This window comes from Oryza brachyantha, chromosome 2 (assembly GCF_000231095.2).
Source record: "Oryza brachyantha chromosome 2, ObraRS2, whole genome shotgun sequence".
Classification (NCBI taxonomy): Eukaryota; Viridiplantae; Streptophyta; class Magnoliopsida; order Poales; family Poaceae; genus Oryza; species Oryza brachyantha.
The window spans coordinates 14406110-14532622 of record NC_023164.2 but is presented as its reverse complement, the minus strand read 5'-3'; the positions used below and the strand labels follow the sequence as shown (position 1 = coordinate 14532622).

Sequence of the window (126513 nt, the reverse complement as noted above, 5' to 3'; positions counted from 1 at the left end):
TTCCATCAAGAAAATATGTCACAAACTCACAATCATCCAAGCTTCGAAAGTGTTAATTACTTCTTCCCGATTGATCAATTAAAGTTCCTACCTGATCTCCACACAGTGCCTTAGAGATGTTACCAGGCTCTAACATTTTAAACACGACAACTGCAAGAAATGAACACAGACAATATTAGTCTTACTTGAAGCATGGAGAAGCTGCTATCTCAGATTTCGAATGGAACACACATGAACTGACCGGGGATATTGTTCTCCTCACAAAAGGTGATTGCTGTTACATCCATTGTACTGAATCCTCTTGCCACCAACTCCCTGTATGAAATGTGCTCGAACGCGACATTGCTATGGCTCCCAGGAGGGCAACCATATAACACCATCTTCAGCAGTAGCTTTAAGGACTACTACATCTGCATTGACTGTTTAACTAGGCATGTAGTGAGATCTACACCGTAACAGGTCATTAAGTTTTAACTAAAAAACAATAGTCAAGAAAGAAATTGGTGTACATGAATGTAAATATGTCGATTGCTAGAAAGAATTGTGTAGTTATTAGAAGCGTTCAAAGATGGACGTACTTTCAGAAGCTCTCAAGGAAGCTGCTGTATCTGTCCAAAAATCACCACTCTTCCTTTTTCAAGATGACGTATAGCCCGTCGTCTCACGTATAGTTCCACAGCATCTTGCATCATTAATGAAGTCTGGACTCGTGTCTCGACACCTATCTTCTCGAGTGATGCTTTTAGCAGTAATGCATTCATCACTGATGCCATCATACTGAAAAAAAAAAAGAGATCAAATGGACATGGGTTAGGATCTAGATGTGTTATTGCCCCGTTATACTTCATCAAGTAGCAATAACAGGAGTGCTATGATGTGACAAAACATAAGTGAGACTGAATCTTTAGCATGAGATTTGAAAGATCCAAGAAAATTATCCATGACTATCTGACAGTGTGGTGGGCAAACCACCAGGTCGGTTCATAAGATGGAGCTAACTCATTATAATACCTGTAGTTACTTTTCAAATTTATGAATCTTCGTTGACATCGATCTAAGAATATCTAACGACTCTGTATGTTCACTCTGTTATCGGACTTTGAATTCTATTACCAAACAAATCAAGTGCTTTGGAAGGAAACACTTGTATTGGTCTCTTCAAAGCAACTCAATCTTTTAAACCAATCAACGAGATCGATTTATGGATTAGAGCAAGCTTCGAGACAGGGGTACTTGAAGTTTGATGGGATAATAAAGAAATTTAGGTTCCAAGAGAATGTTGAGGATAACTGTATTTATTCAAAGTATAAAAATAGGAGATTTATTTTCCTAATTCTGCATGTGGATGACATTTTACTGGCTAGTAATGATGTCAGTCTACTGCAGGAAACAAAGAAATTCTTGTCATCAAATTTTGACATGAAAGACCTCGGTGAGGTTTTGTATGTTTTGGTCATAGAGATTCACCGAGACAGAAGAAAGTACGCATTGGGACTTTCCCAAAAGACATATATAGAAAAAGTGTTAAAAAATTTAACATGTCCAACTACACTACACCTGCTCCTATAGTGAAAGGCGAAAAGTATGGCACATCGCAGTGTTCCAGAAATCAATATGAACTCAATGAAATAAAAACAAAGCTATATGTGTCAGCTGTAGGAAGCCTACAGTATGCGCAAGTATGCACACGACCTGACTTGACATTTATTACCGGGTTATTTGGCAGATTTGAAAGTAATCTAGGCCCAGAGCACTGAAAATTAGTAAAGAAAGTCTTGCGGTATTTGTAAGGAACCAAAAGCCTCATGCTGACTTACAGAAGATCAGAATCGCTCCAGGTAGTTGTCACGCCCAGAGTTTTATCCCAAGCCTAAATTCGTAAAAGAAAATCGTAAATAATAATTGGCTTAATTAACTCAGGAAAAATCCCTCTAAAGGAATTAATTTAATTAAATCGAGGTTCGCAAATCGATTAACGGGATTTAAACTCAAATTGCAGAAGTATAAAATTTGGCCAAACAAATTAATTTAAAATTCGGCAAAAGTGGGGCTTTCCGTTTTATCCCCTCCTTTTTCTTTCTTTTTCCCTTCCTTCTCAAATTGGGCCAAAGTCCAATTTTCCTCCTCTCTCTTTTTCTTTTTCCTTTCTCTTTTCCCCTCTCCCTTCCTGGGCCGGCCCAGCCGAGCCGGCCCACCTCTCCCTCCAGGCCGGCCCAGCCGAGCCGGCCTTCCCGCCCCCGCGCGCCTCCCATCCTCCCCCCCCCCCCCGCCTGGGCCGCCAGCCGCTCGGCCCAGCCGGCCGGCCCAGCTCCCCACGCCGCCTCCCCGCGCTGGCCGAGTCCGCGCCGCCGCCGAGTCCGCCACCACCGCCGCAACCGACGCGCCCGCGTGTGCGACTCGGTCTCCACCGGCCGTCCCGCCCTAGCCAGCGCCTCTCCCTCTTTAAAACCCCCTCGCACGAGCGCCGCCACCGCCTTTTCCCCTCTCCGCGCGAGCCGTCGCCATGCCTAGCCACCACGCCGTCGATCGATCTCGCGTGCCGCCGCCGCCCTCGCTCACTGCCGGCCGTCACTGGGTGTGCCAGCGCCTCGCCGACGCGCCCCCGCCTTCGCCGGCGCCGGTGAGAAACTCCTCTCCTCTCTCCCTCTTTCTTTCCTCTTCGTCGCCGCCACCGACCTCCCCGTGCCATCGGCAAGCACCGGGGGCCACGCACCGCCGCCGCCGGATCGCCGCCCGACGTCGTCGCCGTCACGTCGTTGTTTTGCCGCCCCCGCTTTCCCGCACCGCCGCCCCGCTGCATCCCCCTCCTCTTCCTCCGTGCGCTCGTTGTCCTGCCGTCGTCGCCGTGCATCGCGTTCGGTCGCCGCCACCCCGGCCGTCGTCGTTCCCACCACCGGCGTTCACCGTGTGCCGCTCCCCTTCGCCGCCGCCAGTCGCCGGTCGTTGCCGTCGCCCGTCGCCGCCTCCCCGGCCGAACGTCGCATCCCATCTCCCCTTCCCTCTCCCCCTTGCCTTCCCGCGCCACCGCGCCGCCCTCAGGTCGACGCTGCTCCACGTCGTCGTCACCGTTGTCGTTGTCTGCCCGGTGAGCTCCTCTCCCCTTCCTCTCTCCCTCGGCGCTCGCCGTCGCGCCATGTCGCCTGCCGTCGTGTCGCGCCGCGCCGCCCGACGTCGTGTCATCGCGTCGTCGACACTGCCACCCCTTCCCCGTCCGCTCCCTTTTCTCCTCTCGCCGCCTCCGTGCATACAAGCTGTCGCTGCCACCGCCGCTAGCCGACGCACTTCGATCGGTGCCGCTCTTCCCCTCGGCCGCCGCGTAGCCGCGTCGTCGTCGCTGCGCCCGCGCCGGTTGTCCGCCGTCGCGCCACTTGGCCAACGCCGCCCTCCACCGCCTTTCGTGCCGGACGCCACCGCCGGCCGAAGCCGTCCTCCCCCTCCTCTCTGTTCTGTGTGGCCGGCTAGTAGGGCCCACATGGTAGCCGGACACCCTTCCCTCTCTCTCCCTTCCAACGAGGTCCACCCGTCAGCCACCCCTCCCTTCTCTCTCTCCTCTCCTCCCCGGGCCCACGTGTCATCCCCTCCACTTCTCTCTCTGTCACTGACCAGTGGGTCCCAGCTGTCAGCCGACATCCTCTCTCCTCGGTGCTGACGTCATCGCCTCCGATTAATTGCGCAATAAATTATTAAGGTTTTCTGTTTAGCTTAAAAACCCAGAAAACTTCTAAAATTCATAAGTAATTCATCTAGTCTCCGTTTAGGTCCATTCAAGTTTCATTAAAAGAAAAATACCAAGAATTCATTAAAAATAGTTTCTTTCTCTGTTTCAGTAGTTTTATAGTCTGTTTTTATTGTTTTACCTTGTTTATCGTAGGTTTTGACCCATCACAGCACCGTTCGTTCTCGAAGTCGTCGCCGAAGTTCCTCGTGGGTCTAAGCAAGGCAAGTGGCACCCTTCTTTGATCATATTGAACCTATGTTTATAAAATTCCTCGCTTTACATTCAAACATGCATTGTTTTATGCAAATCTATTTATTGTATTTATCTATTGGGCAATTATCTTTATATCCGTTGATTCCCACTCTTTATTATTGTCATCCCAGGGTTAATTTGACTAGAATTAGGGTTAGTCAATGCTTAGCCATGCTTAGTTCAACTAGCTCACCAATCATCATTTAATTAATGTTACACTTTAATAGACCTTTAATGGTTGTGATCATTATTAATATCCCGTTGTGGATTAATACAACTAAAATATTGCTTATGGTGGGCTGTGGGTGCATGGTTTTGAGAGTCGTGCCCATAGCAATTAAGGACCGGTTCTCAGAAAACCCTGAAAGTCTTACACGTACTAACCACAAGCCAGAATGGGTAACGGTGAGACTCGTAATCTAGCTTGTCCCTATTCGACGTACCAAGGCAAGGGTGAGCGTAATAGAGTATGGATGGGCAATCGTGGTGTAACGAAAGCCTCTGCTGCTTCCGGATTCACCAAGGCACAAGAGGGGACTGCCCGACTTGGTGTAAAGGAGGGGGTGAAACCTGAAGTGCGGTGCGATTGTCTAGGGAGGGTAAGGTGAAAGGTCTTATCATGGTTTCCGTACTGAGGTATCGTGGTGATACGTTGGGGCATGGTAACATGCTTGGGAGCCATGTCTTGTGGGTAAAGTTGTACACCTCTGCAGAGTAAAACTATTCGAATAGCCGTGCCCGTGGTTATTGGGCGAACTAACAGATTCACTGGGATTAGTTGAACCATTAATAACCTGATCAATCTTGAAACTGGTTTGACCCTTGGCAACGTGGTGTAACGTAGGCAGTGGTTTGGGTCTGTCGCAACGTGGTTTAACGTCGGACAGAGGGTTGACCCTGTCGCTACGTGGTGTAATGTTCGACAGCGGTCTGGGTCTGTTGCAACGTGGTGTAACGTTAAACAGTGGATGATTATTTTAAATGTTTACTTTACTTTTATTTCAGTCTATTTTATCTATTGTTTTGCTAAATTACTGCAGCTTTTGTGCAATTTAACCTTAGCATATCCTTGTTACCCTATTGCATTCATTATTCTCCCTCTCTTGGGTGTTACTTGTTGAGTACGGTGGTTTGTACTCAGGCTTGTTTAATTTTTCCCTCACCAGAGCAAATGCCGGAGTTTCAGTCAGAAAGTCGTCCGCAAGGTTGAAGTGAGGTTTAGTCCGCCGTCGAGAATGCCTATGGTGTGAAGCCGTCATCGCCAGCTGAAGCTGAAGATTAGATGGTTTAGTTTGTTTTCCTTTTCCGCTGCATTTCGATAGATAATTGTTTTTATTTGTTTTTAAGTCGTGGAACTGTGTATTAATTTGTCATAATGTGTACTCGGGCTGATTCCTGGACCGAGATTAATGCATGCTATTGTTCAGAAATTTGGTGTAAATTTCTGGGCGTGACAATAGTGGTGTACTCTGATTCTGACTTTGCAAAAAATAATACAAAGTCAACATCGGGATACGTGTTTACTCTTGCGGGAGGAGCTGTTTCATGGAAAAGCTCAAAACAGACGATCACCATAAGGTGTACTATGTAGGCCGAGTTTACAGCATACTATGAGGTAATTGGACAGGTGAACTGACTTAAAAAGTTCATATCCGGTTTAAAGGTGGTTAACAGTATTGATAAATCACTAAAGTTATACTGCGACAATGAACCCGCAGTGATGTACGCTCACAACAATCGGTCAAGTGGTGCTGCCAAACACAGTGACATAAAGTACTATGCTGTGAGGGACAAAGTCTGGGATCAAAAAATCAGCCTCGAGCACATTAGAACAGAAAGGATGCTCATGGATCTACTCACGAAAGACCTACCACCTAACGTGTTAAAGGTCGACATGGGTTTACGGGAAGCCTTATGAATCATGCGGTGATCGTTTTGAGCCTTATTATACTATCATTTTAAGTCAAATTCATAAAAGATATTGCAGTTAACAGCTAATCCATAAGTAAATTATTTATTATATAAATTTCTATTGTTTACGTCATGTATATAGTGATGGGTAATGCGGGACGATAACAGGTAATATGCATGGAAAATATTTCATATTTATCATGGATACAAAATAATCTTAGGATATACGTGTGGATATGCAGTACCCGTTGTGTTCGCCGTGCCGATTGTCATCTCTGCTCCCGGGCATGTATTGGCATGGAATGGAAGCGGACGGAATCATCACGGTCACATGGTGCCGTGGACGTTTTACTCTAGCTCCAATTGCAAAGTTCTGCTCTGTTTTCTTTTTTTTTTTATTATGGCATCCGCAATTCCTATATTGTATCAAATATCAAGTACAAAGCCATTTTTTAGAATGTACTTACGTTTTGAAATACGGCAGTGCCTCATTTGGAACCGAGGACTTCCCGATAGTTGCACTCCCTACCGTTCTATAATTTATATCGTTTTGGTCAAAAATACATGGATAAACTTTTTAAGATACTAGGATATTATGCGTGCATCGCAACAAAATTTTATTAAAGAAAATTCATGTTCTTATCATTATTGTTTTTTACTAGCTGAATGTGCTTTGTAAAAAATAAAAATATATTATGTTATTTCTAGAATAAATAGAAAATTATTTTTATGAAATATGTGATCATCTTTTTTTACGTAGAATATCTATATTATTTTGATTTTATGTGAATATCCATCACTGCCACCACCACTAGAGGCTTTTGTAGCAGTAAACATATATTATCTCTTAATTGTTACTGACATAATGGCATATTAGTCCTAGTCATTTTTTGTCTTGCTACGGAGAGGATAGAGTCAGTGAGGTGGATATCTGATTCACCGCTGCCACGACCACCTTTTATTTTATACAAGTATATATTTAGTTTGAAATCTCTAAGACAACATGTTTAGTGTTTCCTAATAAGTATTTTAATAAAACTAAATATTTGTTTGTTTTAAATTTATTTAGTATAAAATTATAGTTAAATATATTTTTGAAGACCATATCGTTGTCTGAAACAATGAAAATAATCAACCTGGAGGTGGTACATCATATCTACATGAACATACTAAAAACTCTTACATTCTAAATAGACCTTAAAAGTTGAGTACTTTTTTTTTGGGCTCTCCCGAAAAGTTGAGCGACTCGGGTTCAAAAGCATTTTTGGATTAACTTATTTGGGATTATTAGTAATCCCTCCGCCCTAAATGTTTGACGCCGTTAATTTTTTATACACGTTTGAACATTCGTCTTATTAAAAAAAATTTAAAATATGTAAAGCTATATATATATGCATAAAAATATACTCAACAATAAATAAAATAGTATAACAATAATTAATAATTTTAATTTTTTAAATAAGACGAATGGTTATACATGTATAAAAAAATCAATAACATAATTTATAATTTATGGACGGAGCCACGGAGGTAGTATCTATGAAGGGCTCGTATGCAGATTTACATTATTCGGCCCGGTCATAGATCGTTACGCACGCCTCCTGTGCGAGTGCGAAGGAACATATCATGTCAGTCTATTGGGCTGTTGGCCCATAAAATAAGCTAGTACTAGGTCCTAACGGGCCTGATACAATCGGCCTACTACCTATCTGGCTCTGTGGGCTGCTGCGGTTACCGTGCCCTCCGTGAGGCACGGTTTCGGTAAGCCGCGGTAACCGAGTTTAAATTTGAAAAGATTTAAAAAAATTAAAAAAATTTAATAAAAAAATAGATGTTGTATATATTGATATATAATATAGTTTTGTCAAAGAAATTTATGAAAAAAATATATTTCTGGCATAATTAAAAATCATAAACGAGAATTTTAAGAAACAAAATTAAAAAAATATCCTATTGCAAATAATATTTCATAGGAAGATGGTTAAGAATATTTTGTTGTTAAGTGATTATTAATTTACACTAGACATTAGGTACATAATGTTGAAATACAAATATACAACGATGGATATATGAAAAATATGTATGGAGAAAAATTATACGTGCACGTTAGTAATAATTGGTAGTAGGTATAGTTGTGACACATCAATCAAAATGAAATTGTTACTTGTTATCGGTGTGAATTATTTGGTGAAAGGTGATATGAGTAATATGACAATGTATGTTTGTATGTTGCAATACCAGGAATTTAGAAAAGGTCATATGAAAATTTTCTTGTTTTCCCTAAAACATGTTGTATTTTCCTATGTCACAACTCATAAATATATTCACAAAATATTTTTCTTTTTTCCATGTATTTTAAAATATTTTTTAATGTTTTTTTATTTGACACATACCTACGGTTTTCTCGCGGTAACCGCGGTTTCGGCTGTAAAAACCACGCGGGAAACCACGGTTTCCGCCGCTCTCATGCGCCGTTTCAGCTCGTACTTACTGCAGTTACCGCGCGGTAACCGTAGTCATCGCGCGGTTTTGAATTCAAATTTTTTGTTTTCAAATTCGTTGTGGTTTTTTGCGATTTTTACGGTTACCTTGCGAAATCCGCGGGAGCGCGGTACCGCGGTTTTCGCGGGAAAAACGGTAAAGGGAACCTGGTCTAAACATCGTTTTTATTTAGATTCATAGTCCTATAAAAAAAGGTCAAATATCATCATAAATATCTATATTAAAACAGAAGAAGTATATCACTAAGCCACATCTATATAATTGGAGGTGAACTCGACGAATGGATTAAAATAAAAGATTAAATCAACTTACCGTGATATATCAAGTCAAGTTCGAGAGGGACTCGACAAATGGAGTAAGAATAAAAGACGAAGACAAATCTTTTCTGATGCTAATTAATGGTAGGGATGGAAGAAAGGACGGATGACTCTGTTGTTAAGAGTAAATGCATAAAAGAGAAAGGATATTATGCTGTTGGGGCATTTAACTTTTTACCTATATTAAAAATATTTATAATAGATTTATTATTGGACTCACATATCATAGACTCATAAAAATCTATATATTATAAATAGCGAGTGACAAATCAGTTTTAGCCACTCGCAAGAGCGGCAAAAAGTTAAATTTCTCTGTGCTGCCACAGCAACAACAATTTTCCACGGCCAACTAGACCTACACACGTGAACCGGCGGCATTGCACGGTGCAAATGCGAAGAAGCTACCGCAGCATAGGCCGGAAAATAAAAACCTGTCCGGACTGGACAAGAAAAGTATTAGTATTTAGTAGGATAAACCGAGGCTCCTGCACCTATCCGTTGGAGTAATTAACAACACTAATTGTCACATGCACAGATGCAGACACGGGTATAGGTATACGTAGTCTCAATGTATAGTTTTATGACACAGTTATCAATAATGTAAACTAGTTAACTGAGCCAAATAAATTTTATGAGATGAAACTCCTCTCTCATCTTATAATACCCTATCATTTAATGATCTTATCAAATTAGAAATTTTACTGATATGATATTATATTTAATATATATATGATATCTTATGAAACATGTACGGAGAGTAACGTTATCAACCTCTTCCCAGGAACATGCACGGCGTGGAGCTGCGGGCCGCAGAAGGCTGGAAACCAAGTGGAGGTATAGAAGAGTCGTCTCTGCAGCTCCGTGTGCCTGCTGGATCGACCTTGGCCTGTGCTGCACGTACGTATGCCGCAGCATTATTGAATACTCTATTGACACATTGTACATTTGCACTCTCACCTTGTTTTTGTTTTTCTTACTATTATTCCTTCGGCCTTTTTTTATTCGGTAAAGTTACCTTTTTGATCCAACATTTAATTACATGTTTCATTAAAAAATATTTTTTTTATAATTATTAGTTGTTTTAATTTAATTTATCACTAAAGAGCCTTTAAGAATAATTTATAGTTTTATATGTTCGTAAAGTTTAGATAAGATAAATGGTTAAATACATATTCAAATGTTAATGACGTTAAATAAAAAAAATTAGAGGATCAGTGTACTAGTTGCAAATACTGTTATGCTAGACGACGAACATGCATGGCCCGTTTATTTAGATGTGCTGCCATCTCTCGTCGTTTCTAGCGAAAGTTAAAATCTTGATAATGGGCATGGTTTTATCTTATCTTAGTCTACATAAGTTCATTGTTTTGTCTTCTTAATATGGACAATACAAGCCTACAACAATCGCTCGGATGAAAAATCAAGGGTGGCGAGAGTAACTAACACTTGTTATTCCATTTGCTGGTTGCAATTAAGTTTCGATCCGGTAAGAACTACTCCGTCCTCCCCAAAACAAACCAATATTTCACAAATTTTATGATTAATATTTTTATTTTTATTAAATGATAAATAATGAATAGTACTTTACGTGTGACTTTTTTTAAATTTTTTTTAAAAAATTTAAATAAGACGGATGAACAAACGTTGGACATGGAAACCGAAAGATTGATTTGTTTTGGAACGGAGAAGGAGTAAAATAACTTTCCAGTCACAATTACCAAAAGAACATGTACGGAGGTCACAAATATTTTCACTTCTACTTGTAATCTTGTACGAACTATTTGTTGTGGTATTGTTATGGTCTTTGTGGGGCTTTCAAATAATTTTTTAATTTGTGCTTATAAGATGAAGACACGTGGTCGATGCATCAATAAATATATTTGGTGGAACTTTTACATTGATAGTCTTAACGATAAATGTAATTTAAAAAAAATCCACGAAAACATTTGAAACCGGAGTGAGTATTCTGCCATAGGTTTGTTATTTCTATCACAAATAAGGCGATAGGTAGAACTATGCCCCCTACATTATTACATATTCATTGAATATTACCGTGAATCTAAAGGAGTGATTTTACAAATATAAAATGTGAGTTTATTCATAAATATATACAAAACATATCGAATGCTTCGGACCGATCCATCTTCAATTTTACGTTGAGACTACTCCGCACATTCCAAAATACAATTATTTTTATGTTTTATTCTAAAATAGACTAACATTCGGCTGTTAAGATATACTTCTTCCGTTATAAAATAATGCTATTTGTACCACTCACCATTCGTTTGAGTAAAAACTATTTCTTCACCTACATAGTCATTTCAACTTATCACAACTATTATCCATTTAATTTTCTCACTAAATATAGAAATGATTACCAATGGCAGATGTATATTTAAAATAAATATGAGATGGAGATATTATATGAATACAAACTAAATACAGTACAAAACACAATCAATAAATCAAGTAAAAAATACATCTGAGATAGTAAATATCTTTGAAAATAAAACAACAATCTTTGCACTATATGTAATTCATTAGACAGTAAAACATAATGGTAAACCTATCGATTTTAAAAAATAGTTAATTTAGGAAACATAAGTAGTACTTAAGTAGTCCCTCCATAATATATGGCATAGTCACTTTTTCTTTCTCCAATAATATAAGTGTGCATATAAGTATACATTAACTAGCATATTTTTTATCGTCAAAACATCCAACCACATTATATTATATGCATGCATACATGCACCTAGATAATCTAAATGAGAATGTAGTTATAACTCTTTGATCCTTAAGTTAGTGGCCGTGCCTTATATTATGAAATAAAGGAAGTAATCAACAATCTTTAAAAATTCATATTAGTATATGAGAAGACATATATCACTAATAAATAACTAAGCATGTCCAGATTATGTAGAAGAAGCTTGTCGGGTTGAGCAAATTTATTCTCTGATGACACATGGCATGATACATCTTCTTATCTTCATTAAAATCAAGTCATTAAAAAATTATTTTATCAATTTAGTACAATACGAAATCAAGTCATTCATGGTTCATCCTAATGCAAATCATATATGCTAACCAATAAGACTTTTAACCTATATTATTGTTACCGATATAAGCGTTCCTAATCTATAATATTATATATGGAAAAATAATATGCTTATATTTAATTATTTTTAAAACAATCTTCACAAGTTTAAAATTATCAATAGCAACAGGAGTCTGGAGATGTAAAACAACACACGTCGGAGATCTTTTAAAAAATAGAGTAATTAGGCCTTGTTTAGATCCTAAACATTGGGATAAGAAAATGACAACTTTTGTCATTTTGAAGCATTTTTGGTAAAATGGATCTAAACACTAGGGTAAGAAAATGATAATTTTGCATTTAACATTTGGTAGTGTGGACTAGTAAATTTCGCCAAAAAATACATAGGGACACGGACCACCTCTCACTTTTGAAAAAAAATAGCAACTTTTGTATGCCTCTAAACATCTAAACACCAACTTGCAAAATATAATGTCAAAACTTTTACCACCAAAATTTTTACTATTTGTCATTTCAAATACATGTGCACAGGGTCTTAGAGTGAGAATTTTTTAAAAATAGAGAAACATGGTAGAACTGATATAGGTACCGGGTACGTTTTAACCGTGCATTGTGGGGATGGGTTGGCATGCATGTGTTGTGCGGCGATGGGATCCCCATTCACCGGGGGAGAAAAGAACCTTTTCTGATATTTTTCTTCAGAAAATGTCATCGGTCAACCACGATCACGAAGAGGAAAAGAAAAAAAAAAACCACACTGCCCAGGCATCCCACTATCCCAGCCACCTCGCGAAATCCTCAACTCCTCTCGTAGAATTCTTTTTTTCCTCTGACTGATTGGTGTCTGGGACGTGGAGCCCATGGCATACGGGGCCCACCGTACGTACGGGTGTATGAGTACGTGCAGGCGTATACGTATAAGCATACACGCATCCCGCTGCGTGCAAAGAGGTCGGCCCCCACGTGGCCCTCCCGGCTCGGGCCTCGTTTTCGCAGCAGCCCATGGAGAAATCGAAAAAAAGTCGCAGAAATGGCGCTAAATCAGAGTAAAGCTAGCCGCTGGCCGCAGCGCAGCGCCGCGCAGACACAGCCAAGCACGCACCACCACCACCTCCTCCTCTTCCTCCGCGCAGAGCGCGCTCTCTCTCCGTGCAGCGGTGGTACTCTAGGCTGCTGCTGCTACTGAGCCTAGCCATCTCTGTCTCTCCTCCTCCTCTTCGAAGAGTTCTTGGCTTGTTCGTCCGCGTCGTCGCTGCTGCTGCTCGTGCAGTAGAGGGATCAAGAACAGGAGAAGGGTCCAGTGGCGGAGGCAAATCAGTCACGTCGCCCGGAGATCATCTAGCTGGTCTACGAGGTGAGCTAGATCCTGAGGCGGGTACATTGGTGGCGTGTTCCGGCTAAGAAGGAAGAGAGAGAGAGGGAGGGATGGGGGAGAAGGTGAGTGAGGCGGCGGGGGGAGTGGAGGATCAGGACGGCGGCCAGGGGGCGGTGGCGGGGCTCGATGGGATTCAGTACTGCCCCGAGCATCCATACCGGCCTGGCGCGGCGGCGGCGGCGGTGGCGGGTGGAGGGATATGCGCCTTCTGCCTGCAGGAGAAGCTGGGGAGGCTGGTGTCCTCGTCCAAGTCCAGCCCGTTCTTCCTCCTCGGCGGCCACCCTCCGCCTTCCGCCTCGCCGTCGTCGCCGCCGTCGTTCCGCCGCTCGTCGGCGGACCCCCCGCCGCCGCTCCACTCCTCGGCGGCCTCGCGGAGGCTGATCCCTTTCAGCAGGAAGAAGACTTTCTCGTCTTCGTCGTCCTCGTCTTCCTCTGCGTCGGTGGCTCTGGCTGGCGGTGGGCTCAAGCGAAGCAAGTCGGTGGCGCCGCGGCCCGAGGAGCACTACTCGTCGTCGGCGTCGTCCGTGACGGCCGAGAGCCCGCGGAAGAAGAGCTTCTGGTCCTTCTTCTACCTCTCTTCCTCGTCGCCGTACATGCACCAGGCCGCCACCTCCACATCGTACACCAACGGTGGCGCCGCCGCGAGGAGGAAGTCGGTGTCCGTGGCGTCGGCGGCGTGGGCCTCCAGGGGTGCCTCCGCTCCGGGCGCGCACGAACAGCAGCAGCCGCGGGCGGCGACGTCGTCGGTGTCGGGGCGGAGGCTCGAGGCCATCGGCGAGCCGGAGAGCCCGAGCCAGGTGTCCTCGTCCTCGTCGTTCGGGCGGAAGGTGGCTCGGTCGCGCTCCGTCGGGTGCGGCAGCCGCAGCTTCTCCGGCGATTTCCTGGAGCGCATCTCCAACGGCTTCGGCGACTGCACGCTCCGGCGCGTCGAGTCCCAGCGCGAGCCCAAGCCCAACAAGATGCGCGCGCTCGGCCACCTGGGCGGCGGCGGCGACGGCGACGATGACGAAGACGACGACGACGTGTACCATCACCAGCACCGGATCAAGTGCGCCGGGTTCTTCGGCGGCATGGGCCCCACGCCCTCCTACTGGCTCTCCGCGGCGGAGGGCGCGGCCGCATCCGGTGGCGGCGCGAGGAAGTCGGGCGGCCGGAGCCACCGGAGCTGGGCGTGGGCGGCGCTGGCCAGCCCAATGAGAGCGCTGAGGCCGACGAGCTCCACCACCTCCACGAAGACCATCACGGTCGTTCCTTCCAGCCACGTGGTCGCGCACAGCAACGGCAGCACGCCGGCGGCGGCATTGTCCATATCATCGCCGGTGCCACCGTCGTCGACGGCGGCGGCGGGGACGGATTAAAAAGACGCGCGGCGCGGCCGGTTAATTACCCCCCTCTCTTCCCGCCTCTTCTCGAGCCGTATACATTTCCTCATTTGCCGCCTTCTTTTCTTTCTTTCGCGTTCCCTCGTCTGTAATTTCAAGATCGAACAAACTGCTCATAGGATGAAATGTGCTGTGGATTCCGGGTTGATTTTGCTGTCAAATCTATTCGATTCGTTTCTCAAAATCGCCATCCATTTCGTAGCTCAATGCCGAGTAATAATCCACCGAAAAAAGACCCCATTTCCATCAGATTTTTCAGATTTGTACGTGTGCAAAATCGCAAACCTCAGTGTGCCATTCAACTCGAGTCATTGATGTGTCCAAGTTCAACCATCCGTTTTTAAGTTCACCATTAACTTTACTACACCATTCTTGGGTGGGTAGTTGGGGGGATGGAAGAACCGGAAGGATGAACCCGGCCAAGAATTGTTACTGCCAGGCAGGGAGGGGGCCATCGGTGACAGTGTGACCATTTTGTCAGTTCAGTAGGTGGCCAGCTTAACGCAAACCCTACCTGCAAGTACAAGCACAGTTTGACCACGCGTTGGCAACCGCAATAACACGGGCCGCCCCCCCTCCCCCGCCCCCGCGCCACGCTGCAAACGCAGCCCGTGACCCTGACCTGGCGCCGCCCGCTGCAGCTTTCTCGCTGAGCCAGCACGAACCTCAAGGCCGCCCGCTGCCGGCCACGCCATGGCGACACCGCTGCTGCTGCTGCTGCCGGTGGACGGGCGACGATGACGGCGACCCGGTAATAACGAAAGGTGACCGGGAAAGGTGCAGTGTCTGACGACGACGACGATGGCGAAAGATGAGTACGTGTAATTGGGTCATTGGTCGCGGTGAAAAAGAAGGGCTTCACCATCTCGGTCCGCAGCACGGTCGGGTCAGTCAGGCAAAGCGACCAAGGCCAGAAACACTGTAGACACGTACATGGAGACACCTGTATCGGTGTCGCTGTGTGTGTGGCTGGCCATGGCAGCTAGCTGGGCACTGTGCATCACGACGACCACGACGACGACGAGACGCCGACGAGACATGGGACGCCGCAGTGGACTGTTCCGAGAGGAGAGAGAGCGACCTTTCTTCTAACTACTGCTGCTACAAGTCCGAATTCAATTCAATTCCAATCGTTGGCCTCGTCGTCGTCGTCCATGCGTGCATTGCATTGCATTGCATGCATGCACGTTGCACGGGCACGCCCCATCCCCATGGCTGGGCTCCATGGGGTCGCGTGCGGTATCACTGGCTTATCATTCTTCGAAAGGGGCCCTCCCTGAGTACCTGAATACCAGTACACCGTTACACACACCAAACTGCTTTCACGGATCTTGTCTCGGCGAGCCAACCCAACGCCCTCAGTGTTTCTTTTTTTCTTTTTGTTGTTGTGGTTGTTTATGCCTTTGCAGTTGCAATTTTGCAATGGAGGTGACGATATTTCGTGTTTGATCGCGACGTGGCACGTCTCAGAGACGGAGGCAACGACAGATCAGTCGAATAATTAACTTAATCACTCACTCACTCAGCTGTGTGCTATGATGAGATGAGGCTGGAGCTGGATCGGAGCATCGGCGCACAGCGTTGGCATCGATGGATGGATCAACGGCGAGACCGTCCTGGCCGGATGCCGACTGGTAGTAGTACTTGCAGCGGGAGGGGGTAGCAGTAGTAGTAGTCCATTGCCATGAGCTTCGCTGGGGTTGCCGGGTTGGGTTGGGGGTGGGCACGTGATGGCGCTCTGGCCGCCGCTGCCGCGACGGGCCCGATGCATATGCAGCAGATATGCTCCCCTTTGTCCCGTTCTCGTTCCACGCTTCCTTTTCCGCTCCTCCCTCCCGTCGTCTCAAGCTCATCAAGCCTCGATCGCCATTGATGATTGAGGATGACTCATCTACTACTACTACTACTACTACTACACAACCGTTTGCTCCTCCGGTGCAAAGCATGATGCATAGGTGCCGGCAATGGCGTGCAGTTAATTTGTTTGCAGATAGTAGCCATATGGCTCCGGACCTCCGGTGGTCACTTTTGCAGCTTACTACTTTCCCGGTCTAGGATATAAACATTTATGGAGTTAGGCATAAAAATTAAGAAAATACTTTCTCCGTCAAAAAAAACAACCATATAAGATGAGATTTGATTCATTCTCAAACTACGAAAAACAAGAAATAATAGAAAAAACGTGAATGTTTGAGAAGAAAACACAAATAAGAAAACTAAATAGAAAAATGTTTATGATGTGTTTAAATGACACAGATATGTGTAAGAATAACATTATTTTAGTAGGACGGAGTAAGGCCCGTTTTGCCTACTCGATACACTCGTTTTTCATGCGCACGTATCCCGAACTAAACGGTGCATTTTTTATGAAAATTTTATGTAGGAAAGTTACTTAAAAAAATCAGATTAATCTATTTTTCTATTTTTTATAGTTAATAATTAATTAATAATCTATTAATCTATTACCACGTTTTTCACGTTTGTTACTAATCCAGCTGCCGAACGTAGCTTAAGAGCAAGTTCAATAGTATAGCCAACTACTAGCTCTAATTCATCTAACCAATCTAATAGTCAATTCATACAATAACTACATATAAAACATATACTAGCATGTTTCACCTATCATACACATATTATGTCTTGGAGTCCATGCCACAGCTAGCTACAAATCTGTAGCTCACTGTTCTTCTCTCTACTCTCTTATCTCCTTAAAATATTTTTATAGCTGACTTATAGTCTGCTATTGCACCTGCTTTAAGGGGTGTTTAGATGGGGCTAAAATTTTACATGTCACATCGAATGTTTAGACACTAATTTAAAGTATTAAATATAGACTAATAAAAAAACTAATTTCATAAATGAGAGTTAATCCACAAGACGAATTTTTTAAGTCTAATTAATTCATAATTAACAAATATTTATAGTAGCATGACATAAGCTAATTATGGATTAATTGGGCTCAATAGATTCGTCTTACGAATTAGTTCAAGGTTATAGAATGAGTTTTATAATTAATCTATATTTAATTTGTATTTAAATATCCAATGTGGCATGGACTATAAATAAGTCCATGTTTCTCAAAAATACATGATGTGATTAATGGAGACCATCATATCGACTGATGGAAGCTGCAGCTCAGCAGCGAGCAGTCGAGCTGATCCAGGCCGCCAGGTGGAAACAACGACGGCCACGCCATTAAAGCAAAGACTAATAATATAATCAACAAGTTAGCTATAAAACTTAGTTTTTTTTACTCATTCATGATCATTAATATGGAACCCACATGTTACTCTCATAGTTCTTGGTTCTTTTGTAACCGAGCTGACTATAAACTTACATCCCGTTTCTTCTCTCTCATCTTCTTTTTCCTCCATATAAACATTTGCTATTATACTTACTCTTATAGCAGATACAATAGTAGAGTATAAGCTAACTATAAACATATTTAAAGAGATAACAAGGGAGAGAAGAGAGTGTGCTACTAATTTATAGGTAGCTATAGTACGAGCTCTAAGACACTATATGTGTACGACATATGTGACTATGTATTGATGTTTTGTAGACAACTATTGTATAAATTGACTATAGATAAATTAGAGGCACTAGTTGGCTACTACCTCCGTCCCATAATAACTTCATTTTCGTTTTTCCATGTTCAACGTTTGATCATTCGTTTTATTTAAAAAATTATAAAAAACTTAAAAAAATTATTTACGTATAAAGTACTATTTATGTTTTATTATCTGCTACCTCCGTCCCAAAATAAGATCATTTTTAGTTTTTTATATAATATTTTGACTCTTTGTCTTATTTAAATTTTTTTTGTGATTAATATTTTTATTCTTACTAGATAAAACATAAATAGTACTTTATCCATGACTAATTTTTTTTAAAGTTTTTTATAAATTTTTCAAATAAGACGAATGGTCAAACGTTGGACACAGAAAAACGAAAAATGAAGTTATTATGGGACAGAGGCAGTAGTAAGAATAAAAATATTAATCACAAAAAATTTCAAATAAGACGAATAGTCAAAATATTGTATCAAAAAAATTAAAAAACGATCTTATTTCAGACGAAGGCAGTATACTACTACCTTTGTACCATAATAACCTCATTTTTCGTTTTTCCGTATCAAACGTTTGACCATTCGTCTTATTTAAAAAAATTGTGCAAAAACCTAAAAACATTAGTCACGTATAAAGTACTATTCATATTTTATCATCTAGTAATAATAAAAATATTAATCGTAAAAAATTTCAAACAAAATGAATGGTCAAACGTTGGACACATAAAAATGAAAAGTGAGATTATTATTAAAGTTGCTCTTAAACAGCCTGACTCTGTAGCACAGTCTCAGTCTCAGGCAGAAACTACGACTAGCCCCCAAAAATCCTGATTACTGGTGCATTTTAGATTTTCGCGAGGCGGACAGGTCGACAGCAGGAGGACAAGCTGGTGTGGCTTTTGAAGCCACTGCCAAGGGAGAAAGAAAACCGGTCTTTGCTGCCTCCATCGGGAAGCTCACTCACCACCTCATCCGCCGTGCGTGCAGCTCAGATTCTTCCCGATTCCGAGCCTCCTCCCCCCCGTTCCAACCCCAGCCTGGAGCTCGAGCGAAGAAACGGATGGATGGACATGGACGGGAGGCGGGAGCAGCTGCTGCTACTATTTGTCACGTAGTAGTAGCACACCCCACGTACACAGGCTGCGCCAGCTTTGAGGCCTTTGACCAGCCAAACCGCACGGCACGACCCCCCATCATTGTTGTTGCTAACACAACGCTGGGGGATCATCCAACCTTGCACTTGCAAACACGTTCGCGTCCGTGCCGTGCCTGCCATGACCAGTCGCACCACAATTATTTCCCCCGCTGCTAGTTTCCCGAACGAATCCACCACCCCGGGCACCGTGTCATCAATCATTTGCTTGCCGATCCGCGTGTGCCGCCGCACAGGCACGGACTGCCGCACGGCCCGTCCCCCTCCCGTGTTGGCTTCTGGACGCCGAGGCAGGCGCGGCCCGGCCAGCGAGCCCTCCCCGTCGTTTGCCTTGCGTGCGTGCGTGCATCGTGTCGTGTTGGTCACTGGGACGGCAGCCGGTCGCCCGGCGATTGACACGCCACTCACCCGTGTCGTCGACTGTCCTCTAGTGTCACCTTCTCCTCCTCCTCCCTTGGCTGCAACTGCAAGGGTAGTAGTAGTAGGGCCGTGGGGTCATGTGTGCGAAGCTTGTCACAGCTCGCGCGGGATTGCAGGTGGGTGGTGCTCCGAGCCCCCCTGGATAATACTCCAGTTTTCGTCTCCAACTGGGTGGAAATGCACAGAGCAAAAGTAGCTGGTTGTTTTTATCCTCGAGTGAACCAAAGGCGAATGCTGATAGGCCGAGCACGCCGTAGCGTAGCACGCACCTGGCTCAGTCCCAGTTTTTGTCACCATGCAAGAATCCATCGTTGTACGTCAACACACGGCCATGTGTGTGTAGTATAACTGCATAAGAGCCTCGAGAGCAGAGGAAGGGAATGCCTTGCTTGCATTGTACAGATGGAGAGGTGACCAGATCAAGCTAACCTGTGGTTCAAGAGGGGGGAAGTTAAGATAGATCAGGGCACAGTTATTGAAGGGGTTGCTTGAGGGGAACATGCACGGTAGGAGTGCCCATCGCCATATGGACCTTTCTTTTTTATCCTCATCTTCGCATTGCCCTGGGCTAACAATCAATAGAAAATGCTTTAGGATTCTCCGGCCAGTGAGCTCAGATGCAGTCTCACATGCAGCGACCATATTTATTTGGGAGTGTGGTATTGACCAAAGGAATGGTCCCCCCGAACGAGTACTGTTTTGTTGCAATGTAGTAGTAACAGCAGATCAAGACGATGCAGCCATGTAGCTGTGGTTGTAGCCTTGCAGAATATTACATGTGTACCTGATGCCAATTGATGCGTTGCTATAGCAGCAGTACAAGCAGGATAGACCCATCACCCATGTGCCCTTCTTGCCTAAAAGCGTGAACAGAAACAATCAAACAGCAGTTTCAGGGTAAAAAGGAAAAAGCCAGAAAAACATCCCCAAGAGCAAACTTACCTCTTTACTATCAGCAAAACAACATCTCCAAGAGCAATCTTACCTCTTACTATCAGCAGATAACATCGAGAAAGAACTATGGTATATCTTTCGTTGGAAAAAAAGTCCTTCATTTTAATGTTTAACAAAATTGCATACCATTGTAAAACTTCAAGTCAGACAAGAAAGTGTCATAAAAATTGGAATAGCTGATAAAGAAATTCATTTTGACTTCATTAAGAAGCAAGACGCCAGAGCTCCATGCTTGTATATAGTTAGTGACTACTGACTGCGTTAGTGGCTGTCATATGTATTTGGAACATGGAAATGTAACTTAAATGAATGCTAACATAATCAGAATTCTATACCGAAACGTGTAAATATGTAGGTAGTACCTGATCAGTCCAATACTCCCTATGTCTGAAGCCGTGAACTTATTCTCACGAGGGTACATTAGGCTGAAAAATTCATGGATTGTTGTTAAAATTTATCTTTACTTCCAAAGTAAAACTGAAGAAACAAACAGTTTGATTTACAGGGATTGGCTTATCAAAGCTTAAGTATCAATGCACCGGCCTTATTATTTTACGACAAGCTAGTTCATCCAACCTGTTATTATTTCCATAACACAATAACATATATAATATGATACCTCACTAGGCCAAACATGTCATTTAGTCCTGTTGGATCCTTACGGTTTCTTCACTATATATATAGGCTTAACTGCCCTGACTGCCTAGTCGACCCCACGCTTCTGTGGCCAATATTCATCAACTATTTAGGTGATTATAATGTTTTCCATGTAATACTGACTCTGCTATTTCTGTTTATGAAGATATTATAATTGTTTACTTCAAATTCATGCCATGAACAATGCTTGTATTCATCCAAGATATATACATGTAGAGGTATACGAAAATATGCAAGAAACCCTCCAATATAATGGGGAAATACAAAATAAGCTATATATCTCTAACATTTCACATATAATATTTCTGTAACAAAATTCATGACATGTACAATATCGTACTCTTTACATTGTTGCTTCATCTCTCTATTTAGAGATCTGACCAACAATGCTAATGAGGTCTCCATGCCTTTGTCAATAGCGCAGTTTGGATTTTGGAATGTGATCAAGACTATAAGATGCTGCACGGGGTTAGGAATTTTGTCCTGTCTGGTTGTGGACTGGATGCTTGCATAATATATAGACTCCAGGAGCAGTGATATACAAAGTGAGGTAGGTTTGCAAATGTTCAAGGCATGTGCAAGCTGTGTGAATGGAAGTGGGGCATATCATCAGTCATCACTGGGATAAGTATGGCCATATTGATTCTGGATCTTTGTATGCCTGGTGGGCGATTTCAGATCCCTCATAATTAAATACAATGCTTTCTCCATGATCTACACCCATATGCATGAATGCGAGGCTGGTTTTGAAAGCTCCAAATCACCCCCGCTCCTCTTCTCCAAAGTCCTAACTTTGCCTAGTTGCCAACAATCATTTACAAAGGTTTGAAGTACCACAACACACTTGGTCCTATTGACCTAACCTGCGCCCCTAATTTAGCAGGGTACCTTCCTGTGCTTGGATAACGCGCAGCACACTACCTGCAATCAACTTCTAGTTGTGTACTTGTGTTGGACCATTGGTGTAGTACTGTAGTTGTGTGCCGTCTTCTGTACTTTCTGCAGCAGGCTCACACATTTCATTTGCAACAATCCTGAGGTTAACTAATGTTAGACAGATGCTAAATAGAGCTTCTAAAATTGTTGGGTGACCACCAGATCATTTCACATATGCTTGTGGAAATGACGCTTTCGTTGGCACAAGGGAATATTGTACCATGGTTCGGTAGCCTCCATGATAGCATTGGTGGACCTTGCTATAGCTACACCTTAACAGCATTACAGTATGAATCCATGATAAATGAAGTATGCATGTCATTCACACCCCGTCTTGTTCTATAGTAGCAAGTGATCAGTAGTGCAAAGATTGTGCCTGATGCAGACATAGGTTAAGGAATTAGTATATACCATGCAGCTTGATTGTTAATTCAGCGTAAGCTAAAAATTTACAGGATACAGTGAGGGAGTGATTGTGTTATCTGATGTACCTCTCACTCTTAGACTGCCTGTTGGAGCCTTTGCCATTCCAAATACCTCGGATTTCACATGATCGTCTACCTTTCTACTAAAAGAATGAATTTCTATCATCAACCAAGCTGTAAAAGAGAGTATTTATGATCAATGTAGCAAAAGAGTACTGCCTATAAAAATGTTAAATTGGTATCATCTACTCATTAGGTTCTTTAGCAGGCTGCCCTAATAAATCACTAGCAGGAGAATAGAAGCATTAGAGACTCACTAAGTATGCAAATGTCCAAATCAATACTCATCTGTGCAAGACTACAAAAATAAGTGATATCTAGTTTCAAATCTACTTGAAGTGAGAACATTAAAACAGAAACGGGTGAAACTGAATGAAATTAAGAGGATATGTCATTTATCTGATGCAGATTGATTTGAAACATGCTGATGCTTGTTTGAAGTACCAACACATTCTTTTATTATCTTAATCAGGCCATGTAACTGCACTATTTGTCGCATGTCCTATGGAATTTTTGTTATACAGGATAATTTTGTGAAGTAAAAACCATGGGTATCATTTGGATACTCATAGGGAAATTGGCCCCAATAGATGGCTAGAAATATTTGTCTTTTCATGGATATATATGAAATGTTTTATGGAATTGTGTTACTGTAGGTCAAAAGACTAAAAAGAGTTTTACAGTTTCTTGGAATTGCAATACTGTAAGGAGAAAACCTTCTGATTCTAATGCTGTGGAGAAAGTAAATACTGATGCCATTAAAAAACCCTCAGCAGTAAAATAACCACATTGTTCATGTTGCTAGGGACTTGTCTGAAAAAAAAAATAGCTTGCTAGCTAATCTTCTGTAACTTTTGTTGCTTCAAAACCAATAAGCTAGTGGAAAATTTGAAAGATAGCAGGTTAGCTATTATTACCAGGCTATTAGCTATTTACGAAAAAAGAGACTCATACCCTTCAGAAGTAGTTTACGAGGATGTCCAATCATGGCCATAAATGGTCAAGAATAATTAGCGGGCATCTGTGATATTAGATGTATGCAATATTAACAATATCCATAGATGAGTTGCCCATAAATGATCATGAATAATTAACAGGGCCTGTACAAATTCTGCCAATGGTAATCCATTCATGAAGATGGACTGAATCTATAATAATCAATTATTAGACCAAGACTCTAGTCAACAATTGGTGATTGGAACTAATCATATGAGATGATAACCATTCAACAACCGAGAGGTATCAGGTAGAGAGTTCTCACTATCACAGCCTTTTCAGTACAAGTGCAGCACATGGGCATGACTTTCGAAAGCCTACTTTGTGAAGCCCTTTTGTTGGTCTGAGCAAAAAACTAGATTCAACTGAAATTGATTGATGCAAATGTTCATCTTCTCCCCAGTTGTCAGCGTCCCAAAGGCTCAGGGTCCTCTGATCCACTCCTATCACGTGTGCGCAACATGCATACACACATAATCCTTGTACTGCTCAACAAAAGGGTATTTGCATTTAATTATACAAGACAATCAGCATGCAACTGAGAATAGAGAGTAATTCACTAGCTGAAGATATTTTTACAAAGAACATCACACATGACCCTACTTACTGCAGTCTTTTATTGAAGCCAGAGCCCAAACACTAGATCTAATCATTCAATTGAGTTTTTTTCAGTTAAACATGACTGTTGGAACAAAATGTTAAACTGAAGATACAGATCGTGTCATGAAAAGTGAGTTCTTTTGTCTTTCCTAACTTTAAACCAGTTTCTTCTTGCTTGAATAAGTGAATGAAATTCCCAGGAGCCATGATCCTTACTCAAGAATCAAATCTCAGCTATATGATATATCTATGTAAACTCCATGGCTCTATGCAATCATATAACTGTAGGAATTCATTTGCTCAGAAAGTCACAATTTAATGTAAGTACTGACCAGTGACAACTCTACCATGCAAAAAATTCCCAAACTCTATATATCAAGTAATGGTTTTGGGAGTTCATGCATCTGCAAATAGTCAAAGCGATCTATTCAAGAACCTTTAAAAAAACTCAATATAGTGTAACTTTTGTTGTACACATACTCAGAAATGACAGGAATTTCAAACAAAGTACCTTTGGAGTGTCTAACTACATACCCCTTCAATTATAATATGAAGGAGAATTATCTAGAGGGTATGAAAGGAACAGTACAATTTGAGCTAACTAGAAGTACAGTATAAACAGGATCTTGATCATGAAAAAGCTCACCACCTAGTTCATTGACCCTTATTTTGATTGTATTAAGAATTGAAAGTAAGCAACAACATGATGCCGAAGAAAGTAGTAAGGCCTGCTATTACAAGAAAAGAAAACACCAGTTCAAACAAAGATTGAAAATAATATATTTGAGTTAATTACATCACAATAACAAACATAAAGCCCTGCTATAGCTACAGCCTCCTAACTGAATGAACTTTTTATGATTGTTGGAAACTGAATTATTCAATTGAATTTTGGATTAGTAAACCTATGAACTCTCATAACTTCAGAAACCACCTCAAAATGAGACTACTAGCTGCAAGTCATATACTAGGAACAAAGGACTCTGGAGTTTGAACAATTGATTCTACACGCTGGGTTTACAAACTATGCCAATAAGTTTTAAGCATAATATGGATGTGCAACTGTGCATGCTATCTACACGTAGAAACAAAGGACACAACAAAGGCAACTGAGTGCAATGAAAGTACAAGTTCATTACCAGATGAACATGTCTGCACAAAATAATGTTAACAAGATGAATACAATCAAATAGATATTGAGAAACATATAATGAAATCCTGCTGGTGGTGCCACTGATTGGAGAATTTCTGATATGCAAGGATGCCACTTGGGCACTTGGCTCAACTAGATGAGGTCCAATTCTCACATGGCGCAAGGGAGCAAACGTGCATGCTTCCAACTTTGCAAATCTAATGTTCACACGGTCTGCCTGGCCCAAAGCTACTGCTCATCAAATTACTGCATGCATGTAGAAAAAAGTAACAAGTCTAAGTTACATGCTTATGATTTGGTATGAACTCCTTTCGATGTTCAGAAGTTTAAACTGAAACTGGAAAATGGTTACTTTTCTTTAAACCAAAAAAAAAAAGGAAAGGGACAATCACTCTTATTATTTTTTCGGCCCCATATTTTCGCTTGTATTAAGCATAAGCGAATGGCTTACTAATGATTAAAAAATATTTTGTAGATTTTGTAGGTTTCCACACTCTCCTCCCCAGTAGAAGCATGAAGAATGGGGAGGTGCCGGGGCCCCAGGAGGCTAGGAACCCAATCAGTCCAGGCCTCGCCTCCTATGTGCTGACATGGTGGGCCACAGCACGGTTCCTCCTGAGAAATGGGAGACCCTAGATCGCTTTTCGCCAACACCGGGAAATAAACTATGTTGGAAAAAACCAAAATCAACTCAAAATTTAAGTTTTATAATTCAAAATTTTGACCTATAAGCATAAGTATAAGTGAAAAGATGAGGGGCAAATTACCACTGAAGTTATGTTCAGTTAAGTGATACGATGCTCAAATCTAATTTGCTTGTTCATAATTGAAAAATTAAATTTAAAGGACAGACTGAAGAAGTCAGAAATTCTAAACCAATATAGAACCTTAAGGCTAAACATCTTCCACTTTACTCAAGATAAGTGTACGAAGGTGCACAACCGAAGTTCTGAACTCGTACCTGCTTTGCTGTTGGCGTTGCAAGGGATCCATCTAATGAGGTTCACTAAGTCTTTTTTTGCCTAACAAGTCATTGTGTGATTTCACTAATTCTTCTTCATTTCAGTGCACTCAAAATTGATTCATTGCACAGAGGAATTCATTCAGTGAGTTCAAATTCTTCTCCTCCCTCATAATCCTCATCCCGCTTGCTGCAAGAGTCATTTTCCCTAAGCCTCTTCCTCCTTGGCGGCAATGCCGCCCTCATCACTGTCGCATACTCCTCCCTGATAGCAACAAGTGGATGTGCATGCTTCTCGAGCAGCAGACTTCCATCACCATAAGCTTCCCTGAGCACAACTGTCTGCGTACCAAGCACTCGAGAGAGGTAAAAAATGCCTGGATGGCGCTCAAACACCTTGGTGAACTTCTGTGGCATGCCAAACAGCTTCCTCATGTTGCTCACGTTGTGGCGCTCTGTCCTCTTCGCCACCGTGAGGTGCAGCAGCTCATGGAACACCCCTACATTCCTCTTCTCCGACACATCTGTGCGGTGATCAAGGCCCGACGGGTCGGCGTAGGGGCTGATGTACGGCAGGGCCTGCCATTCCCTCAGCCAGTTAACGCACTTGCTTCTGAGACCAAACCCCTTCGTGAAGCTCACCGGGAAAGGGAGGCAAGTGGTGTCACCGACGCCGGCGCTCTTCTCTAGCTCCGAGACGGCAAGACCGTCGTCCCACGAGAGGAGGTGGAGCCAGACGCGCTCATCGCCCTCGGGCTGTTCGAGAGCGAAATGTTCCGGGTAGCGGCGGAGGATGGACGCGCGGTAGTCGCGGGGCAGGCCGAGGTCCCAGCGGAGGAGGTCGACGGTGTGGAGCGGGAGCGACCGCGGCAGGGTGAGCATGAGGAGGCGGCGGAGGCGGGACACCAGGTCGGGCTCGGACTCGACGAGGCAGTCCGCCTCCCGCCGCCGGAGGTCGAGCGCCGCGTCCGTGAGGGACACGCCGCCGCCGCGGCGCGGCGCGAAGAGCGTGTGGTACCTGCCCAGGAACGCGTCCACCGCGCCCGCGCACCCGAACGCCTTGCGCACGGACCTGTCGGCGAGGAGCTCGGGGCGCGACGCGCGGTGGCCCGGCCGGGACGACACGAGGTCGAGCAGGTGGTGGGCGTCGCGCAGGTGGCGCTCCCGCGACACCGCCGCGTCGAGCGCCCGGTCCTTCACCCACTTCAGCTTCACGTTCACCAGCGTCGCCCGCTGCTCCGCCGCGAACAGCGCCGCCTCCGACCACCCCCTCCTCCTCCTCCCCACCCCCAACCCCCTCGCCGCTCGCGGCCACCGCCACGCCATGGAGAGACCTCGAGACCTCGCCGACTCAAATGGGCCTAAGCAAATGGGCCTATAGTACTAGAGGCCCAGCTGGGGGTTAAGCGAGCGAAGATTCCGAGCGTCGGAGGGGATAAAGAGGGCGTCTTCTCGTCTCCGTCTGCGGAAGACGACGAGAAGGGAAGCAGCGAGAAGAGATTGCGGGTTGGTGAGCGGAGGAGGGCGATGGCGTCGGCGTCGTCGTCGTCGTTGGCCGCCGGGCAGGCGCGCGGGGGTAACCCGCTGGAGGAGTGGAGCGGGCGCGTGAAGGCGCTGGAGGCGGGGTTCCGCAAGTGGATGGCGGAGCAGCCCACGCACATCGAGGCCGTGGTGACCACGGCCGTCGGGGCGGTGCAGGGCGCGGCGCTGGGCGGGCTCATGGGCACGCTCACCGCCGACGGGGGGTCTCCGTTCCCGGTGCCGCAGCCGCCGCCCAACGCGAACCCGGAAGCCATGGCCTCCTTCAAGCAGGCTCAGGTTGCCAACCCTGCCAGGCTGTCGCATCTTCTACCCGAATATTATTTTTTTCTCGCATTTGATGAATTCTTCGTGAAACTGAGGTTTACTTACGATTTGCGACGTGCCGTATCAAAATTGCAATTTGGAATAATCTGCTCTTGCAATCATGGTTCCACCTACCTAATTGATTGATCGTGATACATGCATCAATGTCGTTAGTGGACACTTCTGTTGATGCGTGATATTGCTCTCGGATTGCAGATTGCAGTTTTCCTTTGTGCAAATTATTGTTGAGCACAAAGATCGGTTGGTCTGGCATAGGATTAGAACGGGTGCAGGGAGCAAATTTGGTAAGGCAAGACCGCAAGAACAAAGAATGGAGAGTGAAGTAGATTATGGCTATATTGTAGAAAACATATGCCATCTGTTCAACCACTAGTTCCAAACTAGCACAATGTTATCTGATCGTCCTAGGTGCAATCAACATGATCAGCCAATCAGAAATCTGATTGTCTGATTAATCTTGATACTTGCTTTGCTTTACACTTGTACTATATACTACAGGAAGGTGTTTAATTTAATGAAAACATTACAGTAATCTAGATCCATATCCAGCTTCACTAAGATGGAATGTCCACCATTCTTGTTCCTCCATCTTATATGCACAAGGTAAGAATACAGAAAATAGCAGAAATATAAAAATAAAAAATTAACAATACTAAAAGATATATAAATCATCATTTCATCAACTCGATATTACAAAAACATAGGACCGACTAGGGTCAATTAATCGGCCTGATTAATGATTAATCAAGCCCTGATTGGTGCCATGGTGATTAGGGTTAATCATACAATTTGAAAGCATTGAACTTTGGCATAGATTTTCCTTTGAAGGTACAATCTACAATAGGTTAAAAGTCTCACTCATGAACTATATAACCATGGACTTAATTTTAGTCTTGCATTTTTTCACATAGCACATGTTGGACATACAGAGGCCACATATATGTCCCAGTATTTGATTTTTTACACTTCAATGTAATGTGCTACTTGTAGGCTTTAGCTGGTGGACCATTGGTGCAAGCCCGGAATTTCGCAGTTATGACTGGTGCAAATGCAGGCATATCTTGTGTTATGAGAAGGATACGTGGTGGCGAGGATATCCAGGGCAGGTGAGTCTTTGAAATTTCGTTTATATTGCAACTACAGTTAAAGGAACACAATAACTTGTACAATCAAATTGGTGGTTGATATATGAAACTTAATCTTGTAAATGCTTGGTCTCAAAAATTCTCTTCCAGATATGAGCCATTAAGGGATAAACTATGCATATTCAAATTCCTGGATGGAACTACAGTTCAAGTTAATAAATACATATTCGTTGCTTTCTGAAATTATGCTAGACAAATCACAAATGTCCTTTTTGTATTTGTGTAGCATGGCAGCTGCTTTTGGTTCTGGTGCTCTGTTCTCCATAGTTAGCGGAATGGGAACTCCCAATCCAGTTGCAAATGCAATTACAACAGGTGCTGCTTTTGCAATATTTCAAGGTGGCTTTTTCATGGTAAGAAGTTATATTTACTTGCTGGTACTGACTTTAGTTGTTATTTTTCCTGTTCATTCCATTCTATTACTAACTTTTCACATCTGTTGTATTCTGAAGTTGCTTTGCTATTCCTGCCTTAAGATAAAGTGAGCTTTGGATTGGAATATTATTATGTAGAAATATATTTTTGTTTTACCTGTGGAGATGGTAGTTCTATAAGCTTGGTAGACATTGATCAACGAAGTTTTTGCCTGATTATGTTTCTAGCAATCTAGCTAAAGCCTAGCTACGGCAGGTGCTTCATAGGGATTAGGGACATTACATACTGAATTTTGTTTTGTTGGTTGAAGTCTATGTCATGTACGGAGATGCTGAACATCTCAAGTGTTTATGACAACAATGAGCTTTGGCAGTGCCAGTATGCCACCTTTTTGTTTCTTGTTACAAACTCCATTCTGAAAAATATTCATAAAGTGTAATCTCCTATGCGTTAGGCCTCCAGAAAGTGAAGAGAGATGTTTAGCATGAAAGCAGCTAGTTTGCTGTTCATGTGAGTACTTGGATAGGACCTTGATAATTTTGTATGGGATAAGTGAGAGTTTAAAAGTTTAAACGTGTGATGAACCATTTTGTTGAAGTACAATTTTTTTAAGTATGTTTCTTTCTTTCGGATAATTTTCTGTGCACGTGGAATTCTCTACACAATCTGTATACATACCTTTAGTAGCGCTTTTGATTTTAGTGATATTACTATTATTTGATTTTAGTTACTATTATTATCAGAAAATTACTATAACTTTCTGATAATTTTCTGTGCACATACCTTTAGTAGCGTTTTCGATTTTAGTGAAATTACTATTATTTAGTCTTGTCACAACTTTCAACCAGCTGACATGATGTTGAATTGTTAATTCAGTATTCCCTATATCTTACTAATTCTATCTGTTAATTCATTCTATTCAGATTGGGCAGAAATTCTCAAAGCCACAGAGTGAGGATCTGTACTACTCTCGTGCAAGGAGCATGTTGCAAAAACTCGGCCTCGAGAAATATGAAAAGAATTTTAAGAAGGGTCTACTCACTGATCAAACCTTGCCCCTTCTTACTGACAGGCAAGTTATCGCTTCATTTGTAATCTACACCATCTCTGAAGAATGAAAAAGTTGTGTCCACACTAATATGTTGATATCTACTTTATGCTGCTTCAGTGCTTTGAGAGATGTGAAGATTCCCCCTGGCCCCAGACTTCTGATACTCGATCAGATTAAAAGGTTTGTGACCTATGGACACAAGAACATTCTTATTACTGCTACTTTTTGGTCATGGATTTCTTTTTCCTGTCCACAAGAACCCTGGTCCAGCTCAATAGTGTCCCTCCCCTCCCCTCCCCTCCCCTAATTTATTTATTCTACTTAATGCCAGCTTTATATTCAAATTTTAAGGACACAAGATTACTTTTCGGACTCCCATGCAGTGTATTCCAATTCCTGATCTAATGCCAATTATATATATATTTTTCAGGGATCCTGAGTTTGCAAAAGCACGGTGAAGGCTTGCAGCCCTTGGCTTATGTCTCCTTGAATTGCGTAGGACTTTATTATCTGTGCCTATGCCATCTCTGTTCTATGATAAGCTTTCTAGGCAACGCATTCATCATAAAGGGAATGTAGTTTCTTTCTGTAGTTACTATTGGTCACATGCTTTCAGTTTTCATCTGTTCTGTGAAAAGCTTTCTAGGCAAAGTAATCAGTTTTCATCTTCCTAATGAATTTTGTAGAACAATTAGTCACATGCTTGTGGTACAATATGTACATCCTGGTCAAAAGGCATATCATCTTGACTCTTTGTGACAACTGCCGAAGATGTGTTTGGTTCGTGGACGAGGTGGGTTGGATTGGATCATCTCTGGATTATAGGATGAGTTGGTTCTATTTTTCTATTTGGTTAGATGGATGGGTTGTATCTTGTTTTTTGTTTGGTCGGAGGGATGAGATGGGATGGGTTGGATCTGTTTTTTTTGTTTGGTTGAAGGGATGAGATGTGATAAAGGTTACATCTCATATCCAAAACAAAATATTAAATACTAGGATTAATATATATAAATAATATAAAGTAATTGGATGTATATTTGTATAAATAATATATTTTAAATAAATTTAATAAATAAAATGGACACCCTCTCTGTATGTCGTGGTCATCCTAGGACGGTCCCACTGTTTTGGTTTGGTGGGATGGGTTGGACCTGGATCTGAGAGAAATATTCCTCTACTGGGTTCAATGCATCCCACCCAGCCACCAACCAAACAAGGTCAGAGATAGGTTCTATCCCAACCCATGCCATCCCTTGAACCAAACATATCGAAAACAGCATCTTTCCTAATATAAAAAGTAGTACATGCCACTACAATTTTGAGAAATCAGGAAATAGGTTGAGCAACAGTAGCAGACCGAGAGTTTTGTGTAAAGACCACCAATCCTACTAGAGTACTGTATAGTACTGTATATACTATGCAAAAGAATTGATGACCAAGAGAAAGAAACAGAGTAAAACGGTGAAATACATTCCACTGGCCGTAGATTTCATATCTTCCAAGTAAAATTGAGCAAGATAGTGAAATTTCAAATGCCGGCCTTGCTTGTTTATACGACTGTACTTGTATTTTGAAAGAAGTGGATGGTGGCGGCGGCGGCAGTGTACTTTACCGATCCTCCGCAACACGTTCAGGTTGTCATTAAAAGAAGTTTGTCTCGTGAACACACAGACAAATGGTACTCCTATAGGTTTGATTAATTGAACAACAACGATATACAGTTGGGTACAAGTTTTAAGACATCATATGCCGGGACAAATCCCCTGACTGTGCTATGTACATAATGAAATATTCCGTGTCTACCTAAAAAATGAATTAGTAATCTCGAGAAAGAATGAAAAATTAGACCTCTAAAGTACTAAACCAGGATGCAGAGCTTCAGAATGTCCGTGTCGGGTCAGACAGCTGGACGATCTTCTCATTCAGGCGGCTCAAGCAAGGTTTCCCAGCAGCATCGATATCCATCAGTATGGTGTCGCCGGGCTTGTATTCACCGAAAAGAATCGCCTCGCTGATCACATCCTCAATCAGGTGGGTGACGGCTCTCCTTAGCGGCCGCGCACCGTAGCTCTTGTCATAGCCTTCATGGCAAATCAGGTCTTTCATTGCGTCAGACACCTCTAAGCCTATTCCAAGGGCCAACAGCCTACCCTTCACTTCTTGTAGGATGATATCAAGAATAGCTAGCATCTGCAATTATGTCAATGGGGAGTTAGTTTCCGAGCTGATCGGAAGTTTCAGGGTAGTAGGTATTTGCAGCGATAATTATGTCACATTAGCTGTATGTCTAACTAGGTGCATATCCAAATAAATCCTTTTTTCATGTACTTAGTAAACTAACTAATGGAATCGTTATCCAAGTTGACTAAATATCTGTAAAGTATTTTTTAAACAAATTCAAGGCCAAGAGTACGAAACTAACCTGAGTTTTCTCTAAGGGACGGAATACAACCATCTCATCGATTCTGTTGAGCAATTCAGGGCGGAAAAATGCCTTCAACTCCTCATTTACCAGGGATTTCATTGCAACATATGAGCTTGATTCAGTATCTTCTGTCGAGAAACCCATGCTTCGTCTTCCCTTTGAAATTGATGTAGAACCAACATTTGATGTCATGACAATCAATGTGTTCTTGAATGACACTCTGCGGCCCTGTAACACAAAGTTATAATGTAAATAAAACATGTAAGCGCTGAACCATAATAAAAATATGGAAGTGGCAGAGATTCTGGTCATTTTTAGCATTACTTTCTAGGGATAGAAACTCACAAAAATTCTTCAAATAACTCTACTGTTTGAAACTTATTTATGGACATGTAACAAAACAGCTGCATATCAGAATCTTCAGATCTAGTACCTGTGAGTCCGACAGATGCCCATCTTCGAAAATTTGGAGAAGAATGTTGAAAATATCAGGGTGAGCTTTCTCTATCTCATCAAGTAATACTACAGTAAATGGCTTTCTCCTGACAGCTTCTGTCAGAGTACCAGTTTCACCATATCCAATGTACCCTGGAGGAGAGCCTATGAGCTTGCTCACAGTGTGCCTCTCCATATACTCGCTCATGTCTAATCTGAGCATAGCAGATTCCTGTTTACAAAAAATGAACTTGTTAAGCCACATTCTATGAATTATATACAAATGGTGTTGAAATAATCAGATGACAACATGGATAGGATGACTTACCGATCCAAAATAACTAGCTGCTAGAGCTTTAGTAAGCTCAGTTTTACCAACTCCTGTCGGACCACAGAAAAGCAGAGTGGCAATAGGTCTGTCAGGATCATTGAGGCCAACCCGTGATCTCTTCACTGCTCTAGATATTGCCATAACAGCATCATCTTGACCAATAACGCGCTTTCTGAGCTCATCATCTAGTCCTACAAGAAGCTTTCTATCGTCAGCAGTTAACTGCTGGACTGGTATCCCTGACCATAATGAGGCAACTCTTGCAATGTCCTCTGTTCCAACTATGATTGGTCTGCATTATTCCAATTAAGTTCCTTTGTGAGAAAGACAGGTAATGGAGATTATACTGCACATTTTGTCGTGAGAAAACTTACTCCTCAACTTGGAGTTCGGATACCAACTCAGTCTTGTCCTCGTCCGGTGCTTCAGTGGTAGCACTGCCACTCTCTTGATCTGGAGAATACTTCATCTGGTTTGACGACACCTGAGTAATTTAGGACAGCAAATGTTATATATTTAGCACCTGATGGACCAAATAAAATCACCATATAACCAGTAGAAAATGCCCCATTACCACTTCATGCATGGTTTGAGCAGCTCTTATCTCTTGCCAGTATTCATCTGGTGACTTTAAGAGGATAGAAGACTGCCCTTCCTTCTTCCTATTAAATGATTCCATTCGAGCTCTACTCCCAGCTTCATCGATCAGATCAATAGCCTTATCAGGGAGCTGCCTGTCAGGGATATATCTTGCTGACAGATAAACTGCTGCATTGATGGCTTCTAAAGTAAATTTGCATTTGTGATATGTTTCATATTTTTCACGAAGACCAAGTAATATCTTCACAGCATCATCCTGCAATAAGTTCCAATTGTGGTTGAGAAACAAATGTACAAGTAAAATTACCTAACTTCCATAAGAAATATCTGCAAACCTGACTTGGCTCCTCTACTAATACTGGCTGGAAGCGGCGAGCCAAAGCCTTATCCTTCTCAAAATGCATCCTGTGTTCATCTAGAGTTGTAGCTGCAATGCACTAAAAGTACAAAGAAATATTGCCTATAAGATAGGTAATGCGGTAAGATAGAAATGTTCTTTCTGACATAGAGCAAGAACGCATAGGATGAAACAGAGCAAATCCAATACCTGCAATTCACCTCTAGCAAGTGGGGGCTTCAGCAAGTTGCCAATGTCAAGGCCAGCACCCTTACCCTTTCCAACAGTTCCAGATCCAATAAGATTGTGAACCTCATCAATGAAAAGAATAACATCCCCTGCATCAAATTTGAGCACCCTCAAACATCAGGATCAAATCCAAAGGACTTAAATGTCTATGATTTAACATTCATATTGCATCACTAGCTGACCTGCTTCGCGAACTTCACGAATTAAACTAGTAACCCTGGACTCCAGTTCACCTCTTTCTTTTGCACCAGCGATAAGTAGACCAACATCCAATGACATTATACGCTTTGCCTGTATGGTAATTTAAATGTGAGAACTGCGAATACTATTGATTTTAAAGCTAAATTTTACAAACTTATTGCTTTCCGTCCATCATTGGCAAGCCAAGCTTACCACAAGGTAAATGGGGACATCTCCATTTGCAATTCGAAGAGCCAACCCTTCAGCGATTGCAGTTTTGCCAACACCTGCCTCACCCAAAAGAATAGGATTGTTCTTTGTCCGTCGGCATATTATCTGAACTACTCTTTCAATCTCCTCCTCACGGCCAATGATGGGATCAATAAACCCACCACTAGCTTGTGTGGTCAAATCTAGACAGAATTGATCAAGTGCACCCTTTTCTGAAATGACAAACAGGACAAAGTTGCATTCAACATCCATGGCCTATATTATCAACAATCATGAAGATGACCTTCAATGTGTACTGACCTTTCTTTGTATTTAAAGATTTGGAGAATGCAGATCTTCCAGCCTCGGCAGGAGATTTCTTGGTCACTTTGAAAGATGATGCTCCTGCAGGTTCTCTGCCATCTTTTGCAAGCTCCCCTTGGAGTCGAGTGAGCGCTACTGATGCTAGCTGAGTCGGGTCTGCTCCCAAGCTGAAACAAATAACAAGATCTTTTGATGTTGGCACAGATGGTGAAAAGGACAAGGAGTTATTCCCTTTTTTAGGGAAAATACTACCAGGCCAAAACCTAGCAGTTAAATTTTCATTGATATAAACTAATTACAAACAGAAAACAAAAGGAGGTATTCCTTTTAGGACAACAAAATTATCATGTTCATATTGATTCCCATAATTACTGTCATTTACATAACTTTTGGGGCGTAGTAATAACACATTGATAATGGATTATCCCATGTCATTTGTCTAGATGAGCTAATAGGTAATATATTACTATCAGATGACAAAATGATGTGCGTTTCTTATGAGCAACAGATAAGCAATTGGAGTGTCTGTCGTTGTACTTACAAGAGAAAATGGCATCAGATTGGATCAGAAGAGAAATAGTAGAGGTGATAATGAACAGAAGCAATAAAAAGTTGCTAACAGAATCAAAGAGGACATAATATTCAGGTATGAAAAGGTACCTACCTTCTGAGAAGACTGTTGGTGGTGGGATCATCGAGCGTGAAGAGCGCGAGGGCGAGGTGCTCCGGGGAGATGAAGCTGCAGCCCATGTTCCGGGAGAACTCCACGGCGACCTCGAACACCCGCTTGCAGCTCCCGGAGAAGGGTATGTCCATTTGCAGCCCCGAGCCGGACGGCGATGGCGCGCCGGGGGTCAGGTCCCTGGCGCCGATGCCGCGGCACGCCTCGCGCGCGCGCTCGATGTTGATCCCCGACGAGAGGAAGCCCCCCGTCGACCTGTCCTCGGCGACGAGCCCCAGCAGCAGGTGGCGCGGAGCCACGGCGCCCTCCCCGAGCCCCTTGGCCTCCCGCTGCGACAGCACCACCGCCTTCACCGCCCGCTCCGTGAACCGCTCGAACACCGCCCTGACGACCGCGCGCCGCGCCCGCCGCGGCGCCGCCTGCGACGCCGCGCGCAGGACCGGCCGCAGCGGGTGCGCCAGCACGACCGCCCTCCCGATCCCCACAGCCCCCCACCTCGCCGCCACCCCGGCGGCCGCGAACCTCCTCCCAGCGAGATCCCCGGCCCCGAGCACGGCCACCGCCGACGACGTCGAGCAGCAGCACACCTCCATCGTTCGATCACCCGCAACCGCACCAGCCAACCACCACTACTACTATCCTTAGCACACCACCTCTCTCTCTCCCAATTCCCAATTAATCCAATGCAATCAACGAACGAACCAACCAAACTGCCCACCTAAACAAATCCCACGTATCTTCAATCTAAAAACGTAGCGGCGTACGTACGTATCTACTCCGAGGCGTGATGGTGGTGGTGGTGGTGGGTGAATCTGAAATAGCGCCGGTGGAGGAGGAGGGGGTATAAGAATACGGACGGCGGCGGAAGGCGAAGGAAGCACGCAAGGAAGGAGGCGGCGGCGAGGAAGAGGAGGAGGAGGAGGAGGAGGAGCTCACGTTGGAAACGGGAGTTTGGGACGGCTGCGAGCCTGCGACCGGCCGGTGGCAGAAAGGGATCGCCGATTTTGGTTTTTATCGGATTTCCCGGGGTTTCTACCGCGGCGCCGGCAATCGCCGCACGCCACCGGTACCCAACCGCGCGCGGTCAAAAGGCGTGGCGCTCCGTCCGACTGCGACGACGATCGCCGGGCGTGACGATCCGCGCGGCGGGCGAGGGATGTCGGGAGTTTGGCCGCTGTTTCGGCCGTTTCCCGGGGGGTTGCCGTGCCGTGCCGTGGCGCGCGCGGGCACGACCCACATGGCCGGATGGCGCCACACTCACACACACTTGTCGGCATCGCACATCGCGCGGACTTTGTATCGGGCCGACGGTCGTGTCAGCACCCCGATGCGTCCCCCCCCCCCCCCCCCCCCCCATTTTGCCCGGTCCCACGTGAGCGGCAGCAGCAAGCACCTTCCAGTGCCGCGTACTCGCGGATCGCTCACGTCGGCGCATGTGTCACGACGTGGCCGACGCATAGCGAACATAGTTAGAAAACCGGACCGGACGCCAGTGGAACCGAAAACCGGAACGGGTTATTTTGCGGCTCTACTCGATCTCGATGACTATCCCTCCAAACGAACCGATACAAGCATGTGAAATGGTCGGTGCTCTGAACCGGTCGATTTCGTGAATTAAACGGATCATATGACAGTATTATATCATAAATATATTAGATTACTATAATGTAATTATTTTTAAGATGTTATAGGTATATAATAATAAATATAGTGGTTTATTTATATATATTTTACCCATCCTAAAAACAATATAAATTAAATATAATATTAATAAATAAGAACCGACGGTTTGATCAGTGGTCTAGCAGTCAGATATGTGATTTAATGAACCGACTACTAAGGGCATGCACTATCGAAGCTGCACGAAGAAGGAGCCTCAGCAAAAAAGTGATGCCACGTAGGCTAAGGCCACACATAGGATACAACTTTCACAGTGCATGTGTCTCTAGATGAGACCCATTTAAATTTTTTTTATTTCCTTCTCTCTCCATGTCCCTCTCTCTTTCTCCGTCTCTCGTTCGTCTCCCTCCCCCTCTCTCTAAGTCTTGCGACGGTGAGCCCCGGCGGAGGCGGCAGCGGGCGACGGCGAGTCCGACGGGAGTCTATCGGGCGGGCGACGGTGCGTCCGGGCCGTCCCGGCGGCGAATATGGCCGGCGATGGCGCGTCCCGGCTGTCCCGCGGCGGATGTGGCTGGCAACGGTGCGCCCCAGGCGACGGCGTGTCCCGGCTGTCCCGCGGCGGATCTGGCCGGCAACGACACGTCCGGCCGACGGCGTATCCCGGCGACGGATCTAGCCAGCGACGACGCGTCCTGGCCGTCCCGGCGACGGCAGCTCATCGGTGGCGCCCTTCTCTCTTCTCGATAATCGCACTGACAAAAATTATGAAAAAAGTAATGTTTTGTGGTAAGGAACCCGTGTCCTGCAGAGGAGACGAGGAGCTCTACAAGACACGGGATGAGCTAAGCTGGTAGGGAATCTTTGAGCTGGTGAGATGAAGCTCACCGCGCCTGTGTGATTTAATGAACCGACGATTACTAAAACGGGGTTGACATTCAGTTCGGTTTTTTCTTTCTATGATCGCGAACCCTCTTTCTCCTCGCGGTCTCTCAACCGAGCGCTGCCACGGCCCGTACGTACGCCGCCTGTGTTACGGTTGGCCGTGCGGCCCGTGCGTGCGCGCGTGCAGACCGGAAGTTTCTCTCCTCCGGGCGGCTACGCGTACCCACACGTGTGTGAAAAAACTCCACACACATTTCTACCCTATTTGGCTGGCACCGAGGGAGGAGCTACCGAGCGCGTGCGTGCGTGCGTGCTGGTACGGTAATTTGGCTCTTTTCAACGCCGGTTTGTGTGCTTTGTTACACATGCATCCTGCGTGCGTGGTGCTTACAACCGGTTACAGCACAGCGTTCGCTTGTCCTCTTTCGACGAGAATCTCGTCCGTAGAGGGCAGGCTAGGTAGCGCAAGTGCGTCTTGGATTCTCACTCTCTAGTCTCCACAGATCCACCGCAAAGTGCCAAGTTCTTAATAGTCCGTGTGTACAAGCATGTTTGCCGGTCAGCTTGGTTAGCTACTCCCTTTGTTTTTTTAATTCCTTTTTGTCTATGTTTGAATCTTTCATCTTATTAAAAAAATTTATATAATTATTAATTGTTTTTTATGTTTTGATTTATTATTAAAATAACTTTCAGTGTGATTTATAATTTTGTATATTTGAACAAAATTTTAGAATAAGACAAAGAATTAAATGTAAATTAAAAAGCCAAATGCGTCAACTCAAAAATTGGAGAGAGTAATTAGTAGGGTATAATACTATGTTAAGCATGCATGAAGACATCTTAGGAGGGGTTGAGATTTTAATAATTTGTATAACAGATTTCTGCATGGAACATAGGAATATCATTCAGGGAATTAGAAAACGTGCCCTGGATAATTTATTATCGATAACAAACAAAATACGGGGTCTTATACTGAGTTCGAAGGAGCTGTTGGGCTTAGCGGCGCGTAAAACGAAACCAGCCATTAACACCTGACTAATTACATATTAATTTTCTTAAACTTAAAAATAGTTAAAATAATTTGGAAGAAAATTTTATATATAAACTTTTACATGAAACACACTATGGCTGCGTTCATTCCATTAAATTATTCCTAGATTTTTTTCATGCTTTTATGCACACGCTTATTGAATTGCGAAACGGTATATTTTTATGGAAAAAAGTTTGTATACAAAAGCTCATTATTTTCTTTTTTCTAAAGTAGACTTTTATCCTTGTAATAGTTAATTTCATTATTTATACTATTGAATATAAAAAAATCAAATAATCTTTTATTCCTCATTTTTTATCCACAAAAGAGCTCATCATATTTAGGTCGTGTTTGCCACCCCGGTTAGATAACTAACTTTCTTCGTTTTCCGCGTACGTTTTCCGAATTGCTAAATGGTATATCGTTTGTGAAAATTTTCTATAGAAAAGTTGCTTTAAAAATCATATTAATCTATTTTATATGTTTTTAATAATTAATAACTAATTAATCATGTACTAATCTATTACTATGTTTTCCGCACCAGATAACTAACCCGCTCTCCATACTATCATCGAACGCGGCCTTAGTAGTCTGGGAAATATGCTCTTGATAAAAATGTAAATCTTGATTAGTACTCCCTCCGTCCAGATTTGATCATCACCTAAGTGAAAAAGAAATGTTTAGAATTGATCGACGCATAAGCCTTCTGATTGTCTGCATTTGTTGTTTTCACACACTGGCTTTTCATCTCCCATGCAAGACTAAGGCCTTGTTTAGTTTCCAAAATTTTTTTTCAAAAACATCACATCGAATTTTTGGACACCTAAATAAAGCATTAAACATAGATGAACCAAAAAACTAATTGCACAGTTATGTAGAAATCTTGAGACGAATGCCTAATTAGTCCATGATTAGCCATAAGTGCTACAGTAACCAACATGTGCTAATGACGGATTAATTAGGCTCAAAAGATTCGTCTCGCGGTTTCTAGGCTAGCCGTGAAATTCGTTTTTCATTCGTGTCCGAAAACCCCTTCCGACATCCAGTCAAACATTTGACGTGACACTCCTCCCAAAAATTTTCTCAATCTAAACACCACCTAAGTCAATCAGTTCGCATGCAAGAAAATAAACTAGGCAAATAAACGTCCTACGCTACAAAGATGAAGGAGAAGAATCATTTAGCGTCATGGAGTAAATGGACTATAACTTATATTTTTCCTCCTTGGTCTTGTCGCTGAGAAGAATACGCTGATCAAATCTGGACGGAGGGAGTAATAAGAACGAACGATTCTTTGTCATTTTAAGGTGGGTTCGAGATCAGCCTAAGACCTTGTTGTTAGAGGATTGGGGGAGTGGGCCACAACCCCATATATTTCCCCTTACGGAATAAATCCCGGCTCATAGAAAAATTGTTGTTCGGTTAAGCTCAGTCGGGGTTCTAATCCAGTCTATCCCGGGAGTTTTCTATTGTCTTGGCCGAGGAATTAATCCTCTCCATCGGTGGTATGAAAAAAATCATGTCATCTTATTTGATAATGTGTAAAATCCCAACATGCTATTTTCTGTAAGTCCATGCTAAAACGAACGGATGTTTTTTATAGAAGGGATTATAAAAAAGTTGGGGAGTCAAACCCTACAGGAATTGAGTAACATGAGAGGGATTCATCTAATCCTCCTGAGGATATATTCCTCTTGGGGATTAAATCCCAACTAACCGAACAAGGCCTAAAAGGAGAATAAGATCACATAAAACAAGTTACTTCATCCACGAATGATAAATTAAGTATTTAAAATATAAGTTAATATAATTTTCTAAAAACAACTTTTATGTAAAAAAGTTTATAAAAATATGTAAAGTGTGCGTAGGAAAAACGTGGAGAATTATTACCACCAGTTGTACCATACCGAACAGAGCAGAGCCGTACGAAATAGATACTTGTGTTTCAAGTGAGAGACTAATTAATTAGCACCCTCCTAGACAGTGTACGCCTGAAGGCCTGATAGCACACATGCGTGGCATATCTTTTGTTTGGACTATGATGCCGTATAGAAACAGGCACCATACCCGAAGTTTACAATTAGTATCTTAATAAATGGATGGTAATTAGATGTGATTATTTGATGTCTTACGGAAAAAACTGTCCGGTATATTTATAAACGAAAAATAATTTATAAATAAATTTTTTATATACGTATTTTTACTGATTTAAAAGTTAAACTGGAAAGTAAACTTAAATGAAAACCTCAAAAACAATTCAAAATTTAGGATTAAAAATTTAAATTTTGATATATCTATACTCCTTTTAAAAAAAGCAATGGTGGTGACAGTGAATCTGCCATCCCACCATCTATCTTGTTTTCTTTATGAACTACTCTATGTCTGTTAGTATTAAAAAATAGTCTATCTATATGTTATTAATATCTTATTTTATCTCTAAAATATAAGTTTATCTCTCTCAACGAATTTATAAAATATTTAATGTATCGTTGTAAAGTATGAGTACTAAACGTAAAAATAAGAAAAAGACGAAGTGCACTAGCCCAGCCCTGCCGGTTCCGTTCGGTTCAAGTATAAGTTCAAGCTTTCACTGTTTGACATACCTAATTATTATTATTAATTATTAGTACAACTAGTCATCTCGAATTAAAAGTATAAATAAAAAAAGAGTGTCCACTAGTATGGCATATGGTCGAGGAGGTTAAATTTCATTGGCCAGTACTTGACCGGACCAGATCGCGATGGCACGCGCGGTTGCACACGCAACGCAACAGGTCGAGAGCTCAGCACTTGCAATGGCGTCCGGACGAACGCGAAAGAGATAGAACCTCCAAGTGCCAGTTTTTTCACTACACGACTTGTTATAAAATGTATATTTATTATTTTCGACATTTCAATAACAAACACAGAGGTTATCTTTTCACTTTCTAGGAACAAACGAAATAGTATATTTACAAATAAATAATAATTTATAAATACATTATTTTTATACATTTTCTTAGTATTCTAAAATCAAAAGCTAAAAGTTAAACTATGATAAAAAAATCATAAATCAACTTTAATTTTTTCTGTTTATAGTAGAGCAAGGCTAATAATATAGCCAACAAGCTGACTATAAGACTTTTTATAGTCTTCTCTTAGCCTGCCCATATAGTAGTTAGCTATTCATTATTAATACATGACCTACATGCCACTCTCACATTATTAATACATGACCTACATGCCACTCTCACAGAGTTTCTTGGTTCTTGTGCTCGAGTTAGTTACAGGTTTACGACCCGCTTAGAGCAAATTCAATAGTATAGCCAACTATTAGCTCCAATTCATCTATATCCAATCTAATAACCAACTTATACAATAGTTACATACAAAACATCAATACATGGTCTCACATGTCATACACACATTTTGTCTTAGAGCCCGTGTGCAGCTGGCTATAAATTAGTAGTCCACCTCTCTTCTCTCTCCTCTCTTATCTTTTTAAAATATACTTATAGTTGGCTTATAGCCTGCTATTGTACCTGCTCTTACACTCTTTCTCATCTTCTCTCTTTCACATAAATATTTAGTCAACTTATAGCCTGCTATTATACGTGCTCTAAGCATAAAAAAAAAACAGGAGATGTATTGTTTTTTTTCTTGTTCGGAGGTTTCAACGCACTGTGTGTGTTTTCTGGGAGATGTACAGCCTTTTCTCCTCCTAATCCCGCGCGACATTGCTCGTCTAAATTACTTTTCTCAGAGATATTTATGTGTACAGTCAAACTGTAGAGTCATTTTTTTCAAATGTTAGATGTCCACCTAATGCAAGATCATGAGGGGAGCTGTTTTACATTTGTACTTTCTCAGGAGATATTTGTAGGACAAATGTAAATGGTAGTAGTTAGACATTATGTGAATTATTTGTTAGTTTCAATGGTTAAAACATACACATGTACTTCTCTTAGTTATAGTGTTTGAAACAACCATATATGTATGAATGCATGGGCTTTATGGTGAATAGAACCATTGATTTGTCTCAGAACATGGAGATATGGTAGGCAATGGATTAATAACTACTGTCGAGAGAGAAAGAACGGTTATGGTACCACTAGATTCAGGATGCACTTGGCGCATACCAGACTTGGTGTAAAATTATGTATGCATGTGTCACCGGATGTAAGGGAATTTTTTTACAAGAGTTGGAAAGTATTACTTTCTACGACTGGACATGACCGTAAGGCTGAAAGGGCAAGGCTTGAAGATGTTGCATGATGTCATGTTTCTTCTGATTATCAGTAGCGAGAGCTGGAGTGGTATGATCAGTTATATGCATAGTGGCATTCAACCATTTGCTGGATAAGCGAAGTTGACAAGATTATAAGGCAAGGTTGCTTCAAACGCAGAGCTTGATGTTCATATCGACGAAGGAGTACAACATGACGTATCAATAGTAGGGCACATAGTCTCCTTACCAATATGATCGTTCCTACGTATATCTATCCATCTCATGCTAGTATGGACAATATTTGGTATTTTATAATGGATACTATCATATTTAAACTATTTCATCATATTATATTATTGATTATACTATGGACACTCTATTTGTACTATCGACTATGGATACTATAACATTTGTGCTACTTATTAGTGTATTGTGGTGTACCCATATACTTTAGCTATCACTTGTATTCTATATTAATTGCTAAATATATTATTATTGCAATGTCTCTAATTTAATAGAGATCATGCTAAAATTTTCTCTTTTTTCAAATAATATGTCCTGCCCATTATAATTAAATCATATTACTTATTTCCTATTATTTTCATAACCATACACTATTTTTTCTAATTTTCTCCCTTTTTACCCTCAACATTCAATAATGACAGTTTTCTCTAGAAACTGAGCGGTTTCTATGCAAAACCGCGTTGTTTTTGCCAATTTTAAATTCAAATTATTTAAATTTGAATTTGTCGCGGTTTCCGCGATAACAGCGCCTCCGCCACTGGTTTGCAGGGCTTCGATGGTAAGGTGAACTATGGTTCTCTCCAAAAAAGGAAATGAATTATAATTCCTCAAGAAGCTAGTATCCCCTTATTTTTTATGTCATCTAAATATTTATATTTATCAAAAAAATAAGATAGATTACTATGGTATGTATCCTCCATAAACACGCATGCCCAAATTTAATATATATAAATTGGAAAAAATAAATTAAACTTGGATTACTATACGTATATGTAGACATGTGTGATGTCATGTTTTTTTAACTTGTAGAAATTAAATTTGACATTGCATGTTTGCGTGACTATAATATGATATGTCACACATATTGTCAAATCTTTTATTTCTCCGTAACTACTATTTATATGATACGTGAGGAGAAATCTTGAGAGTCCTGACATCTCTCCTCACCCGTGATGCCCATCCAAATTAAATTCGGCTTGGCGCCTTGGTCTATAATCCCATATTCCCATGTCACCCGGCCTGCCCAACATCTGGAGAGGCTGCAATCTGCGAAGGTTTGAGGCCATCCATGTATATGGGCCGGGAGAGCCACTAGATAACATGTCGATGGGCCGTTATTTAGACCTAAAATTAACTAGGCTATATTCTAGTAGCATTAAGCAATGGATCGGCCTGCAGAATTCCCCATCTTCCCATGGGTTTTCAGGGTTCCCTGGATCTCGCAGCTTTGGATCATGCTCAACTTCTTCTTCTTTCGGTCCCAAAAGATCTGACACCTGCACAAAATCTTCTCTATTTGCCAAAAATAATGAAAAAAAAACTGGTAATATGGTGCATGGCATTCTAGGGAACACAACCTTTTACGATGGTATTTATCCAATTTTCTTTAGTACTAGGGTGTAGCTACACACTGGAGTAGAAAATCTACGCAGACTTTACTCTGGTGTTAGAAGAACATTTGTTTTTTTCAGACAATGTGAGAAGAACATTTGGTAAACAGCATCTTCCTAAATATCTTTGATTAATTGGTCACGCGAAAACTGTCCATGCGCGAATACTTTGGGTGCGCTATCTCCATCAGATTCCACGGGCATATTAGCACGCAAATCATAGCCCAAAGCAGCACATTGATATCGTGTCACCTCCATAACCATACTTCACACCCTGTGACCAGCGACGACGGACAGATCGTACGCCTAGTGTGTCGCACGTAGCATACAAACCGCACCTGCTCCGGGCGAATACTGATGTCCAATTCTCTATGCACGATGAATATAAACACCCCCATTTTTTACTTATACTTATATTTATAATTCAAAAATTAAAAATTTCAACATAAATTTGGAGGTGGTTCTAAGAGTTTTTTATCATATTTTTTTAGTCTTGATTTTTAAATCACAAAGAATATATGTAAAAGTTTATTTATTAATTTTTTTATTTGTAAATATGTCGGCTGGATGAAAAAGCCAAACACCACCCCAAGTATCTTCCGTTTTAATTGGGAAAACAAGGGAAGATGTGTCACTGTAAATGAAAGCAGCATCCGATTCATCCTGGCAAACTCTGGTTCGTTAGCACGGCAGAGCAGAGTGAACGAGGCAGATCAAGATCAGAGCAAATTAAAAGCCAACACTGCAATTCCGGACGGCACTAAAAAGGGCATCACGGAAAGGATGTGGCCAAATATGCAGCAAGCGATTTGATGGCGAGTTAGAGCAAGTACAGTAGCAGGCTATAAGCCAGCTATAAGTATATTTTAAAGGGATAAAAGAGGAGAGAGAAGATAATGGACTACTAATTTATAGCTAGCTGCACACGAGCTCTAAGACAAAATGTATGTATGACATGTGAAATCATGTATTGGTGTTTATATATAACTATTGTATTAATTGGCTATTAAATTGCCTATAGATGAATTGGAGCTACTAGTTCGTGAATTTGGTCTTAGCAGCACGGCCAGCAAAGGGCATTGCGATGGCAACACACGCCGAGCTCTACCACCACAGAACAAAGGGAAACGAACCTCCAGAGAAAGATCAGAAGTACTAGACTACTGGTACTAGACAAGAAGAAAAACAGTAGCCCCCTCCATTTTTAAGCGTACAACACTTTGACTTTTATAATAATAATGCTTGATTATTCTTCCTATTATTATTTAAAAAACATCATGTATTTCGTTGTGACTTTTTAATCATTCAATTTTTTTTAAAGTGTGATTTATTGCTGTACATATTTGCTAAAACTCTAAAGACAAATAATTGATGTTATTTTGGAAAATTAATGGTTTGTACATTTAAAAGTAGAGGTATCACCGAAACGGATAGAAGATTAGGGCTGCGTGAAGATTTTTTTATTATTGTCATAGCTATTTAATATTATAAACAATGAAGTTAACTATAAATTAAAAATTTTAATTAGAAATGTGTGACGATGAATTTATGTATATAATCTTTTCGAAAAAAATGCACGGTTAAAAAACATACGTGCAGCAGTCGTGTAAGAAAACATACGTGCAGAAGTCGTGTAAGAAAATATTAGGCCGCGTTCGGTGAGGGCTATAAGTTAACTTAAGCCCCTCGTTTTTCACACGCAAGCTTCCCGAACTGCTAAACAGTGTATTTTTTATAAAAATTTTCTATAGAAAAGTTACTTTAAAAAATCATATTAATCTATTTTATATTTTTTAATAATTAATTAATTATGTACTAATCTATTGCTATATTTTTCGTATCGATTAAGTTAACTTACTATATCTGTAAACGAACGCGGCCTAAGAATAATATCGGGCGGTGAACTCAGTCAAGTCTATATATACCCATCGGGGCATCGGGCCATCAGCTCTATTAGCTACAGGCAGCAAGCGATAGCTAGGGACGCGCCCGAAAGGCGTTTTCGGATAGGCTCCAACGATCTCGCATTCGCAACAAACTCTGCACCAGATTGAGAGAGAGATCACGAGGAGGAGGAGGAGTCTGTTACATTCGGAGAGCGAGCGATTCGGATCGGAGTCCCGGAGGAAGACGACGCGGTAGCGCAGTCGCCGGAGGTAAGGCAACGAATTTGAAACGAGTCCCCCTTTTTTTTTTCTTTCTTTTTGGGGTTTCCTGCCGGTTTTATTTTGTTCTCGTTCCCCGCCATCTCGATCGATCGCTGGTACTTGGGCGCGCGGTGATCGTGGGATTCATGGATGATAATGCAGGGGCATTGCCCGGCGGCGGCGCGTCGTGCCGGCAGAGGAGGGCGGCGGCGGCGGCGGCGGACGCCATGGGCGGGTACGAGCTCGTCAGGAGCGACGACTCCGCGGCGGCAGGGCCGCCCGATCTCGAGCTCGGCGGCAGCGTCTCCGCCAAGTCCCCGTCTCCGCCGTTGCCGCGGCCGACTTCGCAGGTCGCGCGGCAGCGGCTGGTCTCCCTCGACGTCTTCCGCGGGATCACCGTTCTGGTACGTACCACCACCACCACCCCTAACACAAATCCCCAACCGAACGCATCAAATCTATTTTCCTCGGATTATTTTGGTTTATTTTCCTCTGTTTGATCTGCTTCTATCCGCGGGGGCGCTCGCATTGCCGTTTGTTCGCTGCGCTTTCCCTCTCCACTCGATCTCCATGTCGTCGTGATGCGCGCGCGCGCGCGGCCAACCGAATCGATCCGTGATTCGTGATGCGTGAACCGTCTCGTGTGTGTGCCCACTTCCCCCCATGATGATTCCCCCCCTGTTGCTGCCCTCCACCTCCGGGCTCCGGCTAATTCTGTTCTCTCAAGCTGACAAAGTACATGATGAACATGCATGAACTCAATTTTTTTTCTCAAAAAGTTTATTTGGTTGTTAGTTGTTGTTCTGCTTTGTTTTCCACTACAAGTGATCATAGCTACCTTTTGCTCCAGAAAAGAGGAGTCAGGACTAAGTATTAGAATTTTGATTAGCAACTGGGAGTGAGTAGTCATGTAGAGCTAGAGCAGTGGCCCTGAAGAAAGAAAGGTGAGGAATCCTAGTCAGGGTCAATTTGGCCAAGGAGCCACATACAGAAAAAGAACCAGTGATGGCTGCTTAAACTAACCCATCATCACACCATTGCTTTGTCCCCCCCCCCCTTCCGATATGAAAACGTGGCCGTGCAACTATCATCAGCCAAACCCAGGGCCATGGGCAACATGTCAGCGAAAACTAACCAACGCACAGAGCATATGACACATTGCTGAAGCCTGAAGCGCAGCATGAAACGGACAGGTTTTTAGTGCGGGAGATTCTCTGACTGATGGTGTATACGTAGTAGTTGCTTGTTGTTGGTAGTTGCCCGTGCCAGTATAGTTCAATGGAGAAAAGACGGCATGCATGCACGGATCTTTTCTTATTTTTTCTGTACCAGCATGCATGCAAGATCACCATAATTAGCCATTTAATTAGTTATAGTAGTACGTACTTCAAGCTTGCAACTGCAGCGTTAACGCTCCCATGTATCGTCCTCTGTCGTCTTTGTTTAGTTAGATTTGAGGGAAGTACAGTGCAGCAACCAATTAATCTAGTTATTAGCTACTACGGTATTTCCGTAAAAAAAAAGTTTCATTTTTAACTCATCATCTTACCTGTCCCCACAAAGCTTTTATTTTTAAGTAATTATTGAATTGAAATATATTAAATTAGGGTGATAAATTGAAAAGGTAGGTAATAAATGCATTTAATTTTCAAAAAGTGAAGTTCATTTAGTTTTTTGAACTTTATACATATACATACGAGGTAGGCAAAAAATTAGACTTTTTTTGTGTAATTACCGTTTACTGTACAAAGGACTGTGTGCCCGTGGTAGCTAGCTGGTTCTTCTCATAGTTGTAGGGCCGTGCATGCAAGCCCGACTATTCAATGTTGGCCATTTTAGCTAGGGTTTAAAAGGCTTTGGCCTGAAAAACTAATATCCCAAGCAGCATTCGTGCATTAATATCCATAGATCAATCTGGTTGAGCCAAACATTGTACCAGATGGGAATTACACGCTTCTAAAATGAACTTACCGGCTCAAAAAGGCAGCAATCACGCAGTAACTGTAGGTGGTGCACAATAACGGGTTTACTCGGTATTGGGGGGGGGGGTATTAGGTCAGTTATAGTTTACCAATTCATACGCCAAATCGTCAACGACTGGCAATCAGTATGCCATAACATGGCACCTTTCAACATAACATGGCACCTTTCAAATCAAAATTGACTGTTCTGTAGAGCCCAGCTGAAACCTGAGAGGTACCCCTCTTACCAGGCTTGATTTGCAACCAGACATAACTCTCACTACTACTACTACTACTAGTAGTTGTACCAAATGTGAACCAAATGCTTATGTGTCATGTGGGGTTTGGCATATTTAGGTGGCGTTTAGATTGAGAAAATTTTTGGGAGAAGTGTCACGTCAAATATGTTTAACTGGATGTCAGAAGGAGTTTTCGGACACGAATGAAAAAAGAATTTCACGGCTAGCCTAGAAACCGCAAGATGAATCTTTTGAGCCTAATTAATCTATCGTTAGCACATGCTGGTTACTGTAGCACTTACGGCTAATCACGGACTAATTAGGCTTAAAAGATTTGTCTCGAGATTTCTTCCATAACTGTACAATTAGTTTTTTGGTTCATCTATGTTTAATGTTTTATTTAGATGTCCAAAAATTTGATGTGATGGTTTTGAAAAAAAAATTGAGAACTGAATAAGGCCTTAGTTTTTGATAGATCGACCCGATTTAATGAACTTAGGTCCACACACTGCCTGGAGCATCGACTTCTGATATACTCTTGCTGTGGTAGCTGAACGAAAATTCCAATTTGTCATTGCGTTGGGGATTTGTGGGACATGGAAATAAGGAATCGTTCAGTGAAACAAACAAAAAGGATAGTATTATATTATACTTCCCCCATTTTTTTATGTAGTTGACTTTTAAATCTACGTTGAGTATTCATCATCTTTAAAAATTTACATAGTTACTAATTATTTTATTATACTTTAATTTATTTCTAAAGATACATGAAGTGTGATTTATTATTTCATATATTTGTATAAAAATTTTAATAGATAAATGGTCAAACATAAATTTAAAAATCAAACCGTGTCAAACAGAAAAAAAAACGAGGAGGAGGGAAAAAATACAATCTATAACGAGACACCATATTTGGAACTAGATCCTCCGTAAACAAAGATGGCATCAGAGCAATTGCGTGGATATATTCCTTCTCATGGGTGGCATGCTGCTCGATCACACATTCGTACGGCGGTGGCCTGTAGCTTCACGCACGCGGCGACACACCCCGACGAGACGAGCGGCGCGCATGCACCGGCCGGCCGGCCTTTCGCTCGCCGGCGGGCGGACGCACGCAATCAACCATCTCCTTTACACGTGCGGCCGCGCGCGTCGCTCCCTCTCGATCTCGCCGGCCGGTGCAGTCACGTAACGAATATAGATAAGCTATACACCGTACTAGACAACAACAGCTTTGGCTTTATTTACCCTTGGTGTTTATTAGGGGGTATTTAACTTTGGGTTTAAACGGGATAGGACGGGGGCAAAATGGCAGGAAATAGTTACGGGCGTTGCTGCGGTCGCTGATGAACAGCAGAAACATGTTTAGACACCGTTCGACAGAAAGGTTCGGCTGGAGCTACTTCATTTGTTTTGGTGCATGTTTCTCTAAATTACTAAACTTTGTATTTTAAAATAAGGTTTGTTTAAGTCCAACAAAAAATAACAAAAAATAACTCGAGCAAACTCGAGCTACCGGTACTTCGTGGTACCAAATCGTTTCTGATCGTTGATCGTTGGAGTTGGATTTAACAGTGCACATCCTACTCAGATAGATTCAATGGTGGGAAACGATTTGATATCTCGAGGTATCGGTACATTGAGATATTTTTCGTTAGACCGGAGCAAATCTCTTTTAAAATATCTTTTATATTAAAGTTTTCTGAAAAAGATAAAGATTATTACTTAATTAGCAATGCACTATGCACTCATCACTAGTGGTTAGCCTGTTCTTGCGTGCCGCCGAAAATTCCAACCTAATTTCTAATTTCTCCGTCGAATGGATCTAGATTGTGCTCGTTATTGGTTTATTGCTTTGTTTTTTTGGCGATTAGATGTTCTTCTTATTGGAGAAGACATTCAAATAGCTCATGATTAATTGTTCACTGTTGCAAACTTTAAAAATATTCACTTTTTAGAAAACCTATATATAGATATCTTTTTTTTTCATATTGCACCCTTATTGTTTTAGGAAAATAATGTGAATTTTTTGTTGGTTAGTCTTACGCCACGAGTTCATATCATATATTAAAAGTTTTAAACAACTCAAATCACAGTACAGATATAATTTTAATTAAAAAATAATATAAAATAAAAATACTACAGAGCCGTTCTTTGTGGATTAAAATCGGAGATAGACACGTGCTCACCCGGACTATTCCCCAGCTACGCGCTTGCTGGTGTTTGAAAAGGATCTGTTTGGAAGCTTCTTCCTTTTCCCAAAAGCTACTTCTGTCAGAAGCTGCCTCAAACAATCCACAACTTCTGAGTTACAGATTTTGAAAAATAAACTAAAAATTCAGAAGTTAGAGATGGAGAAGCTGGGTTTAGAAGCTTTTTTAAATTTTTAAAAGCTGGTTAACAAGCAGCTGCTCATTAGAATTAAAGTTTTCCAAACAGGCTCTTTGGTCGAGCCCGCGCCAGAGTCTAGCCAGTAGCCACCTGTCACGCAGCCGTTGCTGCATCGGCTTCACGACTGCATCCTGAGTTGAGTTTGATTGCTCTGTTTGGCCCTTTTCTTTTTCCCTGTTTGGCCCCTTTTTTTTATTCTTGATTTCCGCCGTTGCTTTGGTTTTGCTTTGCTTAGCCGACAAGCGCGGCAAGCGGACGAAGGCTTCGTCCGGCCAAAAGCTTAGCCCCGGTTGCAGCATGTTTGATGTTTCTGTACATCTCTTAGACAACACATCAATCTTACGAATTGTTTCTGTACATCACGACCATTTTATACATTATATATAAGGGTTTCTTTAAAAGAAAGGTCTTCGAAAAAGTAGTTGAAGTTATCTTATTTTCTAATATTAATATTAACTTTCGATTCCTCTTGTACCAATTAAAAATGTGATACTACCTTTGTAAGCATCGTACAACATTCTTTGGTATCTTGACCAGCCAGAGAAGAACCGGTTATCAGCACTGGTACGAACATGATCGTAAGGTACTCAATAATTAAATAATTAAAGGTATGCACCGTATGGTGTTAAGAATCTTATCATCATCGGTAGATCTACCTTTTCTTTGTTGCTTCCTTCCTTGGATCAAGTTAAGCATTGGCAATTTTGTGAGGTTTGTGGCTTGGACCCAAAGGGCATCGCACCATCAACTCGATCCTGGGGATGACGTTTGTGCTGTCCATAATCAACATGGCTTTAACAGAAAGCTTTTCCCTTAATTATTTGTGAGATGACCATTGCTTAGAGGCCATTGCGACACCTCCTTTTTTGGCTTTGGTTGCACCGATTGCTTCTTTTTATTCCTGACTATCGTGTCAAGCACCCAGGGAATGGGGTTGGTTATCTATGTCATGTGTCCTTCGCTAACTGTAGGTAGACAGTAGAGGCATGAAACTGAAGGCACCTAGTCACACAAGAGTATTTGTTCTGTTGAGTGTAATCTGATTCCCTGAAACACTCAAGATCCACCATAGCTTCACTCCCTGTGAAGATGTCAAATGGTAATAAAAGAGGGCTGATATCACACAAGATGTCAAACTCAAAGAGTAAAAATGAAGGAAAACGCCCAAAAAGTCTACATATAGGATGTGGGCTGCATCCGTCAGAATTGCAGAGGTATTAATGCACCCAAAAATTTAGCACGTTGTAGACATTAGCCGACTGGAAAGATGTAACACCCCAACTAATAAGGCTTCAATACAGTCTTTGTCTCTTAGACCTGGTTCTACAATCAATATTCCAAAATAAATTGCGAAATGACGGTCATTTAATGGCAAGGACTAAGCCTCTGCTTTTTTCCCCTAGATTATGTGCTTCACGCTTCAAAAAATATATTTTCAAGATCAACTTTACAGCACTTGAGTAGGTACCGAGATGCACTAAAATTTTAGTGTAAAATCTGATACCTCATAATACCTAAGTATCACGATGTACTAAAATTTTATACTGAAATTTTGGTACCTCATGGTACTTTCTCGAGATATGTAAAATTACTCTATTTTCAATACTTTATTCGCACTGCTTGGACCATTTATTTTAAGGTAACTGTTAAGTTTATGTATCAAAATATTTAGGGTATTTTAATAGTCCTTGCGATAGTATCCAGAATTATCATTTTTCTATTGCAAAATTTGGTACCTTTTGGTATTATGCATTCTAATGCATCAAAATTTTTAGATTAAAATTGGTCACATGCTGTTATTTTTTTAGGAACATTAAAATTTTTCAAATATTTAATTTATTTATATAATCAAGTAATAATCTATAGCAATAATCCATGTAGTGATCTAAATGAAATGGGTTATACATGTAGTGGTCAAATAAACGCGCTGAATTGGCAAGAAGTGGAAAAAAACTTTCAGAAAAAGCGATGCATAATTCAGAAAATTCAGAAAAGGGACACTTCTGTTCTGTTGCGTGCTTGCTGAACGGGAGAAGACTGTACCCACGCTAAGTCAAGGTTAGCTGGAAAATTACTGATGAATGCGTGTACAGCTAAGTACATCTTATTGACCCTGATGCACTCATTCACACACGGTTTCCGTCCCGTCCCAGTCTCTGAACTTTCAGCTGTGGCTTGGCTTTCACCTTCGTCCTTTTCCATGGCTGTGAACCCTCCGCACTTTTGGGAAGAGTCAGTGACTAGTTGGTCAGAGATTGCTTCAAAGATATCATCATACATGGTCACCGTAAAGCGACGTGAAATTATTTCACCAGACATTACGTTGAACCGGCTGCTGTGACGGTTGGTGTAGTAGTAGCTGTTTACGGTGGCTACAAATTCGTGTCAGACTTTATCTGAAAAGGAATCGTTTCGAATTTTACCTTGATTTTATCAATGGCAAGAGCGGGGTCGCTTTGGTGCTCTTGTCATTTTCGCTTCCGGTCGATGGCCAGGTTGAGGGGCCTGAAACCTGAACGAACCTTGTTGGGAATCCAAGAACGCCTCAGGGCTGCTCCGTATTCTGTCCATTGACAAACTGAAAATGTTCGTGTCGTTCTTCCAATTAAAATGGCAGTAAAAACTGGGGCCTGGCCATGGAATCCGATGCCGTCCTGAACGTGTCATCGTTTGGCTTTGGCTTGGGACTAGGAGCTATGTAGACTTGTATTCTGAAAATGGTTCATTTCTTGGGGAAGGTTCCTCTAGTAATCACAAAAAAATCACTCAACTGTAAATAATTGTAAAAAGCACTGATGCAGTTAATCACTTGCAATCCTGGTGTTTTGCAAGGGAGGAAATAATTTAAAATCGTCGATGAAATGTGCATGATCTTTGTTTGTTTTTCTGGCAAGCTATAACGGGGGCATGGTTATTTTGCTTGACGCAGCTTATGATCATTGTTGATGACGCCGGAGCGTTTCTCCCAGCACTGAATCACTCTCCATGGGACGGCGTAACCATCGCTGATTTTGTCATGCCATTCTTCCTTTTCATAGTTGGTCTCTCTCTGACACTAGCATACAAGGTATGAAAATGAACCACTGATGCTGGTCAAGATCCTGCTGCTTTTCTTCTTTTGAAATTCGTATGGTAAGTTTCATTATCTCACTTTGTGCAGAGGGTGCCAGACAAATTGGAGGCCACTAAGAAGGCTGTACTCCGTGCCCTCAAGTTGTTCTGCCTTGGTCTTGTTCTCCAAGGTATTAGATGATAGTGCATTTATTTATTTATTTTAAAAGAAAAAGGAAAGTTGAAGCAACGATCCATTGCCATGAGAGATCTAGTTTGACTTTACATTATTCTGCTTTAAAAAAACTTTATGAACTTCTTTACAGGTGGATTTTTTCATGGTGTTCACAGTCTCACTTTTGGTGTTGATCTTACAAAAATACGGTTGATGGGTATACTTCAGGTATACCTCGATATAGATCTTGTATCTGCGTTATATGTACTTCAGTTTAGTCTGATAAAAGACACAAGTCATTTGGGTAATTTCGCGGTATTGCAGAGAATTGCGATAGCTTATCTTTTGGCTGCAATCTGCGAAATTTGGCTCAAGGGAGATGATGATGTAGATTGTGGACTCGATTTGCTCCGAAGATACCGCTACCAATTGTGAGTTCCTACATGAAGTATCCACATTTTGTGTTGTGGCTCATACTGGTTATAACACATACCAATAGTATCAAGGGATAAATCATTAAGCAAGCTAGCAGCTTTGCTCTATTTCATGATCTTCTAATATTAACCGGACGTATGGTTTTTTTTGAGTTGTAATATTCCTAAATTCTGACATGTTTATTCATTATTCTGCTAGGGTTGTAGCATTGCTCCTCTCGACCGTGTATACTGTTATCTTACACGGTGTCTACGTTCCAGACTGGGAATACCAGATATCAGGTCCTGGTTCCACAGAGAAGTCATTCTTTGTAAGTGTTACTGCCCCTCTCTCTTTTCTAGTACATATTCAGTAACTCTGCAAAGCATAGAGCTTCATGTTTCACTGGATTTATCAGGTGAAATGTGGAGGAAGAGGAGACACTGGGCCAGCTTGCAATGCAGTTGGAATTCTTGACCGTACAATCCTAGGGATAGATCATCTCTACAGACGACCAGTTTATGCGCGTACTAAGGTACTACATGATGCAATATCTCTCAGAGTAGTGTTTCTTGCTTCTTCACCAATCACCATCCCCTAATTTTCAATCCATGTTTTGCTTTCTTGCTGCAGGAATGTAGTATAAACTTTCCACAAAATGGACCTCTTCCACCTGATGCTCCATCATGGTGTCAGGCTCCATTTGATCCTGAAGGCCTCCTTAGGTCAGTAACTCGCTAACCATTCACCATTGCCTGAAAGCATATCTTGCAATGCCAGCTCTTTGCAGTGCTTGTTTAGTGTAAGTTCTGACAAGTCCGTTCTTTGTTCGTTTATTATCAGCTCCGTTATGGCAATTGTCACATGCTTGATTGGGCTGCAGTTTGGACATATAATTATACATTTTGAGGTACAATATTTGTTCTTGTTACCACATCGATCTGTGTTTCTTCTTGCAGAGTACATATATCCTCAATTTGTTCGTGTTTGTTTACATGGTTTGCAGAAACACAAGGGAAGAATTATAAACTGGCTAATTCCATCCTTCAGCATGTTAGCGCTAGCCTTCTCAATGGACTTCATTGGTAAGGGTTTACTAGACACACTGCGATTCTGCATCATGCGCCTTCTTCCTAAATCCTAAAAACATGAGATTGATCAAAAGCTTTAATGATTCTTTCAGGGATTCGTATGAACAAGCCACTGTACACGATAAGCTATACCCTAGCTGCTTCTGGTGCTGCAGGGCTTCTTTTTGCTGGAATTTACACACTGGTTAGTGTTATGCTATTTTACCTGTCTTTCATCATCTCTGAACTTTTGAATGAAAAAAATAGATAGATAACCCCCCTATGAAACCTTCAGGTGGACGTGTATGGGTTCAGGAAACCTACCATCCCCATGGAGTGGATGGGTAAGCATGCACTGATGATCTACGTGCTAGTGGCATGCAACATCCTCCCCATGTTCATCCATGGCTTCTATTGGAGGGAGCCCAAGAACAACCTGGTAAGTTGGGTCAGCATATCGAGCTTGTCCTAGCTGAAGATTTCAGACTTTCAGATAAGCAAACGTCATTCTTTGATGCACCTAATATGTGATTTTTTTTCTTCTTGGAAAAAACAGTTGAAGTTCGTCGGAATTGGGGCATGAAACGAGGATCTTCAATACGTTTACGACAATAGGTGCTTAGGCCTTAGAGAATTAGACCGTATATAGAGTATTTGGACGGCCAGGATATGGAGATCAGAATGTTCAGGGCGAGCTATTTTTTTTCCCTATATGTGGTTAGACAGTTTCTGATCTTCCTATTCTATCAGCCAGTGCAGAAATCCTCCCTGTGCTCTTGTATATATATTTTGTTGAGGCTCTGTATATGATGACGCTCTGTGATTCAGATTAATATATACATATTCTAACGGGTACTCACTACTCAAGCAAGAACACAAGCATTAAGAGCAGCAGCCGCAACATGTTTTGTTTGTATTTTTATTAGAAGATGTAATTCAGCTATAGAATATTAATATATCAAAGACTCAAATACTAGTAGATGGTAAGTAAGGTGACGAGCAAAATAGCACAAGAGGATCCTGGAATAAGTAATACCTTGATCAAATTAAATCCCAAACTGAAACGATGGAATGTCTGTTTGACACTATCAAATTAATATCAAATAAAAGACTGTCTATTTGACACTAGAAAGTGGGAATCTCACGCATGATTTTATTGAAATATATTTATTGTGCCCATCCGGAGTTATCTCAGTATGTGTAACAGTAGTTTACAGAAGTTGCAACACCACGTATCATTCCATCTCGCTTCAGTTCTCTAGCCGCACCCAGGAGCACTTTCACTGAACAAAAGTAAAGACTATGGACACTAAAAATGTAGGCATTCTATCCATCATATAGGAAGAGAAATGGAACGCACAAACCATCAGCAAAAGTGCATCATCTGTCGTCTAATTCTTTTTTACAATCTAGCAATCTTTGAGCGCGATCAACTGGTCGACAACACCAGGATCAGCAAGGGTGCTTGTGTCGCCAAGTTCATCCAGCTGCTTCGATGCGATTTTCCGCAGAATCCTGCGCATTATCTTACCACTTCTTGTTTTAGGAAGCCCTGGCGCCCAGTGGATCTTGTCAGGAGCTGCGAATGCCCCAATCTGCCACGCACGACATGATAAATCATGTTAAGTTTTTTTTTTCAAACTTTTTGATGATGATGACAAAATTAATCAAAATTTAAAAAGAAGTGTCACGTGACACTATAAAGAGAACATCCAAAATGACCAAGACAAACCTGGTTACGAACAGTCAATATGAGACTTTTTCGTAGCTGTTCACTATAAGGAACACCATCCACCAAAGTTACAAAAGCATATATTCCTTGTCCTTTCACCTGAAGCAGACAATTTATTGATTAAGCATTGTAGGTACTGGGATAACGAAGACAATAGAGAAAGGAATAAGGGAAAAAACAGTGGACCATACCTCATGCTCAACAGCAACAACAGCAGCCTCTGCACACTGTGGGTGTGAAACCAGCGCAGACTCAACCTCTGCTGTACCAATCCGGTGTCCACTACAAATTCAGAAGTGAAAAGAGCTTAAATTTTACAATTTCTGGACACTAAACTAAACCATAGAAAATAGGATGGATCTAATGAGCAGCTTACCTGACATTGATGACATCATCTACTCTTCCAGTCAGCCAGTGGTAACCATCTTTGTCCCTGATATGCAAAATATATTTAGCAAAATTGTTTGCAAAACTAAAAGGTACAAAAAACATAATCCAAAATACACCTGGGTCTATAATATTGAAGGAAAGACTTCACTATGTTACCTGCTGCAACCATCCCCAGTAAAATAGTAGCCAGCAAATGGTTTGAAGTAAGTGGTCTCATATCTATCATGATCTCCATAGAGGGTCCGGAAAGCCCCTGGCCATGATTTCTTTATGCAAAGATATCCACTGCATTCTCCTTCAATCTCCTTCCCTTTCTCATCAACAATGACAGGCTGCATGCCAAACAGGAATGGCATAGGTAAAGAAATACAATCACACACACATATTTGATTGGTGCCATTGCAAAGAAACACAGGATGGAAAATACCATCACAATGGTCTGACATGATAAAACACCAGTGCAATCATGAACAACTCAGGAAAATGCCATCACGTCACTGTTTCAAGAGCTTTTCTCACTCTTTGAATGGCATTTTGCAATCATTGTCACATTTGCAATGGTAGTTAATAAATTTATTCTATAATGGCGTCTTTACATTTCACACAAATTATTACCTGAACACCGAAGAAAGGAAAGGTTGCAGAACCAGGTTTTTGGGGCCAGGCACCAGGTAAAGGAGTGATCTACAGAAAGAAAGAAAAAAAAGAGATCAACACAGCTACTTAATGGTCTCATGAAAAAACTAAAAAAGATGTAGAACATAAAGAGGTTTACTTACCATGAATCCACCAGTTTCAGTCTGCCACCAAGTATCTGAGATAGGGCAGCGAGAGTCCCCAACAATATTGTAGAACCATCTGAAATGAAGTAAACCATGCATAAGACTGACATCTTATAACTCTGTATGTACAGCACTGTAAATCTGTAACACATGATAAATGAACTACAAACCTCCATGCACTAGGATTAATTGGCTCACCAACGCTTCCCAAAACTCGAAGAGATTTGCGAGAGTAGCGTGTAACATACTGCAGAGCATATTAAAAAAAAATCAGTGATTACTACTCACAAACAAAAATAACATATGTCGCAATTTGCTAATTAAGAGCTGCAGTCTTGTATAAGTTTCTATCCTCCGAGTTGGTAAGTCACAAGTATCTTAGCAAGTCAAATAATGCATCGAATAGGTAGTGCATGCCATGGACCATCTGTCTGTATACTTAATATAAGTTCCACCATACTTATAATGCAACGATGCCACTAATGCATAGAAGCTGCATAGCATACATGCAGCAAGAACTTTTTTTACATGTTAATATATAACTAGCTGGCTGGCAAAAGTACATCAGCAAATATCAAAATTCCATGGTTGATTGCAATCATGAACTAACTTGAGTCCACAGAATTGAAAATGATGGGATTAAAATAGTGCTATAACGAATCACCAGATGGTTTATTCATATCACTTGCAAATTTTGTGAAACTATATCACACCCCAAAAAGAAAGATCACCAATATAGAATCATCATGCATACCTCAGTGCCATCACGCATGAGTGATCGTACGAGTGTCGGTGCAGTATAAAATATTGTCACCTTGTATTTGTCAACAATGTCCCAGCACCGACCAGAATCAGGGTAGTTTGGAGTCTATAATTATGATTCAAAGGAATACTTCAGGCAAGCAGAAAAATGAATAACAAAGAAACTGTTAAAAAAATACATAATGGCATGTAAGTAAATTCATAAAACAAGTCCAAGAAGTCAAGCACGTATTGGGAAATAAAAGTAGATCTTAGCATGACTGTTATGAGTTATGAGTCAAGAAGATTAATCAAACAAAATAAAGATGACAGACCAACAACAATCAAACCAGATTTTTAGCATCACGTCACAATAATAATATTGTAATTTCACAACACGCTAACTTGGAAAAAGAGAACTGTTGGTTGTCAGAAAAGTACCCCTTCAAAAACGAGAACTGTTGCTCCATTCAGGAGTGGACCATATGTCACATAGCTGTGTCCGGTAATCCAGCCACAGTCTGCAGTGCACCTGATGTTGAAACACACATGCGAAAGATTGCATCAGGAACCTATAGTTTCTAAGAGTAGTTCCCAACACTATGAAAATTACATAACTATCCCCTTTAAAAAAACTCGTCTTTACCAGTATATGTCTGATGGCTTGTAGTCAAATGCATACTTAAATGTTGTTGCACTGTACACCATATAGCCACCAGTAGTATGCAGCACACCCTAAATATGTCCAAAGAAATTAGTATCTTGGTCATGCAGTAACAGGAATCCTATCCTATGCAAATAAAAGGCAATAAGCACCTTTGGTTTTCCTGTACTGCCACTTGTGTACAGAAGGAACAATGGGTCCTCTGCATCCACCCATTCTACATCACACTTGGTTGGGAAACTGGTCACAACATCCTGAAAGATATCGCCCAAGAAGATGATGGTAAATTGACATTGATGTTATAAGACTACACATGTCTGTCTTGAAATATTTTATGTCTATTTACTCTATTAGAAATACCAACAAGTTCCTGTTGAAGGAGGAAATGTACCTGCCACCAAACATCCCTTCCTGCTTGCCATTTTGTGTCTTCTCTCTTCATTGCTGACTGATTTTCGTACGTCAAACATAGACCTGCCCAACACAACAGTATTGGCATCAGTAAACAAGATAACTGATACAATTCCATTATTCCTTTGCCCATTGAATAAACCACATACCAGAAGATCAGAAACTTCCCAACAAGTTTATCTTGTGTTCTATATAAACTTTCCACAAAAATGCAGAAATGTTGGACACACTTTTGAAAGATACATACCAATGGTTATATCATAAAAGGATATTATTCATTTAATTTGCAAAATTATATGTCTGCGTTAAAAACTAAATGTAGTCTTCTTTTTTTTTAAAAAAAAACTAGCTGTATTCTGTCGGCCCAGTTTTTTTTTTCTCAGTATATTACAAGCTTAAAGTTGGATCCCCCTCCTCTGTCTTGTGTTGAATCGAGTAATCATAACTATTGATATACCTAACAACTACGGATATTCTCAATTAATTTGCACAGACTACATACCTAAAAAGAATTAGCGCCCCCGCCCGCTCTCTCATGACCTGGATTTTCCACTCTGATATCACAACGGTATGAAACTATGGTTGTTCTGGGATCACATGCCAATGAGACCCCGTATGGAGTGCAAAATCCTGTTTTTTTTTTCCTATTTACTCTGATAAATTCTCTGTGCTTTGGATTGTGTGTTCTACATGATATACTTGAGTCACCCACAACTAAATCACTATAAAAGTTCACATATTTAGCATGAACCTCCTAATAAGACATCTTTTGCAAGTCAAAGACATGAGACCAGCTTATAACTGTCTACGCAGATATGGAATTTAGATTGTACTGCATACCTACAGAGACTCCTCCTTTCTCACTTTCGGCCAGAGCTGCATCCACTATATCTTTAAGAAGGATGGGCTTGACCCCTCTTTTCACTGCATTGCAGGTGATCACAAGCTTAGGCTTGCAATCAACAATCCTTTGGGCCAAGGAATCCGCAGAAAATCCAGCAAATACAACCTGGGCGAATTGTGGTTTGCATTAAATCACAAAAACATAATGAGGATTAACCAAGATAACAAACAGAGTTTTTGTTAGTAGGTTTGTAGCTGTTACCGAGTGAACAGCGCCAATACGGGCACAAGCAAGCATAGCAATGGGCAGCTCCAGCAACATTGGTAAGTAGATGATCACAGCATCACCCTTGCCAACACCAACGCTCTTCAAGTAATTGGCAAGCTACGAAAAGGATAAAGTGATATGTTAGACTGCGACATTTTCCTCAACCATCCAATGGCACACATTGACACACATTCAGTAAGGTCTCATTTATAAGCATGCATTTACCTGGCAAACGCTGTCCAAGAGCTCTGAATAGGTGAGCTTGCCATCCTGACCAGGCTCATTGCCCTCCCAATACATCGCGATCTTGTCTCCGTTCCCCGCCTCAATGTTGCGATCAACAGCATTGTAACAAATGTTTGTTTTGCCTCCTTTGAACCACTGCAATCCCAAGAATCACCACATGATTCAGAGCCACTTAAATCACCATCACAGCAAAATGCTAAATTTAGTCAACGGCACCTACACTGATCTGTACGGGCCCCTTGGTGACGTCGAGGTTCTCAGAGCAGACCTCACTGGGGTTCCACTTCTCCTTCCAGTAGAACTTCTCGGCGATCTCCGACCAGAACCCGGCCGGGTCGTTGATTGACCTCTCATACATCTGCCGGTACTGATGTCCACCATGAAAAAAAAAACACACACCAAGATCACAACTTTAGCACATCACAATCACCAAACACAAGGAAAGAAGCACTAGAATGAACGGATCCCAGCTTCATGCTCCTCTTGACACATATTGATGTTGATGTCCCTATCTGGCTTTTGCCCAGAGCCTTGATCAGCACGATTTGACATGCTTGCTTGCACGCCCGAAGTGGAGAGCTCTTGGGCGCCGCTAAAGCAGGCGCCTTGGTTATGGTCGAGAGCCGATAGCAACCCGGATCAATCCGCTCGAAGGGGATTCATGGAATGGGCGGGGCCGGCCCCCCAATGGGAGGCAGGCAAGGATCACCGGCGAGGTTTCGGGTTTCGGTACCTGCTTCGGGGAGGGGACGAGCGCGTCGGCGGAGAACTCGGCGCTGGGGTAGACAAGGTCGTGCTCCTCGGCGGCCAGCGACTCCCCGAGCACGACGGCGTTGATCCCGGAGATCTTGCCGGCGCCCGAGGGCAGCTCCGACATGGACTCCACGTGCCGCAGCTTGTCCGACGAGGCGCCCGCCGGCTGGTCGCCGTTGGCCGTCCCCATGGCGCGCAAAGGGAAGGGAAGGAAGCCGGCGGAGGGCGAGATCCAAGTCCAAGTCGGGGGGGTGCTGCCTGCTGCTGCCGCTGCTGCTGCTGCGACTGCGATGGCTACCGGTGGGCTATAAATAATAGCAGATCACGACGAGGAGGTTGATCGATCGGCTCGATCCATTGATCCAACGCCAGCCTACGCATACGCAGCCTTCGAAGACGCAGCCCCGGCTGCGTTCGTCCTTGAGGCAAAACAAAGTCCCAACATTCATTCCAAAACCGCTGTGTTTTTTTCTTGAAAAATAATATCTAAAAAATTGCTTGAAACATCGTATTAATTTATTTTTAAATTTCTGTTACTCTTACTTAAATTGTTATTAAGTAACGAGATGCCTTATTTTGCATGATCTTCTTATTCTACTTTATTGACTCTCAAAATCATAACTCATAACTTCATCGTAGTATTTCGTAATCGGTAGCAATAGAATACTAAAAATAAATTAAAGCCAAATGGTGAAAAAAAAACATGGTTTTTCTATATTCCCGGAAGCTGCAGTCTCACCGGTTGTTTATGGAAATTTTAAACTCTCTTAAACATGGCTTTGTGTTCGTTGGAAGAGGTGGGAAAATTCTCCTCCTTACACATGAAACTAAGTGACTTAATATCACAAGATGAATTAAATATTAAATAAAACTTAAAATAAATTAATAGGAATTTTAAGTAGCTTTTCTAGAGATCTAAAAAATACACGTCATTTAACATTCAAAAAATATCCGTACGGAAAACTAAGGGAGCAGAAGTTAAAAATAAGCCCTAATCTAACGCAGTCCAAGACCTATATTGTAGATGTATGGATGTTTACATGTTTACGTAGCATGCTTTTTAAATATTAAATGGCATATTTTTTTTGCAAGGGCTTTATGGGTAGAAGTTTCTTTAAAAAGACTAAATAAATTATTTTCAAATTTCTAATGGATAATCTATGTAATTAATTGTGTGTTAATGATTCATCTTGTCTCGTGTGACATGAAAAATACATCCAAACCTCCTGCAAGCTGCTGCTGCCTGTAACCAACTGCGCAGGTGGATCAGTTGAGTTGACTTTGTTTTCTTCTCCTTCCTATCTTCCGTTGCGCCTTTTATTTTACTTCACTTTATTCCTCAAGGGGGCAAATCAAAATCGAATTGTGAACAGCAGAATTGTAGAAGGTCAGCATGCATTCCGTAGTAAATGTTACACAAGGTTGAAACTGTTAGCAGTTTGGGGTTCTATTCTTATATATGTGTGTGTCAACTTCATCAAGTTTGTGCTAAAATCTTACAACGAATATGGACAAATTTACATCCAGATTCATAGTACGTTGAATTGACGTCAAAACATATTCTGTCAATATTTTAGTAGTCTGAAACTCTGAATGGTGGATGTGATGTTTTTTGACGGAGTATTTAGATTTTATAAACAGTAACTGAAACAAACACCAACATAATGAAGATAACACTGGTATAATTGTGTTAATAGTGGATTATAGCCAAAGCTAAGACTCCATCTTTTTAGCTTATTGTCGGATTATTGTAGCAGATTGTTTGCTCCACAATTATAGAATATGCTTTCTCAAGACAATTGTTTTAAGACTACTCCATCGCTCACAAAATAGAGCTACTTCTATAGTCTAAATTTTATTCCAAAATATAGTACTTATCCATATATTTCATTATCTCAACCTTCATTATCTCAACCAATTACAACCGTACACTATGAAATTTTACATGAAAATTCTAGATGTGCTTATTTTTTAAGGATGAAGGAGGCATTTGCTTAGTTTTTCTTTGTATCAACAAGTCCTGATAATAACCCGGCGAATAATCTGTTTGCAGGCTCCACATGAATTTGTTCTAAAATTTGTAATTGACTTGCAACCTACCGGTCAAAAAAGAATTTTGCATTGGTAGATGCAACTTGCTGCTGGTTGGTGGATCTATTCACGCCGGTTGGAGCTTGGAGATGGCGAGATAGAATAGAATATAGATTGCTCGCTGTGCACGAGCTGCACAATCTTCCTCCCTAGATTGTAGTATAATCTAACCGAGGGAAGGTAAAGGCGTGCAGAGACGGGCTCGGGCGATTGGCGTGCTGCATGCAAACCGCTGCTCTATGCTCCCTCCGGTTCTGTAGGTGACGTTGTTGATTTTTTAATTTATGTTTGATCATTTGTCTTATTTAAAAAAATTTCTAAATATATAGAATTATAAAACATATTTAAATTTACTTTAGTAATAAATTAAATCATAATAAAATAGTCAATAATTATATAAATCAAAAAATCAACGATGTCAAAAAAATCAGAGGATAATTAGCCTTTTTTTAGGGTTTCATGATTACCTGGTAGGTTACTCGCCAACATGACAAGTGCGTGGTGTTCTAAAAAAAATGACAAGTGCGTGGTAGCATGGCACAGCTGGCCGTAGGTGTTGGTGCATTTGCGCCTAGCTAGCTCTTGTGTGTGTTTGTGTGTTTTTTTAATCAACATAACCACGATTACATTGGAGATGTGTGGCTGTGCAACTTGGGTTCAGGGTTGACATTATACAAGTGGGATCAGGTGTGCCAACTTATGATAGACAGCAAAGATGGTTAAGAACAGACGAACAAAAGCAGGAGAAAGGGGTGGGCGTGGGTCAGTCCGTGTGTAATTTAGGGTCGATTATAGTATTAACTAAGTGAACTAAATTTTATTTATAGTAAAACTTAGTTTATTTAATTAAGTTAGAGCTGATCTTTATTACATGGTCAGAGAGCTCAAATCATGTCAGTACGGAATTTTTTATTTTTAAACATTTTGTAGAAATAATTTTATTACTAAACCTCCAAGAAAAATATTTCCAGAACCTTTTGGCCACGCCACCAACATAGGCGTGATCAAATGGCTTGCCACGCCATTGTCAATGGTGTGTCTTGCCACGCCACCGACAATGCCACGCCATGCCACAGCACTGGCTTGGCCAAAAGGTTCAGTTTTGGAAATATTTTTCCCGGAGGTTTAGTAATAAAATTATTTCTTAAAAAGATTTTAAAAATAAAAAATTTCATCAGTACGGGGTGATTTTTTAAGAAAAAATCAAACAGCATATGTACAGATAAAAAGTAATTTATAATAAAACTTTTATATATTTTTATATATGTAATTCTAGTGATTTAAAAGTATGATAAGAAACCCTAAAATATACTCTAGTTGAAATTTAAATTTTGACTTATAAGCATAATTATAAGCACAAAAATAAACTGTTTTGTCGTCATATTGACCTAGCCAATTTATATAAAGCCATCAACATTACAATTTCACACCAGAAACAGCCAACAATATAGAAACACTCGATGCCATAATTAATCCCGTCTGTCTCTTCATGACTCTCTCACAATTCCTCTAAGCAAATCGATCCTCACACATCATCATTATGGGACCAAGATATTGCAAGTTTATGACTATCTCTTTCTGTCTGACGGCTCAAATCACAGATTATGGTTTTCTCTAATCACAATGACGTCGAACAGATTCGTAGGTGTCTCTACAGGTGTGAGGTACGGTAAATTCTAACCATTGATATTATATATTCAAGTTTGGTTTTTATCGAACATAAACTTATTCTTCATTAGTACATCATAAGTTAAAATTGGGCTGAAATTGAACGCATATGTAACCTACCAAGGTAAACATCCATTCATTAATCTGTGGGTCCTACATGATAATGGAGTTTGATATTCAAATTAAAGTATGTAATTACAATTAATTGGAGTTATATATAGTATCGAAAGAAAGCATGAAATATGCCCCAAAAAAAATAAACCTAATATGAAGAAGAATGCTAAACTTTAGACTTTAGCCAAAGTAGCAAATTACTATCTCCGTTCTTTTTAATGACATTAACATCATCTATATCTTCCGTATAATTGGAAGCCAGTAGAAATTAATACCCAAAAGTTTAACATTTAAGTATGATACATCATCACCCACTGGAAATTATTGTTCAATAACATGCTACTCCCTAGTTTAATAATTCTTGTCGTTTTAGAGGGCGACATGGTCTTAAAATCTATGTTTGACTATAATTTTCTAAATATAAAATAAATAAATGTTTATTTTTATTAAAGTATTTTTAAGACTTATCTATATAAGTTATCCTAGTATTTTTAAACTAAATATTTTTAAAAAATTATTAATAATCAAAGTTGTAAAAGTTTGACCATATTTTTATCCAAAACAACATGAATTATAGATCCGGAGGGAGTAAAAGTCATGCAATTTTACCTCGTCATTTATAATTTACTCTATTATAAAGCTCGACATATATGAAAACATGACAAATCATCATCCGAACATCATTTTCACAATAATTCAACATTTACCCACCTATTAAATCTATAATATAGAACATATATTGGTTCATATATTTACAGTAAAGTATAGTGCATCCCATCGTTTTGCTTTTTGGAAGAAAAGCCATAGTGGCCTATTTGCAAATAAAAATAATTTATGGATAAAAATTTTATATGTGTGTCTCTAGCGATTCAAAAGAAAATTTTAAAAATAAATAATGATGAAAAAAAATCATAAAATCAACTCCAAATTAATTTTTTTCAAATTTAAATTTTGGCTTGTTAACATTTGCAAAACCGAAACAATGTGAATCCAGTTTAGAGGAATCAGAGGGAATAGTAGATAAATCAGGATACATTAAACACATGATTCGAGTGACTTCCGTATATTGTTTGATTTTTTCGGGGAAAAAACCAAACGGCGTATTTACAAATAAAAAATAATTTGTAAATAAAACTTTTATATACATGTTCTTAACGATCTAAAAGCCAAGGCTGAAAAATAAACTATGATAAAAACCTCAAAATTAATTTTAAATTTAAGATTAAAAATTTAAACTTTAACTTAAACAGAAGCAGAAGCGAAAAGAGAAGGGTGTGAAACTACATACATGTTAGATCCCCCACAAGAGCTTGTGTCGTTGAGTCGAAGACTCCATAACCATACGTGCACCTGCAGATTTTAGCTATTTTTAAGATAATTACTCCATCTAATTTTTGATAGATGACGCTACTTAATTTTAAGTCTTACTTTCGACCATTTTTCTTATTAAATTAAAAAACATACGTAATTATCATTTATTTATTTATTGTGATTATTAATTATGAAATATAATTTATATATAACTTATATTTCTAAATATTTACATAAAATTTTAAATAATATAAATAATTAAACGTGTTAAAAAAATCACAGCGTAATCCGTTAAAAACAAAAGTGGAGGGGAGGTAGTAGATTATGGTCGTTTTGTGGTGTTGGTGGCAACTAACTCGTACCTGCGACGTTGGCACGGCAACACGCATATGCTAGGCTAGCTAAAAGCATGACACGGGTACACGTCGGGAGGTGTTTGGTTTGGTTTGAAGATCCAATCACTCACTCAAGTTCGCTTAATGCCCAAGGCTTCCTGACCAGTGCTGAAGCTCATTCCCAAACCGTTACAAATGTCTTTTCGAGTTGTTGTCGAACGCCTATTTATACTTATACGTACTCCCTCCGTCACAAAATAAATTAATCTTTTACTTTTTACATATAATATTTGATTCTCCGTCTTATTCAATTTTTTTATTAATATTTTTATTTTTATTAGATGATAAATCATTGATACTACTTTACATGTAACTATTTTTTTAATTTTTTAAATAAAACGGATGGTCAAAAGCTCGGCACGAAAACCAAAAGTTTGGTTTATTAAAGGGCCGGAGGGAGTAAGGTGTACCTGTATAGTCTCTTTACAGACAACTACACAAGTACACCGTGAACAGTAACACGTGTTTTAAAACAGCAGTATGCTCGAGCAGTTCACTGTAGCTAAAATATTCCACTGCTATTCTACTATGCTGTGTTCTGGGATTTGTGTTAGATTTTATCGGCTTTTACACGCACGTTTTTCAAACGATTAAACCGTATATTATTTATAAAAAAGTTTTTATACAGAAGCTCTTTATCTTACCTTGTTAGAACATATTTTTAACTTTATAGTGGTTAATTTTATCATTGATACTATTAAATAGCTATTACAAAATTAGATAATATTCATCGTTTAGCTTTCATAAAAAAACACAGCCTAGGTTTGCAATTTAGACATTTTGGTAATGTACTATTCCTGTCTCAAAAGAATAGAACTTATGTACTTTTTCTTAAAACAAAAATTAAGGTTGGTGTTGAGAGATCCTTGCGATTGGTTGAGGTGAGAAAGTACGTGAAGAAATTAGATATGGAAGTTTGAGAACGAGAGGTACATGGAGAAGCAATAGTGTTGTGAGACAAATTTGAATCCTAAAAGTAATATAATTTTGAGACAGGTGAAGTAGCGACTTTTCCATAGAATTTAAACAAAGTCGTGGTATCGAAGATCCTAATGTCTGCACGTCGTAGTATAATGCAAGGTTCATAGATATCAATTCGGATGGTACGGTACTATGATTGTATCAAACCAAAACGATCTTAGTCGTACCATTTATACTAGTTTTTAAGGAGTCCATCTAGTGATCAAATGTTTAAAAATTTTAATTTTATCAATCAAATACAATTACTGTTATTGGACGATAATCTGAAAGCGTACACGCAAGTCAAAAAACCTATACATGCCCACGAGAACAAAAAATCAAACGTTTGATCAATGCAAAAGTGGTTTTTAAGTATCTTGATCTTAAGAAATAGATACAATCTAACGAGAGAAGCATGATCTTGCATAGGATCCCAATCCTATGAGTATTGTTTAAAATTAAGGTGTATTGAAAATAATGCGAATAAGTCCACCCAAGTTATAAAAAACAATTAAATTTATCAAAATAAATATTATAAACTTTAATTTTTACATTATATTATAAATTATATACTTTATAAAATATGATAGGGTCTTGATCATATGATCCAATTCTATGATACCATCAAAAAATGATACTAGCTAGTATCCGGAATATCGGTGTGCGAGTACCGTTAGTAGGAATTCGATAGGACCCTTTAAGTTCGCCTCATGATGAATTCCTTGAGTTCCTCATAGAGTGCAAAGAGAGGTGGGTACATGAGTTTGGATATGTTCGGGCCACCGAGAGACGTAATATTATACTCATGTGTGCATGCTTAGTATAAGATTTATCTTAGTCTAGAATTCACCCGTCATGATCTTTGGACCTCCTATTATATATCTCGGAGGGTACCACAGTGACTAAATCGAGAAGTTAGATGTGACAAACCACACAATAGGTTATAGATAGTATACTGTGATGAACTCCCCATTGGAGCCAGCCACCTAGAAGGGGAGCACGGGGGCTATTGCTTGGGCACGCGTATAGTGAGGATGTATGAATGAACAATGAACCCTTGGTTGATTCTTGGGGCCATGTGCTTAGGCTCACAACGCCTAACCGTCAATCCTTAGGAGGCCGGTGTGGCTTCTATATATGTTACAGTCGGGTTCGGCTCAGCTGAAGTTAGACTAATGACTGCAAACTCTTGCAGTTGGGACATCTGACCGTTGAAATGAAATAAAGGGCTCGATTGCCTTCTTTATCTCTCCTTGTCTTTGCTTCCTGAGTTGCTCTCCTTCCTTACTGCAACGATGCCAATGTATACAATTAACTAAATGATAATCTGCAAGCAAAAATAATAATCTGCAAGCAAAAATATTTTTAGGTCAGATTAATGCATGATCAATAAAATTGTAGGTGTAATAAAACTAATATATATAATAGTAATTAATGCATGATCAATAAAATTGTAGGTGTAATAAAACATTATATATTTTTGCTTGCAAATTATTAGTAAGATAAACATTATACTTTTGGATAAGGCAAAATTTACTAAAGGGCATCGAAAAAACATGTAATTAGCCGGTGGACACAGTAAGATCACGAATTTGCTGCAGGGCACCACAAAAATATGGTAATTAGCTGGTAGACACTCCGGCCATTATTTTATTAATTTCAAAGTCAAAAATTTTAAAAATAACGAGATTGCCCTCAGTGGCTGGGTCGCCACCGTCCTCACCGCAGTTGGGTCGCCGCCACCACCGCCTACTCAGTCACCCCATAGGCTAGGGTGCGGTGCTGAGACCGACTGTGTCTGGTTTGACTGGACCCAATCGGTATAAAAGGTTGGTCACCAAGGGCAATCTCGTCATTTTTAAAATTTTTAATTTTGAAATTAATAAAATAATGGCCAGAGGGTCTACCAGCTAATTATCATATTTTTGTGGTGTCCTGCAGCAAATTCGTGATATTACGGTGTCTACCGGCTAATTAGACGTTTTTTGATGCTCTGTAGCAAATTTTGCCTTTTGATAATGGATGAGAGTTTTTGTGCATGGTATTAAAATTAGTGACTTCTGTAACCAAAGTCTTTTGTAATTTAAAACATTCCAGCTAGAGAAAAATTAACCATTTAGCTCTGGCAAACTAATGTGAACTCTCATTATTGTTAAATTACACAGTATTAAGCCTTTTCATTTAGTTAATTGTATACATTGGCATTGTTGATGTAAGGAAGCAGAGCAACTCAGGAAGCAAAGACAAGGAGAGATATGGAAGGCAATCTAGCCCTTTATTTTATTTCAACGGTCAGATGTCCCAACTGCAAGAGTTTGCAGTCATTAGTCTAAGGGGTTGTTTAGACGAGGCTAAACTATTTAGCTTCATGTCACATCGGATGTTTAGACACTAATTTAAAATATTAAATATAGACTAATAAAAAATTAATTTCATAAATGAGTGCTAATCCGCTAGACGAATTTTTTAAGCCTAATTAATACATAATTAGAGCATGTTTACTGTAGCATTACATAGGCTAATCATAGATTAATTAGACTCATTAGATTCGTCTCGCAAATTAGTTTAAGATTATACATAGGTTTTTATTTATAGACTATATTTACTATTTATAATAAGCGTCTAAACATTTGATAGGACAAGGGACTAAAAATAAGTTCTTGTCCCAAATACCACCTAACTTCAGCTGAGCCGAACCCGTTACAGTCACGTACTCACGTCAGGTCCTCGAGCTTGGAGATTCCAGTGATATGTTCTCTTAATGCTCATATTTCCACAAGCCTTCGGGGTTGGCACGATTCACGTGATAGAGTATGTCAACTTCCTTAGCCTAGATAGCTTGATGATGTGGCCCCGGGTGATCTCGTGCCCATGACATAAAGGCCTCGATTATCATTTCACCAACGTGGACCGGTAACCTTACATTTGGGTGAATATGCTTTGGCCTTTACTGGGGGTACTTTGGTTCAGAAATTTTGACCACGGTCTGGGGTCATGAAATGCCGGCGAGCGAAAGCGAAGGCCGAAGCAAATGGAGGTTCGTTGCATGCTCAAACTGAAATATCTATTGCATCGACAAAATTGAAATATCCATTTTGAAAGGTCCCCGGTTGAAATATCAGCACTGACTTCATGACGAAAAGGACCGGCACCGACACCGACGTTACTCCGTTCAGCTTGGATTGGTTCGAAATTGTCCGGGCACTGGACCAAACTGATGGTGACACGTACGTTGATTTTATCCACTGTGCTGTTTGATGCCACAGCCAGATTTAAGTTTAAGAGGAAACAGTTCAGGTATGCGTAGGAAACGGTTCAGACATGCGTCTCAGAAAAACTTGCAGGTTTTATTCACATAAAAAGGTGTTGGCCAGTAGGTGCTCAGTCCTCTTCAGAGTTAAATAGCTCCATGTTGATGTTGACTGTGTGGAATTCTAGAGTGATGATTTTTTTTTCTTTTTAATTTTACATGTGTGGACGTGTGGCCCATATGGGAATGGCAATGAAGCAAAAATGCATGCAACAGCAATGAGGTGGCACTCACGTTGTCCCAAGCTTGGGATCTTCTGAGACCGGATGGTCAGCGTCAGATTAAGCAAGGGGTTGGGCATGGTGCATGCATGACAGAATAAACATTGCTGTTATGCATAGAAATAACACTTTTTCTAAGATATTATAATACTATTTAGATTCGTAGGAAGGTTAATGATTTTTTATAAATAAATATACATGGTGCAAAAAAAAATTATAATATGGAATGGGTGTAATAAGTCCTAAACCATTTTGAATTAAGAGTAACACAAATGGCGTCCCCATCGTGTGCTAAATGCTGCGAACGTCGGAGTTTAGCCAAGCTGCTAACTGAAGCACAATTAGCAGCAGACTATGTGACATGCATGGTTTCCAAAAGATTTAAGACACAGCTTAATTGATTAATTTGCGACTTTGTTTAATGAGTTAATTTGATGCGTAAGATCATGGGAGGGAGGAAGAGTAATTACAAAATAATATGTCAGTGGATCTTTAGAAAAGTTACAGTGACTTGGAGATCCTAACGAAGTAACGGGCGAGCGCTCGCTGGTTCAGGTACATTGTGTGCGTACGTTCACTTTTTAGCTTTTCCCTTGAAGCAAGGCTGGTTCTAAAAGTTTGCAGAGATTTTTTTAACTTTTTTTTATCTTTTTAATAAATAATTCTATTACTAAACCTCTTGTGCACAAAAATCATTGTTTGAATCTTTTTGATCACATCATGATAAAAATGTTCGTTACGCTAAGCTGGATGGCGTGGCAGGGTTATGCCAACAACTATAGTATCATTGTATTGGCATGCCAAGGAGGTGACATGGCCAAAAACTTCTGGTGAAAATATTTATATAAGAGGTTTAGTAATAAAATTATTTATTAAAAATATTTTAAAAAGAAAAAAGGAAAACGGGATCAGAAGGCATCGCGTGAAAGCACTACTTGGCTTTCGGGGACTCTCCCCGGTGCCGCACTTCCCCCTGAACTCAGGCAGATGAAAGAAGTGATTAACGTATGAAATATGATTTGGCATGTGTTCCTGTTAACATGCTGTTTCTTTCATGACGCACATCGGGAGGAGGATGGGCAAGACAGCCGCAGCAGTGGCATGAAAAAAGTGCCGTTCTAGATGAATATGCCTCAGAACAACTCTAAATTTAAATTTAAATATTTAAATTTTAACTTATAACCATAAGCAGAAAAAAAAAAGATAGGTTGATATTCATCAGCTCTTATTTTCTTCTGGGCAGGCGGTACAGAACCAAGTCCAAGCTCTTGACACGAACTGAAGGGCAGACTGGATCATTATCACGGAAATTGACAGGATAGTTCAACCCGAATCGCGGGTGGCGTACCTTGTGGGAGATTGCTCCATCCATACATCATAACAATTCATCACCTCCAGCTGAATCTTCTCTTCGCCTTGCCTGTTTACCTTCTTTGTTCCACCGTATGTTGGGTTTCAGTGGTCGGCGCAGTCCGCCAGGTTTAACTGTTTTAAGGACACTGCATGACTGAATGGCATAATAGCAGGAACACAACATGATTCAACACAATCATATTCAGAATGGAAACTGGATGGTACAAAGTGACTTCTATACAGCTGCAGTATTTCCACAGTTCACTTTCTTCTTTACAAAATTGCATGACATCTGTTTATCACTATGCCTGTGCGTAAGCATCATTATACTAGTCCAGTCTGTTTAAAAGGGGGGAAAGCATTTGATAAATGTTACATCCAATCAAAAAAAAAAAAGATAACATCTGCAAAATGGCGCAAAATCATTGGCATTTTGCAGTATCCCAGTATTATCATCCATGTGTGAACCTTTACATTAAACGGCCAGCGTAGCATGCTCGAGGGTATTTTTTCTGCAGCTGGGGCCACTGCACGAAGAACTGATCGGCTATTCGTAGCTTGTACAACAGTAAACCACTTAATGAAAGCTTCCTTACTCTTGCAATGCTTTCAATGTAGAAAATGGAGGACCATCCCAAACCAAGCACCTGCCGAAATACAACAATTCAAAACTCAATGAAAAGCATTATATTGACTTGAAAGTAAGACAAATAATCAAATATGACAATGGATGTTTGGATTTAAAGCAACACTGACCTCTTAGTCACTGTTATATAACAAATAATAAACGGCACAAGTCTTGTAGACTTGTAATGCATAAAGTACTAATCTTTTATTTACTAGCCAGTATAAGAGCTAGAATGTGAAGCTACCTTCAGCAGAAAAGCCGAGACACATAGAGGAATGCATGTCCCTGGACCATTGCAAAAGATCTGCAGGAGTATAAGCAATTAATATATTTTTGTTCATGTTACATTATGGACGCTAATATATTGAAATAGAATACACACCACTTGTGGTCTTATTCTTATTATTATCCACATAGCATGCGATGTAGCAAGCAATGTTGTTGCAACCGAAGTAATGTAAGATTGGCCTACTTCACGACTGCGGTATATCTGCACGAACTGTGCATTCTCAATAGCCTCTTCTTTATCAATCTGAAAAGGCATAAACTAGATTTATCCGTACCAATTTTAACTACTTGGGAAAATTTCAACATATCATAACTCAGTGAAGCATGGTAAATTCACCTCAGGCTGAACCAGTGACTGCTCATAGACCTGTGCCTTCTGAAGGCTCATGTTGTCAGTAAGTGCAGCTACATAGTACCTTGGAGTAAATCTATCCTTCTGAAGTGTAGTTACAACATTCATCATTTCTGCAGTATGTCCTCCTGTAAATAAACTAAAAACAAATCAAAGGTGTTTCATAATGTTCAGTCCTATGTGGATAGTTATTGTTAAACAAAGTATATACTCCCTTCGTTCCATCATATTATAAGGCCGCGTTCTTTTGAGGGGGTGGTAAGTTAACTTACCCCGGCGCGAAAAACGTAGTAATAGATTAGTACATGATTAATTAATTATTAAAAAAATAAAATAGATTAATATGATTTTTTAAAACAATTTTCCTATAGAAAATTTTTGCAAAATATACACCGTTTAGCGGAAAACGAGGAAGATTAGTTAACTTACCAGGGCAGCCGAACGCGGCCTAAGTCACTTTTAGGTTTGTCCTAAGTCAAAGCCTCTTCAAGTTTGACCAAAAATATAGCAACATTTCCAACACAAAATAAATGTGCTATAAAAATATATTCAATGGTGGATTTAATGAAACTAATTTTGTGTTATGGATGTTAATACATTTTTTATAAACTTAATCAAACTTGAAGAGTTTTTACTTGGAACAAACCCAAAGTGACTTATATTTAACGAAGGGAGTACTTAATTGGTAATGACTTAATTCCCCCAAATGGTATGCCGTCCAAGAGTTTAGTAAAAATACCAATAATGGAAGAGATATGCTAGTTGATAATTCCAGTTATGCTTATGTAAGTACTGAAACTAGAGCAGACAAAAAAACATGTACAGGGATATTCCTAACATGCAAAATTAATGCAAAGGAGGGTCAAATTGTCAAAACATTAATAATAACTTTAATATAATCACTTACTGGACACAAAAACTGTGCAAGACACATATGGCTAAAATGAATCCAGCAAACAGAGAAACGTGGTAAACTGGTAATACCAACACATTAGCAGAACAAGATCATTTGCATGTCAAGCGAATGACCAAGGTGGAAGAGCACTTGGCTTGCAACATAACCAGGTGCAAATATACAGACAAATTAAATCTTACAGCTTTTAAAGAAAAGAAAATGGGCATGCAAAGTTTCCAGTCAACGCTACGACTACAAGAGATGCTTATCGCAATTCCCTTCAGGAAGGAAAACTATCTGCTGAAACCACATTGAATGGTGTTGTCACCAGAGTTGCATGAGGAGCAAACCATTCCTATGTGCTAGTCAATAGATACCCTATACAATATACAATGTATAAGCTAATTGACAAACAATACTTCAAGAATTTCACATCACCCCAATCTGACATTTTGATATTCCTACTGCATGACAAGAAATGAAATACATACTGAGTCTGATCGTAGGCGTGTAGAAAGTGTGAAATAACAAATGTAATTGCATGCATTAATTTTTGAAATAACAAATGTGATTGCATAGTGCATACACACTTATATTTTATCTTTTTGTTGAATGACAAGGAAGATAAACTAATTGATTAAAAAAATCACAGATTGTCAAGTATTTCGCTTGTCACAAATACATGGTCTTTTTTATCTTTGTATTGAATGACAAGCAAGGAAATGGATGCATACTCATTGAGTCTGATCCTAAGCATGTAGAACATGTGAAAATAACAAATGTAGGAAGAAATGCTACAGCACAAATAGGTCAGAGGCCATAGGGTATTGGATCCCCAATATGAACTCACCAGAACCAAGGATGATGAGACACGGCACTCTGGCAGCTGAAGCTGAGAGCTTCGAAGGTAGATGACCGCTGTGATACATCACATAAGCGAAGCGGATAACGAGCAAAGACACGAGTACTGGAAGGGCGCAGCACACAGCCATGGAGATATCAAGCCCCATCTTCGTCGGAGCAGACAAGACCAGATACGAGCAGTAGCAAATGCAGGATTTTCCTGCTGGATATTCAGAGTTAAAACAATTTGTTCCATATGAATAAAGAAATTAACAGTAACAAGTTTTAAAGAACAAACAATAGCACAAATAGGGTCATTCTGGACATGTCTGAAGTAGTTTGAATGAATTACAGGCCATTTTGTTTTGCTACCCTACCAATTTTGGAAGAGTAGCAAATCAAACACAACATCAAAATTTTGCCTCTACCAAAAACTTTGCCATTGCCCTATATATCTATTATTGGCACATTTTTTCACCAAATCAAACATATACGGAAGCATATCATACGCATTGCTACTATAACAGCATGCAATCTTAACCATTGCCTCAATTTGGATGACGATAATTTCCACACTCTCAAGATAAGCAACAGGCCTGGCAGGTCCACTCTAGTTCCAGTACACCATCATTGTTTCAGCAATTTTACTCGGCCAGGAATGCATGAATAAATGACACGCAAATAGAGCAGTTATAGTTATACACAACTTAGATGATAAAAATTAATCTATACTAATGCAGTGTTATACGCTTATACTTTATTTCTTAAACACCAAAAAAACGAGAAAATTAACTATAGGCCACTCCATTCAACTGTCTTTAACAAAATGCCACCCTCTAGCATGGTGTTATAGAAATGCCACCCCTCATCTAGCCTTCTTAATCAAATGCCATTATGGGGTATTTGAAGCTGTATTATATTTTTTTTGCATCCAAACAGATATGTGAAAGGACTGGAATGCCCCTGCTCATTTAAATAGAATGGCAACCTGTGCATCCAGCTTCCAGCCCAAGGCAGTGCACTCAGTTTCCAACCGGACAGTGCACCCAGGCAGTCAATTTGCAACAATAAAAAATAAATCCCAGGCATTCATCATCACGTAATAAATCATATAATAAATATCAGCTCATAACCAACAAAATATATCTCCATCTCAAATAACAAATACATCACATAATCAATCTCCAACACTAATAACCAGAAAAAATCAATCCCAACCATTCATCATCACATAATAAATCATATAACAAGCTTCAGTTCGTACATAATAATATAAGTCCATCTGAACTCAATCTTCAAAGTTATATTCGGTACGCTAAGCAGTAATTAAAGTCATTTCTCCGGTGTTGTCATTTGTACAGTTAAATCCATCGTTAAAATCATTTCCTTCTTACTCCAAAAATTAATTTCTAGGTTCTATCATGCAAATTGGTTATGCTGTCCACTCACTAAAATCATAGTATTACACTGACTAAGCACTAAAATCAGGGAAGTGCGCTAACTAAAATCGTAGCACTACACTAACAAATCAACAAATTCAGAGCACCAAAATTGAAATAGGGCTTACCGAGAGAACCCTCCTGCTCGTTGTCGCTGCCGGCGCCTGAACGAGCCTGCTGCTGCACGACGGCCGGCGATGTACTGCCACGGCCGGGGGAGGAGAGCTGGCGGCGGCGCCCTCCCTGAGGCGGCGAGCTGGCCGCGGCGGCCGGAAAAGGCCGCGGACGCCGCGGGCGGGCGGGTGGCGGAGGCAGGGGAGGCGCGGAGGCCGGGGGAGGCAGCGTCACCAGGGGCCGGCGGCCTGGGGAGGCGGAAGGCGGCGGCGCGTGCGATTTGCTGGCGGCAGTGGCAGCGGCGGCGGCGGAGTTGGTTCCAGTGGGTAGACGACCGGTGGACGGTGATGGGATTTGCCTAGAGTCTGGGGTGTACTGGGCCGGGAAACCAAACTTTCCGGGCCTTCCAAATGGACTTTTGAGCGTCTCGGGGATGTCTCCACCTCGTGGTGGGCTTCCCCTCCCGTGGGTTGGGAAACAGGCCGGTATCCCGACCTTTTACATTTGTGCTAACTAGAGATGTTAATGGGCTCTGTTACCAGTTTTTCCACGGGAAATTCTCCTCTTAAAGTTTGGTGATGGTTCTAATTGGTTTTTCATATAAAATTAAATGCTGAAAAACATGCTCCTTTGTGTCTTGGGTATGGTCCTTATTTCCGTGTCCCCTAGAGACCCGATTAATAGGTATTATACTTTCATTTATTGATATAAATTTTGGATTACATAGATATGATTATAGATGTACGCTATGTTATTTAAGTGGTGACGGGTAACCATATGTGGGCATAGATATCGGAAAAATCTTTATTCATTGTGATTAGCAGAAACGGAGACGGTAAAATTCTACCCCACGGGAATGGGTACGGAACGTGAAACCTTACAAGAAATTCTCATGTCTAGTACCAAACAAGCCCCTGATTTGTACTGTCTCGAGCCCCACCTGGCAATTTACTCTGAAGCAGTTTTTTTAGAGAAAATGAACCAACTTCCACGAATCCATGGCGATGAGCGAGCACAACCTTTGGATGTCCCAAGGGGCAATCGCGTCGCTGCTGTGCCTGTGCTTTGTTTGGCCTGTCAAGTTCGTATCGAGTACTACGTTAGTAGTACACTAGTACTACAGCGGAGTACCGAACAGTAATAGTGCAGCCAAACATAATTGAGGAGCATGGCTGACCTACCTGAGAGATATTTAGGATTGATTGTACTTTTGCGCATCTTTCTTCAAATCTTCAACATAGATCCGTCTCATGTGTCACTCCTTCGTGTAATATATAAATCATATTCAATTTATTCAAGTTAAATATAATTATGTTTGGCTAAATTTATTATTGAAAATATACTTCTGTAACATCAAATTTGCTTATCTTAAAAACATCATTGAATATATTTATGTAGTGCATTCATTTTATATTAGAAATATTGTTATATTTTACTACAAAATTTAATAAACTTAGCGACATTAGCTTATAATAAAGAAACACCCAAAGATTTTTACCATACCCCTAGGCGATACTGTAGATCTACGAATCACCTCTTCTTTTCCCTCCTGCTTATGCTTATAAGTTAACTTATAGGACAAAATTTATTTTTTCAATCTTGAACTTAAAAATGATTTTTGAGTTTTTTCATCGTAGTTTATTTTTTGACTTTGACTTTCTAATCACTAAAAACACATTTCATTATTTGATTTTTTTTCATAATAAAGTCAAACCTGAGATGTTATTCTATGACGGATTAATTAAGGGGATATTTAATTAAGTACCACACTGTTAAATGGGACTAGTTATCCTTTATCCCTAAATGGATTGTTAGATGTAGGTATAGCTTGCTTTGCTGATCAAGAGTCCTACAGTCGATGCTTTCATTCTCTTCCATTCTTTAGAGCAGGTAGAATAGCAGGCTGCAAGACCACTATAAAAATATTTTAAGTTAATAAGAGAGAAGAGAAAGAAGTGATACTAATTTGTAGCTAACTACAGTACGGACTACAAAACATAATATGTGTATGATATGTAAGACCATGTATTAATGTTTTATAAGTAACTAGTGTATATATTGGCTATTAGATTGATATGAATAAATTGGAGCCAGTAGTTAGCTATGCTATTGAACTTGCTCTTATCTAACCACCGGCTGAATGATCTTTGATTACGCATATCCGTCGCCTACCAATCCAAGCATCCATCACTGCACCGCGCCACATATATATAAATTATCAGTTGCTGCTAGCCTATCGTCTATGCGTTGCAGCAAAATTTTATTTAAAAAACCTTATTAATGTGTTATTAAAATAAACTTAATAAAAATAGTTTAATATACATGTCTCAGTATTTTTTATTTCAAAAAATAGGAGAGAATTGACGGTGAATACGTGATAGATTTATCGTCACGCGTCACCACCATCGCTGCTTCTTTTATAAAGTATAGATATAGTTATATATTGCTCTAGATCGATGATGTCCGGCTGTCCGCGTTATCTTTTTCATAACCACCACTAGCAAGATATTTATATGCGCCAGCTACGAAGTTTGGTCCCAAATGATAACCTGTCACCGGATAATGATAAGGATAAGTACTCTAGTACAGTGGTACATCCAGCGAAAGTGGAGTCAGGCCAGCTAAATGGAAGTGCGTACACATCACGAATTCTAGGTGCCGGAGCAGATGGCGCGTCGCTGTAGTATGTCGACATGGCCGGACACGTCGGCCCATCAGCTAGCGTGGCCCCTGTTCTATATACTACTACCCCCGTTTCGCATTATAATATAATGTTTGATTTTTTTTAATATTTAACTATTCGTTTTATTTAAAAATTTAGTATAAATATAAAAAATAACAAGTCGTGCTTAAAGTTCTTTCAATAATAAAAGTAAGTCACAAGCAAATAAATGATATTTTCATAATTTTTTGAAAAGACAAATGATCAAAAATTGCAAGCAAAAAAGTCAAATATCTTACGTTATGACACGGAGGAAGTATATTTCTAAATATTTGACGCAATTGACTTTTTTATATACGTTTAATTATTTGTCTTATTCAAAAGTTTATATAATTATTACTTACTTTGTATCATTTTATTTATTGTTAAATATATTGTTATGTAAATATATATCTTTACATATTTTATAAAAAAATTGAATAAGACGAATAGTTAAACATCTATAAAAAGATTAACCGTGATAAACATTTAAGAACGAAGGGAGTATGCTGTTACCGTCGTAACATCTAAAATAAAGGTGAGTGTGCTTAACTATATAACATGTTACATCGGATTGGATGTTTAGAGGAGAAGAGAAGCGAGGAGAAAGAGATTAAGCTACTAAGGGAAAGTTTTATAATATAGGTGAATGTTATTTAAGTGGTGACACATGTAACATATCAACTTTACATTGGCTCTAGTGACAGGGTTTGGTTAGGTTAACCACTTAACTCTGACGATTTTAAACAGGCAATTAATCTCTTCGCAATTCAGATCAAGGCAAACCTAATTCTCCTGTTTGACAGCACGTAGGTTATATTTCCTTTATCGGTTATGAACTATAAGAATCACGTTTTAGAAATCTTGAAAAAAAAGCTCTATACAAAAGTTTCTTGTCTGATATCTCTAGAATGAATTATAAACTCATACTAGTTAATTTGATCGTTCATCTTTATAAATATTTATAGTTATAACATAAAATCAAATAATATGATAAAAAAACTAAAAATCTTACTTAAAAAAATACTCCCTCCGTTTTATAACGTAAGATGTTTGACTTTTTTGCTTGTAATGTTTGACCATTCGTCTTATTTAAAAAGTTATGAAAATATCATTTATTTTACATATACTTACTTTATTGTCAAAAGAACTTTAAACATAATTTATTATTTTTTATATTTATACTAAACTTTTGAATAAGACGAATGATCAAACGTTTCATACCAAAAAATCAAACATTACCTCAGTGCTGTCTATGCACCACAGAATTCAAGAACGCTCCCGAGCGTGTCAGCATGTACTGTACGGAGTAACGGGGTATGTGCGTGGCATATATAAAAGGTGGAGAATTTGTGGGAGAGGGTTCGTGAAGGCGTCGACGTGTTTCGACGACGATTGAAAACAACCGATGGTGTTGGGATGGCCGGCGGCCGGCCGCCGTTACGTGTGCTCGTCGACCTGCGCCACCGAAGGAAATGAAATGTGGAGAAGCGACCAATCCTTGTCATGGGCGTTTCTGATGTGTAAGTGTAACATCCGTGCGCGTACGTGGGTGGAGTTTTGCCGAACACTGGCATCTGGTTTATGTCTTGGGTTACTTTTCTGCCACTTTAATCTAAGACTTCTCTCGGTATTCCTGTGTGTTTTTCACATAAGTTAAATGATGTGTTTTATGCAGTTTTTTATGTAAAAGTTTTTTATATAGTAAGTTATTGATTTTGTATCGATTAATTCTATCGTATAACCCAACTAGCTATTGCTACCTCTCTCCCATGTTAAGTTTATTTTTCTGTTTTTAGATACAATGTTTTGACTTCTCGTTTTATTTGAATTTTTTTACAATTAATATTTTGATTGTTACTAGATGGTAAAACATGAATAATACTTTATGTGTGACTAATTTTTTAAAGTTTTTTTTTACCAATTTTCAAATAAAACGAATGGTTAAAGCGTTAGACACCGAAATTAAAAAGTTATTATGGAAAGAAGGTACTACAGTGTACATACTATAATTCATGGAAATTGCTCCACGGTGAAAGCAAGCGATGGCCCTTTTTTTTCCCTCTCTCCTGCATGCTCCACCTTAGCAAATTGCAATTGGCTTATCTTAGACCGCTTTTCTCGTTGGATTGGTAAATTGTCAAACAATTACTTAACACTGCTGGTGTGTTCTTTTGAGTGGTGAGAAACGCTCAGAGGTTTTCTAGCTTAACTCCATGAGGTGATAGGCTAACCGATCTGGGTTTAAAGCCCCATTTCTGCCTATTTAACTGATATTAGGTCCTTCCCTAATATCCAAGTTCTCTTTGTTCTTTTGAGTGAGTGATGAAAGATTATCTAATTTTTTATATTCCCTTCGTTTCATATTATTAAGATTTTCTAATCTTATCTAGATTCATATATGTGTTAATAAATTTAGACACATATACACAATATATACATTGATACATGTATAAATCTAAATAAATCTAAGCAAATACAGAAAGTCTTATATTATAATATGGAACAGATGAGTATTTATTTAATAAAAATAATTCATATAAAATTAAAACTCTACTTTAGAAGACAATGAGACGATGAAGTTCTGTATAAATATTTTTACAAAATAATACACGGTTTATCCATCCGAAAAATATAACATAAAAGTTGAGAAATAATCTTAAAAAAATCTATACAAACAAACACAGGTTAATCAGACCAAGGCTCGTGAGTCGTGATCTAGATCTACGAATAAAACATGCATGGGGCTATATCCAAAACAGCACGGGGTGGACCCAGTGGTGGAGCCACCAATATGACCGCCATACCTGGCCGTCGGCAGATCTCCCTCGTCATACTTAGTGTTATACACTGCATAAAAGATAATTTATAAGTATTGTGATTTACAACACTGCGTAGAAGATGATTTATAAGTATTGTGATTTACAACACTGCGCAGAAGATGATTTATAAGTATTGTGATTTATATGGAGTACCATACACATGTTGATTTATAAGTTAATGAATTATAGCTTTATTTTATTTTACATATGTGGTTCTTATATACAAATTAGAACTTAGGCTCTGTTTAGTTCCAAAAAAGTCTCAAAAATATCATATCGAATCTTTGGACACCTAAATAGAACATTAAATATAGATGAAACGAAAAACTAATAGACGAATCTTTTAAGCCTAATTAGTCCATGATTAGCCATAAATGCTACAGTAACCCACGTGCGCTAATGACAGATTAATTAGGCTCAAAAGATTCGTCTCGCGGTTTTTAGGCGAGCCGTAAATTTCGTGTCCGAAAACCCCTACCAACATCTGATCAAATGTCTGATGTGACATAAAAAAATTTTATTTTCCTAACTAAACATCCATTTAGTAGTGTTAAGTTAGTCATTGTAGATTTTTGTCTTGGCTCTGCCACCGGGTGGACCTACCACGCGCATGGTAGTCGCAAGCCCGTGAGCGCGATCATCTGCACCTAGCTAAGCAAGCAGCCGCCCCTTGCTTGATGTTTATCCACATTGATTTGTTTTTCCTGCTCCTCCCCAATTATATTATACGCCAATCCAAACAATGGTCATGGACCACTCACCTGATCTGCGCAGTGATATTAGTGGTACAATAGTACGTGCTGACGGTAATTTATATATATATACATATATATAATTTTCGTTTCCGTTTGTATTTATAAATTAAAATTTAATGTTTTCAACTCTAATTTAAAATGAATTTGAAGTCTACTCGTAGTTTAATTTTTTTTAGCATTTGATTTTACACTAAGAACATGCATATACATTTTATTTTTAATTTTTTAATATATTATTTTGTTTTTCCCCTCGCAAACAACTATTGCTGCCCGAATAACTACCAGTAGCTCGGAGAGTCTCGGTCGCAATGGCAACGGACGCTACGACTGGATAGGTGTTACTGCTCGGTACTCCTCTCAATTTTTCATTTTACGTCTATGTTTGATTATATAATACCTAACTATCTTAATTTGATTTGATTGTTTGTAATAAATAATCTTTTAGACTGATCTATATTTTTTGTAAATTTTTTTAAACTGTTAACTATTAATTAAAAATCAGCGATGTTAAATTTAAAAAAAAAAGAAAGTACAGTGTTGCGTTGGCCGTGAGTAGTAGTATCTGACACGGACGCCCGAGAAGTTCACACCACAGTGCGCCACCAACTAGTGTTACAGGGCGGCGCCAAGTGATAACGGAAGGAAGGGGCGTCCTGGAACTTATCAGGTTCGCGCTAAAATCTGCAGTGGCCGGCTGTCGCTGTGACGTGCAAGGCTTGGGCGAGTTGGCCGCCGCCGCCGCCGCTGCCGCTTCTTGGATGTCTTTGCTCACGCGCCGTGACGAGCACACCATGACACCAATAATCACCGCGACGAATGGGAACCCTGCAACCGTATTATCCTTCTCTTTGTACCGTACTGCATTGGCCTCAATACATTTGAGAAGGGTCCGAATTTTAGATTTTGGCATCTTATGATAATCTGAATAAATTTACTCTGTGTTCCAGAAAATAATCATTTTTGACAATACTATTTATCTTATCGATTAATTCTTATTTAAAATTCTTCACACTTTATTCCTATCTAACCTCTCACCTCTCCGCTTTTCTCCTTAGCCTCAATCTTTACTAAACAATCTAAAAATACTTATACGGTAGGACGAAGATAGTAGTTTATAATTGTGTTAGTTCTGTTAGTCGAGTTTGTGATGAAAATGGAATTTGCTATAGATTTTATGCAACTAAATTTCAGATCAACGTACTTCAGTACTTTACTCACCTTCCAGCATGCACTGGGTCTCTCGATTTAGAGAGGAAGTAGGGGAGGAACTCATCGACGACAATGACACCCCAGGGGAAAAGGCTAGGAAGAAGAAAGAGTAGGTTTCTTCGGGTTTAGAGAGATAATTAATCTTGAGTGATGGTTGGATTGACGGAGAGTGGTGACGACACGTGGGAGACTAAACTATGGGATTGTGCTAAAGCCTTGGGTATGGATGGCGGCGATTGGCAGGGTTAGCGGTAGGGTTTGAATCTTATGTTACGAGCCGTCGGATAAAAGGATATATGGGCACCGTTCGCAAGTGTCGTGTTTAAATTGTCTAATCAGCGCCACGTAAAACAAAAAAAACTATTAGCACATAATTAATTGAGTATTATTTTTTACAAACTTAAAAAATAAATTAATCTGATTTTTTAAAACAACTTTCATATAAATTTTTTTCTAAAAAATACACTGTTTAACCGCTTAAAAAACGTACGTACGAAAAAAGAGGTGAAAGTGTTCTTGGTTGGCCGGTTTCGAACGCTCCTATAGTCGTGCGAGAGAACTACACCACTTCTTGTTGGCTTGGGAAAGATAAGAGGGGAAGGAAGGTGACAGTCCGAGGCTTGCCGACGCCGTTGACGCTTCCGGCGGTGGCGAGGCCAGCTGGCCAAGGAACGGTCAAGATGGAGAGGAGCGCGGCAGTGGTTGCGTCAAGCGCATCTGCGTGGGCGCGTCAAGCGCATCTGCGTGGGCTCGCGTGGAATTCTAGTGTAGTTCTAGCCATCTGAACATGTATAGTTTTTCTTTTTTCACTCAGTGAAAATACTCGTTAATAACAATAGATAGCCATGTGCCGGGAGACACGCATGCTCCCTAATGAATGGGCAATCGGCCACGTAATAGGCAGGTGTGGAGTGGAGAGCATCGAGCACACTGCACTGCACAGCTCTACCCTCTACCTCTAGGTGGAAGCAACGGGTTCGGTCATATTTTTTCGCAAACCGCTACTGCCCCACGGCTGGTTGGTAGCCCATCGCTCGCCCGCACACAGATTTAGCCCCCCTCTCCTTCCAAAACGCACGGCGACACAGAGAGAAGCAGCAGCAGCGACGCGCCGTACGGAGACGGAATTGGGGTCGGTACTGGTGCGTGGGGTTGGCCGGTTGGGCGAAAGGGAAAGGGAGAGGGAATCCCGGGCAGAGAGCGCTGCCCGCGCGGCTCTTCGCCTATAAAATGGGCGCCAAGGCCAGGATAACGCAGTTTTGCCGCCACCCAGCCAGCCCCGTTCGTTTCACCTTCGTCTTCTCCTCCTCGATAGGTATAGCTCTCTGGCCCCTTCGTCTCTCTACGTGGCTTGTCATTTTATTTAGAAACTTTCTTGATGAGATGTCGTACTATACTAGTAACTGAGATTAAGCTAGTAATTCTTTCTTGAAAGTAACCGTCGGCCATGGTTGACTTGAACTAGAAGCTGACGAGTTGATGGCGGAATCTTGGCTAGTGAATGGGTTTTGATTGCTCTATGCGTTGGAGGAAACAGAAAAGGATCTCTGCAGTCACTGACCACCCGGCGGTTAAACTCTCAGGATTCTGTGTTTTAAGTCGGCATTTATACTTGCGTTCGTGCCAAGAACTGCTGCGCCTATAGATGCCACGCCGTGCTCCGCGAATTCTTGGATCGAATCGAAGCTGCGCACGGGCCTCACCATCTCCCTCTTGTGGCGCCCTTGTTGCAGATCAGAAGGTCGGAGAAGGAAGAGATGGCGTCCAACTACGTCGACACCACCGGCGACGAGGGCAGGTTCCACGGCCACGGCCACCACAACCACAGCGCCACCACCACGCCGACGGGCGCCGCGGCGTCGTCGCCGAGGACGATGCGCCGCAGCTTCTCCTCCGCGTCCTCCGGCAGCCACGGCGGCGGCGGCGGCCACGCGCCCAAGTGCGTGTGCGCGCCGGCGACGCACGCCGGGTCGTTCAAGTGCCGCCTCCACCGCACCAACTCCCAGGGCCACGGCCACCCGCACACCTCCCCTCCGTCCTCCCCCGCCGGCGCCGCCGCGCCCCAGCCGTCCTCTGCCTCCTCCCGCACCGTCGAGGCCCAGTGAGCCCCACCATCATCGACAGACCAAGAAAAGCATAAAACCAACCGGACTGGACAATCTGGAAGAGTGAGAGTGAGAGAGAGAGAGAGAGAGAGAGAGAGAGAGAGAGAGAGAGAGAGAGCATCGTGTCATATCATCAGAAGGGAGTTTATTTTGATTTCCCTCGTCGTGATCTCCATGTTCTTGGAAAAATTTTCACCTTTTCTTCTTCTTCTTCTTCTTCTTCTTCTTCTTCTTCTTCTTCCTTTTTGGCTGTGTGGGATCTCCACACATGATGAACAAGCTCCTCCAATCCTCTGCTCTAATCTACCTACTTCTGCTCCTCTCTCTATCTATCTATTGGATGGATGATAAGCTGGATAAATGGTTAGAAAGAAAGGGATTCCAGTTCTAGTAACTGCTGGTCTATTTACCCTTCTGCTCCATGTAATTACTAGTAGTACCCACCATTTTTACCATCCTATTGATAGTCCTCCATGGTTGATGATATCTTGTCTGAATTCTAGTGATGTTCTTGAAAGTAATTCTAGTGTCGTGCAGTTTTACTTCTTGCTTTTATTGTGGATGGCGTCGTCAGCTACAGAAATTCTTCAGCGGTGACGGCAAAAAGGAGCTGTCTCGATCTAGACACTAGATATCTTCATCATCTTATGGGTAGCAAGTAGCCATTGGTGATGGAGAGGAGGATGGTGACCGTGTTTGGTTGGGTTGGGTGGGTGCTGGGTCAATTCGAGCCGAATTCCCCTGATTTGGGTTCTTTTTGCCTGAGCAGATATGGGTTTGGGACGAGGCTTTTGTGTTTGTGTTGTTCATCGGCAGTTTGTTGCTGTTGATATTTCTAAAAATATCTCACCCAGGCTCCTCCGGGGGAAGGTTGGTTGGTGTTCAGGATGCTGACAACAGTGGTCACAACGTGATCAGATGGGTACCCAGATGAGATTCCATGTCCTCATCCTCCCTGGTGAAAAAATTGAAACGGGTGAGGGCAAGGGTAAATCTTGCTGCAAACATTGGCACGTGCCCCCGGCAAGATCCTGTAGACTCTTGCATCGCACCAGCACCACCGTGCTGTCCTGTGATGAGATGGCGTTGCCATTGCCAACAGTGGTTGGCTGCTGCTGGTTGCCATTGCCATGCCATTCAGCGTAAATTTAAACTGTAATTTACTTTCAGACTTAGGCTTCTTCAAATCATAGGAATTTTACAGAAATTTCAGAGAAAACAGTTTAATTTCTTCAAAATTCCTATAAAATTCCTCTAAACCGAAGAGGGCCTTAACTTTTAAATCACTAAAAACATATATAACAAAATTTTATTAACAAATTATTATTGTTTAAATATGTCTAAACAATCACCTTTGTTCGGGCAACCACCACGCCACCGGGTGGGTGGGTCTCCATCATCATCTCGTCATGTGGCGGTGGTTACGATGGGGGATTGATCATTGGCGCCGTGTTCTTTGCATCGGCTCGACACGGTTTTGGTGATCGAATGTTCTGCCAGCCCTGTACACCGCCGCGGCTGAGCTTATTGAGCAGATAATTGCACATAGCGACCTACTCGTACCTAGAAAAGGCCACCTTCAACAAAAAGATAACATATTATCCCTAAGCATTCTAAAATTCTAAAAGAAGCAAGATAACTTAGCAAATAACTCATAATACAAATAATCCTATAATTCATTCTCATTTAACATTAAAATATGTACAAGAGACTATCTCTTAATTAAGAGATAGTTTTTTCTCTCTTCTATTAAAAATTATATAGTATCTTATAGATACTCATTGGAGATGGCCTTTTGACCGGTAAGAAGCGGGAGGCGGAGCTGGAGATTTGGACGTTAGGGTAGGGCCGGCCGGGAGGGTGAACTGCCCGGAGCAGAACGGGCGATCGATGGTTCGCGAAGGGGGGTGGAACACTGTCCATCACCATCGTTTCGGCTGGCTGGCAGTAGAAACGATGGGTGTATGGCGGCGGATAATTGTGCAGCAAAGGCAAACAGCAGGGGTGCAAGGGAAATGGATTCTAATCCTGATTGGATTGGGTATGTGTAGTATAGATTTTTCATCCTTGATTAGTAAGAGCATATCACTAGAATTATATCCAAACGGAACTTTGGTTCAAGTTCTTAGACAAATGAGAAGAAACGATATTTAGCTTTTTTTTTTACTTAGGAAACATGAATCAGCCAAAAGATAGCTTTACACCTTAATCCGACCAACGAAATAGAAAAATACCCTTGCCTTCTGAAAAAATTACCGCATTTCCTCGTCCCCTCCCCTCATGAACTGTTTGTCCGTGCACGGTTTAGGGTTCGGTGGAGAGGCCATCGCCGCTCTCCCGCCTCCGTATCTGCCAAGCGCCGCCTCCGCTAGCCCTGAGTGTCATCGCCAGCCCACAAGTAGATAAAAAAAAAATTACGCATAGTAATGACTACTTATAATGCTTATTGGAGTACATTAAGATACATGAAAAATTAAAAAAAAATCAACTCTCTTGCCATGCCAGAGGTAGGATTGACGATTTATCTTGAAAACTCATATTAGGATCAAGATTACTGTTTCTAGTCAAACACCTAATCAAACTGATTTTGTCTTGAATCTGACAACCCCTGAATCAAGAGCCCTACCAAATATACCACTGTCTCTTTTTGCATATTATCTAAATAATTATGAAGTTTTTATAAGTATATTAGTATGCGATATATCATTTTTTAAATATGCGTGTCTAAATTTGACCTATATAAGTAAAAAACATCAAATTAAACTATGATACTATATGTATATTCAGAGTCATTTGTTTCTAAAGTTAAATTTAACCTTGTATGTTGGTATGGTGATATATTATATATTAATTTATATTATTATTTTTTATAAAAAATATATAAATGGCATGTTAGAAATAAGGAGATATCCGTAGTGTATAAGAGCATCCCTAGCAATATATCTATTTCATTATCTATCTTGAAAATAGAGGATGAAGAGTAAAAATTATGTTCCAGCAGAATATTTATCATATCTTCTATTTTTAGATGACATGAGAAACTTTATATTTAGATGTTCTCTCTCCATCCTTCAAATAGATATAAAAGATGTTATATAGGGATAATCTGTTGGAGTATACATAAATATGGAGGATGAAACTCTTTTGGATGATCATTCGAATAAAAATATGAATGACCAAATTTAGATGAACTGCTAAATATGGATGACTAAATTTAGATTAGCTGTTGAGATGCTATAAAGAGTTCCCCAGTTAAGTTGAGAAAACCACGTTGCATGAATCGATCTGTTACGAGAGTGAAATGACTGCTTAGTAGTAGCATATACGTAGGCTGGCAGCGTACACAACAAACTGCTGACCTGAGTTCGGTTCGGCCGACGTACTCGCGTGGAAAGACAAAATTTAAAGTGAAAAAAAAACCATGAGATTATAGTAGGGAAATACCAAGGATTGTCACACTCGTATGAAAGAAATATATAGGAGTCATAGAAACTCTCTGAGTCCTATAAAAAAAGCCATATTAAAAACTAATAATATAATCTAAATATATTACATATCATAATTCATATCATATATTTAATAATATCCACCTTAAAACAAATTCTCTTCATCCCTTATAGCATAAAAATCATCCATCACTAGAAACCACTAAAAACCTCAACCTCATATAGATAAAATCTCCTTGCGGAATCATCCATCACTAGAAACCACTAAAAACCTCAACCTCATATAGATAAAATCTCCTTGCGTCTTCAATTGCCATAACGAAAATATTACATCTCAATCTAGAAGCGGTAGATCATACTTCAACCTAGCCTTGTGAATAAGTTTGTGTACACATGATGCTATTTATACTCCATTAAGGGAAAAAAAACGTCATAATGGAATTTAAATTCAGGATATTTTATGAAAGGTAAAGCCTTAAGCCATATTGTCTAATAACATATCACCTTGACCACTGTAAATTAGTGTCGACGATGAAAACCGAGCAGTTCTATATTTTACGATGCTCCCGACAAGCCAGCAAGTCTTGTATCAAGATTGAAAGTTGAGCGTGTAATCCCAAATGTGACTGCCATTACATCCATTCAACTAATACACGGGGAAATCAGGATCTACGTCTTGTGCCCAAGACTGCAAGCCACCAATTATATCCTTGGCAGAAAGAAATCCCTTCTCCCGGAGAATCTGAACAGCTATCTGCGAGTCGTTGCCTCTTCGGCATACAACATAAAGCGAAGGCATTTTGTCTGGGGTGGAGGCATCCATGGTTTCCTTCAACGAGGTCTCAACTATTTGAAGCTTCTCCTCCAGCACGGCAAGCGGGATGTTCAGAGATTGAGAAACTGAAGCAATTTGGAAGTGATGTGCAGGTCGTACATCCAACAGTAGATGAGGTTCGCCGTTATCAACAAGCCGTTTATATTCTGTACAAGTGACACGGGCACTTTCTGGAAGTAGGTCCAAACTTGGCGCTGACTGCATTGAACATAACAGCAAGTAAAATGACATCAAGCTTCAGCCAGTAACAAGCGACACAGTGTTGCTGAAGCCTGAAACTAGGATCACATGATTGTTCTGGGGACAAGAAATTTACCGCTGTTTTTTTCTTGGATAACTTAAAATTTATGCATTACATGTGGGTAGATTTATTTTAACACAAAAATTGGAAAAACATAGGAAAATGGTAGGAATGTACATAAATAAATGATTGAAAAATGTAGGGAAAAGATGAGATGGATTATTTGGGATACAGATATTGGTTAAACACAGAAATCTTACAAGACAACCTTAGTATAATTTCCATGGTTAATGTATCATCAATTTGGTGCTTCATTACTTCATTTGCCTTGGACTTAGCAAACGAATTTAAAAAAGGAGGTCTTTGTAGATGATTCAATTCCTATGAATCCATGGCAAAGGATAGTTTTCCTCTACTTTTCCTATGTCTCACCCCTTCAATCCAAATGAATACCGAATAGCGTCAAATCCTATAGGAATTAAATTCTTCCATTTTCCTGTGAAGCAAAGGAGCCCTAATTTTTTACCCCATTCCGAATTCCAAAACGGTTATCAGCAGGTCCACTGTTAACACTTTTGCTAGTTAGGCTGGTCAGCGGTCACTGATGGTGAGCGACTATTATGCATGTGACCCCAATACCCTGGATTGCACTATTGCAGATCGCATGTGTGCGTATTCCAAATCAGGCTATAGAGATACTAGTGATATGCACTAAAATGGCCTCACACAATATTTCTGTATTAGACTAAGGATGACCTAAATTGGCCTAGTAGGGCAACCAGTTTTATATCATTACAAATTTGCGATATACAACATCCAAAGGACTTGCTAACTGCACATAGTATTTAAGATTTTGACCAGATTAGACAGACATCATTCCTTTGCAATTCAGAGACATACCTTAAATGACAATGTCATAATAAGATAAATTGTGAAGTCAACAATCTGGAGATATACCTTATCGGACATTGGGGACTGCGTGAAGTTTTCATAATCAAACTTCTGAAAATCATCTTGTGTAAAAGCCGAATTTTCTCCACAAACTGTGCAAACATTCGAGCTTCCTCGGATCTTAACCTGCAGAAATATATAGATTTCAGTAATGAACTCCATGAAGAGACTGGAGGAAAGAGAAGTACATCGTATTTTGTACAGAAGAACGTCAGAAACATAGCATGTTAGAAAAGCAACCAGAAGTTATAAACAGGTTAAACTCTTTCCCAAAAAACTTGGTCCTAAAGCAAAGAAGTCAACACCGATAGTACTTAAAATGGCGAGAAAAATACTACGAGGTTAGTAGGATGAGTAGAACTATCTTAATGTCATAATCATTTCCATAACAAACATCCACACTACCCAAAAATCTAGTTTCTCTATGTTATAAATTGTGTTGAGAACACAAAATCTGAAATGGAGGAACACAACTAGCTCCTAGCATGGAATATCAACTATATAATATATTACTAGCATGTAAGTCACTATGCCCTGATCTGAGTGATGCTGAGAATGCTCCTGTTACAACATATACCACAGATACTACATATTATTTTGAGGGCCATTTTCAAGATTGGACTCAGAGAACATAGTTTGACTGCTTATAAGATGAAAGACACAAAAGGGACTAAGTGCTCCCATTGACTGAGATGCACTCATGCGCAGTTTCTAAAATGCTAATACATGCGCTGTCATGCCATGTTAAAATATAACAAGATGTAGCATGAGGAATGAGCAGGCAAATCACAGTGCAAGTACATTCCAGACTTTCATCAAGGTAAAATGAAGATATATGTAATTTTCTCATTAAACTGCCTAATGTGTGAATTGGTAGCTCAAGTAGCAAACAAATTACACCCATCATGTACGCTATACTACGGGAAACAGAAAACAATACTATTTTCATCATGCAGAAGCAACACATGACATATCCAGGGTCAAGTGACGTACAATTCTGATACGAGCAGATAGAGCATCAAAGAGTAGCATTCTTCCACTTAGGGGTTCACCAACATCAGTAGCAACCTTTATAGCCTCTAGGGCTTGCAGGCAGCCAATCACTCCAGGAACTGTAAGTCAACAAACAAAGGTTAGTTTACAAGTGCAAAATAATCTATGCAAAAGATGGAATCAAGGGATGAAGTTTATGGCACCTTATACAATACTCCTTCCATCCCTAAATATAGCTACCTTTCTGGTTCAAATTTGAACTAGAAAGTAGCTATATTTTGGGACAGAGGGAGTACGATGTTTTCACACTCACAGTATGGTATGCATATTCTACCTAGAACAGAAGCAATATTGTAGCCAGTCAACCTTAGCTGTAGTAGATTCAGGTGAATAGGTGGGAATGACCGAAATTTTAATTTGTATAGTATTTGAGCAAGCTATAATGTTTTTACAATGTGATAAGAAAATGTATGCACTTAAGTTCACAACTATTATAACTGATGCTTCACCTCCTATAAAGTGATTGCTATGGCCAAGAAGCATCAGTAACTATGAAAACAAAGATGCTTGTGTATGTGGTTCGAGCTTTGAACAAAATATATAAAATGAATATTCTAACTCATGTTTCCCCTTGTGTGAAATTATTGTTATGGCCAAGAAGCATTGGTTAATATTTTACTTACCAACCCCAAGAACTCCACTGTCTGAGCATCTCTGGCAGGCTGCCACTGGAGGTGGATTTGGGAAAAGGCACCGATAACATGGACTTCCGTTATGATGATAAACAGTCAACTGTTAGAGAAGTCAGTGCATGAATAAAAAAATGAAGGTGAACTATAAAAACAAAGATCGTCAGGAGTAATGAGCATTACCTGTCCTTCCAAACCTAAGGCTGCGCCAGATATAAGAGGCTGCACATAATTAATTTCTTAGAAAGATCAGTATTTGATTAATGAAATCATTGTGAATGAAATAAACATAAAGTTGTTTTAGCTGTTAGTACATGATAGCCCAGTAAATAAAGTGAAAACTCTCTAAGGTATATGCAAAGATAAAATTGGCACTACCCTAATGAAGATTTGAAGCATTGGTTGCATCATTTACCTCAGAAGCAAGAATTTACCTTATTGAGCAACACACAACAGTCACTGATCATGTATCGAGTAGGAAGATTATCCGTGGCATCTACAACTATATCATATCTGTCGTTGGTTCATCAGTGGAAAAAAACATTCAGTAAATTCTAAAAAGGCACAACATATTCTCTTAATACACAGAATTTTAGATGGCATACTTTCTCACAATTTCCAAAGCATTGCAAGGTTTCAAAGTATGATGGTACTCCATCACCTTGATAGATGAATTAATCCTGAACAGAAATAGCATACAGTGACATTGCAGAAGCTGTAGTCAGTCTCAATAGGAAAGATCTTGGAAGCACAAATATTTCAAAGGACAGCCTTTATAACCAGAATCCATTACAAATGCAGATGCTTACTCACAACAAGCGTCGGCAGCTGACTTCACCTTTGATTTACCAACATATGCTTCTTTGTGGATTATCTGAGAGGACATTCAAGAAAAAATAATTATGAGAATACCGTGCCATGTGATTTTTCAAGAATAAAATAACCTACTGTTGACTATCCTAGAATGAGATTTTGCCAGCTAGAAAGTGAATGTAAATTATTTTCATATACTTATCAATCAGTAATCAAACATCATTCAGATAATTCAGAATGGAGAAGAATGAAAGTACTATAGAACAGAAGATACGAGGACAACAAGACAAAATTCACGCCAAATTATCTGTACCTGTCGATGAAGGTTATTAAGCTCAACATCATCTCCATCAACAATGCCCAAGCAACCTAGGATGATAAAAGGTTGCATGAAAGCAATGAGTAGACGGCTCCGAAGAATCACTACAGCTAGCTAATCCATCTAATTTCATCCTCAGATACACATGCAGCATTAGTTGCTTAGTTCTCAACAAAGATAAGAATTGAAGCACATTTCCTAACGATTAAATTCATAATAATCTAACTACTTCCTCATCAAACTAAAACCAACTAGCCAAGAACAGCTTCAGCAACAAGAAGGAACATTACCAACACCACAAGCTGCTAGGTACAGTGCCACGGGTGAACCCAATCCTCCAGCGCCGACCACCAAAATCGATGACTGCGAGAGCTTACGCTGGCCTGGGACATAGTTCACAAAATCACTATAGCCTACGCTGTGCCGAGTCTACGGAAGTATCACCACAAAGTGAGGAGCTGATCAGCTGAGCTCACCTTCGACGCCGAAGTCGGGGAGGAGGAGGTGGCGGCTGTAGCGGTAGATCATATCGGCCGGGAGGCCATCGGCCGCCGCGAACCCATTCCCGCGGCGGCGCATGGGGCACGCGGCGGCGCCGGCCCCCGCTGCGTCGCCCTCTCCCGCGGGCGAAGCCGGAGGCGTTCGGCTGGCCTCGAGCTGCGACTCTAGCACGCGTATGCGGGCATCGAGCTCTTCCCTCTCCGCCCGTAGCCTCGCCAGCTCCCCGGCCGCCGCCTCCATCCTCTCCCGCCGCCGCCGCCGCCGCCGCCGATAACGACGAGAGGTTAGGCGGCGGAATAGAGTGGAGAAAAATTGCAAATTGCACCCTAGAATGTAGTCGTATCTTGGTTTGGGCTGTGGGCCTGATGCTTGGGCCTTGGAGATGTTGACTTGGACTTTATTGGGCCGGCCTGGAAACTTTTTTCTTTTTCTTTTTTTTTCACTTGCAATATAACTACTTCTGTTTTATAATGTAAGATGTTTGACAATTTTATTATAATGTTTGATCATTCGTCTTATTCAAAAATTTAGCACAAATATAAAAAATAACAAGTCATGCTTAAAGTTCTTTTGATAATAAGATAAGTCACCAGCAAAATAAATGATATTTGTATAATTTTTTAAATAAGACAAATGATCAAACATTATAAAAAAAATCAAACATCTTATATTATAAAACTGAGGGAGTATTTTTTTAATAATGAATTGCAATATAAATGCATCTGTAATTCATCAAGAGAGACAATATCCAGTGAAATCAAAATGCTAAGTCATTTATTGACTTGCAGAGACCAGAAATCCAGAATCGTGTCGTTTTCCTTGTCTAATTGTTGGTTTCTGACGTGTATGTGCTCTGTATATATGCTTGTCCTATCTTATTCTTTTCTTCATAAAACCGATCAAGGCATTATGCCTGCAGTATAGGATTCGCTGTCACTTGTGGTGAGTAAAATTTCGTGGTGCTCTAGAACTAAACGTGATATTCGTGGTGCGTTTTAGAATATGGCGAAAATGGATAGTAGTAGCAGTAGTAGTAGTGTACTACTGTTTTCCTTTTAGTTTTAATGTTTACCATAAAACATGATTTTCGTGGATGACCCCTCACCAAATTCTATGTGGATCATTATAGAGTTTGTCTATGATGTTGTCAGCTGCGAGGAGAGTACGTATTTGCAGGAATAAGCGAAACCACATTTTTAAATAAAAAAATTATCATGTGTTTTTAGCGATCTAAAAGTCAATGATGAAAAATAAACTATGATTAAAAAAACTAATATAACTCCAAATATTTAAGATTACAAATTTAAATTTTGGCTTATAAGCATGAGCATGAGAAAAAAGATGAGGATGATAATCCAAATATGAAAACCTTTCAGAGGCATACCAATAAGAAGACCGGCTAAAAAATAATGGTATTATTGTGGATGGGTAACTAATTGGCCCGTATGGAAACTTATTATTACATGTGGCTCTCTTAATGACTCACGTGCGATAAACCAAAACTACATTAATACATATTTACATGTATTTTTTATATAAAATCGATAAAGATGAATTTTATATGAAAATTGTTGGTCTTGACGAGATCTAAAATGTTGTTGCTTGTTGAGATTTTTTTACAAGCCCAAATATTCGCAATAATATCCCATAGTTTTTTTTTTACAAAATCTCATACCTACGTTTCAAATGACTTTAAATGAAGATATTATCTATATGAAAGTTAAAACCTTATAATTTATTGCCTTTTTTATTTAATCTTATTTATAAACATTATAAATTTAGAAAATATGAAATCTTATTTTTAAGTAACAAGTGCTTCGTAATGTGGCGTTAAGGATGAGCGTGGGGTGAATACAAGGTCTTGTATTCGAATCTCATAACCAACATATATAAAAAAGATGACATCCTAAGTTGTGCAAATTTTCCAAATACAGGTTGCAAAAAAAAAAGTCAATGTAACATCTGCAACATTCTCAAAATTTAGATTTAGATCGTTAGTGCATTCGGCTCAACAAACATCGATCGGGTGGTATTGGAATTTTGTTTAGTGGCCCGATCTTCATGTTTTCCGTATCAAATCCTATTCCGAGCGCACATATACCCATGTTTGTGGTTTGATTCAGATGCTCCGTTGTTTTCTTTTAGTGGAGTGTACGGGTGGTCTTTAAATTTATAGGGTTGTTGTGTCTAGATCTTTAAACTGTTAAAATATATATTTAAAGCCTTAATTTTATAAGCCTTCCAACCTATAATATCTCATTTCCCATGCACATGTTTCACGAACGGTTAAATGATGTGTTTTTACGAAAAAAATTTAATAGAAAAGTTGCTTTAGAAATCATATCAATTTATTTTATTTTTTTATAAATAATAATTAATTAATCATATGTTAATCTACATGATATATTTTTTGCGTGGGTTTACTAACCCAACTGCCAAACATTGTCTAAGTATTAAAACTCGTTAAGATACGTCATTTAGTCATAAACCATCACTATCCCTTTGAAATCCTACTTGGCAGTGACATGGCATGGTGAACTGACAAATATAACCCACTTAATTTTTTTATCCACCTTTTCCTTCTTTATTTATTTTTCTTCTCCTTTTTTCCTTTTTCTTTTCCTTTCGTTGTAACCACAGGCCATATAAAAATGGTCGTGACAATAGGACTGAAATCTATACATTTTAACAAATTCTAATATTTGGACCTGTATTTTTAAGAGTTCGGAGACATGCATTTTAAAGAGTTTGGAAACCTAATTAAGATCGGCAATTCCACACAACTCTTGTCCCAAAGAAGATTCGCTTTGAAATATATAGCAAGTGCCCAACTAAAACTCAAGCCACTGTTCCTGATGCCAGATGCCACCAAGATTCAGATTTTTGAGCTACCGAAACGAGGGACACGCCTGATTGATCCCTGAGAATAATAATTCTACGAGGCTGCCACCTCATCCATGACAGCATCTTAGGCATTAATTAAAGCCCTAATACGAGATGTGGACAAGAACAGCAAACCTTTGCTGCTGCCATCGGATAAGACCGAGTTGGGGGGACGGAGAGAAAAGCAGCAGTACTAAACTTGCTGTATCCCACAAGAAACAAGCATCAGATTCTTGGGGGAGAAAAACATATTGCATCCAGTCAATTGTAAATTTATGCTCATTTGATTAGTAGAAAAACGTGAGAAATTTGGATTTTCAATCCTACAGAAAAAAATTACTAGAAAGACCTTTGAAATAAAAATAAATTATATCATTTCCTTTAAAGTTCCTATAAATTGGTCTTTTCTACGTAGATTTCAGAGGAAAGTTAACGATAGCTCCAACCTCTTATAATTTTGTTAGTCTATCTCTTTCATTCACTCGAATGCTTTTCCTTCAGTTTATTCAAATGATTATTCTAGTATTTATCTTATGCTTTACAATTCTATGTTTTGCACTTGCAATCCTATCAAAATCCTCTATTATTTATATTTATCATTTTTAATGCTGCATTTCAAAAAAGCCCTGATGGAAAATTTGCTCTATAAGACTATAACCATACTAACACCCACATCTATTCGCATTTACATATGCTTATAAGTCAAAATTTAAATTTTCAATCTTAAATTTGAACTTGATTTTGAGATTTTTTTAATTGTAGTTTATTTTTCGACTTTGGCTTTTAGCTGACTATGAACACATATAAAAATTTTTGTCTCAAATTATTTTACGTTAGCAAATATGTCGTTTGACTTTTTTTAAAGAAAACCATAACATATGTATAAATCGTAAGATCACAATTACACAAGTATGGCATGGAGTCCTAGACCCCGACCCCAACAATGCGCTATTGCTCTAATCAGATGCTCTATTCATGCTAAAATATAAATATTTTTAGGATTTAAAATATCATATCACATGATGTATAAGTACTTAAGTATAATTCATAATATTAATTATTTCATCAATCACTTATCATTTAAATATTTTCCTATTTTATCACCGTCTCGCAGCCTTATCTATTCCACATTTATCAAAGAGTATCGTAGTGTTTTTAACTCAATTTTAACCCTTACTCTTACTTAAGAACGACTATTTTTCTCCACGTTACACGGTGGGCCCGGTAGTTCAGTGTCATGCATAATGGTCACTCTGCTATTAGGACAAGTGGCGCTAGACATAGCAATCAATAATAGAACTACATTTGAAATAATTAACTTTTATCATTTTTACATTTGGTCATAACAGATTTATTGTTAGAGTCATACGTCATGGACACAAGAGAGTCACATGTCATAGACAATCCTGACAAATCTGTTATCGTCAAGCAGCAAAAGTTAAATGCTCCTATAAATTTCGGTGCAGCTTGTGCAACACTGCCCTCCCGTGTGGTTTGCCTCCAATAATTCCTTCTCCTCTTCTGTTGCCTCCAAGTAGATCTTAGTACCATGAGCTTGCAATGAGCTAGTGTTTGCAATTTTTAGTAGCGGTAGCTCGATGGAGGTGTTCATCCACGAGGAGTACGTTCACAAGCGGCGGGAGCAGCGGCGGCGGCGGGTCCGGCGGCCGGCGGTGGTAGCGCTGCCGCTGCTGCAGCTGCAGGCGCCGTCGACGGGGAAGAAAGCAGCAGCAGCAGCAGCAGCAGCAGCAAGGAGGCTCCCGCCGGGTGGTTCGCCGCCTGCAAGTGCAACGGAGCTTCAGGATAGCCCGTGGGACCAGCCGGCCGTCGGCGCCGCGTCGCCGTCCGGTGATGCCGCCGCCGGGTCGCCGCGACCGGCTGCCACCACCTCCTTCGCGGACCATCTCCTCGGCTACCTCTAGCCTAGCCGCCGCACTAGTTAGTACAGTCCGGCTGAGTTAATTACTCTACTTAATAGCTATGCGTGCTTCCACCATCTGGCAGTAATTAGTTTGCAATAAACCCGCAATTAATCTTGTCAGTGTCTGAATCTCTGTATGTAGTGTGCGAGACTTCTCTGCCTTGCAAGCATGTAAAATGTAACAGCGTGGTCGATCTCATCTACCGTGTTGCACTTAAATCTGGCACCGATATTTTGGAATTCGGTGAATTATGATGTGCCATGTGCTAAGTACATTAAGGGTTGCTGTAGTTTGTGCAGTTTATTCGGATTATTTCTCGACTTTTACATTCAAATTTCTCGAACAATTAAACTATGCTTTTTTAAAAAAAAATATTTCTATAAATAGGTTCATCGCATTGTCTTTCTTAAATAGATTTTTAATTTTATAATAGTTAATTCTATCGTATAATGCTGTAAAAAAATCAAAAATGTTTTATAAAGAACGTAACCAAGACCGGTGAAAGTTGTTTGTAGTACTGGGAGAAGCTTTTCCAAACAGGCCCTATGATGGATTTATGGCATCGTTGGTTCATCGAAGATCACTAAGGGCGGTTCCAATGATATATTAATAATGGTTTCTATTCTTATTAAACAGCTTGTCACATAAGCAATGGTAACATGTCAACGTAATTAATAAAGAAAGAGAAGGAAAAACTTAGAAACGGTTCCATGAAGAAACCAAGTCTTCTCTTCACCCTATACACCAAGAAATCATAAGAGAAACTACTGATTTGTAGGGACATGTGTAACGCTCACTGTTGGGAGAATAATATATAATTAAAAGAGAAAAAGAGAAAATATTTATTACTCGAAGACACCTCCATTATGTAAAATAGCAGTTTCTTTCATTTATATTTCTCCTCCAGATTATTGGCTATCACCATCGCCATCGCCTGGGATGCGTAACTTCCATGGAAACACGAGCACACGTTTGGTCAATTTGCTTGTCCCAATTGGCAATTGTCTTAGTAAGATAAATGGGGAAATGGTAAGCAAAATAGACCAGTCCTCGCTGGAAGTTGGAAGTAGTAAAAAAAAAATCCTCACAAAGAAAAAAGGCATAGGTACCTGCAGAAAATCGTCAATGGAGTCTGATCAAGAGACCAGAACGACGATCAATCTTTTTTTTTTTTGCTTTTGTTTACCTAAAATTTAAATTTTTAACTTTAAATTTAAATTAATTTTAAGATTTTTTAGCGTAGTTTATTTTCCATCCTTAGATTTTTTTCTTTGGCTTTTAAATATCTAAGAAGATGTATATAAAAATTTTACTAACAAATTATTAAATATGCCGATCACCCCAAGTACCCGCTATGCCTAAAAAAATAATAAAATTCTATCCCATGGGGATGCATGCACGGTTCAAAAGATATGAGTTTATGCAAGTAATGATTACTATATATGTGTACTAGTTGGTTTATAAATAGTAGTTTTCAACATATTTTCCCTTGATCTGTAGCTTTAAAAATGTAACTTAGTTTAAAAAACATTTTTTTTGTTGAAATAGGTAAAATTGCTCTTAACATGTGGGACCCATTATCCGCCACGTCACTCGAAACTGAGAAAAAATAGAGCCAATACTAATATGAGACCTTTGAATGGTTTACGTGAGGAAACCCATTTTTTTTTTTTTGGGTGAAAGAGATCTCAGACAAACTCGATGCCGGTGGTGAACTTATTCACAAACAATGGGCCCAAAGAGGAGAGAAAGTCCAACCCAACCTGCGGAGCCCGAGCCCACGAAACAGAAGCAGATGGGCCCGGCCCACCAGGCCAGCACAGCAGCAGCAGAGATGCAGACAAGTCCACAGGTAGTACAGCAAAAGCTTCCCGTCTCCAGCGTCCACTCCACCCTCCTCCTCCAAGGCGAAACCCCCAAATCCTTCTCGCCCCTCGCATCATATCTACAAGCGTAAGCCCCGCCCCAAATCCGCAATCCCCAGCAAGTCGGCTGCGGCGGCGCTATGGGAGGCGGCGGCGGGGACGGCGAGGCGTGGGCGGATCAGGAGCAGGGAAACGGAGGGGGCCGCGGCGGCGGCGGCGGCGGGGGCGGGGGAGAGGCGAAGCGGTCGGAGATCTACACGTACGAGGCCGGGTGGCACATCTACGCCATGAACTGGAGCGTGCGGCGCGACAAGAAGTACCGGCTCGCCATCGCCAGCCTGCTGGAGCAGCTCCCCAACCGCGTGGAGGTGGTCCAGCTCGACGAGTCCTCGGGCGACATCGCCCCCGTGCTCTCCTTCGAGCACCCCTTCCCGCCCACCAAGACCATGTTCGTCCCGGACCCGCACTCGGTGCGCCCGGACCTGCTCGCCACCTCCGCCGACCACCTCCGCATCTGGCGCATCGTCTCGCCGGACGACGCCGCCGACGCCGACGCCAACTCCAACTCCAACTCCGGCTCCGTCCGCTGCAACGGCGCCTCCCAGCCTTCCGTCGAGCTGCGCTGCGAGCTCAACGGCAACCGCAACAGCGACTACTGCGGCCCGCTCACCTCCTTCGACTGGAACGACGCTGACCCCCGCCGCATCGGCACCTCCTCCATCGACACCACCTGCACCATCTGGGACATCGAGCGCGAGGCCGTCGACACCCAGCTCATCGCCCACGACAAGGATGTCTACGACATCGCCTGGGGCGGTGCTGGCGTCTTTGCATCCGTCTCGGCTGACGGCTCGGTTCGCGTGTTTGATCTCCGGGACAAGGAGCATTCCACAATTATCTACGAGTCTGGTTCTGGCGGTGGCTCCAATTCGGCTGGTGCAGATGGCGGGGCTGTGTCGCCAACGCCGCTGGTTAGGTTAGGGTGGAACAAGCAGGATCCTAGGTACATGGCAACCATTATCATGGATAGCCCCAAGGTGGTTGTGCTTGATATCCGCTATCCAACACTACCGGTGGTCGAGCTCCACCGCCACCATTCCCCTGTCAACGCCATAGCATGGGCACCACACTCTTCTTGCCACATTTGCACAGCTGGGGATGACTCGCAGGCCCTTATATGGGACCTATCATCCATGGGCACTGGGAGTAACAATGGTGGCAATGGAAATGGCAATGCTGCAGCAGCTGCAGCTGCTGAGGGTGGTCTTGATCCCATATTGGCGTACACTGCTGGGGCAGAAATTGAGCAGCTGCAGTGGTCAGCCACCCAGCCTGACTGGGTCGCTATTGCATTCTCCAATAAACTGCAGATCCTCAGGGTCTGATTTCTTCATTCCAATGCTAGTAGTGAGGGGATGCCAACAAGAACAAAGAAACTCAGCTTGGATAATGAGGTTAGGTGATCAGAAGAAATTATTACTTCAGTCTTACTTATTTTAAGTTGTGCACAGATGATACGTGTGCTGAGTTGGATCTAGTGATATAAAAAATTGTTTGCTAGCTAGAAGCTGGAATTAGCAATGAACTGAGCTGTTAGAGTAATTAGCTGCTCTAGGTTAGCATTGATTACAATGGGACTGTAGTTATGTTTGTTCCTTGTGCTGGAATGTCCAGCTCCAGTAGGGTTTAAGTTCGCCTCTTGACTTCCATGTTGTGTTTTGCATTTGAAGTATATGCTAAGTTATAAGCCTGTGCGTGTTATTTTGTTTAAGTTCTATGGTGTTTCTTATGTTGTGCTCTTGAGGTAGAGATGAATGCATGAACCTTGGCATGCTAGCAAAGCCAAGGGTTTTCGGGTTGGTAATGGGCCCAACTATTTTAGCCTACAAAATTTAAGGGCCAGTTCTAAATGGATGGGCTGACTTTTTATATAGCTAAAAATACATGAGGGCTTATTTGGATCGTGAAAAGACCCATGGGTTGTGACCCGTTACCACCCCTACCCTGGGCCTGGATGCACACTTTTAAGGAAAAAAAAGACTAACTCATTCGACTATTCCATAGGTTTGGCCTAAGAAGATCCTAGTCATGTGGTGAACATGTTGGTACATGCAGTTCACTATGTGCAATCTTAGCAAACCAGTAATTATGTTGTTATGAATTCCCTTGGTTCACTTCAATTCACACTGTATGTGTCATTCTTGTAGGGCTTTAGGGCCCGGGTTGCTGGTGGGTGGTTTGATAATTTATTGTCCTGCTACAGTTATTGATGCCATGGCAAGGGTTGTGGCAGCAGCTGCACACCCACACAAGCAGACCAGCTAATTGGCCATGTTTTGATTTGGGTTTGGCCTTTTAACAGCAGCTTTGTTGTTCCGTTTTACATTGTCAGTAAATTGTCTAAATTAATGTCTTGGCCACCCAATCTCTTAAATCTGATAGTAGTCATAAGTCTTTTCTAAAAAGATAGTTTTGAAATCATTTCCAACCAAAGCTTAATTTTAAGTTCGTGAGTCAATTTTGCAAAAAGGTTGATGTCTATCTAGACTTTATATGCAACTGATATTGGCATTGTTGAATCTAGTGAAAAATAGCATATAGCTGGAAGAAACCAATTAGATTACTAGGCTATATCTTTCTGTTGTTATCTCTAAATTATATGGATGTTGTAGACTAATTGTTTGAATACCTTTTGAAATCCTTATTACTTTAAATTTTTAGCATAGTATTTGCATAATGATAACTTGTTGCATATAATTTAGCATCCGTTCCACACTTTATTTAAGTTTTGCACTTGTCCACTTTAAATTTGTAATTCTAGGTCTACCACAGTATGAGATGTCTGTGCATACAGTACAGTTTTTCCTTGGTCCACCGCTATCAATAAGAATAGACCTGTTTTTTTTCCCCTGTCCTTTTGTAACAATGGTTGTAGCTGCAACAAATGAGATGAAGCCTTGCGTTTTCCTTCAAGAAAAATAATAAGCCCTCTGTCTTAAACGAATAGTGCCACAGCAATAAGGTCTTGGTGCTTACGAGTGAATCTTTTTTCAAGTACCATCTTTGGCTTTGTTTTAGTCTTCTTGTTGTGATGGGTTTCCTAGTTATATTGTTTCTTTCATGAAATATGATTGTTGCACATCATCCATTGGACAAGCTGGAAAGCCAGGCATTTGAGGTGTGTGAGCTCACTTAATTGCAAAAGGATTTCCCCCATAGGATATCTCATTGTAGAACCTTTGTTGGTGCGATTTGGATTGCATATCATCTTTACCCATTGTATAATTTGTTGCGGGTTGAAGCGTTAATCTGCTTGGTATATGCCAGCGTGCACACCATTACAAGGTTTCTACTGTCTTTTTTTTTAATTCAAGCAGGAATTTTGTTTTCCAAAATAGACCAAAAATTCTTACTTACCATCGAGAAATTATGTTTCTTTAATACTCCACAGTTAATATTAATAAGAGGCATTTAAGTACTTTCTTGTGGAAACTAGTGTTGTATTGGGATTTGTAGGAATCCTTTTTAATCCGAGACGGAGGAAATAAAATACTTATAGTGTGTGATTGTTTATAGTTGAGTGGAGATTCAAGAGGTATTTTAGTACTCTGCTGCATACTAGTGTTGAATTGGAATTTAGGAACTCTTTTTTTCGAGACACTGTGCGTGACTATTTGGTTGTGTGGAGATTCAAGCAAGTACTAGTATCAGCTTTGCCTGCTTTTACCGTTTACACTACTCCTTTCTGGTAAGTTTAATTGAATGACTAACACTAACTATAAACATACACGAGATATACCATGCATAATAGATTAACTAGAAGGTTATCTACACTATTTTTCTTCTCTCTCTCTCTCTCTCTCTCTCATTTATGTGTATTTAATGTATGTATTTTGGAGCATATGTAGAGTAAGCTCTTGCATGAGAGTTAACATTCATCCTTTTGCATTTTCTCTCTTTCGTACGTGTTTATACTTGGTTTGTAGCCTATTATTATACAACGAGACATTGTTGTACTACTTCTGTGTCTATGAAAAATCAACGTATAGTAATGGATCTAAACAACTGAATGTTTCAAAAAAAAAAAATCAACTACTATAGATGTCCTATAAATTTTGATTTCTTTTAGGGATGAAGGAACTACGTTGGGATAACAACAAAAGTAGAACATGTTCGGCTTATGTAGCATATGCTCTAATTACAAAGTTTTGATTGCCTCGGCTTTGGTTTGAACGTGAACAGGGAGACGCTTTTTTTTACTCGACCTGTCCCGGTTCGGCGGCCCAACTAGTATCTGAGTATTGGACAATCTGTTTTGGTGTAAAGGCCAGATGTTTGCAAGGCCGCACAACTAGTGGGCCTAACCACTCAGGCGACTGCGGCCCGGCTGTACAGCCCAACTGCCCAAGTCTACTATTAGTACGTTTGAGTTTGTCATAATTTTTTTTAATGTTGAACCAAATTTATGGTAAAATATACTAAAATCCACAACACTAAATTAGCTTCGCTAAATCAACCCTTGAAAATATTGTTATAGTATACTTATTTGGCCTTTAAAATGTTACTATTTTTTTTATAAATTTGATTAGATTTGAGATGTTTGACTTATAACAAACCCAAAATCAGTTACAATATGAAATAGCGGGAGTAGCTGTGTATAGAATTTGAATTTCCATTGTAACGTATGGCTAGTTAACTACCACACCTCAATCCCAAAACAAACATATTCCTAGCTATGAATCGGATTTGTAATTGGATATGGAAGATAATTTATTCTTTTTGGGACAAAGAGTATAGTTAAAAGAGCATACATAAAAGGGGTGTTACGATGAACACATGCATGGAAGATCTCAGGTCGCTTGTGCAGGCCGGTTATCTGGATTCAACTGCCAATGACGACGATCACGAACTTTACATGTGTCAACTAATTGGCATATGTTAGGGTGAGTCCGATCTAGAAAAGTACGCGGTAACTTTGCAGTACGTAAAATGAGCTAAATCATTAGCATAAAATTAATTAAGAATTAATTATTTCAAACATAGAAGATGAACTTATTCGGTTTTTTAAAAACAACTTTCATATGTATTTTTTTTAATAAAAATACGATGTTTGGCAGCTTATAAAAGCGGGACACGGATTCAGTGACATTGCACCGTGATATTCTCGGTGACATTCTATCACTGACATACGGGCCCCACGTGGGTCCAGATACATGCGAGGTCTATATGTCACTAACAGAATGTCACAGGACAATATCACTAAGTATGGATCCATAAAAACGTACTAACGAAAAACGAGTAGTTGCTAAGCCGAGTTGCTATATCAACAGCAGGCTAAGCTGTATTGATCTGTCTGGGTTGGGAGTGGTTACTATGACGAGCCACGAAAGCTCTAGCTCATGTGTCATGTGTGTCCCTCCTGCGGATAAGTGGATTAGTTGCAGGTCGGCGTCACTCACCTTCAGCAACAAACTTGGAGCATGATTTGGTATTTCGATACCTACACAACCCAACCAAAATTCTACAATAAAACTAATGCTAGCAACAGCAGTGGACATGTAAAAAAAAAGCTCTTTAAGTGAAAGAAAAAAAAGGTTGCTGACACATCAAACACATTGGCCCATAGATGAAGACGACACAGTGGCAGCCAACACCAGCAGTGGCATCGGTGATCATCGAGCAGTGCTCAGCTCAGCAGAGATGCCCACTGCTTCTCGTCAATGGCGTCGCCACACTAGCTACCACCTCTGGGCCATCCAGTGGCAATCGAACACATGCTGTGGCTGCACTTGCTGCTGCACAACACTACAGTTTTGCTGCACTCCATTCCCTTTCCCTTTGGCACCACACTAGCTACAACCTTTTTGGAAGGAGGGCCAGTGGCCAGCATGCAGCAGCAACACCAGCAGCAGGAAATGAACAAGTTAGGCCAGCCTGCCTGCCTGCCTGTTTGAGTGAGCAGTGGCTGGCTGGATGGATGGCCCTAGCTAGCTTAATGACCCATCCAATCCATTGCAACCATGCTTTGCTTTGCTTTTGATGATATATAATCACTCCCCTGACCTAGATTGTTGCACATGCCTTTGTTATTTCTAGGGAGGTCTGGGCAGTTGGGCCTTGACAACAACACCACCACTGGGCCAGTACATGCACAGCAACCAACAAAGCTTCATATGCATGCATGGAGAAATAAGAAAATGAAGCAAATAATTCAGTTCCAAAATGGATCTACTAGTCACCACCATGACAAGCAAAGGTGCTCTGGTGATGACTGATGAGGGTGAAGCATCATCATGTCATATCCTCCTAGCAGATAGTAGCTCCATGGACCGGAGTAGAAAGATAGATGGATAGATTGATATGTAGATTCCCAAAGAGCCAAAAAATAAGGAAAAAAATAAAGGAGAGGAATAAAAAAAACTTATAGTGAACTCCAATAAAGCTCTGGGGTGAATGAAAAGATGAAGGGGGTACATGTCCTTGTGGCATCTTTTGCACTCATGATCATCACAAGTCCAAGACATGTTCAAGTGGGTCAGTCATGCATATGCACAACCTTGGAAAAGATGAGATCTCCCCTCATCTCACTTTCACACTCTTTCTCTCCCTTCCCTTGCACCTTTCCCAGGGGCACCAAATCAAGATTTGTTTGTTTTAGTTAAGGCTAGCTAGCTACTCACTCACTCATTCATGTCTCGTGGTCATGGGGGTTCCACAAAAAGTGTCCTTTTATTTTGCCCTTTGCCTGCTCTCCAGGTCTTCTTGCATTGGTTGGAGAGAGATTGTCACCAAGCTAGACCTAATTAAAAGATCACAAACACCCATGCTTTCAGATGGGAATATGCCACCTCATGTGGGGGCAACTGTCACAGCAATTGCTCATCAGTTTTAGACAACCTTTTCTTTTCTAGTACCACTGGCTAGCTTGTTGCATCCAACAAAGAGGCCGTTGCTTTCTTGCAACTTCTTCAATTCCCCTCGGCACAGATGTACATGCATGCATGCATGATACACTTGTGCATCCTATCACATCTTGGCTAGCTTGCACGCCAATGGAATTGGATGAACAAATCTAGGTCACAAACAAATGGCATTGCACTGTCATGTTGGCCACCCATTTCTCCTTTCCCCTTTATTTTTTTTCGTCAGTGATTCCTACCACCAAGGACCTAGAGATCATTTTTTTCTCTCTATATTAGTACTCTCTTTGTCTCTAAATATTTGACGCTGTTGATTTTTATATAAGTTTGACTATTCGTCTTATTTAAAAAATTTACATAATTATTAATTATTTTTATATCATTTCATTTATTGTTAAATATATTTTTATGTATATATATATAGTTTTACATATTTTATAAAAAAATTGAATAGAACAAATGGTCAAGTATGTATCAAAAAGCAAACGGCGTCAAACATTCAGGGACGGAGAGGTAGTATTTTTTTTCTTTTGTCCCTTCAGATTAGCAATCATGGTGCAACAAGAATGACTTCCCAGTTCATTCTCGGTGCAATTCCATTCCATTCCATGGAGATAATTATTCGGTCCATTTTGGATCGGTGGACGCGTGCATCCATGATCAAGACCGCACTTTGCACTTTCCTTCGTCAGGGCGACTACTCCTCCTTAGCTTTTTTTTTTTCGTTCCATCCTTTTCCTTTAATTTAGCTGGCGATGTAAATGTTGGACAAATGGATTCGGCTAGTGGCAAGCCAAATTGGCACCCTCTCTAGTTAGAAAAAATTCAGTTCTCCCAACGTCCAGTAAATTTGACTGAAGAGGGTATTAGCTACGCCGAATATAATATGTCCGATTCGATTAATACGTACTTCCTCCGTTTTCTTATTTAACATCGTCCATCTCTATAATTAAAAAAATACAAACTTTTAGGGTTAAATTTATATCGCTACAAATTGATTGTTTTTCTAGCATGGGGCTAGTATACATGAGGTAGGCCGCGCTCTATTGGCACGGTAAGTAACCCATATTCCCTCGTTTTTCACGCGCACGCTTCCCAAACTAATAAACGGTGTATTTTTTAAAATTTTCTATAGAAAAGTTACTTTAAAAATTCAGATTAATCTATTTTCTAGTTAATAATTAATTAATCATGTACTACTTTATTACCGTGTTTTATACTCCGGTTAAAAACGAACACAGCGAACGCAGCCGTAGGAAGGAAACCATAGCTTACGAGAAGCGTTGGTGAGACGGCGATGAGGGGACACGAGACGAGGACGCCCCCGGTCATAATTGTGTGTTAAGATCTCGATGGAGTGGGGGGCCTGCGACCCAATACGGACTACGGAGAGCAGCGTAGTAGTGCCAACTAATAAAACGGAAACCTCATCAAACGCCTTGTTCAGTTCCAATTTTTTTCTAAAAACATTACATCAAATTTTTGGACATCTAAATAAAGCATTAAACATAGATGAACCAAAAAACTAATTGCATAGTTATGGAAGAAATCTTGAGACGAATCTTTTAAGCCTAATTAGTCCATAATTAGCCATAAGTGCTACAGTAACCAACATATGTTAATGACGAATTAATTAGGCTCAAAAGATTCGTCTCGCGGTTTATAGGCTAGCCGTGTAATTCGTTTTTTTATTTGTGTCCGAAAACTCCTTCCGATATCCGGTTAAATGTTGGATGTAATGTTTTTGTTAAAACATTTTGGTAACTAAACGCCACCAAAGATGAGCTAGAGGGAGAGGAGAGGAGCCCTTTTGGTTTGCAGGCAAAAGTGGTCGCAGCTTTTCTCGTTTTGTGCAATTCTGGGCTTACTACTAGCTGCTTTTGTACTGCCCCGCTGCTACCGCTGCTCGCTACTCGGGACCAACCTTTACGTGCATGCATCATCGTCTCTGTTTTGCTCCGCACTTCAAGGATCAGTACTTGTGCCGCTAGTTAGGGTATGTTTAGTTTGCAAAAACAAAAAATTTCGTAGTCACATGAACATTGACCGAATGTCGGAAGGAGTTTTCGGACACAAATAGAAAAAAACGAGTTTCACGGCTCGCCTGAAAACTGCGAGACGAATCTTTTAACCCTAATTAATTCATCATTAACACATGTGGGTTACTGTAGCAATTATGCCTAATCGTGTACTAATTAGGCTCAAAAGATTCGTCTCATGATTTCTTCTATAATGATGCAATTAGTTTTTGATTTCATCTACGTTTAATAATCCATTTAGACGTTCAAAGATTTCATGTGATATTTTTAGGAAAAAGTTTTAGGGCACTAAACGGGGCCTTAGGAGTAATCTAGTGGATCTGATCAACACTACTGGTGGTAGCCCTGGTAGCCCGGCCTACCGGCGGCTGTGGCCAACGATGAAATTAGAGAAGTCTTCGTGGGGGAAATCTTGTAGCCTTAATGGGCACCGGGCTCAAGTCGTTGCTCTCTCATGCTGGATCCGTCCATGACACCTCCTAGTATTTGTAACTGTGAACCATTAATTGTTTGGGATTAAGCATCTCGAATTCATTAGGAAAAATTGTTCTCCCGCTGTCTATCCTGTAGCATAAAATGGAGATCTTATAGTGTAAATGGGAGGTAATACTATATAAGTATAACTAGTAGAGAGCTAGCTAGTGTATCTAGCTTGGATGAATGTGCCACATGGTGCATGAGCATTGAACAACATATACAAATATGGACGCATGCATACAGACAAGTGCTCCAGAAATTCAGAGGAAGAAAAAGATAGTATAGAATTAAACAGAATTGCATTATTGGGGATTACTAGGTCACACTGATTAGCTAGTTAGCTATAGGATAAAAGCTAGTAGTGCATACTGTAGCATTCATACACACACGTCGTGCAAAATATATGGTACTGTAGCTAGCAAATCGTCTTCGTTTTCACGTGTCACACGTGACAACGATGCAAAGCATGAAGAGTGCATAAACAACTCGAGTTTAGCAAAGGAGCGGGGAGAGGGAGCAAGGCTAATAATATAGTCGACTTATTGACTATAAGACTCTTTGTAGTTTTTTTTATAGTCCACTTATATAGTGTTTAGCTCTTCAATATTAATAAATACCCTTTGTCTGTATCCCAAAAGTTTTTTTTGTTTTTATGCCCAAACTGGCTGTAAGCTTACAACCCGCTTTCTCTCTCTCCTTCTATCTTTTCTTCACCTCAGCATTTAGCGGGCTTATAATTTGCTATTATCCTTGCTCTAATGTGGTAAATTACAAAGAGTTGTAGTGCATGATCTTGCGAAAAATTAGCCCACTATCGTGTTACACTCGATCTCATGCCAGTGGCGATTGAGGTGGACGACCAACTTGCCATTATCTTGGCCAAAATTTATGAAACTATCTTTGCCACTGACCATGTTTGTCTGGCATGCAAGGCAGGGCTGTTCATCAATGTAGGGGTTGGGAAAACCGACCCATTCAGCTGAATTCATTCTGTAGCGAGAGAATGACCTAACTGATAAGTGGTTATGCTAATTTTTGACTTGGGATAACATACTCTTGTTTTGACCGGTTAATTTGGATGAAAACATACTTGAATACCCCTAAATGCAAGGCAAACATCTGCTTTTGCGGTCTCACTCTTCACTCTTTTGCCATACTCATCTTTTTGCTTATGCTTGTGCTTATAAGCCTAAATTTAAATTTTTAATCTTAAATTTAGAGTTGATTTTAGGATATTTTTTTATCGTATTTTATTTTTTAGCCTTGACTTTTAGATCGCTAAAAACATATATATGAAAGCTGTATTGGGTAATTAATTTATTTTTGCAAATATACCAGCCAAAAGATCACCCCTTTGGCCTTTTGCATAATGGAATAAAATCCCAGCGTTGCGCTTAGAAGCTTCTGCCACAAATTATCACAAAGATGCATCATTGAAGCTACTATATATCGTTCACAGCCAACTCAATATAAGAGATCAAAATTTAACTAGAAAGTCTATATTTGTAATTTTGTATTATTATGTTATATATACAACAACCAATTAATTAAGAAAACCAATTCAATCCAAAAGCACATGCAGGATTGAAAGTGCATCTAGGCCCCTAATTTGTCTTGGTGATTAATGACAATCAAATGATGAGGACTAATGACGTGTGTGAGAATGTGAAGGTATAAATAGTCCTCATGAAAAAGTTGTTGTTACGCCGCCCACGTGAAAAGAGAAGTAAAGTCGGTATATTCGTGTTAGCGTGTGTATTTACTTTGAATTTGAGTCAACAAGGAATGCCGTACTATAAAGAGGGGTGTGCATATGAAATCTAGGAATAAATCCGGTGCTCGGAAATATTTTTGAAGTAGATCTTTTGCTATCTTTTTGAAGTTGTGCTGGAATTTACGGAAGTTCCGAAGGTACTATCGGAAGTTCCGAAGGGGCTAGAATCGGTTCTGTAAGATTCACGGAAGTTCCGAAGGAGCCAGAATTGGTTCTGTAAGATTCACGGAAGTTTCGAAGGTCTTGACCGGAACTTCCTTTGACTTGACTTTTCACAGTTGACTTTAAATTTTCTAAGTGTTGCGGGCTGTTATTTTGAACTGACCGGAAGTTCCGAAGGAGACCTCCGGAAGTTCCGAAGAAGGAATCTTTTGCCCCAACGGGCAGAAATTGAGAGGGGGTATAAATACCCCCTAACCCCTCAAGCTAGGGTTGCTGCTTCACATGTTCATCTCTATGCCCTTGGCTTGCTTTTCTTGAGATTCACTTTGAGCCTTGCTTTCTCACTTCCTTCTCTCCACGGATCCAAGTGATTTGGATTTTGTGTGTGTGAGAGTTGGTTGTTTTGAGTTGGTTTGAGTGCTTGGTGTTGACTTTGTGAGAAATTTCGTGAGCACTAGATTCATCCCAAGATCTCCTTGCTAGCTTGTAACTCTTGGTGGTTGAGGACACCTAGACGGCTAGACGTCGTTCCTCGAGCCACCGAAGCTTTTGTGGTGCGCCGGGAAAAGGTTTGTGAAGGTTGGATCTCATCTCCGAAAGGGAAGAGATACCTCGAGTGAGGGGGAGTGCACGAGTGCAACCCCGAGGAAAAGGTTGTGGAACCCGGCTCAAGTTTGAGCTCCTTAACGGAGAGTACAATCCCCTCAAGGATTGGAGCTTCGGTAAAAAGTCTCCGTCTACACTTGTGGTGAAATCTCTGTGACTTGTTATTTAAGCATTGCTTTTGGTTGCCGCGCGTACTCTAGTTGCTGTTTGTGCAAAGCTTGGAGGTGGTTTGCTTATTTGAGGTTTGGTTGGCTAGATCTACTTCTTTCTCGTTCTAGATCTGGTGCTATTGAAAGTTCCGAAGATCAACGAAACTTCCGAAGGCCGGAAGTTCTGAAGCCACTGACCGAAACTTCCGAAAGTCTCAGCTTCCGCTTTTTAGGTTTAATTTTTAAATCGCCTATTCACCCCCCTCTAGGCCTTGATATACTCTTTCAATTGGTATCAGAGCCTAATCTCCTTATTAGGCTTAACCGCTTGGAGAGATCATGTCGGGAGAGAGGAAGGGTGATGATGCGATTATTCCTCATGGCCGAAGCGGTGATTACTCCGCCGTCGGGCATGAATACTCCATATCTACATCCTATTCCTCTTATAACGGAAGAGCACCGTACTTCAATGCTACGGAGTATGCCACTTGGAAGCATAGGATGAAGATGCACTTAAAGTCTATTAACCCATCTATTTGGAGGATAGTTGAAAATGGCTATGTTTTTCAGAATCCAACCGCGTCCACAGAAGAAGATGACAAGAATGAGCATAAGAATGCTCAAGCCACCAATGCATTGATTAGTGCATTGAGTTCAAGTGAGTTTAACCGGGTCGATGGGATCGAGAGCGCCAAGAAAATTTGGGACACCCTCCGCAATGTCCATGAAGGCACCAATGGGGTGCGTGAATCCAAGGTGGAAATCTTGAAGGGACAATTGGAGAGGTTCGTGTTGAAGCCGGAGGAGACCCCAAGTGAGATGTACGACTGGTTGAGCAAGATCGTCAACGAGATCAAGGGACTTGGGTGTAAGAACATGACAGATGGTTATGTTGTGAAGAAGATGCTCCGGGCCATCACACCAAGAAACTCAACCTTGGTAACTCTCATATGTGAGCGTGCCGATTTCAACACCTTGACACCTCATGACGTGCTTGGGCGAATCCTTGCTCATGACTTGATGGAGCAAGAATCCAAGGATGCTTGCAACTTTATCTCTCAAGGCTCAACACCGAAGAAACAAGACATAGCCTTGAAAACCGTCAAGGAGGCCGAGGTTGATGAAGAGTGTACTTCTCAAGCCGAGGATGACATGGCATTGTTCGTCCGGCGGCTTGGGAAGTACATGAGGAGAAGCGGCTTCTTCAAGGGAGGCGCCTCCAAGTCAAGCTTCGGCAAGTCAAAGGAAAAGCACTCATCACGCAAGTGTTTCGAGTGTGGTGAAACCGGACACTTCATCGCCGAGTGCCCTAAGCTCGATGACGACAAGAAGAAGAAGAAGGAGAGACACTTCAAGAAGAACAAGGGCAAGCATGGGAAGAAAGAGAAAAGGGGGCAAGCTCATATCGGTGATAAGTGGACCTTCGACTCCGAGGGCAACTCAAGCTCAAGTGATGAAGATGGAATGGCAACCGTCGTCATCAAGTCTTCACCACCACCGCCACCAATCCTCTTCAACTATGATAGCGACAATGATGCTCCTTTTTGTCTTATGGCAAAAGAGCGCAATGTATCACCTTTCTCAAAATTATTTAGTTATGACTTGATTGATGAAATTTGTGGGAGTGATGATGATAAGGTTGAAGATGAGTTGGTCGATGAGCTAAGCAAGGAGTCCTTGCCAACCATGTGTGAATTGCTTGACACTATTGAGGGTCAAGAGTCCCTTCTCGAGAAACAAGAGGATATGCTCATTCGTGAGAAAGAGCGTAATCTTGAACTCGAGAGTGAACTCACTAAGGAGAGAAAGAGATATGAGACACTTGTGCGTCTTTACAAAGACACCAAGGACTCATGCTCACTACTTGAGGAGTCAAATGCAAAGCTTCTAGAGAAGTTGGAAAGCTTGGAAAAGGCATACCACTCTCTAGAGGATAAGCTTGACACACTCAACAAGTGTTCTCCCTCCCTTATTGAGATATCTAAAAACTCAAAGGAGTCAAGCAATGAGCCATGTGTTAAATGCAAGGACCATGACCTTGATGCTTGCACCTCAAACGCCAAGGCAGTGAAAGCCTTGACCGCTCAAAATGAGAAGCTCATGAGGTTACTCAACAACGGGCTTCTCAAGTGCCACATGGGTAGTAAGGCCCTAAAGGAGTACCTCGATTACCAACGTGACAACCATAACCGTGAAGGCCTTGGATACATTCCTCCACCTAAGGGAAGAGTTGATAGGAGTGTGATGATCAAGAAGATCACAGGGCTTGACAACTTTGTCAAGGCCAAAAGTATCCTACCTATTACTTATATGCCTCACTGTTCATTTGACACATCTTATGTTCTTAGGAGGAATGCCAATGGTCGTGTTGTGGCTCGCTATGTTGGTCCTCGGGGCAAACATATTTCTACCAAGAGAGCTGTTTGGGTGCCAAAAGCACTTGTCACTAACATGAAAGGACCCATGCAAGTATGGGTACCTAAAGCAAGAAGTTGAACTCTTGTAGGAATATGTCTCTGGTGGAAGGAGTTGGGTGATCGATAGCGGTTGCACCAACCACATGACCGGAGAAAAGTCGATGTTCTCATCTCTTGATGTAAACGGGTCCTCTCAAGAGAACATCGTCTTTAGAAACAATGGTAAGGGAAAGGTCGTTGGATTGGGTAAGATTGCAATCTCCAATGACCTCTCTATCTCAAATGTTCTTTTAGTAAATTCTCTAAATTACAATCTTCTTTCCATTTCTCAATTATGCAAGCTTGGATATAATTGTCTATTTACCGATGTGGATGTGACCGTTTTTAGAAGGAATGGTTCCTCCGTGGCTTTTAGAGGTGTTCTCAAGGGCAAGCTTTATCTTGTTGACTTCTCTTCGAAAGAAGCGAACCTTGAGACATGTCTAGTGGCCAAGTCCAACATGGGGTGGTTATGGCATCGGAGACTAGCCCATGTTGGAATGAGAAATCTTCACAAACTTCTAAAAGGGGATCACATTGAAAGACTAATAAATGTACATTTTGAGAAAGATAGGGTGTGTAGTGCATGTCAAGTCGGGAAACAAGTTGGAGCGCGACACCCCGTCAAGAATGTGATGACCACCACAAGACCTTTGGAGCTTCTACACATGGACCTCTTCGGGCCGATTGCTTACATAAGCATCGGAGGTAACAAATATGGTCTTGTAGTGGTAGATGATTTTTCACGTTACACTTGGGTTTTCTTTTTGCATGACAAGAGTGAGACACAAGAAATATTCAAGAAATTTGCAAGAAGAGCCCAAAATGAGTTTGATGTCAAGATCAAGCAAATCCGAAGTGATAATGGTGGTGAATTTAAAAACACCAACATTGAAGAATATCTTGATTATGAAGGCATTAAGCATGAGTTCTCCGCTCCCTACTCCCCACAACAAAATGGTATAGTAGAGCGGAAGAATAGAACACTTATAGAGATGACAAGGACCATGTTAGATGAGTACAAGACGTCGGATCGGTTTTGGGCCGAAGCCGTCAACACCGCATGTCACGCCATCAACCGGTTGTATCTCCATTGCCTTCTAAAGAAGACTTCCTATGAGCTTCTTACCAGTAACAAACCGAACATCTTATACTTTCGAGTTTTCGGTAGTAAGTGTTTTATCCTTAACAAAAAGGCAAGAGTATCCAAATTTGCGCCTAAAGTGGATGAGGGGTTCTTGCTTGGCTACGCGTCAAATTCGTGTGCATACCGTGTTTTCAACAAAACCTCCGGTGTTGTTGAGATCGCGCGTGATGTGACGTTTGACGAAACTAACGACTCCCGAAAAGAACAAGTTGATTCTCATGTGCTAGATAAAGAAGAAATACCCTTCGAAGCTATACGGAGGATGGCTATTGGGGATGTACGTACTCAAATGTCAAATAGAGATGACCCTTCTTCATCAACACATGTTGAGCCATCAACATAACAAGTGCAAGAACCACCTTCACCAACAATCCATGAGCAAGATGAAGAAAGCCGTAAAGAAGTACCACAAGTACCACATCCAAGAGTTCATCAAAGCATTCATCGTGACCACCCCACCGACAACATTCTTGGTGATATAAATAAAGGGGTAACAACTCGATCTCGTGTCGCAAATTTTTGTGAACATTACTCGTTTGTTTCCTCCATTGAGCCACTTAGGGTGGAAGAGGCACTTGAAGACGCCGATTGGGTGATAGCCATGCAAGAAGAACTCAACAATTTCACGCGCAATCAAGTGTGGTCGCTAGTAGAACGACCACAATAAAACGTGATTGGTACAAAATGGGTCTTTTGCAACAAACAAGATGAAAACAGCGTTGTTACACGAAACAAGGCAAGGTTAGTGGCGCAAGGTTTCACACAAATCGAGGGACTTGATTTTGGTGAAACTTTCGCACCGGTTGCTAGACTTGAGTTAATTCGGATATTACTTGCTTATGCAACTAACCATGACTTCAAGCTATACCAAATGGATGTGAAGAGTGTCTTTCTTAATGGGCCTATTAATGAGTTGGTATATGTAGAACAACCGCCGGGCTTTGAAGACCCCAAGTACCCTCACGTGTACAAGCTTCACAAGGCGCTCTATGTGCTCAAGCAAGCTCCTAGAGCATGGTATGAATGCCTTCGTGATTTTCTTGTAAAAAATAGCTTTGAAATAGGCAGAGCCGACACCACTCTCTTTACTAAAAGACATGGGAAAGATTTATTTGTGTGCCAAATATATTTGGCTCTACTAATCTTTTAGTGATGAGTTTAGTAGGATGATGACTAAGCGCTTTGAGATGTCCATGATGAGCGAATTGAAGTTCTTCCTCGGTCTTCAAATCAAGCAATTAAAGCAGCGAACATTCATTTGCCAAACCAAATATGCTAAGGACATGCTCAAGAAGTTTGACATGGAGAATGCTAAACCGGCCCGTACACCCATGCCTTCAAATGGGCATCTTGACCTCAACGAGCAAGGTAAAGACGTCGACCAAAAGGTATACCGTTCCATCATTGGATCATTGCTTTATCTTTGTGCATCTAGGCCGGACATTATGCTTAGCGTATGTATGTGTGCAAGATTTCAAGCCGCTCCCAAGGAATGTCACCTTGTGGCCGTTAAAAAAAATCCTTAGATATATAGTTCATACACCTAATCTTGGTCTTTGGTATCCTAAGGGTGCACGGTTTAATCTCATTGGTTATTCCGATGCGGATTATGCCAGGTGCAAGGTGGATAGGATGAGCACATCGGGAACTTGCCAATTCTTGGGTAGGTCCCTTGTCTCTTGGTCTTCCAAGAAGCAAAACTCCGTCGCCCTATCCACCGCCGAGGCGGAATACGTTTCGGCGGGGAGTTGTTGTGCTCAATTGCTTTGGATAAAGCAAACTTTGCAAGACTATGGCCTAAATGTGAGCAAAGTGCCCCTTCTATGTGACAATGAGAGTGACATCAAAATTGCCAACAATCCCGTCCAACACTCTCGCACAAAACACATAGATATCCGCCACCACTTCCTAAGAGATCACTCCACCAAGGGCGATATAGAAATTTCTCATGTGGGAACCGAAAAACAATTGGCGGATATTTTTACCAAGCCCTTAGATGAAAATAAGTTTTGTGCCTTAAGGAGTGAGCTAAATATCTTGGATTCTCGAAATGTGGCTTGATATGTTGCATGCATGCATAGCACATTGTGACAAATTGCTTATTCAATTCATGAATGATCACTAGTCACTCTTGTGTGTATAAATTGAATCTATGTGCTTTTGAAGCTTCATTTTGTGTAAATATTGGTTCTAGCACAATTCACATGGATTCATACATGCCCTTCGTAGGAAGGGTAATATGCATGTGCATATTTTATCTCTAATGTTTCAATATGATAAATTACAACTTGATATGAATGTTTGTGGTTTAGCTAGTTGCATTCTCATAATGGATCAATGTGTTAAAATCTAACTTATCCAAGTCATCAAATTGTCTTTGGTCGAGTCTTCCCTTTGAAAAATAAGTTTTAGAATCCTCCTGGAATCTTCGGAAGTTCCGGTCAGGATGACCGGAAGTTCCAGAGATTTTATAGAACGAAATTCCACTTCATCGAAAGTTCCGGTCAGCCTGACCGGAAGTTCTGAAGCCTCAAAATTCGGTTCTGTATCTTTGTCAAATGTTTCGGTGAAGGGGACCGGAACTTCCGAAGGGGCCTCCAAGTATATAAAGGGGGAGGCCGTGGGGAGGGTAAAAGTTTTTCACTTTTTACCTCTCCCCCACGGTTCTAACCCTAGTTCTTCACCCTTCACTAAAAAGTAGGGCTAGATCCAAGTTCTTTGGAGGCTTCCTTCACTCCACGTGGTGTGGAGGCGGATTTGAGGCCTTCAAGGGACGATCCCCATCAAGTTCTTCACAAGTTCATCGTCTCAAGGTATTTCTTTGGTTTCTCTTTGGTTCTTCCTCAGATCTACATGCCTTTGGACAATGCCTTTGGATTCCGCTTGATAGAACCATAGATCCGTGGTTATAGAGTACTTTCCTAGAGTTTATTCACAGTTTCCACGGTTGAATCATGCAAATATTGGGTTTTGGAGATCGGGTTTGAACTTCTTCAGAAGTTCCGAAGGGCTGACCGGAACTTCCGGTCACCGGAAGTTCCGACGGCTGATTCGGAAGTTCCGAAGAGGATTCAACCCCGAGCACCATCTCATGCTTTGCATTCCTAGAGTCCTCCAATCCTTATTTTCTTGTTCTTGTTTGTGTGAAAGGATCATGGCTCCAACAAAGAAGTTTTCCAGCAGGCAAAAGGGAAAGAGGGTTCGCACTCCCACCTCCTCCTCAGAGAATGCCACTGACAGTGATTGGTCTCCCAGCGACCATGAGCACGTCCCTCAAACAGAGAGAGTGAATCTTGAAGGAAGGTTGCCAGAAAGAAGGGCCACAGCCAAGGTGCCAGCAGGGCGCTTTGATCCAACCAGACAGGGTTTTCGTACTAAGGACGTGGTTGGCAACAGAGGCAATGTGACCAACTGGAACAAGAAGGTGGAAGACCTTGTGAGGGCCAGATCTTAGAGTGGGCCAGATGCGACAAGGTCTGCCTCAGATAGTCGCTTTTGGACCAAGTTTCAGCAGGACTTCTATGAGACAGTGATCATGGCAAAACAGCACAAGACTGTCCCCATGCAGTGGATAGACTGGGATGGTCTGCGCCGGCTGGATGTTCCCGTGGTCAATGAGATCATCAGCATCTACAGGCGTATGTACCTCTTAGAGATCATGGAATTTGAGCATGATTGGTGTGAGGAAATAATAGCTCAATTCTATGCCAGAGTGTACTTTGGAGGACATGAGGGGAACACCATGTTTTGGATGACACATGGAAGGTGGTACAATATCACCTACAATGACTTTGTGGTCCTTTTCGGCTTTGATAAGTACCCTGTCGACATCTACAACAAAGTGCATAGCGAAGATGTTCTTACTGATGGGATGTTGTCTCGCATGTATATTCCTAGAGGCAGTCCAGACTTGGAGGCAGTAAAAGGACTCAAGCCTACCTTTGTCTATCTCAACAGGATGTTGAGGAAGACCCTTACTCCCAAGGATGGTGATGCTAGCCACATCAACTCCTACACTCGCAACATTCTTCGCAGGATGAGGCTCCGAAATCCCTTCAATGTGCCTAGGTTCACTTGGGGTGAAATATGCAATACCTCTGTCTCTCATAGAAAGGGTCTGGGCTACTCTCCTTACATCATGTTTATGATTGAGATTGCCACTGGGACCACCTTTGTCAAGGAAGTGAAGCACACCAAACTTGGTCTTCGCCTGGATCAGCCAATCTATGAGTCTGAAGGAGAGGGGGAGCAAGGAGGCACCAGTCAAGCTGGTGGTTCTAGCTAGGTTGGCGGATCCCGACAGCGTGACATTCCTACTTCCCGGGGTCGCGCCAGAGCTTGGAGTCAGCAAAAGTCATCCTCCCCAACCAAGTTCTTAAAGAAGATCTTCAACATCTGTTCCTCCAACCACAACATTCTTATCAAAGAAAGGAATCCAAGAAAGAAGAACACTCAGAGGTTGAAGGAGATCCAGAAGCATCTCAACTTGCCACATTCTAACACTGGATCTGAAGGCCAAGTGAGTGAGCCAGAGGTGTGGCAGTGGAAGTCTGAAGAGGAGTTTGATCCCGACACACATGCACCCCATAACTGAGTTCTCACCATGTTCCTTCACTATTCTTATCAAAGAAAGGAATCCAAGAAAGAAGAACACTCAGAGGTTGAAGGAGATCCAGAAGCATCTCAACTTGCCACATTCTAACACTGGATCTGAAGGCCAAGTGAGTGAGCCAGAGGTGTGGCAGTGGGAGTCTGAAGAGGAGTTTGATCCCGACACACATGCACCCCATAACTGAGTTCTCACCATGTTCCTTCACTTCTTCTCTTTTTGGTGTCTTGATGCCAAAGGGAGAGAAATAGTCTATCTTCTATCCTCCTTAGGTGTCGAGTTGGTTGGAACACATGAACTATTTGCATTGCATAGCATTCATCGAACTATCTGCAGCACATGTTTAATGTGCATTGTCCATGTAGTGGAACACTTGCTAGTTTCTATTCGTTTAAGACTATGTGATGTGATGTGAAAGGATGACGAGCAATTTGTTTATAATTCAACGTACATCATCACACATAGCTGGAGGGCCAGAATATCGTAAACCTATACATTATTCTTTTAGAACTACGACTGCGTTTCACTGTCACTAGCTGTAATGGGAGGAGTTTTTTCTGGCCTGAATTTCTCTGTATAAAGCAGCTCTCGCACGAAGTGCGATACGGACTAGAGGATCGATTTTTGTCTCCTAAACATAAATAGTACTTGAATTGATTGCACGATTGTCCTATAATTTTCGATGGATTTTTTGTCACATATTAGAAGAAAAATAGAAACGCCGGACAGCTTTTTCTGTAGCGTGTACCAGCTCTGTACTGTCTACGAGAGCTCTCAAAATCGTGCAATCATTTTTTTTCCATGGTCAGTGTTAATTATGCACTCGTACTGAACTCACTGAGTTACTGCGTGTGTAATACTGATAGCTAACTTTTTCTGATAC

The 126513-nt window shown here is 40.7% G+C and overlaps 11 protein-coding genes across 20 annotated transcripts; 6 read left to right on the top strand and 5 right to left on the bottom strand.

The window, feature by feature from the left end:
* The first annotated feature begins 12795 nt into the window (after positions 1-12795).
* Positions 12796-14663, top strand: LOC121053560. Its single transcript, XM_040521012.1, has one exon. It carries the CDS (start codon positions 13184-13186, stop codon positions 14489-14491), a length of 1308 nt encoding a protein of 435 aa, XP_040376946.1. The 5' UTR covers positions 12796-13183; the 3' UTR covers positions 14492-14663.
* Positions 14664-21556: 6893 nt separating this feature from the next.
* LOC102705321 (protein WHAT'S THIS FACTOR 9, mitochondrial-like) lies at positions 21557-27747 on the bottom strand. 5 transcript variants are annotated; one of them, XM_040520718.1, is made up of 6 exons: positions 26399-27747; positions 24931-25683; positions 23643-24169; positions 22695-22802; positions 22424-22579; positions 21557-22301 (listed from the first exon to the last, which is right to left on the bottom strand). In XM_040520718.1, exon 1 carries the CDS (start codon positions 27722-27724, stop codon positions 26537-26539), a length of 1188 nt encoding a protein of 395 aa, XP_040376652.1. In that variant the 5' UTR covers positions 27725-27747; the 3' UTR covers positions 21557-22301; positions 22424-22579; positions 22695-22802; positions 23643-24169; positions 24931-25683; positions 26399-26536. The 5 variants fall into 5 exon arrangements, with proteins under 5 accessions (XP_040376652.1, XP_040376651.1, XP_040376653.1 ...); XM_040520717.1 differs by having other exon boundaries at positions 21557-22579; XM_040520719.1 differs by having other exon boundaries at positions 21557-22579; positions 25424-25683.
* Positions 27748-27849: 102 nt separating this feature from the next.
* LOC102705050 (chloroplastic import inner membrane translocase subunit HP30-2-like) lies at positions 27850-31578 on the top strand. Its single transcript, XM_040520721.1, has 6 exons — positions 27850-28216; positions 29255-29370; positions 29636-29762; positions 30708-30856; positions 30953-31015; positions 31266-31578. The coding sequence occupies exons 1-6, from the start codon at positions 27926-27928 to the stop codon at positions 31291-31293; spliced, it is 774 nt and encodes a 257-aa protein (XP_040376655.1). The 5' UTR covers positions 27850-27925; the 3' UTR covers positions 31294-31578.
* An 898-nt stretch (positions 31579-32476) lies between these two features.
* On the bottom strand, positions 32477-37423 carry LOC102702442 (chaperone protein ClpD1, chloroplastic). The gene is made up of 12 exons (XM_006647261.3): positions 36591-37423; positions 35924-36093; positions 35606-35835; positions 35395-35503; positions 35174-35301; positions 34962-35063; positions 34601-34882; positions 34401-34510; positions 34024-34318; positions 33694-33927; positions 33258-33488; positions 32477-33025 (listed from the first exon to the last, which is right to left on the bottom strand). The coding sequence occupies exons 1-12, from the start codon at positions 37199-37201 to the stop codon at positions 32714-32716; spliced, it is 2814 nt and encodes a 937-aa protein (XP_006647324.2). The 5' UTR covers positions 37202-37423; the 3' UTR covers positions 32477-32713.
* Positions 37424-47947: 10524 nt separating this feature from the next.
* Positions 47948-58518, top strand: LOC102702162 (heparan-alpha-glucosaminide N-acetyltransferase-like). The gene is made up of 14 exons (XM_015833847.2): positions 47948-48137; positions 48291-48532; positions 55649-55786; positions 55880-55961; positions 56097-56173; positions 56270-56376; positions 56579-56690; positions 56778-56894; positions 56993-57084; positions 57203-57269; positions 57366-57444; positions 57543-57634; positions 57725-57868; positions 57986-58518. The coding sequence occupies exons 2-14, from the start codon at positions 48356-48358 to the stop codon at positions 58010-58012; spliced, it is 1311 nt and encodes a 436-aa protein (XP_015689333.2). The 5' UTR covers positions 47948-48137; positions 48291-48355; the 3' UTR covers positions 58013-58518.
* Positions 58519-58547: 29 nt separating this feature from the next.
* LOC102701889 (acetyl-coenzyme A synthetase, chloroplastic/glyoxysomal) lies at positions 58548-64685 on the bottom strand. Its single transcript, XM_006647259.3, has 18 exons — positions 64240-64685; positions 63727-63873; positions 63486-63641; positions 63255-63377; positions 62990-63158; positions 62130-62212; positions 61891-61992; positions 61721-61809; positions 61516-61606; positions 61088-61201; positions 60504-60580; positions 60331-60409; positions 60167-60235; positions 59708-59883; positions 59538-59594; positions 59353-59443; positions 59162-59260; positions 58548-59024 (listed from the first exon to the last, which is right to left on the bottom strand). Exons 1-18 carry the CDS (start codon positions 64447-64449, stop codon positions 58839-58841), a joined length of 2118 nt encoding a protein of 705 aa, XP_006647322.1. The 5' UTR covers positions 64450-64685; the 3' UTR covers positions 58548-58838.
* An 11180-nt stretch (positions 64686-75865) lies between these two features.
* On the bottom strand, positions 75866-80379 carry LOC102701611 (UDP-N-acetylglucosamine transferase subunit ALG14). 2 transcript variants are annotated; one of them, XM_015833551.2, is made up of 6 exons: positions 80256-80379; positions 78696-78911; positions 76936-77078; positions 76693-76842; positions 76555-76614; positions 75866-76329 (listed from the first exon to the last, which is right to left on the bottom strand). In XM_015833551.2, exons 2-6 carry the CDS (start codon positions 78853-78855, stop codon positions 76153-76155), a joined length of 690 nt encoding a protein of 229 aa, XP_015689037.1. In that variant the 5' UTR covers positions 78856-78911; positions 80256-80379; the 3' UTR covers positions 75866-76152. The 2 variants fall into 2 exon arrangements, with proteins under 2 accessions (XP_015689037.1, XP_006647321.1); XM_006647258.3 differs by having other exon boundaries at positions 78696-78908.
* Positions 80380-88979: 8600 nt separating this feature from the next.
* On the top strand, positions 88980-90354 carry LOC102704779. Of its 5 annotated transcripts, none has more exons than XM_040521314.1 (3): positions 88984-89043; positions 89197-89298; positions 89462-90354. In XM_040521314.1, the coding sequence occupies exons 2-3, from the start codon at positions 89230-89232 to the stop codon at positions 89831-89833; spliced, it is 441 nt and encodes a 146-aa protein (XP_040377248.1). In that variant the 5' UTR covers positions 88984-89043; positions 89197-89229; the 3' UTR covers positions 89834-90354. The 5 variants fall into 5 exon arrangements, 3 of the variants coding, with proteins under 3 accessions (XP_040377248.1, XP_040377246.1, XP_040377247.1); XR_005811171.1 differs by having other exon boundaries at positions 88989-89043; positions 89194-89344; positions 89462-89551; XM_040521312.1 differs by having other exon boundaries at positions 88989-89043; positions 89194-89298.
* A 3343-nt stretch (positions 90355-93697) lies between these two features.
* LOC102704493 (adenylyltransferase and sulfurtransferase MOCS3-2) lies at positions 93698-98885 on the bottom strand. Its single transcript, XM_006648618.3, has 11 exons — positions 98597-98885; positions 98411-98503; positions 98115-98170; positions 97798-97862; positions 97594-97668; positions 97423-97501; positions 97172-97210; positions 96983-97091; positions 96300-96418; positions 95313-95432; positions 93698-94312 (listed from the first exon to the last, which is right to left on the bottom strand). The coding sequence occupies exons 1-11, from the start codon at positions 98859-98861 to the stop codon at positions 93926-93928; spliced, it is 1407 nt and encodes a 468-aa protein (XP_006648681.2). The 5' UTR covers positions 98862-98885; the 3' UTR covers positions 93698-93925.
* A 4088-nt stretch (positions 98886-102973) lies between these two features.
* On the top strand, positions 102974-103680 carry LOC102704218. The gene has a single exon (XM_040521244.1). The coding sequence runs from the start codon at positions 103103-103105 to the stop codon at positions 103424-103426; it is 324 nt and encodes a 107-aa protein (XP_040377178.1). The 5' UTR covers positions 102974-103102; the 3' UTR covers positions 103427-103680.
* Positions 103681-105307: 1627 nt separating this feature from the next.
* On the top strand, positions 105308-107062 carry LOC102703939 (WD repeat-containing protein LWD1). Its single transcript, XM_040521410.1, has one exon. The coding sequence runs from the start codon at positions 105432-105434 to the stop codon at positions 106674-106676; it is 1245 nt and encodes a 414-aa protein (XP_040377344.1). The 5' UTR covers positions 105308-105431; the 3' UTR covers positions 106677-107062.
* Positions 107063-126513: the final 19451 nt, after the last annotated feature.

Bases quoted from the DNA above. Each gene is read 5' to 3' on its own strand.
- LOC121053560 (XM_040521012.1), top strand. From the start codon at position 13,184: ATGGGGGAGAAGGTGAGTGAGGCGGCGGGGGGAGTGGAGGATCAGGAC.
- LOC102705321 (XM_040520717.1), bottom strand. From the start codon at position 27,724: ATGGCGTGGCGGTGGCCGCGAGCGGCGAGGGGGTTGGGGGTGGGGAGG.
- LOC102705050 (XM_040520721.1), top strand. From the start codon at position 27,926: ATGGCGTCGGCGTCGTCGTCGTCGTTGGCCGCCGGGCAGGCGCGCGGG. The intron at 29,763-30,707 runs GTAAGAAGTTAT...CATTCTATTCAG, and splicing joins TTCAAGGTGGCTTTTTCATG to ATTGGGCAGAAATTCTCAAA. The intron at 31,016-31,265 runs GTTTGTGACCTA...TATATTTTTCAG, and splicing joins ATACTCGATCAGATTAAAAG to GGATCCTGAGTTTGCAAAAG.
- LOC102702442 (XM_006647261.3), bottom strand. From the start codon at position 37,201: ATGGAGGTGTGCTGCTGCTCGACGTCGTCGGCGGTGGCCGTGCTCGGG. The intron at 36,094-36,590 runs GTAGGTACCTTT...TATTTGTTTCAG, and splicing joins ACCAACAGTCTTCTCAGAAG to CTTGGGAGCAGACCCGACTC. The intron at 34,883-34,961 runs GTTTGCAGATAT...AACTTATTGCAG, and splicing joins TAGTAGAGGAGCCAAGTCAG to GATGATGCTGTGAAGATATT.
- LOC102702162 (XM_015833847.2), top strand. From the start codon at position 48,356: ATGGGCGGGTACGAGCTCGTCAGGAGCGACGACTCCGCGGCGGCAGGG. The intron at 55,787-55,879 runs GTATGAAAATGA...CACTTTGTGCAG, and splicing joins CTCTGACACTAGCATACAAG to AGGGTGCCAGACAAATTGGA. The intron at 57,085-57,202 runs GTCAGTAACTCG...GTTTATTATCAG, and splicing joins GATCCTGAAGGCCTCCTTAG to CTCCGTTATGGCAATTGTCA.
- LOC102701889 (XM_006647259.3), bottom strand. From the start codon at position 64,449: ATGGGGACGGCCAACGGCGACCAGCCGGCGGGCGCCTCGTCGGACAAG. The intron at 62,213-62,989 runs GTATGCAGTACA...TGTGTTGGGCAG, and splicing joins GAAAGGAGGAGTCTCTGTAG to GTCTATGTTTGACGTACGAA. The intron at 59,444-59,537 runs GTAAGCTGCTCA...CTGAATTTGTAG, and splicing joins GATGATGTCATCAATGTCAG to TGGACACCGGATTGGTACAG.
- LOC102701611 (XM_015833551.2), bottom strand. From the start codon at position 78,855: ATGGGGCTTGATATCTCCATGGCTGTGTGCTGCGCCCTTCCAGTACTC. The intron at 76,843-76,935 runs GTGAATTTACCA...ATGCCTTTTCAG, and splicing joins AGTCACTGGTTCAGCCTGAG to ATTGATAAAGAAGAGGCTAT. The intron at 76,330-76,554 runs GTAGCTTCACAT...GTATTTCGGCAG, and splicing joins TCTCGGCTTTTCTGCTGAAG to GTGCTTGGTTTGGGATGGTC.
- LOC102704779 (XM_040521314.1), top strand. From the start codon at position 89,230: ATGGGTTTTGATTGCTCTATGCGTTGGAGGAAACAGAAAAGGATCTCT. The intron at 89,299-89,461 runs GTTAAACTCTCA...CCCTTGTTGCAG, and splicing joins CAGTCACTGACCACCCGGCG to ATCAGAAGGTCGGAGAAGGA.
- LOC102704493 (XM_006648618.3), bottom strand. From the start codon at position 98,861: ATGGAGGCGGCGGCCGGGGAGCTGGCGAGGCTACGGGCGGAGAGGGAA. The intron at 97,863-98,114 runs GTACAGATAATT...ATGTCCTCTCAG, and splicing joins TTAATAACCTTCATCGACAG to ATAATCCACAAAGAAGCATA. The intron at 97,092-97,171 runs GTAATGCTCATT...CTTCTCTAACAG, and splicing joins CCTTAGGTTTGGAAGGACAG to TTGACTGTTTATCATCATAA.
- LOC102704218 (XM_040521244.1), top strand. From the start codon at position 103,103: ATGGAGGTGTTCATCCACGAGGAGTACGTTCACAAGCGGCGGGAGCAG.
- LOC102703939 (XM_040521410.1), top strand. From the start codon at position 105,432: ATGGGAGGCGGCGGCGGGGACGGCGAGGCGTGGGCGGATCAGGAGCAG.